At 41.5% G+C, this 144,179-nt stretch overlaps 4 protein-coding genes and 1 non-coding gene across 6 annotated transcripts in view; 1 reads left to right on the top strand and 4 right to left on the bottom strand.

The window, feature by feature from the left end:
• PDF (peptide deformylase, mitochondrial) overlaps nt 1–773 on the top strand; it is a 2,228-nt gene extending 1,455 nt beyond the window's left edge. Inside the window, exon 2 of the mRNA XM_021703318.2 lies at nt 289–773. Coding sequence (XP_021558993.1) covers nt 289–446 — 158 coding nt within the window. The 3' untranslated portion in view covers nt 447–773. The remainder of the gene's footprint in view (nt 1–288) is intronic.
• Nucleotides 774–3,727: 2,954 nt separating this feature from the next.
• VPS4A (vacuolar protein sorting 4 homolog A) lies at nt 3,728–14,935 on the bottom strand. 2 transcript variants are annotated; one of them, XM_021703331.1, is made up of 11 exons: nt 14,757–14,935; nt 10,856–10,967; nt 10,625–10,772; nt 9,360–9,421; nt 9,125–9,244; nt 8,462–8,618; nt 7,775–7,923; nt 7,316–7,397; nt 6,866–7,085; nt 5,338–5,478; nt 3,728–4,608 (listed from the first exon to the last, which is right to left on the bottom strand). In XM_021703331.1, exons 1-11 carry the CDS (start codon nt 14,775–14,777, stop codon nt 4,507–4,509), a joined length of 1,314 nt encoding a protein of 437 aa, XP_021559006.1. In that variant the 5' UTR covers nt 14,778–14,935; the 3' UTR covers nt 3,728–4,506. The 2 variants fall into 2 exon arrangements, with proteins under 2 accessions (XP_021559006.1, XP_021559014.1); XM_021703339.1 differs by having other exon boundaries at nt 9,360–9,418.
• Nucleotides 14,936–28,418: 13,483 nt separating this feature from the next.
• SNTB2 (syntrophin beta 2) lies at nt 28,419–128,433 on the bottom strand. The gene is made up of 7 exons (XM_021703348.1): nt 127,854–128,433; nt 82,655–82,868; nt 67,998–68,208; nt 55,502–55,644; nt 41,386–41,582; nt 30,833–31,017; nt 28,419–28,579 (listed from the first exon to the last, which is right to left on the bottom strand). Exons 1-7 carry the CDS (start codon nt 128,431–128,433, stop codon nt 28,487–28,489), a joined length of 1,623 nt encoding a protein of 540 aa, XP_021559023.1. The 3' UTR covers nt 28,419–28,486.
• An 8,155-nt stretch (nt 128,434–136,588) lies between these two features.
• Nucleotides 136,589–144,179, bottom strand: part of UTP4 (UTP4 small subunit processome component) — a 35,168-nt gene continuing 27,577 nt past the window's right edge. Inside the window, exons 14-17 of the mRNA XM_021705727.1 lie at nt 143,446–143,541; nt 140,931–141,116; nt 139,256–139,366; nt 136,589–137,131 (exon numbers count right to left, since the gene is read on the bottom strand). Coding sequence (XP_021561402.1) covers nt 137,015–137,131; nt 139,256–139,366; nt 140,931–141,116; nt 143,446–143,541 — 510 coding nt within the window. The 3' untranslated portion in view covers nt 136,589–137,014. The remainder of the gene's footprint in view (nt 137,132–139,255; nt 139,367–140,930; nt 141,117–143,445; nt 143,542–144,179) is intronic.
• Nucleotides 141,790–141,851, bottom strand: LOC123323361. Its single transcript, XR_006539360.1, has one exon. It is a non-coding gene; the product is annotated as a U7 small nuclear RNA (small nuclear RNA).

Genomic DNA, 144,179 nt, shown 5'->3' with positions numbered 1-144,179 from the left:
TAAAATCTTTAAAAAAAAAAAAAAAAAGAAATGAAGCACCTTAGGAAGATCATTTCTCATCTCAGCCCCATAGTAAGTCCAGCAACCTAATAGCATTAGAACCACACTGAATACTTGGTAATGTGTAGAGTTGAGGCATCTTTTCTGGGAAGAATAGGGGCTGCTGTCTGCATTCCCTTCTGATGTTGCCTCTTGTCAACAGGAACAGCCAGAGGCAGGGAAAAGGTAAGGAGATTAAAAATGATGCGGTTAAGCATATCCTTACCCAGGCTGTAACTTACTTTGCAGGGCTGGACCCCAAAGGGGAGCAGGTGGTGTGGCAGGCAAGCGGATGGGCAGCCCGTATCATCCAGCACGAGATGGACCACTTGCAGGGCTGCCTGTTCATTGACAAAATGGACAGCAAGACGTTTACAAACATCTACTGGATGGAGGTGAATGATTAAAATTTTCCTGCTGCATCTGAGGATTCTGGAAATGAAAACACAAACACTTCGGATTTGAGCTGGGCATGGCTTGCCTGTTATCAACTTGATATTGGGTTGGCTCTGACAGAAAACAGAATTGCCAAACCAGGTTGGAGGAATATATAAAAAATGTTTACCCTGAAATCATCCATAGACAAAACACTGCCTTCAACGTGAAAAGAAAATGAACTCCCCCAAAGAGTAGACATTTCCTGATGATTTTGTGTGGTAAAAAGTGGGGCAAATAGGGCGCCTGGGTGGCTCAGTTGGTTAAGCGACTGCCTTCGGCTCAGGTCATGATCCTGGAGTCCCGGGATCGAGTCCCGCATCGGGCTCCCTGCTCGGCAGGGAGTCTGCTTCTCCCTCTGACCCCCCCCCCTCTCATGTGCTCTCTCTCATTCTCTCTCTCTCAAATAAATAAAATCTTTAAAAAAAAAAAAAAAGTGGGGCAAATAACCACTCCTAGTAGACATGATTTCATAGACCTGTATGATCTATCCCAAAGCCAAGATTTGATAATGACATAATCCCAAAATATCTGAAAGCTATGTTTAAAAACGCAGGTTAAGACTGCGGTTGACCATCTTCACTGAATTCTTATTTTTACAAAGGGCTTGTGTGTGTCTTACCTGCAGAGTCCTTTGCCTTGGACAACAGTTTGCTTGTGTAAGTAAAACAGAACAGAATGGCCACAGTTCATGAAGTGTTTAATGACAGTGTTAACATAAATGAGTACCCACACATTTTACCAGGTTCACAAGTTTTAGTCTCCACCTTCTGCCTTAAACAGATTTGGGGATGATTTTCCTGCTAAGATTTCTTGGGCAGCTGCTATTTGGCTCATTCTTTTTGTGGAGCTCATGGATCAGGGCTAGGGGAGGGATGATAGTTGACGAAGCAATGAACCTCTTCCTGTCACAATTAGAAAAGAAAGCAAAACTTGTGCTTCCTGGTCACCACACTTATTTTGGAAAACTACATTAGCATCACCCTGACCAATGATTAGCCTTAAGACACTGTCAGAGCTTTGCAAGAGGTGAAGGAACTTGTTTCTCTAGATACTGGTCTTGCCTCATTTCTATGTTGAGTTTTGCAACATGGGTACTCTTACCAGAGTTCTCAAAATCCTAGTACCCATGTAGTAAGTCCAGTAAGTTGTTTAGAAAAAACTTGTTTTAAACAGTAGTTAACTAAATGAACCCAGTATGGCTTTCTCTAAACAGGCCACCCTCTGGGGGCCTAAGAGGTCAAGCAAAAGGGAACTGGCGCTCTCTGCATTAAACTTTGGAAGGGAGTAAGAGCCGGCACTGCTCCAAGGTGAGGTTAGATACTCCGCCACTGGGAAAGTCTGTAGAAAACTCTCATTTATACTATAAACATGGATCCTTAGGAAAATGAGGATTTAGTGACCCTCCTTTCCCTTGGACAATGTTCAGAAGCTCCTGCAGGGTGGCTTCAGAATACTCAGAAGCTTCCTTACAGTGCTCTGAGGTTAACAGTCCTTACTGATGCCTTTGTAATGAGGAGCAGTAAAATTTGCCTGCAGCTTCCTGACCTGGGGACCCGAGTATGTGGTTGCTCAGAGTGGACCTTGGAGAAAGCCTGAAACTCTATTACTGACAACATGAGATTTACTACTCTAACCAAATCCACCAAGGAGGATTTGTGCAACTAGCTACTACAGCCCAAAGCAGCAAATCTGCATTTCTCATAAAATCTCACCCACCTCAGGGAGATGTATCAGGCACAATAACCACACATACAGATCAGCATCTCGAGCTAAGGAAGTCAACTACTGAAGTCAAAGCCAAGGTAGACAGAAGGTTTAAGCCAGAATTCCCAAGTAGGGAAGAGTGAATTTCAGAGTTAGCATTTAGGGGAGGAAATACCTCTGCACCTGTGAGCCATGTATAACATGGATGGTGAGGGCATGCCATCAGTCTGAGGTGACTTTGGCCTCACATGTGAGTAGGACATTCATCAGCCTGCATCCTGTCACTGATGGTGGAGAGAGGAATGGAGAGGCATGGCATCTGTGACAGCCGTGACCAGAGCTATGAAGATGAACCACAGCAGCCCCGGTTTCTGTTAACCCCTGTGACTTGCCAAGGTGTCTGAGCAGTAGAAAGGAAGATTTTAAAAACAAAGCAAGCAAGGACCTTGTGATTCAAGTAAAGGCGACTGGAGGTAGAGTAAGAAAACACAAGTAGCTAAAATGAAAGAGTGGGGCAGTGTCCTGTGTCCTGTGCTGGCTTCTAGTCCAGCGTTCACCAACAGTAACTGGTGGCTGAGGGCACCTAACTAAAGCGAGAGCCATGGGAACTCCTGAGTGACAAAGATGCCAGCCACGGTTGCTGCCAAGGCATCACCTGGTCAGGCCTGCTGAGGCACCTGGTATTGAGGCAGGGCGAACGTACCCACACTGGACAGGAGCACCTGGGCCCAAGCCTTCAAGGAACCCAACAAAAGTTGGCTCAATTCAGCCATTCCTAACCAAATCAAAGACCACCATGGTGCAAGGCTACTGTGATCTAAGAGTTGGCCACATCATCAGTTCTGGACAATCTGGGTTTTAGTAAGACCTGGAGCAATAATCACAGCTTTTGGAGGGGGAGGGGAAGTAGACCAGCCCGATGGCAGCCCTTTTGTGTATTCATATGCACACAGTCAAGCAGCACAGCCTCCTACTCAGCATTTCTAGGGCTGCCAGCTCTAGAGCCTTCGAGGGGGGCGGGGAGGGTGTCTCGAGATCAGGAGTCACAAATTCAAATGGCCACGGGCTAGGCAGGCAACCTGGAGGACTGAAGCAGTGCATGTGGAGATGGGTGAGCTGGAGAGTGTTCTGCTTCTGAGCAGGGCAGCCCCTCTGGCTGTGGCCGACAGGCTGCCTCGTGGGGACGTAGGCCCAGCATTGCCTAATCTCCCGGAAGCCAGAAATCTGCATTTTCACATCAACTCTTGATTTTTCAATGTTGGCAGCAGACCAAACCAAACACAGCTGCAGGCCATGTCTGGGCCACAGGCCTCCCAATCTGCAGGAAGAACTGTCCAGGTGCCACATGTGCAAGGCCCCGGGGAGGGGGTGGGGGGTGTCTGGCCAGCCTGACTGGAGAACAGGCGTGGGAACTGCGGCAGGTGACAATACCCTCCTCTGATGAAGAGAAGAGTGCGGAGAGAAAACCAAGGGGTCTTTCTAATGGAAGCAAGCATGGCCTTCAAGGAGCCCGGATAAGAATCAAAGATGAGATCACTCAGGTGGCTCAAGAGGGAAAAGGATTTATTAGCCCATTTCCAGGGCAGGGAGCCAGGGGCAGTGGCGGGGTTCAGTGTTCCCACACTGAGAGGGAAGAAAATGCAGCAGTAAAACCCACCTGACTACCTTCACTCCTTCTGAGCTAGAGCTTTGTACTCACAAAAACCACCCTCTCCTCCTGCAGGGGACACATACGGCCCGGGATGCTGACCTAGGAGGGTGGGAATGGCTTGGTTTTACTCTTGGCCTTCACAGGCAGGGCTTGGGCTGGCACCCCAGGGCATCAGTCATTGTGTTCACAAGGAGTAAAATTCGGGTTAGAAGGGACAGGCAGAGGGAGCTGCAGGCCATCCTGAAGGTCTGCGGCAACCCCACAGTACGGGCTGCTCCCACTCCTTGACGCTTCTGGGAGATCTGAACTTTATTTATAAACAAGACAAAAACCCAAGCAGCATTAATTTAGGGGAACAAAGAAAGGTTTTAAAAAAAAACCCAAAAACCACAGAGAGGCAGGACAAGGAGTTGGTGAGCATCCAGAAGAAGAGGAGGAGGAGGAGAGGAAGGAGGAAGGACCAGTACTCCATCCAGTGCTGAATGTGCTTGTGTCTCTGCGGCCAGGGAGGCCCTTCCTGCCTGCTCCCTGGGCGGCGGCCAGACAGCAGAGGGGACGCTGCAGTGACATGAAGACGAGCCCTGGAGCGCTGTCTGGCCACTGACTTGGGGAGTGCCATGGATTTATTACCCCAATCAACCCCCCACCTTCACCGTCACCGAGTGAAGAAATTTTTAACTCTCCTGTCCAAAGTCCTCTGAGAATTTCTTCACTTTCAGGAGGTCGTCTGCATTCACGGTGGGTCGAGTGGTGGCCAGAGACCGGAGCATGTCCGACTGCAAAGACAAGGGCACGAAGCTGAGGAGGAGCCAGGCCCCAGGTCCTCGGGCTCCCCGTGTCGCAGACCCAGGGGGTCCAGTAGGAAGAGGCCAGTGTTCCCGGTCACTCCCAGCCCCAAAAGCAAAGCTCCCTCTGGTTGCCTGGCGCCTGCCTGAATGTCTCCCATGACAGGACTGCTCTTCCCTCCTGGGGCGGCTCATGTCGTTTCCAAACGGGCATATTTCTCGTCTGAGAGAATCCAAGCTCCCCTCACGTCTTAACTCCCGGGAGAAGCTCGCTCTGAGCGCACACCCGCCACCCCAGCCACGCTGGCAGACACCTGTCCCACACGACAGGCAAGGCGTCGGGAAGACCAGGATGAGGAGAGGGCAAGACTAGTGCTGTGAGGCTGCCTGTGCGCGGCATCAAAGCAAACTGCCGACAGATGCTTGCTGCCTCCTTCTGGGCACAGAACAAGCCAAAGCCGTGGAATGATGTCGTCACGCCAGCGGGCCTTTATTCTTGCTGAAGAAAATAAAATGCTCATGCTATGGCCTCCGTCTTGGGCCCCCGCTGAGTCTGTAAGAGCAGGAGCCCCAGCTGCCCAGCACCCCAAAGGCCATTCTCGGTTTCAGAAGAGCCACGACAGCCCAGGACAGAGAAGGGGAGAAGCCTATCTGTATTTTCAGACCCATGACCCCAGTTTTCTGGGCTCTGTGCAGTCCCTCTCCCAGCCGGCCACTTACCATGCAAACCACAGGCTCTAAGAGTTTGTCACCAGGGACATCCATCCAAGTCATCTCCATGGCCCCTGGGTCCCCTGGTGAGCATGGGGTCAGGAGGTCATCGATCATAACGCTAGGGTTGGTGCGGGAAGGGCCACAGACCTGAAATCAAATAGGAGTTGGGCTGCAGGGGTTGCACCTCAGTGCTTGGGGGAGGGACAGGATGCCTCAGATTTCTGAGTCCTGAAGAGAAGGTGGTGGTAGAGGATGTATGCATGCCTGGCCTTCTAGGTCATCAGTCTGAGAAGAGAATGAGAGTTCCTTCAGAACTCTCAGGCTGGCAGTCGAAGTAGCTCAACGTAGGATTTCAGAGATTTGTGGTTAGCATGATATTCCAGGCACTATTCTCCAGAATCTCAATTTGTGGCCCAAAGTGTCTTGATATCTTCCTCTTCCTCATTAACTCCATCAAATCTCACCACAAATGCAGTGACATCAAAAATGTTTTTCTAACCACAGTCTGCTTTATTGGCAACATGCCCCCAAATATCCCCAAGGCTAATTCCCTCACCTCCTTCAACTCCTGACTCCAATGTCACCTGGGTGGCCTATCCTTTAAGAATACAACTTGCCCAGGCGCGCCTGGCACAATCAGTTAAGTGTCCGACTCTTGATTTCGGCTCAGGTCATGATCTCAGGGTTGTGAGATGGAGCAGAGTCCCTTGGGATTCTCTCCCTCTCCCTCTGCCCCTCTTCCCCATCCCACCCCAGCTCACCCTCTCTCTCTCTCAAATAAATAAATCTTTTTTTTTATAATACAAGCTGCCCACCCAACTCCAAACTTCAGAAACACCTGCCTCCATCCCCTGCTCTACCTTCCCTCTCATCACCCTCTAAGAAATGAGTATCTCAATTAGTGAAGAGGCTCCGATAGGGTAGGGACTTCTGTCCGCTGTGGTCACACGTGTCTCCCCAGGTCCTAGAACAGCACCAGAAGCATAGCAGGACCCCCAGCAGACACTCAATAGAGATATGCTGTGTAAGAGGAGTTCCTCCTTACAGCAGGTGATTTTGTACCCGCCGATTCTTCAGACACCAAGTGGGGTCCCCACACACAGCAGAGCACTGACTGTGGAGGTGGCAGAGGTGACTGGCATGGTGCCATGTCCTCTGGCTTCACACAATCTGAGATGGTCACATTGGAGCAAGAAGAGCTATAGGGAAAGAGAGAGCGGTGTAACCCCAGCCCCTACAGCCAGAGGGCTCACTTTATACTTGGCCTTGGTTCTCCAGGAGACTGAAGCTATGTCACCGGAGCAGCCAAGGAACTGGCAAAGAAAGCTGATACCCCATTCCTGTAACACTTTCTAAGCAACTCCTTGCTGGCTCCACTTACCTTTTTTTTTTTTTTTTTTTTAAGTAGGCTCTACACCAGGCTTGGAGCCCAACGTGGGGCTTGAACTCACAACCCTGATCAGATCAAGACCTGAGCTGAGATCAAGAGTCAGATGCTTCACGAACTGAGCCACCCAGGCGCCCCTCCACTCACCTTTTTGAAGTGTGTTGCTGAATGAACTTTTCTGACAGGCTGCATGAGGGAGTCCCGCACAATGATGCTGATGTCAGCACCTGAGTAGCCTTCCGTCTTCCGGGCCAGCTCATGGACGTTGGCATCCGTGAGGTTGTGGGGAGTGCTCCCCAGATGCAACCGGAACATCTGGGCACGGGCAGCCTCCTCAGGCAGCGGAATGTAAATCCGCTTTTCAAACCTAGAGAGCCAAGCACATGGCAGGTCTTGAGAAGAGATGGCCTAAGAGTCTTTGTGGAGAGGGCCGCTGGGGCCCTCCAGAAGCTGGCTTCACTGAGGACTCTGCTCAGCCTGCAGACATGAAGAGGCCTCTGGGCAAACGGGGTCAGGCTGCACCCATGGCTGCCAGCAGCAGGCTGACTACAGCTGGAGAAAGACCTCAGCCCCTGGCTCCTACTGGGGAAGACTCACCTCCTTCTAATGGCTGAATCCAACACCCAGGGGATATTTGTGGCACCAAGAACCAGAGTCCCATCGTTGTTATTCCCCACCCCTGTGGAGAAAGGGACACACAGACGCTGAGTCAGAACACCTGCAAGGATCAGGGAGCATCTGGGGGAGGTACCTCAGGGCCTTTGTGTGTTCTGATCTGGGGCCAGCCCCGTGCCCCCACCAGCAGGGCCCCAACCGGCTCTGCTGGGCCAAGAGCCTTCTCTGAAGCCCTGCTGGCCTCGGGAAGGGCAGAGGGCTCGTGGGCAAAGGCCGGGATAACCTCTCTGCAGGCCTGTGGAGAGGGAGCGGAGAACGGCTGCACTGACATTTTCTCTCCATCCTAAGGATCATCGAACCCAGCCGCAGCTAAACAACGAAGCCCTGCGCTGGCTGCAGGTGGACCGAGAACCAGGGCGGGCACCCAGCACTGGCACGCACCCTGCATCTGGACCAAGAACTCCGTTTTGATCCTTCGGGCAGCCTCGCTCTCATTTTCATTGCGGGACCCGCAGAGGGAATCCACCTCATCGATGAAGATGATGGAGGGCTTGTGCTGCCTGGCCAGCTCAAACAGGTTCTTGACGAGCCTGTGAAGGTGACAAGTGGGACTGGGATCAGGACACCCACACCCAGCCCAGCCAGGGGCCCAGTCCCTGTTTCTCTCTCCCTTCCCACAGGCAGGTCAAGCCTCCAGTCAGGCCTGGATTTCAGACAGTGGCCATCACAAATCCGCTGGCAGCACGGTACCATGAGGAACAGCCAGCCTCAGTGACAACCCAGCTCATTAGCTCTGGATTTAGGACAAGTCCCTTCCCCTCCGCCTAGCCTCAGTGTCATCCTCTGCACAACGGGAGTCGGTGTGGAAAATGCCTGAACTACATGAAGTCCCCAACAGAGGACACCCACCCGATAGCCAAAGATTGTGAGTGCCTTTGCCTTCCGTTCATGAGGGCTCCTCTCCCCCAACCGAGTGCCCATTCAGTCTCAGCAGGCTCTGTCAGGACACGGTCCCACCCAACAAGCTAGCAGAATTCCCCTCCGCTGGCTACTTCTCCCTGACGCCCACCAACGGCTCCTCTGGGCCGTGGCTCATGGGCAGGGAAGCAGGCCTGGCAGCTGACTTACTTCTCACTCTCCCCCAACCACTTAGACATCAAGTCTGAGGAGGACACAGAGAAGAAGGTGGAGTTTTTGGCCTCTGTGGCCACCGCTTTGGCCAGGTAGGATTTCCCTGTGCCAGGGGGTCCAAAGAGCAGTATCCCTCGCCAAGGTGTACGCTTGCCTACAACAAAGAATAAACTGAGGTGAGCTTCCTCCTGCCTGGGGAAAGGGAACAGAAAAAAGCAGAGGGGACTTAGTTACTGTAAGTACGGACAGAAGAGCAAAGTTCTACAAGACAACTGGTTCTAGAAGCAAAGGAATAAAGGGACCTGAATTACCTGCTTAGAGCCTGCTCCTAGCCCTGGCTCATGACCCCCAAAACCTTGCAAAGTGACACTGGCTGGCACTGGTTCCTGACCCTACTCACCCACCAGGATGGTCAAGTCAAAGTTCTAGTCGCAAAGGTGCTTCTGACACCAGAGAGGAGCCAAGATGGTTGTGATGGGTAGACCCTGGGGCCTCTCTTGACTGAGAGCCCTGAGAGGGAAGGTTGGGCCCTCACCACCGGAGGGCCCACAGAGCTGAGTGGTCACCTGCTTCTGGACACCTTCAGAGTGGGAGCCCTGGGCTGGCTTCCTGAGAAGCCTGCTCTTTTTCCATCTGCGCCTAAAGTAGCTCAACTCTTACCTGTGAACAAGTGTGGGAATTTAATTGGCAAAATGACAGCTTCTTTGAGGGCCTCCTTGGCCCCCTCCAGCCCAGCCACATCACTCCACCGAATGTTGGGCTTCTCCATCACAACAGCACCTGCAAGAGGCAAGGTGAGCCTTCCACCTGGAGTCCAACTGATGAGTCTGAGCCGACCCTCCAGGGGCCCTCGCCACATCCCGCTCCCACTGCCACGGGGCCGCGGGCCTCTTACCCATCAGTTGTTCTTGCAATTTCTTTTTCTCGGGATTATCCCCTTCACTGTCACTATCACTGCTGGGAAAGGAGACAGAAGACGACAGACTAAAGCAAGAGGCAGTCGGCAAAGAGGCTCTGAGAGCGAGGCCAGGCTCTGAGAACGAGGCCAGGCTCTCGGTCATGAGCCGCCTGCCCTGCTCAACAGTGGTGACAGACCCACCAGCAGGGGCCTCAAAGATGCTCAGACCACCTGTTAGCGACACTCCCCTCCGCGTCCTCCAGGAAACACTCCCGGAACCCATCCTTGTTTCTTCATTAAGGGAGTAAGAACAGAGACATGTGCGTCCCCAGAAGGCTGGTGAGGGACATGTGCTTTGGGGGGACTTCAGGAGCAGCTGGATGGGCAACCAGAGCTGTCACTGGCCTTTCACACAGATTCACAACCAGACAGCAGGTGGCTGTGACTCGGAGGAGAGTGACGTTTAAAGAGGGGGACCTGGGGGCGCCTGGGTGACTCAGTCGTTAAGTGTCTGCCTTCGGCTCAGGTCATGATCCCAGGGTCCTGGCATCGAGCCCCACATCGGGCTCCCTGCTCAGCGGGAAGCTTGCTTCTCCCTCTCCCGCTCCCACTGCTTGTGTTCCCTCTCTCGCTGTGTCTCTCTGTCAAATAAATAAAATCTTTGACTTTGGAGGGGGACACAGAGGCCCTGCGTGTGGGCCCAGCCTCCATCCAGTGCCAGCTCCATGACCTGGGCTACGTCTGAACTTGAGTCTGCTGCCTCCTCTGTCAGATGAAGAGAGTAGCTCCGAGCATAAGAGCAGCTGACTCCATCCTTCCTGCGCACCCCACTTGACTCTCGGGGCTTTACCCACATCATCTCACCCGCTCCTTAGGGCAACGCTGGGCGGGAGGGGGCGTTATCCTTCTTCTACAGATGAGGAGCCTGGAAGCACAGGGGGTCATGGCACGTGTCCATGGTCACCCGGCCAGGAAGTGGTGGCGCCGGGATCTACCCTGAGAGCCTGACTGCGGAATCCCAGGCTTGTAACCTCCCTGCTGGCTCGCATTTCACTCGCAGCTTTTCTGTGCAGATCCAACGCGGCACCGTCCGAGGCAGTACTGTGCCCGGTGCCCGGGGCGAGCAGCTCGGGGCGCTAGCATGTGAGTGGCAGCCCCCCGAAGGAAGGCAGCATTAGTACCAGGAATGACAGCACCAGGAAAAGGACACACGCTCATGGGGTCTCTGGTCCCGGCCGGCTCCTCCACTCCTCTGTACTCACCCCTTGCTCTCACTCTGATTTTCTTTGACTGGCTTCTTGCCATGCTTCTCTTTGCTTCGTAAGTAATCCTTCAGCTTCTCCGCCCGGTCTAGGTACTGCATGCACTTGGCTCGAATGCTCTCCTTGGCCTTTTCGCTGTGTGCCTCATCTGCAAAAGGGGAATTGGAGAGGGTGTGCGCACCCTGCTCTCCAGGGGCTCTGCAGCCCGGGAGGGCCCTGCGCGGGACTCACATTTGATAGCATGTAGGAAATACTCCACAGCATGCTGGTAGAGCCGGAGTGCCTCCTCGTAATTCTTGGCTTTATCCTCCTCCGTGGCTTTCGTCACCAGATCAATGGCTTTCTGGAAATGCGAAGCAAATACCTCAGTGCTTCCCAAGAGACCCAAAAAGCCCTTGGGGTCCCAGAGCAGCAGGAATCCTGCGGATCTGTTAGTCACACACCATTATGGCGGCCTGTTTTTCCAACATCAACTAGAAAGGCCTTGAAAGGAAGCCGTAAAAGACAGCCATCCCTCTTCACAATACACTTATATGGGTGAAAACAACCTCCTTCTCCATTTCACTCTGGATTTCAGTAAGCGGAAACCTGACCAAATATCTCAGGTTAGGGCTCAAGGGGAGAATCCACTTTCTATTCCTTGCGTGGACCTGGACCCGGCACCTGGAACGGGAAACACCACAACTGATCGCCGTGCGGCTCAGCATGAAGGCCAGGAACCGCACTTGACCTCAAAGGCCAGAGAAGAGCCAGCCCTTGGTTCTACCAGACTGGTCAAAGAGATCTCTATTTCCTCCTACCGGCCCAGCCTGCTTCTCTGTGGGGAAAAAAGAAGATGGTTTTCCTAAATTTGCTACTTAGGGAAGGGATGCTTAGACACATGAGTCAGTATACCAGTAGCTCTAGTAAGGAAAGTGCTTGCTGGCACGCCTGGGTGGCTCAGTCAGTTAAGTGTCCGACTCTTGGTTTTGGCTCAGGTCATGATCTCAGGGTCAAGAGATCAAGCCCTGCATCGGGCTCCGCACTCAGCGGGGAGTCTGCCTGAAGATTCTCTCCCTCTGCCCCTCCCCCACTGGCGTATGCATGCGCTAAAATAAATAAATCTTTAAAAAAAGAAAAAAGCAAGAAAAGGGCTGGCTTACTCCAAAGACATGTATGTGCTGCCAACTGAGGGGAATGGTCCTCTGGCATCTTCTAAGAACTCCGTGAGAGTATCTTTGTGAATCTCACAAATCCTGTAGGCCTGTGCTCTAGACCGAACTCAAAGCAGGCTGGATCTTTCAGGCAGCTGCCCCACACCTACATATCCAGTTTTAGAAACCACGGCTTCACCAACCCAGGAAGCGCTACCAGAATTATCCTCCTCAAGCTGATCGGCACTAGATACCAGGCTGGCAGATCCCACTGTACACACACAGTTCCGTCCACAGCAAACAATAAACCTCCTGACCAGCTCTTGGCAGGGCTCAGGCATTTGTGCAGCCCTTCCTCATCTGAAAGTAAGAAATCTCAGAAAGACACAGCTAGCTCTACAAAACGAACAGACTGAAGCAGGTTAGGCCAGGTTGATGATAAATGAACCCACCAGGTTGCCTAGATGAGGAAAGGCGAAGAGTGTTGGCTACTATTTTCAAGCTCAGCTACCTCCATTACCTACAAATAGAGAATGGCCAGGAGCCCAGAACCTTCTCGAATGATTAGCTTAAACACAAGCTTCACAGGTCTACTCTTCCCCAACGACCCGCTCTTCTGATGAGACAATGAAATGAATTCTCCTGTCCCTGATGGCTTCTCTTCTCCAGAACAAACATGCCCAGTTCCTTGGACTTTTTCACTCTATATGCCTTCTTGCTTGGGTCTGTCCTTTGGAAAGGCAGGGCTCAGAACAATACTGGAGGGAGGCTCTGCACCTCCCTCCGAGATACTTTATTAATTAACGCACCTAAGAGCACATTAGATCTTTTTGGCAACTGCATACAATGTTTCAAAGGCAAGAGGCCTCAGCTGCAATTTGAAGAAGAATAGTTTTGCATAACACAAGGGTGAGGTGATAAATAAAACTGCCAGCCTGCCGCATCTCTAGTAACACATATGGCAAGGATGAGGATGAAGGACAAGTTTAAGGAAGATGTGCTAACAGAGGAGCTGGCAAACTGTAAAGAACCAGATGGTAAATAGGTTAGACTTTCCTGGCCATACAATCTCTGTAGAAACTACTCAACTCTGCCTTTGTAGCCCAAAAGCAGCCATAGAGAATACGTAAATGAAGGAGCAAGAATGTGTTCCAATAAAACTTTATTTATAGACACTGAAATTTGAATTTCATAATTTTCACGTGTCATGAGATATCTTTCCCAGCCTTTTAAAAACATAAAAACCTACATTATGTTAAGTGAGAGAAGCCAGTCACAAAGGACCACATATTGTATGATTCCAGTTATATAAAATGCCAAAAATAGGGGCACCTGGGTGGCACAGTTGACTGAGCATCCGACTCTTGCTTTCTGCTCGTTTGGTGATCTTGGGGTCATGGGATCGAGCCCTGTGTGGGCTCTGTGATTAGCCAGGAGCCTGCTTAAGCTTTTCTCTCCCTCAGCCCCTCCCCCCTCTAAAATAAATAAATAAATCTTTTAATAAATGAACAAATACATAAAGTGCCCAGAATAGGCAAATTCATAGGACAGAAATTAGCTGAGTGTTTGCCCAGGGCTGGGAGAGATACAGGATTTGTGGGGTTAACGGTAAAGGGTGTGGAGTTTCTTTTTGGGGTGATGAAAATGTTCTAAAAGTATGGTGATGGTTGCATGACTCTGAATATACTAAAAGCCACTGAATTGTATACTTTAAATGTGCGAATCTTCTGGTGAGTTACATCTTAATAAAGCTTTTCTTTTTAATATTTATTTGAGAGAAAGAGAGCCTGAGCAGGGGGAAGGGCAGAGGGAGAGAATCTTCAAGTAGACTCCCTGATGAGCACAGAGCAGATGCAGGGCTCCATCTCAGGACCCTGAGATCATGACCTGAGCCGAAATCAAGAGCTGGACGCTTAACTGACTAAGCCACGCAGGTGCCCCTTAATAAAACTTTAATAGAAATGTAAAAACATTCTTAACGCACAGACAAAAACCATCTGGGCAGGGGGGATATGCAGGCGAAGTTTACAAACCCCTGTTCTAACAAATCCCAGCTTCTGCTGGTGAATGGTGGGGGTCTGGCTTTGGACTCTAGTTAATTCTTGGCCAAGTGGCCCAGTTTATTCCATGCCTCTGTTCCCACTTTTTCCTCCACCTTCGGATATCTGAACGCTACCCACCCTTTCCGGATCCAGCCAAATGCCCCTTCTTCCATGAAGTCTTGCCTAGCTCCTTCACAGGCTTTATTTTGAGCACTTACTATGTGGCGGACACTGTGTTAAGAAGGCTTCACCTGAATTACTCAATCCAGAGCCACTGTCACAACGACCCTACAGGGTATTACCCCAATTCACTGACAGGAAACCCCAAAATCCAAGATCAAGTAACTAGTCCAAGGTCACATGCGGGTGAGCGGTAGAGCCACGACTGAAGCCCAGGTCCGAGGCCTGGGCATGTTTCTGCCCGCCGGCCCAGCAGCACGGGCAGCACCTGGAAGATGGGTCAGTCATGCATCCAGGTGGCGCCACCCCAGCACCACCAGGCAAGACCTAGGGAATGAATGAAGGGTCGCTGGCCGACAGGAGGAAATCCGAGCCTGGAGAAGGAGCGGGGACTCGTCCTAAGGGAAGCAGGAGGAGGAGGGAGGGCAAGCGGCCCGACTGCGGGGCCGCGCTTCCCGGGCGGCGCCGGTGCGGTCCGCAGGAGGCTGATCCCCGCGGCGGTACCGGGGCGCCGCCGGCTGCACGTAGTGGCCTCGGGGCTCGGCCTGGCCCGGGCGGGGGGTGGGGTGGGGGTGGCAGGGGAGCGGGAGTTCTGGAGACAGCCCCTGGCTCCGGGCGCGTGAAAACAGAAACGGGCGGAGGCGGCGGCAGGGCGGCGGGGCGAGAGCCGCGGGGCCGGGGTACCGAGCCGACCGCCCGCCCGCCCGACTGCTGGTTCGCAGGCCCCGCCGCGCCTCCTCCGGCCTCCGGAAGCCGAGACCGGCCGCGCCGAGGTACCTGGAGGGTTGACGTTGTCATTTCATCTCCTGGGTCCGCCCCACACCCCGCGGCGCTGCTTGCGGCCTCAGTCCGGCCCCGGGGAGCCGAGCTGCTGGGTCGGGCGCGGGGAGCCCGGCGGCTTGGCGCTGGGCGCGGGCAGGGCTAACGCTCGCAGCCGGAGCCGAGTCGGAGGGCGAGCGAGGAGCGCGGCCCAGAGCGGTCGGGCCCGAGCTGCGCGGCTGCCCCCGGCGGCCACGACTGGCACTGCAGGCGCCGCTCCCCGCGGCCAAGGGACAGCCAGCACTAGGGCCGCGCTGGGGCTGGGCAGGGGGGCGAGTCAGGGGCGTGTTAGGGGCGGGGAGCCCAGCGTAGACGGGGTGGGGGCGGGGCGGAGCAGGGCGGGACGTGTGGGCCGCGGGGGCGGGGCCAGGGGCGGGGCCAGAAGCAGGGCTGGCTAGAAACCTCAAGTCCTCGATCCCATTTCTAGTAACATAGCTCCTGTAGGACAGCTTTTCTTGCACAGTAAACCTAATTCCCAGAGCGTTGGGTTTCTGATGTTTAATAGGGTATGCTAATAATTAGTATCTACCTTGTCTGGCTTTTGGGGGGAATAAATGAGCTAGCTAATGTAAACACAGTGTACCCCACACTGGGGACTCAGTCTCTGTTAACAATTAAAAAAAATTTTTTTTGAGAGCGCGCGAGCACGAGTGGGGAGAGGGGCAGAGGGAGAGGGAGAATCTCAAGCAGGCTCTATGACCAGCGCAGAGCCAGAAGTGGGGCTGATCTCAGGACCCCAAGATCATGACCTGAGCAGTAATCAAGAGTCAGGTGCTTAACTGACTGAGCCACTCAGGCGCCTCCTCTGTTAACTATTATTATGATGCTGGTGACTGTCTAAAGTCAGTTTTTGTTTTAAGATTTATTTATTTATTTATTTGAGAGAGTGAGTGAGAGAGAGAGAGAGAGAGCACAGGAGCAGGGGGAGAGGGAGAGGGAGAAGCAGGCTCCCGTGCTGAGCAGAGAGCCCATGTGGGACTCAATCCTGGGTCTCCGGGATCTCCCGGGATCATGACCTGAGCGGAAGGCAGACACTGAACCAACTGAGCCACCTAGGCACCCCTGTTTTTGTTTTTTAATATTAACCCTGCTACTTTTCTCTTTAGGAAAATGGTTTTCTTTTCTTTTCTTTTTTTTTTTTAAGATTTTTATTTTTTTTAAGTAATCTCTACACCCAACATGGGGCTTGAACTTACAGCCCCCAGATCAAGAGTCACATGTTCTACCAACTGAGCCAGCCAGATGTCCCAGGAAAGTGGTTTTCTTTCTTTTTTTTTTTAAAGATTTTATTTATTTATTTGAGAGAGAATGAGAGACAGAGAGCATGAGAGGGAGGAGGGTCAGAGGGAGAAGCAGACTCCCTGCCAAGCAGGGAGCCCGATGCGGGACTCGATCCTGGGACTCCAGGATCATGACCTGAGCCGAAGGCAGTCGCTTAACCAACTGAGCCACCCAGGCGCCCTGGAAAGTGGTTTTCTTAAACCTCCAATGCTGGGGTCTTTAGCCCTGTGAACTTCAGTATAGTACACCTGTGCTAGTTTCTGGGGATATAGCAATGATCAAAACAGCTCTAGGGCAACCTACAGTTTGAGAAGAAATATGATGTTCATCAGGAAAGATGATGTAATAAGCGTGTTGAGGCCCATGTGTGAAAATCCATGTGCTATGTGAGGTCGAACAGGCACCCTGCCCAAGATAGGTGGTCAGCCAAGGCTCCCATTTAAGCAGAGGTTTGAGGGATGAGGCAGGAGAAAGAACACTCCAGGTTGATGAAACAGCCTGTAGAAAGGTCCTGAGGCCCTATGGAGGCCACTGGTGGAATTTAAGAGACTGAAAGAAGGCTCAGAGAGGCTGAGAGCAGAAAGAAAGTCAAAGTCTGATGTAAACTGATGTGGGGGAGTTGGGCAAGGCCAGGGCATTTGCCTATGGTAGAGATTTTGGGTTTTATCCTGAGAACAGTGGGAAACTGTTTTTTGTTTGTTTGTTTTTAAAGATTTTATTTATTAGAGAGAGAGAGTAGGAGCGGCAGGCAGGTGGGGGCCAAAGGGAAGCAGACTCCCTGATGATCATGACCTGAGCCAAAACCAAGAGTCGGACACTTACCCAACTGAGCCACCCAGGCGCCCCTGTTGTTGTTGTTTTTTTTTGATAGGTGACTCTAGCCCTACTGTGCAGAACAGCTTGCAGGGATGGGGTGGCTGCTGCATGCAAAGCTATTGCTGTAGTCCGGAAGAATGAGGGGAGCCTGCACCAGGGACAGGGGCACGGAGAGACATATAGAATGAGAGATTTTGGAAGACAAATCATAAGCATATGGAAATGTTTTAGATTTGGGGTATGGTGAGGGCAGGAAGGGAAAGAGGTGACTCCTGGGCTATGGCTTCAGGACCTGGACAGATGAGTTGGGGAATACTGAACAGAGACCAGGTTTGGGGGCTGGAGGAGTGAGGAAGACCACGAATTTGAGGTGCCTTTGAATCATCAAGTTTCAGTTAGATGCGTCTGGAAGTCAGAATAAAGATGAGGCCAGAGATAAAGAGCTGAGAGACATCTGGGTATACATGGCAATGAGATCTCCTAGGGCAGAGCAGAGTGCAGGCTGAGGTGAGGGGAGAGCCTAGGACAGAGCTTGGAAGTTTGTTGGCTGACGAGAGGAGGATGAGCCTGCCAAAGAAGCTCAGAAAGACAGCTGGAGAGGGAGGATAGCCACAAAAGTGTTTTGGGAGTCAGGGAAGGAGAGGTGAGGAGGAGAGGTGAGCACCGTATCTGATGCAGCTGAAGAGGCAAACAGTAATATGCAGACACCAGCCACCTCAGCCAGAGATGTTCCAGTCATGTGATGGAGGTGGAAACCACCCTGCAGTGCGCTGGCTGAGAGGGGGTCATGAGGAGGCACAACTCCTTCAAGAAGTTTGGGGGAAAGAAAGGGAGGTTTAGAGCATTAGCTGCAGGAGTTGAGGGGTCCAGGAAGGAATCTGTGATGGGTTTTAATGGGAGAAGAGTTGATCCAATAGGAAGGATCTAGTTGAGGAGGCTAATGAACAGGAATGGGATCCAAGCAGAGCTAAGAGGACTGGCTTTAGACATTGTAGTTGGAGGGAAGAAGATAGATGCCTACCTAGGTCAGCCGGAAGGTAACGAGAAGTTGGGAGAGTACCTTGGGGCGGCTGCTGTTTTCTCAGTGAATTAGGAGGAAAGAGAATCTGCTGAGAGAGAGAGAGGTGGGAGGCCTGGGGTTTGAGGAGAGTAAAGATGGTTTGAAATCCTTTCAAGTGACCCCAAAATGAGCAGTGTTAGGGGCGCACCTGGTAAAGGTTGGCAGCCTCTCTAAATGAGTAGAGGTCCCAATCTGCCTTGAGCTTTCCTCCCCAGGTCTCAGCTATTCAGCGAGATGTGGGACGATAGCTGGGTTCATCCAGGTGGCTGCTGTGAAGGCAGAGCAGCAGGGAATCCACAGGTTTGGGCGAGTGTGCGGCTGCAGTGGGGGCCTATGGAAACGGGGTTGGGTGAGGTGGGAGACGAATAAGGAGAAGGTAAGAGCCCATGGACTAATTGAGGACCCAAAAGTTTGAAGGAGCACGCTGGAGAGGCACGCTTCCGTTCCTGGTTTCGGAAATGGCTCTGTTCCAGCAATGAGAGTCTAGGGGGCAGCTGGGGGAGTAGGAGGATGGCTGAGCTGGAGCCGAGGGGCCATTGTCCACACACGTCACACACGAGGAGGTTGAAGAACCAAAAGGCCGCGCAAGGTGCTGAGCGTGCCTGTGGACATGGCAGGCAGGATAGTGGCTGCAGTGGTGGGACAGGGCTGTGACGAGCCTGGGGAGACAGGGAGACACACACACGGGACGAGTCATGGCTTCTCAGCTTCCACCCCGAACCCTGCGCTTTCAGACACTGATGGAGCTGTGTCGGTGGGGAGGCTTGTATGTGCTGCTACGCACGTGCCATCGGCCCTGTCCATCACTGAGAGGGCAGGGCTGGGTCTTTCCCAGGGCTTGATAGAGGCTCACTTAATATTTGCTGGCAGTGTTAACGATGAATTCATCCAGAAGTAGTAAGTGAGCAAATAAAAGAGAGGGCCCCTAACCGGTGGATGAGAGTGAGGCCGAGTCGAGAGCAGATTAAACCCACACACTGGCTGGGCTGTACGAGTCGGAAGACCCTGCAGTTAAGGAGGGCTGGGTTAGTCTGCTAGGGCTGTCATCACAGAAGGGGGGGGCGCTGACACAATAGAAATTAATTGTCTCCACAGTTCCGGAGGCTGGAAGTCCAAGATCAAGGTGTTAGCAGGGTTGGTTTCTTCTGAGGCCTCTTGGCTTACAGATGGCCATGCTTTTGCTGTGTCCTCACTGGGTCTTTCCTGCGTGCGCATGCACCCCTTATCTCTGTCCAAGCTGCCCTTTTTTTTCCAAGGACACCAGTCAGATTGGCCAAGGGCCCACCCTAACGGCCTCATTGTAACTGAATCGCCTCTTTAAAGGGCCTATCACCAAATACAGTCACCTTCTGAGATGTGGGAGGGTTGGGCTTGGCCCGTGAATTTGGTGGGGCACAATTCAGCACACAGCAAGGGCTGGGTTTGAGATCCCCTGGCTGTGTCCGCTGTCTCTTTGTTCTGCTTATTCGGCTTTCTTGGGACTCGTGGCTTAGCTTCTGTCTTTGGTGAGCCGTCAGTACAGACATCAGCCCCGCTGACAAAGCACAGCTTCCCAGAGGAAGCTCCCCATCCCGGAGAGAAGCTCTATACTGAGCAGCTGCTTCTGATGGCAGGCAATGGGGATCTCCTCCTCACCTCACTTGGTTGCCCGTTGCTGACACTCTCCTTGGAGGATAGCTTGAAACCAGACTCTGAGAAGCCCTCAGTTCTGCAGTCGTGTTGCCATTGCTGGCGGTGGGGTGGGGGTGGTCCGTGGAGGGGAGAAAGGGGAAATGAAGGCACTAAACAGGATTTGTGGGCTGGCACATGGAGCGTGCTTAGGCTTCGTAAATCCGAATCAGATCAAGAACTTCATATTCTAACTTTCTCGCTAGAGCAGAAATCAGATTCTCAGCTCCCACACATTGGAGCGCCCACACTTCAGGTAGAAAGTCACTGACTTTCAAATACACGGTTCCATTGGTGCCTTCGTGCACCGCACTTTCCCAGACTGGATTCGGCTGATGCTGGCAATGCGGCGCGTGTCGGGAACCTGCGCTTGGACCAGCGAGTCAATTCTGCTTAGCCAATACAACCCAGTAAAATCAGACCGTACGAATGCCAGCATTCTGGGCTCCTGCCAAGCAGTGGGTTCTTAACAATTTTGTTAAGGAAGTGGGGGCCAAGAGGGGTGTAGAAGAAGAGCAACAAAAACTAAGTTCAGGTGAGTAACAGTTTGGAGAGGTAGGGCCACGGCGAAATCTCATGCAAAGAGACTGACACCCGAATGCATGGAACACTGATGATTCCTGATACGATTCCTGAGAAACCATCTCCCCTCCTCCGTGTCACTCAAAGTATAATAAAGCTCAGATGGACCCAATGATTAAGCTCCTGTTGGTGAAAGTCAGTGGTGGAACTAGAACCCAAACTAGGTTTTTAAGAGTTTGGAGTTGCCCTACATCTGCTTAAAAATGACACCAGAAGAGATGAACACCACATGTGGTACTGGAGAGGCTCCTGTGCTGGAAGTGAAAAGGAGACTTGCTGGGACGACTGGCATCACGTGAATGGGGTCTGTGGCTTGGGTGGTTGGTAGTGTTGGGCCGGGGTTGATGTCCCGGTGCGGGGAGGGCTGAATGGCAGCAGTGCAGGAGAGCGTCATTGTGTTTGGTAGGACACACTGAGGACTTAAGGGTGATAGAGCAACATGTCAGAGAAAGACAGGAGGGGAAAACGGAACAAATGTAAAATGTGAACAACTGGGAAACTTGGGTGAAGAGGATGGATGTAGGAGATCTTTGTACTGCTCTTGAAATTTTCAAAATGGTTTGAAACCATTTTAACGTAAAAATAAAAGAAAAAATACAAGTCTAAAAGCATTTTTTTTATTTACAGTATAAAGGTTACAAAGGTATATATGTATTTATATATATAATATCCTTAAGTTACAAATTTTCATTGTAATGTACAATGCTGTATGTTGATGTGCAACTCAAGGGGAAGTGTTGTTTATGCATTTATATTTATAGAGTACACATAAAGCTTTTTTTAATTCTTAAGAACACAAATACTGCCCTGTTTTATGCCATAAGTTTTGATTTGGTAGTCTGCTGATACCAGAAGATTTGAAAACTAAATTTTAAACAACACTTAAAAAGAAGTCTTGTTTAAATACAGGGTTCTCAAAGAAGAAAAAACCAGAATATCACATTCTTTTAATTTCTTGTAGAAGAATTATTCTAGCTTTCGAAGACTTAATACTTAACAAAAGTGAAAGTTGTGTGGAACAAAATACATACAAGGGGGTATAATCAGAATTTGCCCACAGATTAGCCAAAATAGGCCTTCATAGGTAGTGGTTTGCCACATTATCTTCTAGAAGACCTTGGGTCTGGTACCAAAAGGGAAACAGATTCTTTGGGCACCAAGGTCTTACCATGCTGAACACATCCAACAGATTGTAAACATAATACTGGAGTCTTATTCTGGAGAAAAAAATTACAAAACTAAAACCGGTTCTTGTAATCAGGGCAGACTTGCTACAGGTGTGAAGAATAGCACTGAGATTGATGATTGTGCGAAACCCAAAACTTAGTTGAAATCATTTCCTCTCCCCCAAATTTTAGCAATTCACAAAACAGGTGAAAAACACAACTGATATCCTCTCGAACAGGACTAAGATAGAAGGAAAGCACTTCTGCCAATCTAGAAGGAACAGACACACGACAATACTTATGTTCTGGTTCCAGTAACATAGAATCATTAGCACCTGATTGTCAAAGGGTAGATTTAAAGGAGGAACACACTGAAGGCAGGACCTAATTTTTTTTTTTTTTTTTTTTTTTTAAGATTTTATTTATTTATTTGAGACAGAGAGAATGAGAGAGAGAGAGCACATGAGAGGGGGGAGGGTCAGAGGCAGAAGCAGGCTCCCCGCCGAGCAGGGAGCCCGATGCGGGACTCGATCCAGGGACTCCAGGATCATGACCTGAGCCGAAGGCAGTCGCTTAACCAACTGAGCCACCCAGGCGCCCCGGCAGGACCTAATTTGTGTGCACTACTTAGGGACGCTGGAAAACAAAGGGGAAGGAGCCCACGTTACTGTGTGCCCTGTGCCATTCCAATCACAGATGACTGAGGTACTTTCTGGGTATGATGAAGGATGCTGCCTTAAAAACTGACCCTAGTAATAAATGGAAGGCAAGATGGATGGGAGGGGGCTGTCACTGTATGAAAATTATGGAAAAATTCAACTAGCCTTCCTTGTTTCCTTTAGGTGTCCTTTTTATTGAGTTTGAGTGTCAGAGTATTCTAGAATAAGTGGAATTTTGCTAGGTTTAAAATATCTTCATTTTGACACACCATTACAGACAAATGTTCCTTTTACCATGGATAAGGACTTTCAGCAAATGAGATGTTTAAAGGGTGTAAGTGTGGAAATGCATGCATCAGCACAATTTAGAAATAGGTGTAGATGAAATATACATTCAGTTTTGCTATTTTATAGTTTAAAAAGCATTTCTTTAAAAAGACTTTCTTGTTGATCCACTTTGGGCAACAGAGCTTTTGTTGTTGTTGTAATTTATTCCTAGGGATATTCTACACTGTTCTTCCCAAACTAAAGTCTGATTTTTTAAAAAAGATTTTTAAGTAATCTCTACAACGAACATGGAGCTCAAACTCACAACCCCAAGATTAAGAGTCGCATGCCCCACCAACTGAGCCAAAAAGTCTAATTTTACATTAAAAAAATTAAGCATAATAAAAAGACTGACCTACTTAAATGTGCTTGGAGTTCTTTCATGTCGGCATGCACCAAAGACCAAGCATCATTTTAAACGTTTTCCAGTCAGCCAGGGGAGCAGAACTGCAGAGGTACTTTGGTAAAAGTATGAAGTGGTTAATTACTTAACCACTGATTGATTGATAGATGGCATGGTGTAAATGAGAAATAATGGATTATGTGCTACTTGAGGGCAGGAACTTTCTTTTGGACCCTTCAGAATACCTAATAAATGCTTATTAGATGAAACAATACTTGAATTAGTATGTCATTAATTAGCCTTGCAGTTTCAGAGTTCCTCCAGGCCCCCAAAGAACATTTTGTCTATTCACAAGAGACTTCTTTCACTTTGGAAGAGGTGACAGAGCGCTCAGGTTCCAAGGGTATAATATGTGACTGGGATAAAGAGGGACACTAAAACAAAGCATTTGTGTAAATAGCATGGAGGTAAGATAACAACAGAAATGAGGAAGGTACTAGGCATCTACCAGGGTAGCTAATCTTACAATATAATAAAGCATCGTTTCTCTATTACAGCTTTTTAGTTTCAACCAATCTATTTTGGAGCAATTCAAGGATTACAGTTCGGAGGGTAGGTTTTTTTTGAATATAGCCAAATGTTCATTAGAGAGCAAGGATCATTTGCAAATGGCATTATTTATAAATCACACGAAATGTAGATTCACTTTCAAAACTTAAGTCTGCTTTGGTTCAGTCACCTGAAGTGGGAAGAATAGAGGTGGCAAGAGATTAAGCTCAAGTTTATCAGTTTTGAAACAAAAGAAGAAATCTTATTAAAATATTTTGTTGAGTTAATACATAAAAACCATTCTTCTAGTTGGTAGTTTAGTTACTATAAAAAAAAACAAACAAACAATAGATGTACAGGTGTGCTCTATGAACCTATTTTTGGTACCTTATTTTAACTTGAAATTCTATCCTTTGATAGAATGAATCTGTTATCATTGATCTAACAGATCTATTTTTTTTTTTAGAGAAATGGTTTCAAATCTGCCACTAAGCAGTCTATTTCCAGCATAAATTTCACTTATCATTACGTGATAGGAGTAGCTATATTGCTCAAAAACACATAATCCTGATACACAACATAATTATTTTATAATTGTCTGCCATCACACATTTATTGTCTATATACTCAGCACAGGGAAGGAGACAGCTTTAAAAAAGGAGGGAGGGGAGAGACTGCTGCTGTCAGTTTTTAGACAGTATGTAGAAAGTAAAAGAATTCTAGATTACCAAGCAATCTTGGGAGAGAGAGAGAACAGTAGCAAATGGCAGATTCCTCCCCTCATCTTCAGGAGGGGGAATAAAAAAGCCACAATAACAATTTAAATTTAACTGAGATTTCCAAACTTAAGACAGAATATAATATAATACCACCTGGTACATTATAGACCTGATAGAGATATACACACAAAAAGAGTGAATATGATTATGGTCAAATTCAACTTAAAGTTTAAGCAGAATCCCAAATTTTCTTTTCTTTTTTTTTTTTTTTTAAGATTTTATTTATTTATTTGACAGAGACACAGCGAGAGAAGGAACACAAGCAGGGGGAGTGGGAGAGGGAGAAGCAGGCTCTCTGCTGAGCAGGGAGCCCGACGTGGGGCTCCAACCCAGGACCCTGGGATCATGACCTGAGCAGACATTTAAGGACTGAGCCCCCAGGCGCCCCTAGCGGAATCCCAAATTTAAAGAACTCTCTTTTCCTTACATAGATACTTGATCTGACTAGAGCAATCTGCTTTGAGACCAAAGAGACCTGGCATTTTACTTCTTCATTAGCAATTGAAAAAAGATGACCTTTGGCTTTCTACCCAGCCATTCATTCAGGGTGTCAATGATGGATGGCAGTGACAGGGAAATGTATGCTGGATATTTGGATAGTTTCAATATTACGTACAATCAATAGCTTATAACCAGTGAAAATAATAAGAACAAAGTTCAGCATAAGTGTCCAAGATAAGATACAAAAAAGCAGAGAAAGTGCTTAAGTCTACAGGTCTTCCCTGAAATCTTCAAAAATGTTTAACTTTTAAGTAGGTAGGGCTTTTAATAGAATTTGCATAGCAGCTTACAATATAATTTGCATTAAAAACATGGAGATTCTTCCATGTTTTTGAAAACATACAAATATAACCACATGCACATAAATTAAACAAGAAGACCTGGAGGTTCTCACAAAATTAAAAAAAAAAATCCATTGTAACCTTTTCTCAGAAGTGGTCACACTTTTGTCCATCAAAACCATTTACAGTGAAAACTTTTTCTGGGAGAAACATAATCTTGTCCAGATTCCACACAGTTTAATTTTTTTTAAGAATAAATTTTGGTTTATTAGCTAAGTGCATTTAATCAGCTGAAAAAAGCTTTGTTACCATTCTGCTTAGGAAGATAAATTAGGAAAACAAATAATCAGTGACAACTTTAATCATTTGTTGGTTAGATTTTTCCACTTATAAAAATATAAGAAATAAATAATTCAATCTCTCCTGCCATCCAATAATGTTCCATAACAACGTTTGTGAGGGTACAGCTGATAAAAACAGGCACTATCAGACTTTACCTAGCCTAAAAAGTGCTAAAACACGGCTTTAAAAGAGGTGAATGACATTTAAAGTAATATTTTTGATTGCTTGTACATGTCCCAATGTTTAATCTGTAACTGTCTACTAGGTAGGTGAGTTTACAGTTATAAGTATCTAATAAATACTGTATAAACATACATTAAAGTATTTCTTCATATAAAATATTAGATATTAATTTCCAGGTAAGGTTTGTTTGATAAATTCATGAAAGGGCTTACCTTTTTCAGAAAAAGAATAACTGAGCCTTTTCTTTCTTTCTTTTTCTTTCTTTCTTTCATTGGTTCTTTCTTTCGAGAGGAAAGGGAGAAATTTTAGGGAATGAGGAGGAAGAATTTTCACATGCCAATTGGCTACTTGTAGACATCTGTGTGGAATATGGAAAGATGTCTAAGCCCCAGGTCTGGGGGGTAGTTGAGGGCACAGGAATTGGGTCCATTGGGATGAGGTGGATACTACTCTGCAGCTTTTCCATTCTATACATGGAAGCCCACAACATTCTCAGCAATTTTCCTAATTCAAAATGAAAAGGAAATGACAAGTTAAGCTGTTCTATAAAAGGTGTGAAATACCCCAAATGCCCATTTTTAGTTAAAATAATTTGCCATATTTTGGCATCTTAATACAAAATACATATTTATCAAGGCTGTCCTATTCATAAAAAGCACTTCATTTGTGGTTTGAAAATTCCATAAACACACTTAATTGAAGAACAAGCTGGTCACCCATGATTGGAAAGCTGTTGATGTTACACAAGCAGCTTAAGGGCTCTTGCTCTTGGGGGTGCTAGTGGTCAAAGGAAATCTCCCACACATTTTCATTTCACATTAAGACTCAAAAGATTTAAAAAACCAAGCTTGAACAAAATGAGCCAAAATGGCTCACACACTTTACCTTCTCCTGCTCACATGTTTATCACACCTTTTTTAGAGATCCTTTTCATGTAACTGATGAGCACGGGGGCTCAGAAGTTCTGCCTGAAAAAATTCTCCGTGGCTTAGCCTTTCACACTAACCAAGAAAACCTCAACCACATGGCTTTGTTGCAAAATCTGTGACTGCATTGTGCAACTTTTCAGGTTAATAATGCTCTCACTGAAAAGAGTGTCTAAGCTCCCTTATCTGAGGGTATTAGATGTTGAAATTCTGCTTCCAGAAATCACAGCTGGACCTTCAAGATATTTTTTTTCTTCCCTTGCAAATTTACTTCAGATGAAACCAAACATAGGTTTATGAATCTTTAAAACATAAAAAAAGTTCTTGAAAGACATATTCTAGTCTAGATTCCAATTTCTAGTTTTAAGTGGATCAAGTCATTTATTTTTGGAACTGTAGCTGGGGGAAGAACAGTTATCAGTTATCTCTCCCCAGCCCCTGCATGTGGTTAATCTCACTGTACAAAGGGAAGGAGGACTGACTTATGGGCAGAAGAAAGACAGTGGGGTTACAATGTCTAACTCAAACTCTCTGCTCATGAGTCTGCTCTTTCAAATGTCCCACCTAGGTCAGTCTGCACTCACACCAAACAGCTCATGTTTTGTATTTATGGTTGTGGGGTTTTTCCTCCCTATATGGAGTGCTACCCTCCTCCACTCTCTGAAGTGCTCACATCCTCTTATAGTACTCCTAATAAATCTAGTAAGTGAGAACTATTCCTAGACTTTTCTTCAGAGAACATTCAAGTCAATATTCCCTTTTCTTTCAGATCTGGGGACTGCAGTAATCTTGACATTTTATATAGCTATTATCCTATTTTAAATGTTTTCAGATATACACCTCCTTCATAATTAGGAAAAACAAGCTGAGTGTGATTCTTTGATACCACAAAATCAGCAATCTTACTGCTACTAAGTCATAATGATGACATCTGGCAATGCTTAGCAAAATCCAGGTAGCTGTTCCGTGGTCTCGTCACCCGCCCACTGTAGAATGCATTACTAAGCCAACAGTGAGTCTTGAATTAGCAGCTGCCTATCCATGCCACTCTGCTGCCACAAAGGGAGAGGACAAAAGGGCCAGGATCCAGCATGGGCCCACAAAGCCCAAGGCAACTCCACCGGATGTTTGTTCTGAAGAGCTGGCTTTACAGAGCCTACTCTTTAAACAAGCGGGCTCTCCAAGATTTATCTTCCTCAATGAGATCTGCCCACTAGAAAAGATACTCCTAAGGAAACCCATCTCAAAGACTATTCCTCAAAACTAAGATGGATGCTCTCCCTGGAACGGCAGTGATATCCAGTTATTCAAATAGTGACTAATAAAGCTCCACTAACCCTAACCAAAGGCACATTTGGTAAGCAATAAAAAATGGCTTAGGCTAAAATGAGGATTTTCTTTTAAAAGAAATCTTATCACCTGGCTCCTACCAAAGATAAATCAGAAAAATCTAAAACAAGCAAACCTCTTCTTTCAAATCAGTGGTTTTCAACTTGGTCGCCACCAGAAAGGGAGTGGAAGGCAAGGCAAATCAAATTTCACAAGTTCTAAGTCCTAAAGTTAGCACTTACGAGTGGCAAAGCTCGTGATGCGGTAGGAAAGTGATGGCCAGGGTGGGATGCAGGAGAGCCAGGACAGATGGGAGAACGCTTTGGTGTGCAATTCAAGGACTTCCTAGGGTGGAAGGATTATGTGACAGTAAGCTCCATAACCACATCCGACCTATCTAGAATGGCCAAGCACAGGCGGCTGTAAACTAGCATGTGGCAAGAGATGGTTGAACTAAGCAAGATGTCAAGGCTAAGCTTGGAACAAATCCTGTAGGAAGAAGAAAATGAAAACAACTCTTGGATATTTGATTATGTCCAAAAAAATTGGATATTTGATTATGTCCAAAAAAACAAAAAACAAAAAAACCCACAACGAGCCATCCTTCTTCATAGGGGAAATAAACCTAGTGACTTAGAAACCACATTAGGAAATGAGGCAATAAATCAACAGCTTCATTTGGAACTTATTAGAGTCCTAGAATTTCTGGCCAACGTAGCTTGTGAAAGGCAGGCTCTTCTTTAAACACGGTTACTGGTCAGCAGTGATCTGCAGGTCCTTGTCAAGGCACTGTGCTGGAGGGGAGAGCAAAGAGCTTTCTTTTTGTGCTTTTTTTTTTTTTTTGAGGTGGAAATACTTCTTGTGACATTCATGACTCTTTTCTGATTTTGTGCTGCTCATACGAGCAGTCCCATGCGAGTGACTTTGGCTGATAAGAACGTGTGCAATACAAAAACGATCGGCTTCGGACAAGAGTGAAGGTCCATGGTCTGTGGGGAAAGCATAAGAATTATCACTACCATACACAGAAGCTTTCATAAACAGACACAAAATAAACAAATCTGGATGTGATGTTCTACTTTTTAGAAAGAATGTGTATTAAGAAGGTGCCGGATTTATGGAAACGTCTCTCGGGAACTTAAAGCTACAAATGCAAAGTATTCTCTGAAGTAAGGTCATTCCATGTAGTAATGACACACTAGTGTGAGCCTCCATGTCACAGTTAGGAGAAAAGTGGTGGGGTGCTGGATTCCACCGTGCCTGGTAGGGAGAACTGAACAGTAGAAGATGGAAAAGAAAGAGGAATACCCTATATGGAGACCATTAATTATGATTATATTCCCAGCGGGGGATCACAGTGAACTCAGCTGAATGTGACTATGGATGGGTATGATTTTTGGTATCTTTCATAGGTTTGTGGTGGGAATGACAACTCCTGAGGCTAGTTAGGAGGGCTAGTCATAGCTTCCTAAGCTCAGGCCTCTATCTGGACAGCTGACACCAGGTGAACAAGGAGACCTGCCATCAGGCTGCGTGAGTCAAGTGATTCGTCAGTCATTGGCACTGATGCAGAAACCAGGAATAGGACATAGTTAACTATGCCTTTTAAAGAAAAATATAACTTTATTCAAAATATAAGTTACAGAGCACGAATTTCATCATTAAACTTTGTATATATTAAGTATAAAGCAGGGATTAAAACTATATAGCCAGGAATAATCTAAGACATAGTTTGCTAAATGACAACTGCTATTAGTAACTGGTTAATTTAACAGAAGTTAATTTAATAGGAGCATTTAACTCTGCCTAATGCTTCAGGCTTTTTTTTTAAATATGCACATACCTTTATTTCCCAGCAAGGTCAAATATACCAGAGATATAGATACAATGCTTAAATCCAAATGATTTTAAAGCGCTTATTGGATTCTTGAGGCCCTTAAAACACTCCCTGACCTAATCAAAGACCTTTGGGTGGGAAATCAGTGATTTGATGCTTCAGAGTATACTTCCTTCTGGCCTTCTGAGGAATGTGTTTCCCATTTTTTTTTTAATTTAAATTCAATTAATTAACATAGTTTATTATTAGTTTCAGAGGTAGAGTTCAGTGATTCATCAGTCTTATATAATACCCAGTGCTCATCACATCACATGCTCTCCCCAATGTCCATCACCCCGCTACCCCATCCCCCCACCCATCTTCCCTCCAGCAACCCTGTTTCCCATGATTAAGACTGTCTTATGGTTTGTCTCCCGCGTGACTTTGTCTTGTCTTATTTTTCCCTCCCTTCCCCCATGATCCTCTGTTTTGTTTCTTAAATTCCACATATGAGTGATATCATATGGTAATTGTCTTTCTCTGATTGACTTAATTCGCTTAGCATAATACCCTCTAGTTCCATCCACGTCCTTGCAAATGGGTGCTTCAGGCTTTTGAAAAGCTCTGGTCCATGGCCCAACCAAAGTCTCCTAAAGGTTCTTCATTCAAAATAAGATTTCTAGACATGATTTCTTATTTGGAGGTTAATATCTCTCAGATCTCTTTCAGTAATAAAATGTCAAGATTCTGTTTTGCAAATTTCCACCTATGGTGACTGTGTCAATAGACAAAATATTTCATGTATAATACTTGAACTATTGGCTCAAAACTGATAAGACAGAAAAGGCATTATTTTACTCCTTTATCTATCATAATTTATGATTTCTGAAGTACACCTGACACACTTCTGTGGTTCCCTAGGGGAAATCATGAATTCCTGCTGATCTTTCCTTAAAAAACAAGGAGATTAAAAAAAAAAAAAAAGATGGCTGTGTGAAGATAGCTCTGTATCTTTTTTTTCTGATCAGCAGAATTTCTGTAGTAACCAAGTCATTCTATCACTTTTAACTCATCTCAACCAACTATTAATAGTAATGGATAGAATTTATTTATTAAAGTTTACCAGCTTTTGTATTTTATAGCTTATATTTGATAAAAGCCTATTTCTTAAAAGGGCTATCCATTTTTTCTTTCTACCATTCAAACAAAACTTTTTAAAAAGGAATGAGTTCCTAATGTGGGGAAAAGAAAAACACATACACACATATATCCCAAACCCCATCCCAATACATCTTGAAAACTGAAGAACAATTTCCTGACTCCAAATGGACTATTAGTCCATAATTTTCTATACAAAAGGTAAGAAGCAATGAGAAAGAAAGAAAATACCTATTAGAGTAAACCTGGTTCCCAGAAACACTCTTACCAGTTCTCCCTCAGGACCACCAAAATCCAGATACAGATTTCTGATGCCATCATCAGCAGACATTTTCAGCCTTTCAAAGGGGTAGCGATACAATATGCTGCTGGAACCTCCATTTTCCTTGGAGATAGTGAACCCATTTTCATAGTGGACAGTGAATCTTACCTCTTGGCCATTTAGCGTGCAGCCTATTGGAGACAAGCAAAAACCATCATTAATGGCACCTGGGTGGCTCAGTCAGTTAAGCGACTGCCTTTGGCTCAGGTCATGATCCCGGGGTCCTGGAATCGAGCCCCACATCTGGCTTCCTGCTCAAGAGGAAGTCTGCTTCTCCCCCTCCCCCTGCTCATGCTCTCTCTCTTTCGAATAAATAAACAAAATCTTAAAAAAAATAAAATAAAAAATAAAGTTACCACTGCAGTTATCAAGTGGAAAAGGATTCTTCTGACTTCAACAAAGGAAAAAGAACCTTTTCTTGAGAATGTGTGATACCTAACTTATTTGGACCTCCCTAAAGTAAGTTTTGTTCTGGTTGCTTCGGTCAACATCTTGACTGAGATGAGAAAGAGATGACAATAGCTCTCCAAGACATCTGATCTGATTCAGTTCAATTCAATGAGTATCAATTAAACACTTGTGCTGAGAGTAGGCTGTGCGTGGTATTGGAGAGGTAAGAGGCATGGTCCCCGCTCTCGAGGACTTCATAAATGAACAGGCATAAACATGAAATCCCTAACCGTGTTAGGTAGAATGTATAGAGCACGACTAAACACACTAGCGTGAATAAGGCCAAAATCAAGGAAAAGTTTCCTGGAGGAGATGGTACATCAGATAGGCCCTAAAGAATAGGTCAAACTGGATAGGCAGTGAAGTAGAGAAAGGTTTCAAGTGGGCAAGAAGAAAGAACTACCAAAGGAGAGAAGGCAGAGATGCCTTTTAGGGGCAGTCACACGGTTTGGTTGCTATTTGGGAAGAGGATAAAGGTAATGTTTATTATCAAAGGTAAAGGCTATAGTTAGCAAAAGTCATACTATCAGTCCTATCAAAGATAAAATTCAAAGGATTGATCTGAATTGACAGGGAAAAAAATGTGATCATCAAGACTGACACACGTCTTTTCTCAAGACTGGTGAAGTTTCTGTTCCACTAACATCTGAGCACAGTTTTGTTGTTAGTACAGGGGCTACAAGTTTGAGGCCCTCTGACACCCGGGAATTAACAAAGCCCTTTGAGAGATAACTTCAAATCACCTAAAAGAGTCACTCTATGCTTGGTCACTAAAAGTAGCTTCCAAACAAGCAAATCCTCCAGACCAATCAGTGTATTCTTTCACTGCACTTGCAAAAACATTCAATTAGTTAAGACAGCTTTGTGTTTAAGAAATAAGGAAAGGGGAGCCTGGATGGCTCAGTCACTAAGTGTCTGCCTTCGGCTCAGGTCATGATCCCAGGGTCCTGGGATTGAGCCCCACATCGGGCTCCCTGCTCAGTAGGAGGCCTGCTTCTCCTTCTCCCACTCCCCCTGCTTGTGTTCCTGCTCTCGCTATCTCTGTCAAGTAAATAAATAAAATCTTAAAAAAAAAAAAAAGAAAGAAGGAAAAAGAATAACAGACAAATATTGGCAGCGCTACTCAAAGAAGAGACTTTTGGAAAAAAGACTTTGAATATTAGTTATTCTCAGAAAAAAACCCACGGGGGGAAACATGGATAAAACTAACTACCTGTAGAAAGTAATTCAATGCAATCATCTCAGAATAAATGGCTAAGGGTTTGGAGGAAGAACAGACAGATCCCAATCAAAGCAAGTAGGGTATAGTTTTATTCTGTTAACATCCCTGAAGCTATAGTGTAGTCAAGGGTAGTGAGATCTGATGAGAAGAGAGGGGTCACTTCTAGTCTAGAAAACAGAAGCTCAAAGAACAAGGATCTGCTCAAATTCTTGAAGCACTGGCTACAGAAGGTGCCATGAAGGTGGGTGAGTATTTCTGCCTGCAGGTGTGTCATTAGTGGGGCAAGATCAGGTGACTGCAGCTAGCAAAGGCAAGCCATTAACCCCTGATTCAACTAAAATCCTTTCGTGGGCCTGGGTGGCTCAGTTGGTTAAGCAACTGCCTTCAGCTCAGGTCGTAATCCTGGAGTCCCAGGATCGAGTCCCACATCGGGCTCCCCGCTCAGTGGGGAGTCTGCTTCTCCCTCTGACCCTCTCCCCTCTCATGCTCTCTCTCACTCTCTCTCAAATAAATAAATAAAATCTTAAAATAAATAAATAAATAAATTATCTGCTCTCACAGGGCAGCAGGGATGACAGATGGGTCATCAGAAACAATCTACACTGGAGAAATCATTGTTTTGTTTTTAAGATTTATTTATTTTAGAGGAAGAGAGAGCAGGGAGAGGGGCAGAGGGAGAGGGAGACAAAGAATCTCAAGCAGACTCCCCCCCGTTGAGCGTGAAGCCCAACATGGGGCTCAGTCTCAAGACCCCGAGAGCATGACCTGAGCTGAAACCAAGAGTTGGACACTCAACCCACTGAGCCACCCAGGCGCCCCGAGAAACCATTGCTTTGAGCACTTATAATGTGCCAGACACATAGTTACATGTTATATTATGTGTTAGGTTCTGGGAGATACAGAGTTAAATAAAAGATGGTTCCTATTCAGGCAAGAGAGAGAGAAAGAAAAGGAAATATGGATACAGAAGAATGAAGTAGGTCCTATACTAGGGAAACGGACAAGACACTATGGGAAGATAGAGGAGAGGGAGGAGACTGATTCTGGGGAACCGAAAAACTGAAAAATTAGAGGTGCTAATTCTCTGGGGCTAAGTAACAATGACAAGTATAACCATGGCCACTTTGTTGAGGGTATACTATACACCAGAATTAGTTAATCATGACATTTTAACTCATCTAAAAATCTAATAAGCTTTCAGGGTTTTTTGGAAAATTTTATTACCAAGTAATATATAAAACAGACACCCTCATCTCTTCTCTAAGTTCATCTCATCCCTGAGACTTCATTCATAACCTACCCACGACCTGGAATAGGGGTCAGGGACAAGGTGGTGATCAGGGATGGGGTGAAAGGAGGTGGGGGAAAGGCTGCCATGCACACCAACCGCCTAAAACAAGGAATCTCCAGTTTACCACATGTATTCTCATCCAAGCTCAATCATTCTGAACAAAGTTCTCTGAGAAGAATATCCCTGTATCATTAATAATCTTTATTATAAAATTCTCTGACTTCATGTTTAAGGTTCAATTATTACACTCAATTATTTTTTCTTTCTTTCATTCTTTCTTTCTTTCTTTTTAGAGAGAGTCTGGGTTCATGTGGGGGAGAAGGGGCAGAGGGAGAGGGAGAGAGAGAGAATCTTAAGCAGACCCACACCCAGCATGGAACCCATCATGGGGTTCGATCTCACGACCCATATCACAACCTGAGCCGAAATCGAGAGTCAGACGCTCAGGGTGCTTGGGGCTCAGTCAGTTAAACATCTGCCTTTGGCTCAGGTCATGATCTCAGGGTCCTGGGATGGAGCCCTGTGTTGGGCTCCCTGCTCAGAGGGAAGTCGGCTTCTCCCTCTCCCTCTGCCACTCCCAACTTATGTGTGCACTCTTTCTCTTTCAAATAAATAAAATCTTAAAAACAAATCAGACGAGCAACTGACTAAGCCACCCAGGTGCCCCTCAACATTTCCCTTTAAACTAGATCTCCCCCATTAATGTTTTTAGATGTTCAAATCTCTCCTTATTAGAAGAAGTGCCATTACTCAATTCCTCACCTTCCCTCTCTCTCTCTCTTTTTTAAAAGATTTTATTTATTTATTTGACAGAGAGACACAGCGAGAGAGGGAACACAAGCAGGGGGAGTGGGAGAGGGAGGAGAAGCAGGCTTCTCGTTGAGCAAGGAGCCTCACACGGGGCTCGATCCCAGGACCCCGGGATCATGACCTGAGCCGAAGGCAGACGCTTAACGACTAAGCCACCCAGGTGCCCCATCTCTCTCTCTTTTTTAAAAGATTTTATTTTTAAGTACTCTCTACATGCAATGTGGGGCTCAAACTTATAACCCGGAGATCAGGAGTTGATCTCTACTGACCGAGCCAGCCAGGAGCCCCCCTCTTTCTTTTTTTAAATGGAGCTGTCTTTAGTCAGTTTATCCATGTTTTACTTCCCTTTCAATCCTCAGCCCTCTACAGTCGGCCACAGCCATCACACCACTGAGCGTCTTTCCCCAAGGGCACCAATAATTATCTCCATGTTGCCGAATCCAACCAGCTTCTTTAGCTCTTATCTTGATACTTGTTAAGTACTCATTGTCAGCTGTCTACCCAGTTTCTATTTCTCCATTCTTCCTTTACAGCCAAACCCCAATTTTATTCAAGTTTCTACACTCTTTCCTCATGTGTTTCAAAGAAGGTGATCTCAACTTCAAGCGTAGATAGACCATGAGCCAATCAGAGCACGGCTTTCCCCTGGTGACTGTTGCTGGTCCGAAGTATACACATGAACCAAAGTGGCTCACTCAGATTAAAAAGAAATACAGTTGGGAAGGGAAGACCACCCCTCACCTTTTATTCTTTTTTTTTTTTTTCTTAAGATTTTATTTATTTATTTGGTCAGAGAGAGAGAGAGCACAAGCAGAGCAGCGGCAGGCAGAGGGAGAAGCAGGCCTCCCGCTGAGCAGAGAGCCCGACACGGGACTCGATTCCAGGACCCTGAGATCGTGACCTGAGCGGAAGGCAGAGGCTTAACCAACTGAGCCACCCACGCGTCCCCTCACCTTTTATTCTTGCTCTTTCTTTTACGTAGATAATACATTTCTTCAATGTTTAATCTAGTTTTAGAGGGGATTTTCTGTTAATTTCAGCCTAAACCATCCTAACTGATACATTTAACCCTACTGGCCATTCCTTTCCTTCTTCCTATGGTTTCCATGATGCTTACGGTCCCCATCCGCCTTAGTTTTCCTTCAAGTGCTCTGGCTACTACCTCACAATCTGCTAAGTTGGGGAGACACTGGCTTTTTCAAACTATGGGATATTGCTGAGTACAATGACATATGTTAAAGATAACTTTCTAGGGGCACCTGGGTGGCTCAGTCAGCTAAGCGGCTGCCTTCAGCTCAGGTCGTGATCCCAGGGTCCTGGGATCGAGTCCCACGTCGGGGGTCCCTGCTCAGCAGGGAGTCTGCTTCTCCCTCTCCCTCTGCCTGCAGCAACCCCTGCTTGTGCTCTCTCTCTCTCTGTCAAATAAATAAATAAAATCTTAAAAAAAAAAAAAGATAACTTTCTAAGCACCTTTCCAGTAGTAAAAAAACTTAATAAAGCCAAGAGGAAAAAAGGCTCATTAGTAAATTTATTGTGTTACATCAAGATAAATGCTGGTAAATATATCCCATGGTTTCTACTTTGTGTCTTTTTATTTATTTTATTTTTAAATTTTTAATTTTTTTTTACTTTGTATCTTTTTAAATGAGAGACTACTGGAGATTACCAGTGTATCCTGAAGGACAAAGATCCTAATGTCAAAGAAATGCTCTGTGGCAAATCCTGTTTCTGCTGCTCTGGGGAAAGTTACTTGGTATGAGGGCTCTGGAGGGTTGCAATATTTCCAGCAAGACCTTTCCTTCAGTAGCTGCAGGACTGTGCCACCTTGGGCTCCTCTGGGTCTTCCAGAAAAACCCAGAGGGGACTGAGCTTTGTAGGTTCAACCTGGCCTGACTGCCAAGGACTCTCTCAGAGAAAGGCTAGAGCTACATTCTCTGTTCCTACACATAAAAAAATGCCAGTCTATCAAGTATAATCAATGGGCTGATCATGCCCAGGGTTACAAAGAACATGGCACTCTGTTCCTTTCTTATAGGTCTTTGCTCAAAGGCATGAAGTAGGTCTTATTCATTTTTATTTCTCTCATTACAAAGCACAGCACTTGTAAGTAATAAAACACTCAATAAATATTTGTTGATTTAATGAATTAAGAGAAACTGATACTGTATACATGTCTTCTGGGAGTTTAATCTGGGCATAAGAATGAGTCATTTAGAGGGGGAAAATCAGGGGCCTAAGGCACTGGTTTTGGAGTTAGAAAAGACCCAATTCAAGCCCTCGCCACATTAACCCCAGTTCTTTCATCTTAAAAACAGAGGTAATAAAACTTGGCTTAGAAGTGTGTGTGTTAGGGGTGCCTGGGTGGCTCGGTCGTTGGGCGTCTGCCTTCGGCTCAGGTCATGATCTCAGGGTCCTGGGATCGAGCCCCACATCGGGCTCCCTGCTCCGCGGGAAGCCTGCTTCTCCCTCTCCCACTCCCCCTGCTTGTGTTCCCTCTCTCGCTGTGTCTCTCTCTGTCAAATAAATAAAATCTTTAAAAAAAAAAAAAAAAAGAAGTGTGTGTGTTAGGATCAGGGGAAACATGCATTCAACTTATGACTTGTAACAACCCTGATAAGTACTCATTATTCTTTCTGCTTCTGTCCTTCCTACTTCAAAGGCAGGGGCTATGTCTACTGTATCTATTTCAGTACAGCCAAGCAACAGTACAGAGTATATACTCAATCCATGTTTGTCCAGTAGATGAATAAAAATTCAAGAGAATTTTACAAAATTGAGAACATGGTAAAAGCAAACTCGTCATATATGTTAACAGTATAAATACTTTAAAATGTTCATTTTTCTTCTCCTCTTGCAGATTTTCTACATATTTACTAATGCAACTCCTCCTATATCTACTACTTCTTAGCCTTTATAACATCAAAACTACAGAAACACAAAGTATCTTCATAAAGTTCTTGTTTGATTTAAAAATGATAATAGTTTGGGTAATTGGTATGATGAAATTAGCCTTTAAAAGCATACTTATTAAAGTTTAATTATATACATATATGTATTTTCATATTTTGAATTCCTGTAACAAATGGAAAATGGTTTTATATACCAAAGGGAATTAACTGCATTCTCTGCCTAGTGATCTTGAGGTTCATATTTGCTAAAAGGAAAAAGTCCTTGTATCCTGGAAGGATCACAGATCAATTCTACTGTAATCTAATAAAACTTTAAAACTAAATGAACATTATGAAGTTCATGTATTGCATTCACTAGCAAAATCTTACAGGTAGTCACTGAAATTTTTCTAAATGATTAAACTATACAAAAAATAAATAAATGAGTAAACCACAACCAAAACACATAAGAGAAAGAAACAGAGCTTAAATGATTTCTTCTTGTCAACTTCCTAACATTCTTTAGGCCATGGATATCTGAATAGGTAGTACAATGTGCCATAATTATAGTTTTATTTTATTATTTTTAAAGATTTTATTTATTTATTAGACAGAGAGAGAGAGAATAAGCAGGGGAGCAGGAGAGGGAGAAGCAGGCTCCCCACTGAGCAGGGAGCCCAATGCAGCCTGGGATCGAGCCCCGCATCGGGCTCCCTGCTCAGCAGGAGGCCTGCTTCTCCCTCTCCTGCTCCCCCTGCTTGTGTCCCCTCTCTCACTGTATCTTTCTCTGTCAAATAAATAAATAAAATCTTAAAAAAAAGACATAATAGATTAGGTGCGTGCGTGCGCGCACACAAACACACACAAACACACACAAACACATTTTAAAGGAATTCTGGCTCTCATCAAAGCAGTTTACCTTCAGCCAGTTTAACACATGTGGCAGAGTTCTAAATACACAGTAAGTGATTAGTAAGTACATCAGTTGACATGAATTGTGGAAATGAAAGTACTATCAAGGTAATATTAAAATATAGCTGTAAATGAGAATTAAAAAGTTCAAAATTACCAAAAAATGTTTCTTCTGTCTATTTTAAAGTATAAGGACCCAACCAATCCTTATTCTCTCTCTCTCTCCTCAAGCCATCTGTATTTAAACAACTGTGAGCCAGGGACTGGACAGATTTTTGTTTCCTGCCAGAAGTTTAGCTGCCAGACACCAAAGCAGCAACATGAAACTAAAAAATGTTAAAAATCTAAGTTGCATTCCTTGTTTTGGGAAACATATCTCTGTGGATTCTTTTTTTTTTTTTTAAAGATTTTATTTATTTATTTGAGAGAGAGAGCATGCACAAACAGGGGGGAGGGGCAGTGGGAGAGGGAGAAGCAGACTCCCTGCTGAGCAGGGAGCCTGATGGGGGCTTGATCCCAGAACCCTGGGATCAAGATCTGAGCTGAAGGCAGACGCTTAACCATCTGAGCCACCAGGTGCCCTTCTCTTTGGATTCTTAAAGAAGATATGGTGATCCCAGATGCCAGTAAAGGGCCTAATGAATGTTCCTGGGCTCCCCAAAGGAACACAGGGCACTGCAGACCTTCACATTGAGGACACAACCCTGAAAGCACATTCTGTGGCCAAGACTAAAACCAGAGCCCCACGGCCCTTAATGTGGTCACCAATCACTTCATAAAGAAAATGGGCGGGAAACACACAAGTGAGAAAGACAGTGTGGATATGGTGGCTTTGGTAGAAATCCAAGGTGGGGTCTTACTAGTCATTGGTGTCACTGCTTGAATCATCACTGCGGTTGTAAGGTAAATATCAAGCAATTACTAAAGAATTGAAGAATTATGTCATTTTGACAACATTTAAAACACTGTCCCTCTGCCAGTGTTAGAAGATGACCCACGGAAATGCTGCCTATGCAGTTCTAAAGCCATGGAGATCCCTCACTTTCCAGAAGCAACGGAAAGAAAGGTAAATTGTAAGACACTCTGCTCTTTAAACATTTTCTCTTTTTATAAAATTCTATAAAACTGTTGATAAAATAAAATACATAGAAAACAGGAACAAAAGTAAACTGACTTGGAACCAAGATAATAAAATTCATTCAAATCATATTAGAAACTCTGTGCCTTCATTTTGACTATTCTTTGTTCTTGTTAAGATGAAAAGCAATCTGGAAATATCTATACATATATATACATGTACATACACACAAACATATACAAACGAAGCCCATATAGACTAGCCACAAGAGGGCGCTTCAACAATGAAAACACACCACCAAGGCTTCTTTAGATGCTTATTTCATTCAGTAAGTACTGGGCACACATTTTCAAACTTTTGAAAACAAATTCCTACTCAAAATTATTCTTATTTTTCTATAGCCATAAGCCTTGCCAGATGCCCACATTTTAAGAGTGTCTCTCCACATCTTAGACTCTAAATCTTCTGAACTAGAGGGTTAGTGCATCTAGTACTTAGTAAATGAGTCCTTATACTATCACATACAGATTAAAATGATGAACAACAAAACTGCCATGCTGTACATAGGATGTTAGGACGCAGCCATATACAAGGCTTAGGAAAACTTTACTACTGAAACAGAAAAACCAGGTTCTTCCGTCATGATCATTTTAAGCTGCCATATTTTAGAATATTTTTGAGCCTGGGGGCGCCTGGGTGGTTCAGTCGTTAAGCATCTGTCTTCGGCTCAGGTCATGATCCCAGGGTCCTGGGATCGAGCCCCGCATCAGGCTCCCTGCTCTGCAGGAAGCCTTCTTCTCCCTCTCCCACTTCCCCTGCTTGTGTTCCCTCTCTCGCTGTGTCTCTCTCTGTGTCAAATAAATAAAATCTTTAAAAAAAAAAAAAAGAATATTTTTGAGTCTGGCCCATACGATAACGGTTTTCACTTAATTATTTTTTTTAAGATGTAAAAAAACAGGGGCTCCTGGGTGGCTCAGTCATTAAGCGTCTGCCTTCGGCTCGGGTCATGATCCCAGGGTCCTGGCATCGAGCCCACACTAGGCTCCCTGCTCCACGGGAAGCCTGCTTCTCCCTCTCCCACTCCCCCTGCTTCTGTTCTCTCTCTCGCTGTGTCTCTTCAAATAAATAAAATCTTTAAAAAAAAAAGATTTAAAAAAACATATTTTATTTATTCATTTCACACAGAAAGAGAGAGAATAAGCAAGGGGAGTGGCAGGCAGAGAGAGAGGGAGAAGCAGACTCACTGCCGAGCAGGGAGTTCAATGCATGGCTCGATCCCAGGACCCAGGGATCGTGACCTGAGTGGAAGGCAGATGCTCAACCGAATGAGCCACCCAGGTGCCCCTTTTTATTAAGATTTATTTATTTATTTGAGAGAGAGAGAGGGCATAAGTGGGAGGGGCAGAGGAAGAGGGAGAGGGAGAATCCCAAGCAGTCTCCACACCCAGCGCAGAGCCCAACGTGGGTCTTGATCTCAGGACCCCGTGATCATGACCTGAGCTGAAATCAAGAGTTGGATACTCAACCAACTCAGCCACGCAGACGTCCCTGGTTTTTACTTCAAAACAAAATATAACATTTCCATGTAATTACTATTAGAAATGGTATGTCAGGGGGCACCTGGGTGGCTCAGTCGGTTAAGCGGCTGCCTTCGGCTCAGGTCATGATCCCGGAGTCCTGGGATCAAGCCCCGCATCGGGCTCCCTGCTCAGTGGAGAGTCTGCTTCCCCTTCTCCTTCTGCCTGCCTCTCTGCCTACTTGTGCTCTCTATCTCTCTGTCAAAGAAAGAAAGAAAGAAAGAAAAGAAAGAAAGAAAGAAAGAAAGAAATGGTATGTCAGGATCTATACCTAGAGAGACTTCCTTAATTAGCTCAGCAGCAGCATGGCAACCCTGAACAAGTATCCTGGTCCAGGTTGACAGATCCCGATGTGTCTCCACCCTGAAGAGATGCATCTCAATGCCCTGCCGAGAGCCTGTTCTGGTAGCAAAGGTAAGGTCAGATCCAAGTGAGGGTGATCGACATCCGGAGCCAGAATGAACCAACCTAGGACCACAAAGAGGGCAAAGATCAAAAGTAATTAATGTACTGGTATAGGAAAATGTCAGCAATTTATGCTGATAAATAAGCAGAGAGTTATAAAAGCCATCTGTAGTTTTTGGAAAAGTACGTTTCAAAACAATATTATAGTCTTTGAAGTATATACCATTCTGTTTTCCCACAAAATGACCCCTTGAGTCACAGGCAGAACACTGGGCTGGATGAGCTAAGGCCAAATTTTCCATTGGCCTTTTTATGCTCTGAAAAGGCTGTGCATGTCAAAAAAAAAAAAAAAGGTTCAATTTTGATTAGGAAGTGTTAAGCCCCCACATACGAACAGCCTCCCTTACTATCAACATCACTCACTAGATGGTACTTTTTTTTTTTTCTACCAAGAATGAGCCTACACTGACACATCATAATCACCTGAAGTCCATAGTTTACTTTAGGGGTCACTCTTGGTGTTGTACATTGTATAGGTTTGGACAAATATGTAACGACATATATCCATCATTATAATATACAGAGTATTTTCAATGCCCTAAAAATCTCTTTGCTTATTCATCCCCTCCCCCTCCTCCTAGCAACCACTTATCTGTATACCTTTTACTTCCTTTTCTTAACTTAGTGCATTAGCAAGGATTGCTGGTATGATGTTGAAAAGGAGTGGCAAGAGGGGACAGGACATCCTTGCCTTATTCCTGATCTCAATGGGAAAGCTTCGTGTTTGTCACTATTAAGCATGATATTGGCAATAGATTTTTTGTAGATCATCTTTATCAAGTTGAGAATGTTCCCCTCTATTCCTAGTTTACTTTTTTTAATCATGAACGGTGTTGGATTTTGTCAAATGACTTTTCTGCATCTCTTGATAGATTCATATGATTTTTCTTGTTGAGCTTGTTGATGGGATGGATTACATTAACTGATTTTTGAATATTGAACCAGCCTTGCATATCTGGGATCAATCCCACTTGCTCATGGTGTATAATTCTTTTTATACTTTTTTGGATTTGATTTGCTAATATTTTGTTGAGGACTTTGCATATATATATTCATAAGAGATATTGGTCTACAGTTTTCTTATAATGTCTTTGTCTGGTGTTGGTATTAGGGTAATGCTAGCCTCACAGAATGAGTTAGAAAGTATTCCCTCTGCTTCTATCCTCTGAAAGAGACTGTAGGGAATTTCTTCCTTAAATGTTTGGTAGAATTCACCAATGAACCCATCCAGGCCTGGTGCTTTCTTTTGGAAGACCTTACACTTTCCGCAAAAAGTAACTCAAATGGATCTTAGATCTAAATGTAAAATGCAAAAGTATAAAACTTCAGAAGACATCGTAAGAAAAAATTGAGGTAATCTAAAAAGATACAACACCAAAAGCATGATTAATGGAAAAAAAATTGGTAAATTGTACTTTCTAAGTTAAAAACTTCTGCTTTGAAAGACACTGTAAAAGAATGAAAAGACAAGCCACAGAATAGGAGAAAATATATGAAAAACACATATTTGATAAAGGACTAATATCCAAAATATACAAAGAACTCTTAAAACTCAACAATAAGAAAACAAAAAACCCAGTTAAAAGATGGGGGGAGAAAAAGGGCAAAAGACTCACTTCTTAGTATATATCCCAAAGAATTGAAATTAGATTCTTGAGATATTTTATATCTATGTTCATAGCAGCATTATCCACAATGGCCAAGAGGTAGAAGCAACTTAAATGTCTACTGGCAGAATGAATGACTAAAGAAAATATGGTATATACATTCAACAAATTATTATTCAGTCTTAAAAAGAAGGAAATCTTGTTATACATGCCAACACACATGAACCTTTTAGACATTATACTAAGTGAAATAAGCCAGTCACAAAAAGACAAATACTGCCTGACTCTACTAATATTAGCTACCTACAGACCAACTCTTAGAAACAGAAAGTACAATGGTAAGTTGAAGCCAGTAAGTCATATCAGCGACTGTGCATTTCAGGGTTTTAATGAAATGCTCACATGAACACTTCATTTAACTCCTGATTGACTGGAGAAGGGACCATTATTTCTGATAAATGTTGTACCTGGGGATTTGCAAGTCTAATCTGTTCTAAAAGCTTTTATTCTTAGGCTGTGAAAATTATGATAAAAATGAGACATAATTGGGGTGCTTGGCTGGCTCAGTCAGTAGAGCATGTGATTCGACCTCAGGGATGTAAGCTCAAGTCCCCTGCTGGGTGTAGAGATTACTTAAAAATAAAATCTTTTTTTTTTTTTAAGATTTTATTTATTTTTTTGACAGAGAGAGAGCACAAGCAGGGGAGTGGCAGGCAGCAGGAGAGGGAGAAGCAGGCTCCCCACTGAGCAGAGGGCCCGCCGTGAGGCTCGATCCCAGGACCCCGGGATCATGACCTGAGCTGAAGGCAGACACCCAACTGACTGAGCCACCCAGGTGCCCTTAAAAATACAATCTTAAAAAAAAAAAAAGAATGAAACATATTAATTTCTGTTCCTAAACAGCCAGTGAAAACTGATTTCCTAACCTTTGGAACTACTCGACTACAACTTTTGACTCCCATTCACTTGAGATGTAACTATATTAACAAAACAAAAATGATGTGCCATCTTTTTACTTTGAAAAGTGAGTTCCAACTCATTTGGGGGGGGTAGGTAGTGATGCTCCTGAAATATTTTTAGATATAACAAAATGAGAGCTTGAATTAATCATTTTGGGGAAAAGGTTCAAATCAAGTATGAGACAGCAATGACACAAAGTACAGAAGAGAAAAACCACTGAGAAACAATTAGCAAAAAACCTTAGAGTTTCTATTATACACTGTATATACTCTGCCCCATGAGATGGTCCTAAGAATAGAGTTTCAAGGACAAAGAAAAGAAATATAACATTCATGAACTAAAAACTATTTTCATAGGAAAAGAGCAGAATACTGTCTACGAAAGTAGTAAGTGTTAACAAAATATATACATATATATATATTTTTTAAGATTTTATTTATTTGACAGACAGAGACACAGCGAGAGAGGGAACACAAGCAGGGGGAGTGGGAAAGGGAGAAGTAGGCTTCCTGCAGAGCAGGGAGCCCGATGTGGGACTCGATCCCAGGACCCTGGGACCATGACCCGAGCCGAAGGCAGACGCTTAATGACTGAGCCACCCAGGTGCCCAACAAAATATATTTCAAAAATCCCTTCAACTGGGGCGCCTGAGTGGCTCAGTCATTAAGCGCCTGCCTTCGGCTTGGGTCATGGTCCCAGGGTCCTGGGATCGAGTCCCACATCCAGCTCCCTGCTCAGTGGGAAGCCTGCTTCTCCCTCTCTCACCCCCCCTCCTTGTGTTCTCTCTCACTGTGTCTCTCTCTGTCAAATAAATAAATAAAATCTTAAAAAAAAAAAATCCCTTCAACTAACAGTGAAAAGCTTCCCACAAAGAAAATCTGAAGCCCAGATGGTTTGCTGGTGAATTCCACCAATTATTACAAAAAATAATTAATGCCAATTCTTCATAAATTCTTCAAAAAAGCAGAAGTGGGAATACTTCCCAACTCATTCTATGATGCCAGTAATACCCCAAAACCAAAACAAAAGACATCTCAAAAAAAAAGAAAACTACGGACCAATATCACTTATGAGTGTAAGACACAAAAATCCTCATCAAAATATTAGTAAACTGAATCTAGTATGACCAAATAGGACTCATCCTAAAAGTGCAAGGTTGGGGGCGCCTGGGTGGCTCAGTTGGTTAAGCGACTGCCTTCAGCTCAGGTCATGATCCCGGAGTCCCAGGATCGAGTCCCACATCGGGCTCCCTGCTTGGCAGGGAGTCTGCTTCTCCCTCTGACCCTCTCCCCTCTCGTGCTCTCTCACTCTCTCTCTCTCTCAAATAAATAAATAAAATCTTTAAAAAAATAAATAAAAATAAATAAAAGTGCAAGGTTGAACATCCAAAAATTAATACGGTAATACACAATATAAACAGGTAAAGGACAAACCCACATGATCATTGTATTAGACATGGAAAAAGCATTTGACAAATTCCATACCCTTTCATGAGGAAAACATCTCTTACAAACATGGAAGAGAAGGGAACTTCTTCAACCTGATAAAGGTATCTTTCAAAAACCCATAGCTAACATCATGCTTAATGGTAAAAGACTGAATGCTTTCCCCTTAAGATCAGGAAAAAGACAAGGATGTCTGTTTATGCCACTTCTATTTAATATTGTACTGGAGATTTTAGCCAGAGCAATTAGGCCAGAAAATGAAATAAAAGGTACCCAGAAAAGAAAGTAGTACAACTACCTTTTATTTGAAGATGACATGATCTTGTACATAGAAATCCTAAGGAATCCACTAAAAACCTACTAGACTAATAAATGAGTCAAGCAAGAATGCAGATCAAGATATAAAAATCAATGTATTGGGGCACCTGGGTAGCTCATTCGGTTAAGTGTCTGACTCTTGATTTCGGCTCAGGTCATGATCTCAGGGTCGTGAGATGGAGCCCCGCCTTGGGCTCCATGCTGAGCATAAAGCCTGCTTAAGATTCTCTCTCTCCCTCTCCCTCTGCCCCTCCCCCCCCAATCAATGTATTGACTGTATATAGTAGGAGCGAAGAATCTAAAAAGGAAATTAAGAAAAAAAAATCCATTTGCAATAGATCAAAATGAAAAAATACTTAGGAATAAATTTAGCAAAAGAAGTATAAAACTTATACTAAGAAAACTACAAAACATTGCTGAAATAAATTAAAGACCTAAGTAAATAAAAAGATACCCTGTATCATGGACCAGAAGACAGTATTTTTAAGATGGCAAAATTCCCTAAATTGATCTACAGATTCAAGGCAATCTCTACCAAATTTCAGCTTTTTTTTTTTCCGAGAAATTGACAAGCTGATCCTAACATCCATGTGAAAATGCAAGGGACTCACAATCACTGAAATAATTTTGAAAAAGAACAAAGTTGGAGGATTCACACTTAAAACTTACCACAAAGGTATAAAATTGAGAGCCCAGAAAAAACCCCTCACAGTTATGATCAATTGACTTTTGCCAAGAGAGTTTAATGGAGAAAGAATAGTCTTTTTAACAAATGGTACTGTGATAACTGAATATTCCCAAGCAAAAGAATAATATTTGATCACTACTCCACACTATACAAAAATTGACTCTTTATGGATAAAAGAATGAGTGTGAGAGCTAAAACTATAAAACTTTTTTTAAAAATATTTTTTATTTATTTATTTGACACAGAGAGAGAGAGAGAGAGCACAAGCAGGGGAAGTGGCAGGCAGAGGGAGAAGCAGGCTTCCCGCTGAGCAGGGAGCCCGATGCAGGGCTCAATCCCAGGACCCTGGGATCATGACCTGAGCCGAAGGCAGCCGCTTAACTGACTGAGCCACCCAGGCGCCCCTTAAAACTACGAAACTTTTAGAAGGGCACACAGGAGTAAATTTTTGTGACCTTGGATTAGGGAAAGACTTCTTAGATATAAAACAAAAATGCAAGAGAAGACTGATAAATTGGACTTCATCAAAATTAAAAACTTCTGTGCTTCCAATGACACTGTCAAGAAAGTGAAAAGACAACTCACAGAACAGGAAAAATATTTGCAAATCATATATTTGATAAGGTATTTGTCTACAGAATATATAAAGAACTCTTACAATTCAATAATAAAAAGGCAACCCAATTAGAGGATCAAGGATTTGAATAGATACTGCTCGAAAGAAAATACACAAATGGCCAGTAAGTACATGAAAAGATGCTCAACATCATTAGCTATTAGGGAAATAAAACTTAAAACCATGAGGATGTGGGGGTGCCTGGGTGGCTCAGTCAGACAACTCTGTCTGCCTTCAGCTCAGGTCATGATCCCAGGGGTCCTGGGATCGAGCCCCATGCAGGCTCCCTGCTCTGCGGGAAGCCTGCTTCTCCCTCTCCCTCTGCTGTGCCCCCTGCCTATGCTCTCCTGCTCTATCTCTGTCAAATAAATAAATAAAATCTTTAAAAAAAAAAAGTTAAAAAAACAAATATGAGGATGGAGAGAAAATGGAAAACTCACCCCGGGCTGGTGAGAATTTCAAATGATATAGTGCCTATATTAAACAGCCTGGTACTTTCTCAAAAAAAATGTTAAACATAGAGCTCCATATGATCCAGCAATCTATTCCTAGCTATATATGCCCCCAAACCAACATATGTTCACATAAAAACTTGTATATGAATATTACAGCAGCATTATTCATAAGAGTCAAAAAGTGTAAATAAGCCAAATGGCCATCAACTGATAAATGTGGTATATCCATACAATGGAAGATTATTCAGCCATAAAAAGAAATGAAACTGAGACACATGCTACAATATGGATCAACCTTGAAAACAGTATGCTATGGGAAAGAAACCAGAAGTAAAAGGCTACATATGATTCCATTTATATGAAATGTCCAGAATAGGCAAATCTATAGAGACAGAATTAGATTCCTGGTTCCTAAGGGCTGGTGGAGGGGAAAACGAGAAGTGACTGCCAATGGGTAAGGATTTCCCTTTTAGGGTGATGAAAGTGTCCTAATATTGATTATAGTGATGGTCACACAACTCTGGGAACATACTAAAAACCATTAAATACTATACTTTGAATGGGTGAATTGTATGGTATATGAGTTATCTCAGTAAAGCTGCTAAAAAAATAACAGCGAAGGGGTGCCTGGATGGCTCAGTCAGTTGAGCACTGGACTCTTGATTTTGGCTCAGGTCATGATCTCAGGGTTGTGGGATTGAGCCCTGCGCTGGGCTCCGTGCTCCGCTGGGAGTCTGCTTGTCTCTCTCTCCCTCTGTCCCTCCCCCATGCTCTCTCTTGCTCTTTAAATTAATAAATCTTCAAAAAAAAGAACACAGGAGATAGAATTCATCAATCTTTTATTAAGCTAGATATAGAGAGATCAGCAAAAAATACAAAACAATGCCACTCTTCACATTAATTTTTCTTGTTTGGGAAAATATTATTTTAATACAAATAAGTTATTAATATTGAGACACGATAGGTTTTTTATTTTTATTTTTAAATTAATATTTTTTAAATTTCTCAGTTTTAATTTCTAATTATAGTAAATATCAATCAGTATAACCCAGATAAGGAAAAGCAATTTTGTGTTTTCATTAGTTTTTAAGAGTATATAAAGGTCCTCAGACCAGAAAGTTGGCAGACGACTAGTTTAGTGCTTTTCAACAGGCTATACATTTGAATCATCTGGATAAGTTTTTATTAATAAGAATAAGATTGCCTGGGCCCCACCCTAGACCAGTTAAATCTGAATTTTTGAGGATCTGAGCCAGACATAAGTAATTTTTTAAAGCTATGCACCAGGTAATTCTAGTGCATATACAGGGTTGAGAACTAATGTGATTAACTTGGCTAAACCAGTTGGTAGATTAGAAGAAATTACCTTTTTCTTGAAAGACACACTGTTGCCTTTTAACTGAACCAATAGTGGCTTTCTGACAACTAAAGGAAATGTAAAGGAGCATCCATTTGCCCTTAGAAGTCCTTTTGCTCGGTATGCCTGGGTGGCTCAGTCGGTTAAGCATCTGCCTCTGGCTCAGGTCATGATCCCAGGGTCCTGGGATGGAGCCCCACATCTGGCTCCTTGCTCAGTGGGGAGCCTGCTTCTCCCTCTCCTCCTCTGCTGCTCCCCCCTGCTTGTGCATTCTGACAAATAAATAAAATCTTAAAAAATAAAAAAGTCCTTTTGCTCAAATTACCATTAGAGGAGTGAAGGATGGAACCAGCAAATTTTTTAGAAAAATATTATATGGCCTACAACGAAGCTAAGAACAAGCCTTTTTTTTAAAGGACAAGCCATTTTATTTATTGCTCTTTAAGGTACAATCCTCATCCAAAGTTTCAAAAGTCCTATATGAAAAACATTGTGTGAGAGTGATTTTTTAAAAAAGATTTTATTTATTTGAGAGAAAGAGAGTGAGTGAGAGGGAACACAAGGCGGGGGGATGGGGGGAGAGGCAGAGGGAGAAGCAAACTCCCCTCTGGGCAGGGAGCCCCATGCAGGGCTGGATCCCAGGATGCTGGGATCATGACCTGAGCCAAAGGCAAACGCTGAATCTTAACCTTAACCGACTGAGCCACACAGGCACCCAACAGTGCTGTTTTTTAAACTGCTGCTTCTACACTGGAGCTCCTTGGGCGGTTTCTTGTGCTGTCTCTTTAAAGGGTGGGGACTCAGCTTCCTAACGCCCTTGGGGCTCTCCAGAGCTGAGACCACTGATTTTTAAAATTTCAGGCTTTAAGTCCCACTGGCTGTAAGAACTCAGGAAATTCAGCCCCTCTCCCTTTCAAAGGCAAATGTTACGGGGATTTGTCTTCCCCGTGCAGTCTTCCTGATGTGATAGTCTGTTTCTTGCCCTGTGGCTGCGCCTGTAACTAAAGGCATTAAAAAATTAATGTGAAGAGTGGCATTGTTTTGCATTTTTTGCTAATCTCTATATATCCAGCTTAATAATAACTAGCTTTCCCAACCATGTCTCTGCCCTTCCTATCCTCTTCAATGCAACCTCTTCTCTGCCTTTAGTTGTGTTTGTTCTGCCAGCCTTTGGATGTTTTCTGGATTATTTATGCTGATGTATTATCCAGTTGTATGTTTCTGTGGGATGAGGTGAGCTCAGGGTCCTTCTACGCCACCATCTTCCCAGCCTCTCTCCACAAGTTGTTTTTTCAAGTAAGAAATGGTGGTCCACAAAAAATCACAGCTAGTTCAACTAGCAAGTCAACCACACATGTGTTTTTGAGACAACCATCATACTTCAGTATGCAGCCGAAGTGCTTTTTTGAGTACTTCCCACCTCATCTTATAGAATATTAAGAAGATAAGTACTCAAGGGTTAAGATGAAATAAAACTAAGTTTTTACTGCTCCAACAAAGACATTTTGAGGTGAAAGTGGCATCCGCACCCCCACCACCCCCCGCAAGTCCATACAGTTTGGTATGGAATCAACTACCTTGATTCATGCTAAGGCACCAGCAATTTTACCAAACCTCAGTACAAATGTCAACAGGGAAAAAAGCAAGTAACATCTTAGTATTACTAAGAAAATAGTTTGGAACTCAAAGACCCCCTGAAGAAGGGATCCTCAGAGGTCCATGAAGTGTGCTTTGAGAACTGCCTCACTCAGCTGATTCCTATAGAACCAACATGCCAATTAAACATGAGTTATCTCAGCAAGAGTTAAGTTTCAAAATTATTCCCCATATGATCCAAGTAAGACAGCATGGGCAAAGTGACAGGGTGGATTCTACCATATTCAGTTTGATTGCTAATCCCATGTCAGACATTAAAAAATATAAAGTCTGGGAGAATTTTTCCTACAGGTTTTGATTATGAAATATTTGGCAAAGGAAATCTAATTCAAACCAGGTGCTGGACTCTTGCTGAGCAGCAGTCGGTTAGAACACACTGCCAAAAGGACCCCTTTAGTGGGGAGGCCAGATGAGCTCATGCAAAGGCGTTTTTAGCAGCTTTTGCCCCCTAAATCCCATAGGCACAACACCACTCAATTTTCCACATTGTAAAGTAGCCACACTTTCTTTGGATCTTTTTCTCTTCCAAAGAAAGTTTATAGGAAAAGACTACAAAATGCACATCCTGCAAAATTCATAGCACCTTTAAAACCAATGGGTTTTTCTACCTGTATCATGTATCTGGCCTTAATCTTAAGGAATATGTAAAATAAAAATTTAAAAAATCAAATAAAAATCTTCTTCATTTATCACATATTTTACTCAAATTCCTCACCAGCGTGTTAGGGTAATAATTTATATTACCCTAACAACATTCTTTGATTTTCAAACTACAATTAACTCTTATTTTATTAGGGGCTACCTACTTTTGTGGATAATCAAAGTCCTTGATTTCTTTTCCTTCCCTATGTGTTTATACTATCTTCTTTTTTTCTTTGTCTCATCTACTCATAAGAATATGTTCCAAAGTATTAGAAGTAGAATTAATGAAAGCGAATACGCAGCCCTTTCTCATTACTCATAAATCTCAACTCCTCTCTTTCCCCCACACCAAAAAGACATAAACATATCACTTTTTGGCCTTGCTGCTCTCTGTGGCATACCTCCTGGTCTGGTTCCATCCTTTGGTTTCTCCCCGTGGCCAAACTCTACCCGCTACGGGAGGCAAAGGATGATTAAGCCCCACTTAGTTCTATCTTGCAGTGACTTCAACCAATTCCATCTTGCTGACACGGCCACATGGAAAAAATAAACCTCTCATCTGCCTGTCATCTTTGCTCCTAATCTACGGGTACTTCCTGAACAAGGAGTAAAGAATCCTTGCTGCAACATGAATTAAACTTATTAAGAAACAACATGTTCAGAGAGCTACAGGCTCCACCCATTTAATTTATGGCCAAGTTCAATTTGCATGTCTAGGTTGGTCCAAATAATACATTTGAATTCCTCACATTTAACATGAAACTTTCACTATTTATAAAAACTATTGGGTAGAGCCTAAGCTCCTCTTTTAACAATGGCCAAATCAACCCAATTATTTTTTACATAGAATTCCTCTTTGACAGATTTTCACTAAATAATAAATAATAATAATTATAATTAAAGCAGCTAACACTTACTTATGCACTTACAATGTGTCAGGTACCATTGTAGCATTTTACAAGTATTAACTCATCTGATACTCACACCCACCCTATCTCATTAGGATTCTCTAAACGAATTAAAATTGTACAGCAAAGAAAGACTAAGTAACATGCTGCCAATTACCTACTATAAGTGGCATAATAGGGACTCAAATGCAGTCTATTAAGGATTGGTCTTAGTTTCTTCTATTAGATATTTGGGGTTTTCTGGGGGAGGGGTTGTTTTAATTAAAACAGCTTTATTGAGATACAATTAGTAGATTTTAACATACTTAGAATTGTACAACCATCACCACATTCAATTTTAGCACACTTTCATTACCCCAAAAAGAAGTCCTATACTCATTTGTCATCACTGTCTATTTTTGTCACAATCCTTGGCAATGACCAACCTACTTTCTATTTCTATAGATTTGCCTATTCTGGACATTTGAAATAAACTAAATCATATAATATGTGGTCTTTTGTGTCTGGCTACTTTCACTTAGTATGTTTTCAAGGTTCAACCATGTTGCAGAGTATATCAGAACACATTCTTTTTTTTTTTAAAGATTTTATTTATTTATTTGACAGAGAGAGAGATAGAGAGAGCAGGAACACAAGCAGGGGGAGTGGGAGAGGGAGAAGCAGGCTTCCCGCTGAGCAGGGAGCCTGATGCGGGGCTGGATCCCAGGACCCTGGGATCATGACCCGAGCCGAAGGCAGACGCTTAATGACTGAGCCACCCAGTCTCCCTCTTTTTTTTTTTTTTTTAAAGTAAGCTCCATGCCCAGCAAGGAGCCCAACATGGGGCTTGAGCTCATGACCCTGAAATCAAGACCTGAGCTGAGATCAACAGTCAGATGCTTAACCAGTGAGCCACCCAGGTGTTCCTCATGTAAAAGTTTTTGTGTGGACATAGTTTTCATTTCTTTTGGGTATACAATCTAGGAGTGGAATTGCTAGGTCGTATGGTGACTCTATGTCTAGCCTTGTGAGGAACTGCCAGACTGTTTTCCACATGCACCATTTTACATTCCCATCAGCAGTGTAGGAGGGTTCCATTTTCTCCATTTCCTAGTCTACACTTGTTATTATCTGTCTTTTTAATTATAGCCATCCTTGTGGGTGGGAAGTGGTATCTCATCAATTTGCATTTCCTTCATGGCTAATTATGTTGAGCATCTTTTCATGTGGCTTATTGGCCATTTGTATATCTTCTTTAGACAAATGTTTTTCAAGATCCTTCCCCATTTTTTAATTGGGTAGTTTACTTTTTTATTATTGAGTTGTAACAGTTCTTTATATTTTCTAGATACCAGTCCCAAATTAGATAAATGATTTGCAAATATTTTCTCCTATTCTGTGGGTTGTCTTTTCACTTTCTTGATGGTGACATTTGAAGCATAAAAGTTTTTAATTTTAATGAAGTTCAATTTATTTATTTATTTTCTTGTTGCTTGTGCTTTTGGTGTCCTATCCAAGAAGGTCTGCCTAAGCTAAGGTCACAAAGATATACTCCTGTATTTTCTCCTAAGAGTTTTATAGTTTCAGCTCTTAAATCTTATTTATATCTTTTCCTTATTTGCAAATTAATGCCACACTGATAGTAGACACAGAACCATCCTATTTCCTTCTTTAGTACCAAAATGCTTTGGTGGTCTAGGCCCCGTCTAGTCAATGGCCAGAAATTATTTGTTTATAGGATTCTACTTTCTAGTATTGAACAAAGGCTCATCTATGGGATGTCACAGATTTCTGCTCCATTTCTCCAGTGACACACAATTAAGAAAACGTCTAAGGATAAAGCTACCCTCCTTGCATTCTATGATCATATCTAGAGTATAAGCTTCTTCCATAAAATTTAAACTTAAGAGATCTCTTTTGTCATATTCATAAACTCTAAATCTTTGGGAAATACAAATTTAATTGTTGTAATTACAACTACTGAGGTATGTCATGTTTTCATAGGATTCCTGTCATGCTCCCAATGTACGTATGACTGAGAAACTATAATTTAAGTAATAGAATTGAACTCAATTAACATTTATTGAGGGCCCACTATATGCAAAGCATTATGGGAGTGCTGAGATGACTAAGTCATAGTTCTTGACCTCAAAGAGGTTATAATTTAGTGGGGATTAAAAAAAAATCCAGAGGGGGGAAAAAACCAAACCAAACCGGAGAACTGATGATTAAATTCAGTCTTTCTGCAGAACGCTTATATCCTCAAGGAATTAATTAATTCTTAGGCTCAACAAATCCTTTATTTCTATTCTGTGATCTAGGTGCTCCAGCTCTAAATTACAGAGAAATTCCTAAAAGCTATGTGAAAACTCTATTTTATAAAAAGAATGATATATGTAAGAGAACTTGGAAAGTTGAAGGAAATCCTATATAACGTGAAAGTCTTCCTGTAATTCAAAGAATACTCTTCCTCAAATGACTCTTTGCCAACTCAAAGCAGGAACCCCCATCACCATTCCTACCTCCACCACACCGTTCCCTGGAGGACATACCAGATGGATCCATCATGTACTTTTTTTACTACCAATTACTTTTCTGTGGAGCTCCTTTTTTAATGTATAGTTTTTGAGTTACTTACTTCAAAACCTGATTATTTTTTTGAGCTCAAATAATGCTAAATGTGAATATGTTTTCTAGTTTCAGACTAGTTTCTAGTTACCTCTTAAGACATCTTGGCCCCCAAATCTATATATCTCTATTCTTTTCCCTTCCAACTTTCCACATCTGGCATGCTAGAAATTTCCTGTTGTTTCAGGTCAAATCGATGTTTGTTTGCTGGCATCAAAATTATGTGCTCTTATACTAGAAAGAGAATTGAAGAGTATTTTGGCTGAGTTGTGTGGTTTATCCACAGTACCACATTCTGGTTTAAGTGATTTCATCACTCAGTCAAAAGGCTACCCCAGGTTCAGTGGTTTTCTAGTCACAGTCAATAAAGTAAAGGAAAAAAAACCCCTACTATTTATCTTCATGACTAAGCAAGACTTGAAGGGAACAGTTATAGGAAGCTGTTTCAACAACTTAAAAAATGCTAATGACAGAAAACGTTTACTGAGCTGGGAGCTGCAAAATAATCAATAACGTTGTGAAAGGAAAAGTTTTTGTCTCAACCATCTATATCTGCTACTTAAATGCTATTTTAGGTACCTAAGATAATAGAATTCACTTTAAAATTTTTTGGTAGAGTTAGGAGTAGGATAGCTATTTTATTTTTTTTGTCTTTAGACTTACCTTGTGGCAACAAGAGGGTAGCTATGACACGGTGATGCCCAGGCATCCCTTGTCCATGGCATACAGTCATAAAGCAGTAAATCCTTCTCAGTCACAGCCATGAGGACAGGTCTCCATTGTTGTCTTCCACCATCTAGTTTTGCCTGTTACAATGGTAAAATCCAGAAAGCAGAGCTAACTATAATGATATGTATCTGTAAAAGTCCCTTCAGCGATGGTCTAACATGGGTCTCCATTTTGTTCCCTGAACCTAACAGGCTTGAAGAACAGGAAACATCCCATCAGGTTCCTTTCCACTGGCTGGGATTCTCCAACGGGAGGTGTGAGGTAGTCTATGTAAGCTGGAAGAGCTCTCTCTGAGTGAGAGACATTATCTAGTGATAGGACTCTGTTTTTAGAGTTCCCCATTAACTTCAGGAAGTTTCTGTTTCTGTTTCAAATGTACCATTGCATTTACCTGCATAAAGTTCAGTTACCTCTGTGAGGATTTAAAAATGTAGGAAAACAACTACTATTTATCCATATTGTCAAGGATCCAAAGCCAAAAAGCAAAAGACTATGCTGAACAAAATCCCTGGTTTATCAAAACATTTCCCCCCCATGAAATGACAGACAGGGAATGCTTAACAATAGCGTTATTTTTACACAGATCCTAAAACAAAAACAAAAAAAAAACAGATGCTTCAGGGGCGCCTGGGTGGCTTAGTCATTAAGCGTCTGCCTTCCGCTCAGGTCACGGTCCCAGGGTCCTGGGATGGAGCCCCACATCAGGCTCCCTGCTAGGCGGGAAGCCTACTTCTCCCTCTCCCACTCCCCCTACTTGTGTTCCCTCTCTCACTGTGTCTCTGTCACATAAATAAGTAAAATCATTAAAAAAAAACAAAACACAGATGCTTCAGCTATCACTGATGGCTTCAAGGAGAAATCAAAATGATGAATCACTTGTCTCTTATAGAGTTGTCTTTAAAGCTACTTCTTATTTTCTCTTCCTTAATGACTTCTGAAGGTCATTTGGACATGTCAGAGCCCCTTAAGAATGTATCTATAATCTGAAAAGTGGCCTGAGTGGTTCGGTTCTGTGTTATAACATCTACTACTAGAACTTTCCCCTCATAGTTAGAGCCACAAACTGACTCCAGGAGTTGGAAATGAATTCTAGCCAGTGAAGTGACCCATGTTCTTGCGTGTGCTGAAAGCACAAAATATATGACCCTACTCTGAGATTCCAGCAACGTATTGTAGAAATAATTTTACTTTTCTTATCAGTGAACCCAAGTTTTCTAAGATTCTATATTTAGTCTCTGGGTAACTCTATAATACCCGGAGGGAAAATATCAGTTCCAAAGAGGTTCTCTTGGATTCTTACATTTTTGGGTCACAGAAAACCCAAAGGGATTTCTAAGTCTTTGTCTCTGAGATTGTTATGAATAATAAATCAAAAGGGAAGATACGGTAGTCTTCCCTTATCCACAGTTTTGCTGTTCATGATTTCAGTAACCCACAGTCAACCATAGTCCTGAAGCAGATGATCCTCCTGCTGACGTGTGGTCAGAAGGTCAACCGTAGTCTAATGCTGTCACATTGCCTGCGCCATTCACCTCACTTCATCTCACATCATCATAAAAATCACTAATATAGTACAATAAGATATTTGAAAGAGAAAGAGACCACATTTATATAATGTTTATTACAGTAAATTGTTATAATTGTTCTATTTTATTGTTAGCTATTGTTACTGTTGTTAATCTCTTACTGTGCCTGATTTATAAATTAAATTTTATCGCATGTATGTATGAGTAGGAAAAAACAGTATATATAACATTCGGTACTATCTGTGGTTTCAGGCATCAACTGGGGGTCTTGAAACATATTCTCCATGCATAAGGGGACTACTATAATGTAAAATCTATCTTCCCAAGAGGTTAAAATGGCAATCTGACTTTTTTTTTCTTTTCTTAAAGATAGGGAGAGAGGGAAGAGGGGGAGGGGAAAGATAGAGGGAATGGGAGAGAGAGAATCCTAAGGAGGCTCCATGCCCAGCTTGGAGCTCAATGCAGGGCTCAATCTCACAACCCTGAGATCATGAAATGAGCCAAAATCAAGAGTCAGACGCTTAACTGACTGAGCCACCCAGGCGCCGAGGCAATCTGACTTTTTAAAATTAATTTTTCCCCTAAGTTTTAAGAGATTTTGAAGGCTAGATCAGAGTATATGCATTTGGAAAACCTAAATTAAATGTATTTCTTCCCAAAGAAGATATTTTAGGCAATAAAGGAAAATTGCTAATACCAATAGAAGCAATATCTAATTTCAAGATAGAGAACTTTTTTTTCAACTAACAATTTTTTTTAAAGATTTTATTTATTTATTTGACAGAGAGAGACACAGCGAGAGAGGGAACATAAGCAGGGGGAGTGGGAGAGGGAGAAGCAGGCTTCCCACTGAGCAGGGAGCCCGATGCGGGGCTCGATCCCAGGACCCTGGGATCATGACCGGAGCTGAAGGCAGACGCTTAATGACTCAGCCACCCAGGTGTCCCCAAGTATACACTTTTTGAAAAGATTTATTTATTTATTTATTTATTTGAGAGAGAATGCACGTGAACAGGGGGAGGGGCAGAGGGAGAGAGAGACTCTCCAGTAGACTCCTCGCTGAGCAGGGAGCCCGATGCAGGGCTCGATCCCAGGACCCTGAGATCATCACCTGAGTCAAAGGCAGATGCTTCACTAACTGAGCCACCCAGGCGCCCCTCAACTAACAATTTTTAAAAGCGTTTATTCTTCGGCCCTTTTGAGTCTTTAGTTTTTAGAGAATTTCTTTCCCCTCTTCTACTTACCATTGCTGGAAAATGAAATGTCAATTTAAGTCATTCTGTTTGTGTATTTGCCTTAAGTTATAAGGATACTCTTTGCTTTCAGTGGAGTCAAAATGTTGCCTGCTATATATAGCATGTATTTTTGGTTGTGCTATCAGTACAGCTTTGGGGCTCCACTATTAAGGCTCTGGCCAGGGAAAGAAGGGACACTAATGTTAGGGTTCTGGTTGGCTTGTGTTTCAACACCCACACATGCACACACCTGGCCAAACAACAGCCTTGTCCAAATTTTATTTTTTAATAAATAGAGTTGAATAACACTAAAGATGAAAAACTACTGATAATTACTATTCATTCCCTAAATCCTAATCCTATAAATCAGGTGCTATTCTGTTATTTTGTTATTATGAGAGAAAACAGAGAGCAAAAACTAAATAAGCCATTCTGCTAATGCTGATTTAGTGTATATGTTCCTAATTTGAGTATTTACACATTTGGAGAATTACCAGGAACAAATTAGGAACTGTTGAAACAGAGTTTTCTTTAGCTGTCTTGGCTTTTCTAATCAATATTCAACTGCCTAAAAATACTGGTTTTATAGGTAATATATGTCGCCCCATTTGGAGGACTTAAAGAAAATTCTCTTTAAAGAATATAACCAACTAAAAAGTAAACTATCAGTTACGTAAAAATCAGTATCAGTGAAGAGACAGAAGTCCCTGTGCAGAGAAGAGATTATCTATTGTTTACCAAATATCTGTAGTGTAGGTTTTCCCTGTTTTAAGCAAACTCAATTTTTAACAATGTGAAAAAACGAAAAAGATAAATTAAGGAGAGATCATTTAAAGTTAAATAAATGATCCTTCCTAAATTTATCTCTGCAAAATGACTACCTTTTTTTTTTCTTTTTTAGAGAAAGAAAGAGAGAGAGAGAAAGCATGAGCTTGAGCATGGGGAGAAGGGCAGAAAGAGAATCCTAAACAGGCTCCACACCAAGTGCGGAGTCCAACACCCAACGCCTGACGCGAGCTAATCCCAGGACCCTGAAATCATGATCTGAGCCAAATGAGCCACCCAGGTGCCCCACAACTATCTTTTCTAAGTATAACTGAAACAACTTCATTTATATGGAAGATTTTCAGTAAATACACCTCATGCCAAAAGAAATGCTTACCTATAGTGAACAGATTATATAATCTATCATTATTTTGACCACTTTCATACTCAAAGAATGAAATAATCTTATAGTTAGAAAAAGCTTTGGCATTTACTGAATTCAACCTTTATCAAATACATAAGCTCATTATAATACCTCTGAAAAATGTATCCAGTCTTGCTTGAATACCTTATTCCAACAATGGCATCTGATTTGGATAACCTGAACAACTACTTCAAAAAAGTAAAAATCGGGCACCTGGGTGGCTCAGTTGGTTAAGTGACTGCCTTGAGCTCGGGTCGTGATCCTGGAGTCTCGGGATCGAGTCCCACATCGGGCTCCCTGCTCGGCACGGAGTCCGCTTCTCCCTCTGACCCTCCTCCCTCTCATGCTCTCTGTCTCTCATTCTCTCTCTCGCAAATAAATAAAATCTTAAAAAAATAAAAAATTTTAAAAAATTTTAAAAAGTAAAAATCAAGATTATTTTAGAAATAGTACATTGAGGGACACCTAGGTGGCTCAGTCAGTTAAGCGTCCGCCTTCGGCTCAGGTCATGATCCCAGGGTCCTGGGATCGAGTCCTGCATCAGGCTCCTTGCTCAGGGGGGAGCCTGTTTCTCCCTCTGCCTGCTCTGACTGCCGCTCTCCCTGCTTGTGCTCTCTCTCTCTGACAAATAAATAAATAAAATCTTAAAAGAAAAAATAGAAATAGTACATTGAATTAGTTCAGTAGTACTACTTTTTAAAGAGATTAAACTTTTTTACTTAGTATTATTTCCCAACTCTGAGCTGGTGTTTTTGGACAATATTTTAAAATTAATGATTTGTTTGCTTGCTTTTTGTATGCATATAGATATACACAAAAAAATTACTGAGCATCTACTATATACATGGCATTAGGCTAAGTTCTCTGGGGGCAATAAAGATTTGGGGAAAAAATGTGCTCCCGTCTTGCAAGAGCTCAAAATTGACTGGAGGAAACACCACATAAATATGATCCATCACATATTGTGATGAATTGGTGGCTTTGTTTTTCTCCTTTCTACTTGTCTTTATGTAGCATAAACCAAACTAATTTCACTTTAAAAGTTTAACAATCCTCATATATTGCTGGTGGGAATCTAAATTAGTTCAACCCTGATGGAAGGCAATTTGGCAATATTTATCAAAATTACAAATGCATATGCCCTTGTGGTTCTTTAAAAATATGTCCACAAATTCTTTACTACTCTTCCCTTTAAGAGGTGGAGCCCTTGGTGTAGAGTGGACTTAGTAACTTGCTGCTGATGAAAATACAATAGAAGAGACTAGATCATAAAAGGCACTGAGGCTTCTCGCTTGTTCTTTCTCTCAGATCAGTTACTCTGGGGAAAACCAGTAGCCATGTCTTAAGGACACTTAGGCAGCCCTGTACCAAGGTCTGCATGGCAAGAAACTGAGGCCTCCTGCTGACAGTGAATGAATCATGCTGGAAGTGGATGGCCCAACCTCAGTCAAGCCCTCCAACGACTGCCCCCTGGCACACAGCTTGACTGCAACTTCACGAGGGGTCCCAAGCCCTAACCACCCAGCTACACCACTGCCATATTTCTGATCTTCAGAAACTATGTGAGATAAATATTTGTTACTTTAAGGCCACTAAGTTTTGGAGTCATTTGTCATATAGCGATAGATAACTAACACACCCTTGGACCCAGCACTTCTGGGGACTTATCCTCCAAGTACAGAAATATCTCCTACTCTCTAAACTCTCAATATCCAAATATAGTAACTGCTACATCAGTTACATTTTGATAAATCCCTTACTAACCAAAGTTTTAGTGCTCACCCCCAGAAACTTAAGAACCAAATATATTGAGATAACACGGGTTCCCTTGTTATCTGATCTACCTGAACTTGGAAACCAAAGAGTTTGGATAGCACACGTGTGGAAGAACAAATTACAAGGTTATTCACTGTACCATCCTTTATAAGGGCAAAAGATTATAACAGCAAAACTGGGAGGAGTGCTTATTTAATTGTGGCCACACAATGGAAACCCATACAGTTGTAAAAAAAAAAAAAAAAAGCTCTCTCTGCATTAATATAGAAAGATCTCCAGAATATATTGTTTAATGAAAACAAGAGCAAGGTATAAAGTAGTATGCATAATATGCTGTCTTCTTTTATAAGAGAGAAAAAGAAGAATATGGGTTATTTGCTTTTATTTTCATAAAGAAACTCTCAAAAGATTTGCTAGAAAGGAGTGAAAGTGATTACCTCTCTGGGGAAAAGGAGTGGGAACTGGGTGGATGGGGGACAGAAAGGAGAGTACGATTTTTCACCAACTAACTGTTTTTTTTTAAGATTTGTTTATTTGACACAGAGAAAGAGCACAAGCAGAGGGAGCGGCAGGCAGAGGGAGAAGCAGGCTTCCCGCTGAGCAGGGAGCCCGATGTGGGGCTCAATCCCAGGACCCTGGGATCATGACCTGAGCTGAAGGCACACACTTAACCAACTAAGCCACCCAGGTGCCCCACCTATTAACTTTTTATTCTGACCTGTGAACCACATGAACGAATGTATTACCTTTTATTTTTTTAAAGATTTTATTTATTTATTTGACAGAGAGAGACACAGCGAGAGAGGGAACACAAGCAGGGGGAGTGGGAGAGGGAAAAGCAGGCTCCCTGTGGAGCAGGGAGCCCGATGCGGGGCTCGATCCCAGGACACTGAGATCATGACCTGAGCCGAAGGCAGACACTTAACGACTGAGCGCCCCGAATGTATTACCTTTTAAAATCATGAAGATTTCTAACATTGCTGAAAGCACAGCACAATTACCACTCAGTTGAGTTTCTCAAGCAGTATATAAAAATTTAGAAACAATGAATTTATACAACACCCAAAAAACAAATAATCGAACTAAAAACTGGACAGAAGGGGCGCCTGGGTGGCTCAGTCGTTAAGCTCAGGTCATGATCCCAGGGTCCTGGGATCGAGCCCCGCATCGGGCTCCCTCCTCCGCGGGAAGCCTGCTTCTCCCTCTCCCACTCCCCCTGCTTGTGTTCCTGCTTTCACTATCTCTCTCTGTGTCAAATAAATAAAATCTTAAAAAAAACTTTTTTTAAATAAAAAAAAATAAAAACTGGACAGAAGACATGAACAAACATTTCTACAAAGAAGACATTCAGATCGCCAATAGACACAAAAAGACACTCAACATCACTCATCACCAGGAAAATGCAAATGAAAACTACAATGATCTATCACTTCACACCTGTCAGAATGGCTACAATAAAAAAATACAAGAAACAACAGGTGTTGGCGAGGATGTGAAGAGAAAAGAACCCTCTTACACTGTTGGTGGGAATGCAAACTGGTGTAGTCACTGTGGAAAACAGTATGGAGGTTCCTCAAAAAATTAAAAATGGAACTACCCTAAAATCCAGTAATCAAACTACAGGGTATTTACCCAAAGAATACAAAAATACTAATTTGAAAGGATATATGCAACCCTTTGCTTATAGCAGCATTATTTACAATAGCTAAACTGTGAAAGCAGCCCAAGTGTCCATCGATAGATGATTGAATACAGAAGATGTGCTATAGGGGTGCCTGACTGGCTCAGTCAGTGGAGCATGTGACTCCTGATCTCCGAGGGTTCTAAGTCTGAGCCCCATGTTGGGTGTAGAGATTACTTAAAAATAAAATCTTAAAAAAAAAAAAAAGATGTGGTATATACACACACACACACAATGGAGTACGATTCAGCCGTAAAAAGAATGAAATCTTGCCATTTGCAGCAACATGGATGGAACTGAAGTATAATGCTAAGTGAAATAAGTCAGTCAGAGAAAGACAAATACCATATGATTTCACTCATATGTGGAATATGTGGAATTTAAGAAATAAAACAAATGAACAAAGGAAAGAGGCAAACCAAGAAACAAACTTTTTCCTGAGGATAAAAAGTGCAATTTATTTTTTTAAGATTCTATTTTAATTCCAGTTAGTTAACATAGTGTTACATTAGTTTCAGGTGTAAAATATAATCATTCAACAATTCCATACATCACCTGGTGCTCATCACAAGTACACTCCTTAATCCCCATCACCCATTCAACCCAGCCCTCCACCCATTTCCCCTCTGGTAACGATCAGTTTGTTCTCTATAGTTAAGAGTGTGTTTCTTGATTTGTTTCTGTCTCTCTTATATTTTCCCTTTGCTTGTTTGTTTTTTTGTTTGTTTGTTTCTTAAATTCTACATATGAGTGAAATCATATGGTATTTTTCTCTGACTTATTTCACTTAGCATCTTACTGTCTAGCCCCATCCATACTGTTGCAAATATCAAGATGTCATTCTTTTTTATGGTTGAATAATATTCTATTGTGTATATATACCACATCTTCTTTATCCATTCATCAGTCATTGGACACTCCGGCTGCTTTTGTATCTTGGCTCTTGTAAATAATGTTGCAATAAACATAAGGGTGCATGTAACCTTTCAAATTAGCGTTCTCATATTCTTTGGGTAAATACCCAGTACTGTGATTGCTGGATCATAAGGTAGTTCTATTTTTAATTTTATGAGGAATCTACATACTATTTTCCACAGTGGTTGAACCAATTTGCATTCCCACCAACGGTGCACAAGGGTTTCTTTTTCTCCACATCCTCCCAACACTTGTTTCTTGTGTTTTTGGGGGCAGTTGAGCTGTATAAGTTCTTTATATATTTTGGCTAACCCTTTATTGAATATGTCATTTGCAAATATCTTCTCCCATTCAGCAGGCTGCCTTTTAGTTTTGTTGATTGTTTCTTTTGCTGTGCAGAAGTTTATTTTGATGAAGTCCCAATAATTTATTTTTGCTTTTATTTCCCTCTCCTCAGGAGACCTATCTAGAAAGATGTTACTACAGTTGATGTCAGAGAAATTACTGCCTGTGATCTCTTTTAGGACTTTTATGGTTTCATGTCTCACATTTAGGTCTTTTTTTTAAAAGATTTTTATTTATTTATTTGTCAGAGAGAGAGTGCACAAGCAGGGGGAGTGGCAGGCAGAGGGAGAAGCAGGCTCCCTGCTAAGCAGGGAGCCCGATGCAGGACTCCATCCCAGGACCCCGGGATCAATACCCAAGCCGAAGGCAGCCACTTAACCGACTGAGCCACCCAGGCGTCCCTCACATTCAGGTCTTTAATCAATTTTGAACTTATTTTTGTGTATGGTGCAAAAAAGTGGTCCAGTTTCATTCTTCTGCATATAGCTGTCCAGTTTTCCCAGCACCATTTGTTGTAGAGACATTCTTTTTCCCATTGGATATTCTTTCCTCCTTTGTTGAAGATTAATTGACCATATAATTGTGGGTTTACTTCTGGATTTTCTGTTCTGTTCCATGATCTCTTTTTGTGTCAGTACCATATTGTTTTGATTACTACAGCTTTGTAATACAACTTGAAGTCTAGAATTGTGACACCTCCAGCTTCCCCTTTCTTTCTCAAGATTGCTTTGGCTATCCAGAGTCTTTTGCAGTTCCACATGAATTTTAGTATTCTTTGTTCTAATTCTGTGAGAAATGCTGTTGGTATTTTGATAGGGATTGCATTAAATGTGTAGATTGTTTTGGGTAGTATAGACATTTTAATAGTAGTTGTTTTTCCAAGCCACGAGCATGGTATGTCTTTCTTTGTCATCTTCAATCTCTTTCATCAGTGTTTTATAGTTTTCTGAGCACAGGTCTTTCACCTCTTTAGTTAGGTTTATTCCTAGATATCTTATTATTTTGGGTGCAATTGTAAATGGGATTTTTTTCTTAATTTCTCTTTCTGCTGCTTCATTTTTAGTGTATAGAAGTGCAGCAGATTTCTGCACACTGATTTTGTATCCTGTGGATTTTACTGAATTCACTTATGAGTTCTAGCAGTTTTTTGGTGGAGTCTTTTAGGTAGGTTTTCTATATAGAGTATCATGCCATCTGCAAATAGTGAAAGTTTTACTTCTTCCCCACCAATTCAGATCTCTTTTATGTCTTTTTGTTGTCTGATTGCTGTGGCTAGGATTTCTAGTACTATGTTAAATAAAAGTGATAAGAGTGGACATCCATTGAGTATGATGTTCCCTGTAGGTTTTTCATATCCAGCCTTTATTATGTTGAAATATATTCCCTCTAAACCTACTTTGTCGGGGATTTTATCATGAATGGATGTTATACATTATCAAATGCTTTTTCTGCATCTATTGAAATGATCATATGGTTCTCATCCTTTCTCTTACTGACGTAATGTACCACACTGATTGATTTGTGAATCAAAGCACACTTGTAGGGGTGCCTGGGTGGCTTAGTCGTTAAGCGTCTGCCTTCGGCTTAGGTCCTGATCCCAGGGTCCTGGGATCGAGACCCGCATCGGGCTCCCTGCTCCGCAGGAAGCCTGCTTCTCCTTCTCCTACTCCCCCTGCTTGTGTTCCCTTTCTTGCTGTGTCTCTCTCTGTCAAATAAATAAATAAAATCTTCAAAAAAAAAAAAAGCACACTTACAACCCAGGAATAAATCCCACTTGATTGAGATGAATGATTTTTTTAAATGTATTTTTGAATTTGGTTTGGTAGCATTTTTTTGAGAATTTTTCATCTATGCTCATCAGGGATATTGGCCTATAGTTCTCTTTTTTAGTGGTGTCTTTATCTGGTTTTGGTATCAGGGTAATGCTGGTCTCACAGAATGAATTTGGAAGTTTTCCTTACTTTTCTCTTTTTTGGAATAGTTTAAGAATAGTTATTAATTTTCCAAGAAACAGATTCTTAACTATAGAGAACAAACTGATAGTTATCAGAAAGGAGGTGGATGGGGGATGGGTGAAATAGGTGATGGGGTTTAAAGAGTAGGCTTACCATGACAAGCACTGAGTAAAGTACAGAATTGTTGAATCACCATATCGTACACCTGAAACTACTGTAACACTGTATGTTATCTATGCTGGAATTAAAATAAAAAACTTTGGGACGCCTGGGTGACTCAGATGGTTGGGCGTCTGCCTTCGGCTCGGGTTGTGATCCCTGGGTCCTGGGATTGAGCCCCACGTCGGGCTCTGTGCTCAGCGGGGAGCCTGCTTCTCCCTCTCCCTCTGCCTGCCTGTCTGCCTACTTGTGATCTCTCTTTCTCTCTCAAATAAATAAATAAAATCTTTAAAAATAAATAAATAAATAAATAAAAAACTTTAAAAAATTTAGAAACAATGATAAACATAACTAAAATACTAAAACTTTCAAAGTCATAAGTACTTATATACCATGATTCTCATTAGTTTCTTCTCTGCTTAGTTATCCTAATTGTGCTTCCTACAAATTATCATAGTGCTAATTCTGTGTTCTAATTTATTATAATTATTACTTGGAACATTTATAAAATTTCAGAGCTCAAAAGAAAATACAGATTAGTGGAGTCCAATGTTGGTCTCCACACAATCTCCTGGTGAGTTACCAAACAAGACTGCACACCCCACCACAGATCTATCAAATCAGAACTCTGCTGAGGTGGGGCGGGGGGGGGGGGGCAGACCTCACAAACTCTAGTTAAAACAAAATAAAAACAAAAGAACAAAATATTCCTGGGCTGATACTGACACAATCCCTGCCCCCTTGGACACACATGAGGGAACTAGGATTCAAAGAGACGAAGGAACCTTTAAAAAGATCTAAGAGCAGTGGAAACTAGAACTACCACTTGAACACTCATCTTGGAACCCTAAGTCTAGTCTTCCTTTTTCAACTCCTGGTGCCCCAGCTGACAGTGAAGGACCCAAAAGAAAAAGGATGTACTATAACTTCATGTATACTCAAAGTTTCCCTTTTGTCAAAATGGGATTCAAACTAACTTGGATTAAGTTCTTCCTTTCCTTTTACCAATGTCTACTTAGGTTTTGTTTCTCCTCTTTTCATTTTTCAGTGGTGGAAGACAACTGTACATTTGGCCGATGGCTTGTAAAATATTTTGCATATTTTATACTTTTCCCAGAACAGGAGAGTAAGCTTTCTGTCCCTGAAACTGGCAGTAGACTAGAACAGGGGTTGTGAAACTATGACCTATGGGCCAAATGCAGCCCAGTACCTGTTTTTGTACATAAAGTTTTATTGAAACACTGCCACACCTCTCCATTTTCATACTGTCTACCACTGTTCTCTCGCTGCAACTGCACAGTCAAGGAGTTGTGACACTATCTGGCCCTTTGCAGAAAAAGTTTGCTGATCCTATTCTAAAATCATGAAAATTATTCTCTGTCATTAAGGACGGAGATGGTAATAAGAATCTCTTTTTAGTTATGTTGTGTTGATGACTATCATGACAGTCAGTTCTTCTGGTGGAGGTGATAATTAGCAACAAATAACTAAATGGTAGGGAGGAGAAACACAAAACCAACAAACAAAAGATCTGCAAGCTAGATATCCAGGGCCTGACTGCATGATAAATATTATAAATACATGAAATGGGGGAACCACCTTGGCTCTGAATGGTGACCAGTGAGACCTTGCCCTGCCTCTCGACCTACCTGTTCTGCCAGCCAGGCAATGTGCTTGACCTCCTTGCTGCCTCCTGCCGTCCTGGTTGCACCAAGCATGGCATTGAGTTCAGCCAGTACCTGTGGGAGGAGAGCCATTATGTTGGTGTGGAGAGCTACGAACCAGGAGTGTGCTGTGGCTGTATCCTTGCAGCGTAGGATCAGCGTGTTCCTGCTATCAGGAGAATGGAGTTCTATCAATCTGTGTGGAAAAAGAAAAAAAAAAAGTAAGCTAGATCAGAAGTCACCAAACCTGCCAGACTGTAACATACATAACTGGAAATCTATTTTAATTTTACATTCCAGAATAGAGATACTTTCTCTTAATTCCTTAGGGCCCAATGTCAGAGAAAACCACATATGGAAAGATAATCATCAGAAAGACTAACTGCTGGGTCTGCTGTTTCAGTGTGTTAATTTAATGATCTCAAATGAAGGAACCTATTGTATGGTCTATAGTAAAACACCTCACTTTGCTTTAATTTCCATGTCAAAAAAATGGAAAGCATGCTTGTTGAATGTCATAGGCACATTGTAAAGAAGGAACTGATATTTTTTTAAATACTTAGAAAATTCTGGTATAAGGTATTGCTAGGTAAATAAATCTGACTGCCAAAGAGTGAACTGAAATTTCCACCATGTGGAATAAAGAAAAAATAACTAAAGAATATGATTCCTTATGAAAATCTAAAACTTGGTTTTTAGGGCCTGGGTAGCATTATCTGATTAAATCATCCACTCAGTCATAGTAGAAAAAGAGTTAAGAGATCTTCAGTCCTATGACTGTTATTTGTTAATGCTTAACTGAGAACAACCCAAACTTCAAAAGTCACCTTTAGGAATTTGCTAAATTTCTTTACAAGTACATTAAACAAATTTCTTAGAAAGCAATTTATTGGGTGCTCTTTTCTGTTTTGGTCAAAGTTTTTGCCAAGATGAGTTTAAAAAGTGAAACAAATAAATTAACATATATACACTTCTGTGTTCTAACAGTGAACATATGTATCTTTCAAAAAGGAAAAAAAGATAAAGCTCTTAGAAGTATTTTTCATGGTAGGCTAGAAAGTGACAAACTGCCACTGACCAGGTACAGATCTTTTTTTTTTTTTTTAAGATTTTATTTATTTACCTGAGAGAGAGAATGAGATAGAGAGTATGAGAGGGGGGAGGGTCAGAGAGAGAGGCAGACTCCCTGCTGAGCAGGGAGCCCGACGCGGGACTCGATCCCGGGACTCCAGGATCATGACCCGAGCCGAAGGCAGTCGCTTAACCAACTGAGCCACCCAGGCGCCCCAGGTACAGATCTTTTTATTATTCATCTTTCTGAAGACAGTTTTTGCTGCCTTGAAGCAAGGTCATGAGATCCTGCACCACCTGTCGAAGATAAGCAGTTTACATGGATACTAGCATGCCTGCCTTGAAACTTGCGCCCCCTCCCTCTTGCTACTTTTCTAAACCCTTTATGATTCCAAGTATTTCAATTTGCCATATTTAGTATGGCAAATATTCACTGTCATTTCAACTCTGGTCAGTCTATCGTTTCTTAAGTAAACATTTATTGAGCACTTACTATGTGCCAGCCACAGTGAGACACTGACATTGGAGCTACAGTGGTGAAAAAAATAGTCTTTACCTTCATTGGACCTGTTGTCCGATGGGGAAGGCAGAAATTTAACAATTAATATAATTACAGGTTATAAAAAGTGCTCGTATAAAGGACTGTGATAACTACTATGAAGTTCTTGTCTAAAGGAAGCAAGGTGGTAGGGGCAAAGCAGGACTGCAATGGAGGCCTCTCTATCTCTGAGGCACACTTACCCAGCTAGTGTCATGCTTTGAAACAGGTTATAAACACATCTATCTCATACTTATCAACTCACCTATCTAGTCACCTGCCCTCCCACTGAAATTAGTCACCTAGCTACCTGAAAGGCTAGTCACCAGTTTATCCATGTTTTATATGCCTTCAAAGTTCTAGGGCAATAGCCAAAAGGCCAAGAAATTCTAGAAAATAGCCACAACATAAAATAAGATCTGGGAACAGTCTTAAGCCCATAGAAAGCTCATATTAGTCAGAAAAAAATCTTTAGATAGTAAGTCATAAGCAATTTGAGCTATTTGCTTTTGTTTTGTTCTTCCATGCTGGGTGCGAAACCTGCTTAAGATTCTCTCTCTCTCTCTCTCCCTCTCTCCCCCCACAAAAAAGGTAAAAACCACCTAAATGTCCACCGATGGAATGGATAACCAAATTGTGGTATTATACCAAGAATGGAATATTATGCAGCCTTAAAAAGGAAGGAAATTCTGGCACATGCTACAACATGAGTGAACCTTGAAGACATTATGCTAAGTGAAACAAGCCAGTCACTAAAGGAGAAATATTGTATGAGTCTGCTTATATGAAGTATCTAGAGTATTCAAACTCATAGAAACAAAAATTAGAATGGTAGTTGCCAGGGGTTAGGAGGACAGGGGAATAGGGAGTTGTTGTTTAATGGGTATGGAGTTTTAGTTTTGCAAGATGAAAAATTTCTGGAGATTGTTGCACAAATATACTTAATACTACTTAACTATACACTTAAAAATCGTTAAGATGGTAAATTTTATGTTATGCATATTTTACCACAAATAAAAATTGTAATATAAATTAGAAATAATCTTATGGTGGGATGTAAGATGGATTACAGTAGAAAGAGATATGGCCTGGGGAAATTTAACTGGACCCAAGAAGGATGAAACTACAGAGAGCTTACCAGTGGGATAGACTCTTATGAAGGAGGAATTCCTCCATCCTAAAAGCCCAGCAAAAGTAGAAAGAGGAAGATAAACAAATAGCTTAATATTCATATTAACCTTTATTTAGTCCTCTGTGTTATTTTATCATATCTATTCTTTTTGCTGTTATTTTTCACTATATCAATTGTTGCTGCCATGATCCTTAAGATACCTATTGGTTAAAAAATTGGTTATATTCTCTGGAAGAAAAACAGCTATTCATTTGTTATGGGAAGATTTAAAATGGTACATTACACTCAGTAACAATAAAATATCACGCTAAAAGACAGAATCATTTCTGTGCTAATTCTTTTAATGAGTTAATAATTGTATTATATAGAGCAACTGCTCAAATAATCATTAAAGTAGCGAAACTTATTATTTTTTTTTAAAAGATTTTATTTATTTATTTGACAGAGAGAGACACAGTGAGAGAGGGAACGTAAGCAGGGGGAGTGGGGGAGGGAGAAGCAGGCTTCCCGCTGAGCAGGGAGCCCGATGTGGGACTCGATCCCAGGATCCTGGGATCATGACCTGAGCCGAAGGCAGACGCTTAACGATTGAGCCACCCAGGCACCCAGTAGCGAAACTTATTTTAAAGTTACTTAATGATAAGTAGTTATCTATAAAATTCAAGGCTAGATTATTAGCTAATGTGTGAAAGCAAGTTCTTGTTTATTTTATTTCTTACACTAATCTTAAGAAGAAAAAGTATTTCCAGTATTTCTAGAACTTCCTATGTAACACAGCAATTGAGCACACACATTTAGTCTACTCCTTCCTGAAATCCCACTAAAAACAGTTAAAGGGGATTAAAAAAAAATTTATATATATATATATTTTAAAGATTTTATTTATTTATTTGACAGAGCGAGAGCAGGAAAACAAGCAGGGGGAGTGGGAGAGGGAGAAGCAGACTCCCCACTGAGCAGGAAGCCCAATGCAGGGCTCGATCCCAGGACCCTGAGATCATGACGTGAGGCGAAGGCAGACGCTTAACGACTGAGCCACCCAGGCGCCCCTTAAAGGGGATTTTTGAAAAACTTAATGGACTTCTTCTTTTAGCAGTATTAGGTTTACATAAAAAAACTGAGTAAGAAGTACAGAGAACTACCAAACACCCTTCCCTGCCTCTCCACAATACACCCTATTATTAACATCTTGCATTAGTGTGGTCCATTTGTTACAGCGGATGAGCCAGCCAATATTGATATAATATTATTTACTAAAATCCCAGGTCACTCTTTGTGTTGTATATTCTGAGTTTTGACAAATGTATGCCATATATCTACCATTACTGTATTCCACAGAATCATAATTTCACTGCTCTAAAAACCCCCTGTGATCCACCTATTGATCCTCCATCACTCAGGCCCTGGCCCTGACTCCTAGCAACTACTAATCATTTTACTGTCTCCATGGAATCATATAGTATGTCACTTTCTCAGACTGGCTTCTTTCACTTAGCAATATGCATTTAAGGTTCCTCCATGTCTTTTGTGGCTTGGGAGCTCATCTCTTTTTCCTTTTCTTATAAAAAGATCTACGATTTACTATTTTTTTAATTTAAATTGAATTAATTAACCTATAATGTATTATTGGTTTGACAGAGAGAGAGACAGCAAGAGAGGGAACACAAGCAGGGAGAGTGTGAGAGGGAGAAGCACGCTTCCCGCCGAGCAGTAAGCCGTGCGGGGCATGATCCCAGGACCCCGGGATCATGACCTGAGCCGAAGGCAGATGCTTAACGACTGAGCCACCCAGGCGCCCCATGTATTATTGGTTTAAGAGGTCAGGTCTGTGATTCATCAGTCTTATATAATACCCAGTGGTCATTACCACACATACCCTCCCCAGTGTCCATCACCCATTTACCTCATCCTTCCACCCCCCTCCCCTCCAGCAACCCTCAGTTTGTTTCCTATGAGTAAGAGTCTCTTATGGTTTGTCTCCCTCTCTGGTTTCGTCTTGTTTCATTTTTTCCTCTCTTCCCCTATGATCCTCTGCCTTGTTTCTTAAATTCCACATATCAGTAAGATCATACGATAATTGTCTTTTTCAGATTGACTTATTTCGCTTAGCATAATACCCTCTAGTTCCATCCACGTTGTTGCAAATGGCAAGATTTCAGTTTTTGATGGCTGCGTAATATTCCTCTGTGTGTGTGTGTGTGTGTGTGTGTGTGTGTACACCACATCTTCATCCATTCATCTGTCGATGGACATCTGGGCTCTTTCCATAGTTTGGCTATTGTGGACATTGCTGCTATAAACATCGGGGTGCAGGTGCCCCTTTGGATCACTACATTTGTATCTTTGGGGTAAATACCCAGTAGTGCAATTGCTGGATCATATGGTAGCTCTATTTTCAACTTTTTGAGGAACCTCCACACTGTTTTCCAGGGTGGCTGCACCAGCTTGCATTCCCACCAACAGTGCAGGAGGGTTCCCCTTTCTCCGCATCCCCGCCAACATCTGTCATTTCCTGACTTGTTAATTTTAGCCATTCTGACTGGTGTGAGGTGGTATCTCTTTGTGGTTTTAATTTGTATTTCCCTGATGCCAAGTGATGTTGAGCACTTTTTCATGTGTCTGTTGGCCATCTGGATGTCTTCTTTGCATAAATGTCTGTTCATGTCTTCTGCCCATTTCTTGATTGGATTATTTATTCTTTGGGTGTTGAGTTTGGTAAGTTCTTTATAGATTTTGGATATTAGACCTTTATCTGATACGTCATTTGCAAATTTTTTCTCCCATTCTGTCAGTTGTCTTTTGGTTTTGTTGACTGTTTCCTTTGCTGTGCAAAAGCTTTTTATCTTGATGAAGTCCCAATAGTTCATTTTTGCCTTTGCTTCCCTTGCCTTTGGAGACATGTCTAGCAAGAAGTTGCTGCGGCTGAGGTCACAGAGGTTGCTGCCTGTGTTCTAGAGGATTTTGATGGATTTCTGTCTCACATTTACGTCTTTCAACCATTTTGAGTCTATTTTTGTGTATGGTGTAAGGAAATGGTCCAGGTCCAGTTTCATTCTTCTGCATGTGGCTGTCCAATTTTCCCAACACCATTTGTTGAAGAGACTTTTTTCCATTGGACAGTCTTTCCTGCTTTGTCAAAGATTAGTTGACCATAGAGTTGAGGGTCCATTTCTGGGCTCTCTATTCTGTTCCATTGATCTATGTGTCTGTTTTTGTGCCAGTACCATACTGTCTTAATGATGACAGCTTTGTAATAGAGCTTGAAGTCTGGAATTGTGATGCCACCAGCTTTGCTCTTCTTTTTCAACATTCTTCTGGCTATTCGGGGTCTTTTCTGGTTCCATCTAAATTTTAGGATTATTTGTTCCAGTTCTATGAAAAACTTTGATGGTATTTTGATAGGGATTGCATTGAATGTGTAGATTGCTCTAAGTAGCATAGACATTTTAACAATATTTGTTCTTCTAACCCATGAGCATGGAACATTTTTCCATTTCTTTGTGTCTTCCTCAATTTCTTTCATGGGTATTCTATAGTTTACTGAGTGAGAGCTCATTTCTTTTTATTGCTGAATAATATTTCCTTGTCCGTATGTACCAGTTTTTTATCCATTCACCTACTGAAAGACTTCTTGGCTGCTTTCAAGTTTTGGCAATTATGAATAAAGCTTCTATAAATATTTATGTGCAGGTCTTTGTGTGAATGTAAGTTTTCAACTCTTTACAGGTAAATGCCAAGGAGCACAAGTGCTAGGTCATATGGTAAGACTATGTTTAGCTTTATAAGAAACTGCCAAATTGTTTTCCAAAGTTGCTGTACCATTCTTCATTTCCACCAACAAATGAATAAGAGTTCCTGTTGCTCTGCATTCCTCTACAGCATTTGGTGCTGTAGGTGTTTTGGATTTTGGCCATTCTAATATGCATATAGTGGTATCTCATTATTTTAATTAGCAATTCCCTAATGATATGTGATGTTGAGCACCTTTCATATTCTTATTTGCCATATGTATTTCTTCTTTGTTCAGGTGTCTGTTCAGATCTATTGCCCATTTTTAATTCGGTTGGTTTGTTATTGTTGAGTTTTAAGAATTCTTTGTATATTTTGGGTACCAGTTCTTTATCTGATAAGATAAAGATTTTTCTCCCAGCTGTGGCTTGTCTTTTCATTCTCTTAACAGTGTGTGATGGTTAATTTTATGTGTCAACTGAAACGGGCTAAGGGATGCCTAGATACCTGGCAAAACAATATTTCTGGGTATGTCTGTGAGGGTTTTTCTGGAAGAAATTAGCATTATCAAAAGACAATCAAGAAAATGGCCTTTGCCAATTCGAGTGGGCATCATCCAATCTGCTCAGGGTATGAATATAACAAAAAAGTGGAAGAAGGGTGAATCTGCTCTTTGCTTGAGTTGGGACATCCATCTTCTCCTGCTCTTGCACACTAGCACTCTTGGTTCTTGGACCTTTGAACTCAGACTATATTATACCACTGGCTTTCCTGGTTCTCCAGCTTACAGAGAGCAGATCATGGGATTGGCCTTCATAATGGCATAAGTCAATTCCTATAATCTATCTCTCTATCCATCCACCCATCCATCCATTCATCCATCTATCCATCCATCTATCTTACTGGTTCTGTTTTCCTGGAGACCCTGTTATACAGTGTCTTTTACAGAGCAGTTTTTAATTTTCTTGAAGTTCAACTTTTTTTTAATCAAATTTTTCTTTTATGTATTCTGCTTTTGATGTATCTAAGAGGTCATCAGCAAACTTTAAAGGGGATTGGTTGATTGATTTGATTTTTTAAATAATATTTTATTCATTTATTTGTCAGAGAGAGAGAGAGCACAAGCGGGGGGCAGGGCACGGCAGGCAGAGTGAGAAGCAGGCTCCCTGCTGAGCAAGGACTCTGATGCGGGACTTGATCCCAGGACCCTGGGATCATGACCTGAGCCAAAGGCAGAGGATTAACCAACTGAGCCACCCAGGCGTCCCTTGATTGATTTGATTTTAAATAATCTCTACCCCCAATGTGGGGCTCAAACTTATAACCCCGAGATCGAGTCACATGCTCTACCAACTGGGCCAGAAGCCAGGTGCCCCTAAAGAGGACTTTCAAGAAGCATAATCTTACAAGAGAGAATAGGAGAAAAGCAACTACAACAAAATTCTGGAAGGCGGCAAGCAGAGAGTTAAATGACTTAGGAGACCTAAGAAAAGTGGGGAGTAAAATCCCAGTCAATCCATGTTGCAGAATCCTGAAGAGGATGGGGAATTAGAGGCACCAGTTACCTCTGGGAGTAGGAGTAAAGCACACAGCTAAAATAAAGAAGCTGGCTGCAAGTCTGTTCCAGCATTCCCCACGCCCAGCAGCCAGTGACTGCCCCACCCTCAACCCAGACAAAGATTCATATCCACCCTCATCCCACTGAACTGAGTAGAAGAGCCAGTGATATCCCTAATTCAGTCCCTATATCAGGCTAGTTGTTTGGGGCTATTTATTTCCATCTGGTTGTTTTTGCACTGTAACCAGCTTAACATCCTTTAAACACATGCTAAAAAGTTCAGTCGCAAAACCATGAGAAATTTCTTTCACTCCTCCTACTGACCTACTTAGTACTAAAGATAGGTATCTGTTCATCCTTCCCTAGGCACAAAACGTTCCACCTTCTGAAAAAGGCTTTACACTTCATACTGTTTCTGGGACAGTCTCTCAGACTCCCCTGACATAGTCTGAACTCTGAAAATCCTGATGTCAAGGATCCTAATGGAATGGAAGATAAATGGAAGAATGGGAAATAAATCTGTTACAAAATAAAACTAAACCTGATTAAACAGATACTGGGACCATTAAGCTGGAAAAAGATGAAAACTGACAGTAAATTAGTTCGCAAGGCAGGAGCACCAGTTTTTCATGAAAAGAGAAATTTAAGTGTTTCTTAAGAAGGGATTGTGAAATAGAAAACTAACTAACAAGAAATTGAAAGGAAACTCCAAAACAGAACTGATGATTCTAGGATCCAGAAGACTTTGCCTTTGGAGAAGGAGCCCTAAAACTTTGATAAAGGGGACAAAGTATTTCAGAAAGTCTACTGCTGTTCTAAAAGAAAAATTCAAATGGAAACTCTGCTAATAAAAATTTAAAGGCAGTCTGCTAGTAATTGTTTGGGCTCACAGGAGAGAGGAGACAGCTACAGTGTGAAGAGTTTTGGCCTCTAATCAAACCACTGAGGATTTCCTGAGAAATGCAAGTACATTTTGATCAGATGAGTCAAATCAATGTTTAGGTACACTGGAACATAGGATTCTGTAAGTTTAGCCTGTTTATATCTTCTTTTAGTAGTCTTTGACACAACTTATATATTTAATAATAATCATACTGTTTTATATGCCATAAAGCCAAAATTTACCTTTTACATGGAAAATAGCCAATGTGAAGATGACCAAGACTTTGTGAACCAGTTCAAGCTAACAGCTAATATTTCTGGAAAGCAGCATTTAAGAACACCTTGTCACTGCTAAACTCCACACTGCCCACAGTGCTGTTTGGGAGGGAATGGGCTCATGTTCCCTGGACTTCATCATTATTTACTTAGCCTTCACTTTCCACAATGAACTGCTTAGAACCTCCAGAAGCCTCTAGTGAGGTCTTGAGAACTCAAGCTGGAGGAAGAAAACAAACTTCTTCCTCCTCCTTACTTACTCATACTGATGGTCAGCACTTTTTTTCAGCTCTAGACACTGAAACTAAATCAAAGTAGTAAAACAGAAAAAAAAAAAGAAGTTTCCCTCTCATGTCAAGTAAATTTTTGGTTTAGAAAGTGAAACCTTGATATCGAGATGAAGGATGATTCACAAAGAGATTCTACTATACACCACAGGAAGAGTTAATATTAAAAAGACTGACACCACCAATGTTGGTGACGATGTAGAACAACACAATCTCTCATACAATGCTGGTGTATTTAATTTATTAATAACAGTACTCATTTAAATGGCACAATCATTTTGGAAAAAAGACTAGCATTTAAAAACTAAACTTTTATTTAAAGATTTATTTATTTATTTGAGAGAGAGCCGGGGCGGGGGGGTGGGGAAAGAGAGAATCCCCAGCAGACTCCTGCTGAGCAAGGAGCTCGACACGGGGCTCAATCCCATGACCCTGACATCATGACCTGGGCCAAAATCAAGAGCTGGATGCTCAACCCACTGTGCCACCCAGGCGCCCCAGAAAATTAAACTATTTGACCCAGCAATTCCACACCTAAGCATTTACCAAAGAAAAATGAAAATGTATGCCTATAAAAGGTTGTACAAAAATATTCATAGTAACTTTATTAATATTAACTCTAAACTGGAAATGGCTCCCACCAATGGGAAAACAGATAACAGAACTGTGACATATAACACGTATCATTCAACAATAAAAGAGAAAAAAACTAAGGATATATGCAACAAGATAAATGAATCTCAAAAACCTTATGCTAAGTAAAAGAATTGTACCACAAAAGAGTACATATGATTGCATTTATACAAAATTTCAGAACAGTTAAAACTAATCTATAGTAGAAAGTCAGAAGAGTAGTAACCTTTGAAGGTGGGAGAGGGAATTGAGTGAGAAAGGGCACAAGAAAACTTTCCAGGGTGATGGTAATATACTACATCTATTTTTTTTTTAAAGATTTTATTTATTTATTTGACAGAGAGAGAGAGCACAAGTAGACAGAGTGGCAGGCAGATGGAGAGGGAGAAACAGGCTCTCCGCTGAGCAGGGAGTTGGATGTGGGGCTCAATCCCAAGACCCCAGGATCACGACCCAAGCCGAAGGCAGCCGCCCAATGGACTGAGCCACCCAGGTGCCCAGGTAATATACTACATCTTGATAGGCTCGGGTTACATAATTGTATGCATTTGTCAAAGTTTATGATTTGTGCATTTTATTTTATGTAAATATTTTCTCAAAAGAAAAAAACTATAATGAAACACTGAACTCTACTTCTTTATATGCATACTTAAGTATTTAGAGGGAAATATGTTAAAGCCTGCAATTCAGTTTGAAAAATATCAAGAAAAATTAAAATGGAATGACGGCTGGATAGATGGGTCAATCTGTGCTAAAGCAAGTAAAATAAAATATTCATGGTAGAATCTAGTTGGTGGGAAAATGAGTATTGAGCATAGAATTCTCTGACCCTGCTTTATGTTGGAAGATTTTTCACAATAAAATATTAGGAAAAAAGTAAAGAATGTTGGGAAACCACATGCCTACCAAGGGCTTAAAGAACAGAGTAAGTATTTTCCACATTAGGGAACATCTAGGCCTATTTCTTGCTCTGGGTTTTATAAGAGACTATGCTGAAGATTAAAATTTTCAAATAGAAATATGGTCAGTTATATAAAACTGCAACTTGATAAATGTTTTGCTCACAGATATCCTAACAAAACTTATTTTTACTGTTCCTATGATGGACTGTTTTTTTTCACGGCTTTAAATGTTGCAGCTGTGTTACTTGTCATGACATTTTCCTGAGACAGAGCTGAGATAAATTTAAGGATCAAAGAGCTCCAAGTGATTTTATAGATATTATCTTATTTCTCCTTGAAGTAGTTCTAAAAGACTCTAGTTGAGCAAGCACTATTATGTCCATTTTACAGACAGAGAAAACAGGACAGAGGAATTAAGGGATTTATTTAAGGTCATAGGACACAAATGGCACCTATAATAATAATATACTGAAAGCTTACTGTGTCAATTTTACTATTATCCTCTTATTTAATCTGCACATAAGCTTTCCTTTTATAGAGCAGGAAACCAAGGCTTACAGAAAACAAATAGGTTGGCCCAAGTGACAAAGCCCATCATCCTAACTTCTATCTAATTAGCTAATGGGTTCTGAACATTTTTTCTACTATGACATATAGGATAGATGTTCACATTCCTGTGGACATAACTAAAGTTATGCATAATTTTGCCAGGTACTGGTAATTCTACTGCTTCTCTTTTTCTCCAGAAAGCACACTGGAATGCAAGTAAGAGTGATATAGAAATAACCTTGAATCTCTACCAATTTATATTTTACAAAAGCAAATTATTTACAAATTTTAGTATTTCAAGTAAAATGAGAAACAAATTACTTTGCAGTATTAAGACTGAGACTCTGCAATAGTCTGAATCTTCTAAGACTTTTCCTTGTATAGTATATCATGTTCCAGGAGACTGACCATCTTAAGAGCAAGGTGTGATACAAATCTTGTAGCCTAAACTGCCCTCTCCAATTGCTTCTGAAGACCTGTTTCAAACGTGATCATGCACCAGATGTCTCCAGCATTTAGCATGAATGCTACAGAGAATGCAGCCCCATATTTTAATGAAGGCCAAGGTTACTCAGCTCTAAATGATGTCTAAGTAGACGATAAAGTAGCACAACCTTCAATAATACAGCCAAGTCATATCCCCTTCCTCCTTTTTTCCCCTCCCCTCTCACAACCCTAAGTTCTGTAGAAACTTTGCAATACTTCGCCTTTTTCTCTAATACCCAGCTATATCAGCAGCACTACAGGTGTTAAAAACTTAACCCTTACTGTGATATTAGGAGATGGGGCCTTTGGGAGGTGATAAGATCGTGAGGGCAGAGACCTCATGAATGAGGTAAGTGCTCTTATAAAAGAGACCCCAGAGAGCTCTCTAGACTCTTCTGCCCTTGAGGACACAGCAAGAAGACAGCCATCACCAGACACTGATTCTGCTGGAATCTTATTTTGGACTTCCTATCCTCTACCAGAACTATGAAAAATAACTTTCTGTTTGTTTATAAGCCCCCCCCTCTATGGTATTTTGTTATAGCAGCCACAACAGACTAAGACAGGAGATATCTATTCTCATTCTCAGAAATGATTTACAATGAAGAGACTTAGCCTGAAAATATTCCTCAGTCTGACAACCAGCTGACAAATTTAGTTGGTGTTTGTTCTTTATCACATTGTTTCTCTATTCTAGTTCCTTCTTCGTGGTCCCTACTAATTTTTTTAAGTCCATGATTAACCAAAGGCTCTACATAAATGTATCTCATTTGAAGAAAAAAAATTAATTTTGATTTCGAGACGCAGAGGTGATGACTTTACAAATTAAATTCTTACTTTACGAAAAAAATAAAGCAATTCTTTAAAGACCAAGCTATGTTGTATTTAGATATGATTTAATGTGCACACAATCTTTCATAAATAAATCTATATGTAACTTGAAACAATTTCTATAATATCTTGAACTTTTAAAAGAAAGCAAACAAAAACAATACAAATATATCAGAATATAATTTTCAAAATGTGCATACCTAGTTGGCAGTTAAGACTTCTTTAAGCTACTCTTTCTTAAGAAACTACTATGTTCTGTGCAAAGAACCTGGCTCTGTGCAAAGGGCTTCATATGTATTGTCTCATTTAATCTGCACACTGAGTATTCTTTTTTTTTAAATTTTTTTAAAAAGACTTTATTTATTTATTTATTTGACAGAGAGAGAGAGCACGCAAGAGAACTCAAGCAGGGGGAATGGTAGAAGGAGAGGGAGAAGCAGGCTCCCTGCTGAGCAAGGACTCTGATGCGGGACTTGATCCCAGGACCCTGGGATCATGCCCTGAGCCAAAGGCAGACACTTAACCAAATGAGCCACCCAGGCGCCTTTCTTTTTTTTTTAAAGAGATAAGGATATAGTGGTTTATGGAGGTGAAAGTATTTGCTTAGAGCCTTCTTTTCAGCAGGTCACCCTAATTAGGATTGTCTGATTTCCACAAGAAGGTCTATCTGATTGCAGAGCTCAACTCTTTCTAGTATACCACACAACATATTACAGAGTAGGATCTGTAATGTCCCTATGGCCTAAAATGCCCAATGTTGGGGCGCCTGGGTGGCTCAGTTGGTTAAGCGTCTGCCTTTGGCTTGGGTCATGATCCCGGGGTCCTGGGACGAGCCCTGCATCGGGCTCCCTGCTCAGCGGGGAGTCTGCTCCTCCCTCTGCTCCTCCCCCTGCTCATGCTCTCTCTCACTTTCTCTCTCTCTCAAAAAAATAAATAAACTTTAAAAAAAATGTCCACGGTCACTCAACCTCTTGCTGTCTTCTTGTGATCCATCCCATCCTGACTGGACACCTGGCTGTGCATTCAGATCAGAAGAGACCATAAAAGTGAAAGTACATTATAAAAAGCCTGGCCCCTGCCTAGGTCTCTAGATAAGTTCATCTCTCTCTCTCTCCCTTTTTCCCCCTAATGTCTAGTCTAACTAGGTTTACCAGTATCACTTCCTGCAATCACTGAAGACAGAGTCAGAGAACCCAACTGGTTATAGAACTATGAGGGACATAAGAAATTATTCAATCCAACTCTCTGTTTTTACAAATAAGGAAACTCAAGTCAAGAGATGCCAACTTGCCAGGGTCACACTGCTAGTTGATGCAGCCATATCTATAATCAGATCTCTGACTCTGTGTTATCTACAATATAAGGAGTTTCCATCTGAGGGGACATTTAAGATTTCTTTAATAATGTTTTTAAAATTATAAAGTAACTTCATAGTGAGAAAAGTACTAAAACTCCAGGAAAGTATAAAATGAAGAGTAGAAGCCCCTTCTCTCCTTCTACTTTCTAATCTTAATTCACTCCCTGGGAGTAACCAGCATTAAATTTCTTGTGTGTTTGTCCCAAATTTTTCTATATATGTATATGTACATATATGTGTGAAGTAATTTAAATATGGAACTCCAAAAATTATTCTTTCATCTCAGGCTGATGTTTTCCTCTGTATAATGTAGTCGACAGTCATATTATTAATAATATGCATAAGCAATATTACAACATATCCCTAAGTTATAAAGCCTTAAGTTTGATATTCTCCTTAGGTACAGCTCACCTGTTTTCCAGATCCGGCATGCTTAGGTTTCTAGCAGCAAAGCACATTTTGAGAGGGATGACCTTCCTGTCCTTGGTGCTGTTCTGGTGTTTTGGAGAACCAGAGTCCTCACTGCCACTAAAGCTTGGTGACTGAGGAGATGCACCTTCCCATGGTAGATCTGATACTAATGATGGCTTCTTGATATATGGTGTTACTTCTCGGATGAACTTGACTACGAACAAAAATCAAAGAAGAAGGTTACTGTTTTTGCTTCCTATGAAAAAAGACAACTGAAATACATACATACATGTAATATCTGCCAGGAAGTGAAAAAAGACACTAAGTTAAAGAGCCAGAACACAGAGTCTTAGGATTGGAGGTATTTTAAGGCTACCTAATCCAAATGAAATACCACTGTATTCTAAAAAGTTTAACTTCTGCGCTTTTGCATGTATTTTTCCTTCTGCTTAGGACTCCTCTCTCTCTATCTGCCTGGTCAACTCTACTTCAGAGTCACCTCCTCAGCAGCCTTTCCTGTTAACTCTCCAGGGTATTACCATTACACCTCTGTAACAACCTCTTAGCACCCTGGGTTGTAATCCTTTGCTAAAATTCCATTCACCTCCTGGGTCTGAGTTCTTCGAGGGCAGAAATTATGATGTATTCAGTCTTAGTATCCAACACCTAGGACAGTGTGTGCTCAATACATGTTTGCAGAAATGAGTAAAGAAACAAATGGGGGTGCCTGGGTGGCTCATTTGGTTAAGCATCTGACTTTGGCTCAGGCCATGATTTCAGTGTCCTGGAATGGATCCCTGCATTGGGCTCTGTGCTCAGGAGGGAGCCTGCTTCTCCCTCTGCCCCTTCCCCTGCTCGTGCTTTCTCTCTCTCAAGTAAATAAATATCTTTAAAAAATAAAATTTAAAAAATTCCCCAAGATGTGAAAAAGAAAGAAACCAATGAACAATTAAATATTTGAATTACTTCCATAGTTGACCGGCCATGAGTGAATCTCCTGGTAACAGAATCAGTATCTCCTGAGACAGGGCCACTTAGCTTTAGACAACTCAACATTCAGAAAATTCTTGAAACTTCCACCCACTGGTTTGCAGTCTACTGAAGCATACAGAAAAAAACTCAACCTCTTTCACATGAAAACATTTCAATTATCTAAAAACTGAGATTATTTCTCTCTCTCTTCTCCCAACTAAGCTAAATATCTCTAGTTCAATTCAATTCAGCTCAACCAATATTTTTAGCTACCTACCAACTGCCAGGAATTAGGCTACCCACTAAAAATACGGTAACAAATGAAGAAGCGTGGACCCTGCCCAATTTAGTAAGGGAGACAGCTTTATAAACAGATCATTAAACAAATACAAAAATAAAGTGTATTCAAGGTAAGGTATTTTGATTAATGGTAGCTCCAAATTAAAACATAGCTTTTAGTATATGACAAACTTTTTTCTTTTTAAGTTCAATTTTAAGACCCATAAAATACTTCTTTGACCTCAGTCATGACTGGCAACTGCTGTCATTTGAGGCATGGTGTTCTTGTTTCAAAAAACAGATAAACCGAGGATTATTAAAATTTCAAGTGGCATTAAAAATGTAAACAGTTGAATGCAGAATGTAGTCATCATTACCTCTGCTATCATGATATATTATATCAGTATTCTACTTCCCTCTTAAATTCTTTTTTTTTTTAAAGATTTTATTTATTTATTTGACAGAGAGAAAGAGCACAAGCAGGGGGAGCAGCAGGCAGAGGGAGAGGGAGAAGAAGGCTCCCCGCGGAGCAGGGAGCCCAGTGTGGGGCTCGATCCCAGGAACCCATGATCACAACCTAAGCCAAAGGCAGATGCTTAACCGACTGAGCCGCCCAGGTGCCTCTCACTCTCAAATTCTACTGTGTAGGTCATTAGAGTAGTATCATAGGAATTGAAAAACTAGAAAGATACAATTATTATCAATGCTTATCAATATCATAATAGTATTAATATTCTACAGCACTGGAAGCTTTACACGCCGGGGTGCCTGGGTGGCTCAGTCGATTAATTGGCTAAGTCTTGATTTCTGCTCAGGTCACGATGTTTAACCAACTGAGCCACCCAGGTGCCCTGAAAGGATTTTATAATAAAACATCCAGATTTCTTTCTCTTTCTTTTTTTTTTTGTTTTTTTTTTGTTGGATAGGTTCTATTATTAATAAGTTGGGAAATATTTTGCAAATTTACTCCCCATGAGTCATATTTCCAGGATATTTTTGTTGAAACAGGAGCTATGTGCAGATTAGACTGTTTTCCCAAAACTTCTTCTCCCTCTCCAGGCAATGGTTTATTATCGATGAATATTATTTCCTGCAAGTGTTTATCTTGGATTTTCTTGTTCCTCTTCATCAGGTCATCATCTCTGTAATCTTCTTGGTGGCTCTGGTTTGAGAATTCTTCCTCTAAGAACCAAGGCTCCTCTCCTTGCTCCAACTTGAAGATTACTGCTGGTTTGAAAATGCAGTTCCCCACTGAGACTAGGTTGTTGTAGTTCTCCAGCATCACATCTCTATACAGGGTCCTCTGAATAGGACCCATTTGCTGCCACTCCTTTTGGGTGAATTCCACAGTCACGTCCTTGAATGACACTGATGCCTGAGATGTGTTCATTTTCTGCTGTTGTTGGGAGACTACAGAGAACTGTGACGGATAAGCTTCTGCAAGCTGGTCCAGTTTCCACTGTCACACAGTCTGTGATAGCTTCTGGATGTGGTGACATCACGAAGTCTGGCTCTTTCTGGACAAGGTAAATAAGAACTGCTTCTGGTGGAGCAAATTAGGACCCACTCCTTTCTGGGTTCTTCTGCATGTTCTGAAGCTGTGGTGAGGGTGGTTCCTGTTAGATGAGCTCTTCTTCCAGGTGGGACTCCTGTCCCCAGGGCTCCTCTCTTCCCTGTCCCACACAAGAGCTACTTTGTTCCAGACGTTGAGACTTAGGCCTGAGGGCAAATGGGCCCTCTTTTTTTTTTTTTTTTTTAAGATTTTATTTATTTATTTGACAGAGAGGGAACACAAGCAGGGGGAGTGGGAGAGGGAGAAGGCTTCCCGCGGAGCAGGGAGCCCTACGCGGGGCTAGATCCCAGGGCCCTGGGATCATGACCTGAGCCAAAGGCAGACACTTAACCGACTGAGCCACCCAGGTGCCCCAAAACATCTAGATTTCTAGCAGCCCAATTCCCATCCCTGGAGGCAACCATTATATGGTCTTCCAGACATACGCTAGATATGCTAAGCATATGTAAAAATAAACACACACATGTACATATGTATTCATACATACACTTCACATAATGGTAGTATATAATGCTTATTGCTCTGAACCTTGCTTTTTTTACTTAATAATATTGATACCGTTTTTTATAAGCCCAGCATTCTGCAGCTCATTCTATAGCATGATGAGGTTATAGACCTTTTGCCTCAGATGTACCTGGTTCAAATACCAACTGTGTTTTCTACCTCAGAGTTACTTGACTGTTCTGAGGTCCTCATCTATAAAATAGAAGTAACAATAAACAAGTAAAAGTAAAAGTTTCAGTAATCTCTACACCCAACGTCACGACGCATGCCAGGTGTCCAACATGTCTTTCTTTTCCTTCCCTAAACTAAACAGTTAGAAAAGTTAAAAAATTTTAATAGCAATTAGTAGAAACTAGGTGAAATTATTTTCTTATGTTATTAAACAAGATCTGCTGAAATTAAGCATAATCCTAGAAAATATAAAATATTTTTTAAAATCCTAGAAAATATAATAATGCTAATGTCAGAATTTAGATATAGTTTATGTGTGTTTGTATATGTGTGTGTGTGTTTTATATGCAGTTATAATACATGCATTTCTAGGTGGAGAAGGTAAAAGCTAGCTGCCTCAGGTCACCAAGGAGATTTTTTCATCCCAGAAAAATAAGCAAGAGTGCAGCCAGTATATCCCTGGAATGGCTGACTCAGGCATTTCAATACATGCTTTAGTTCTGTGCTTTCAAGAGAGGATTAGATCACAAGAACTTCAGCAGAAATTCCTAAGTTTCCAGTCATGGCCAATGGCAGAGACTTGCTTTGTGAACATTTAAGGTAGTATACCAAGTATTGGGCTACCAATCAGAGGAAATTAAAGGCATTCTAAATGACTACTCGTGAATATTATAGTAGCGTAAAAGGACCCTTCATGATCTACTCAGAAGTTCACTCAGTCACACAGTAGCATCACTGAACTGATGACTCTACATATATTAAGACAGACACACATACACAGCCTATTTCATGGCCTTATGAAAAAGAGCAGCAGTTTCACTTGAATTGATGTCAATGACGTCCATACGCCAATCTAACTGGCCATCCATAATGGCTGAAGAACTGTGAATAGACATCTGTTTGTAATTTACCTGAGATTTGGGAGAGGTGGAAAGTTAACAGTGTTCTGTTTTAGTCCTATAATTAGACCTCTCCAGTTACCACAGTACTCTCACCTGGATACCTGGCTGGATTAGTAAAGACTCTACACCCCTACATGGCATTCAGTTTGACTCAGAACCCACAATATATTTCAGAATTATTTCATTTTTCCTGATAGTTGAAGATTATTCTCAAAATGTTTAATGAAACACTGATGTTTGCACTGTTTTAGGTGCTTAGATGCTGAAGTTAATTTCCTTTCTTCTATGTACTGATCACTCTTATTGAAAATGATACAGTTGGGACGCCTGGGTGGCTCAGTCAGGTAAGCGGCTGCCTTTGGCCCAGGTCATGATCCCAGGGTCCTGGGATCGAGTCCCACATCAGGCTCCTTGCTCAGCAGAAAACCTGCTTCTCCCTCTCTCTCCCTCTGCTTGTGCTCTCTCTGTCAAATAAATAAAATCTTAAAAAAAAAAAAATGAAAGAGTCTTCCCCTCACCCTAAGAGCATCACTGTAACCCCTTTTCATGAGAGTGACAAAAACATATACATGTACTGTTCACACATGTGGAAAGATGTCTGGAAGGATTTTCATCAAAATATCAATAGTGCTTATATGTATAGGTGTAGGATCGCCTTCTTTTCTTTATACAGTTCTATATATTTGAAATTCTTATGAGTCCATATAACTTATACCCCCCCAAAAAAACTTAAGAAATGAAGAAAACTTATTCTGAAACCTTGCTCAAACTTTTTTAAAAAAAGATTTTACTTACTTATTTGAGAGAGAATGAGAAAGAGAGAGCATGAGAGGGGGTAGGATCAGAGGGAGAAACAGACTCCCCGCTGAGTGGGAAGCCCGATGCAGGACTCAATCCCGGGACTCCAGGATCATGACGTGAGCCAAAGGCCATCGCCCAACCAACTGAGCCACCCAGGCACCCATTGTTCAAACTTTAAAAATGGAACCACCTTAAACTGAAATCTTGTTGAGCCTTCAAAAACTATAATGCACTGGATGGGATCCAAGATCCAACTGATTCTTACTGAATTCCATGCTCTAATGAACAGGTTTATAGGAGGTCCATGTATTTTAATGAGGTACCCTGTGATCCTGGTTTGGGGCATTAGGCAGCATCTGATTTTGAGCTGAATGTCTTTTTATGTGGCTTTTAAAAGATACTTCATAGTGCAAACATAACTTAGGGCTGTAAACACAAGTATTCTAGCAAATCAATCCCCTCCCCTCCCAAATATCGACCTTTCATATAATCATTATTTTCTTCTTTATCTCTAACACTTATCTTTTTCTTACCTAATCTGGTGGCCTATACTATGAGCTTAAGTGAAACTAATGGTCAGACAATGTGGGAGAATGGTGCCATTATTTTCCCCAGCTTTTGCAAACAAATTTGTCTCTGGGTTATCCTGATTGTGAAAGAGCTGGCTTGTCATTTCACTCACAAATGAGTTATGGTGACATCACTGTTAAAGTATTCTCCCACGAGGTTTCTCCTCAACCTCATCCCAAGCTCCTCCTCCATCAGGAATCTGATAGATGGTCACCAGAAACATTAGGGAGGAATTACTTTACTTTCAGTAAAAAGCCTTTTACATTCTCAACTTGCAGGTGTCTTTCAGCTCAAGCATCCTGTCATTTGGGGTTTAAGGAAACTGCACAGTCTAGGGATTGTCAATATAAACCCTGAATGTATTCAGAGTGATTATGGTTTCACTATACCTTTCCTTTTTTTTTTTAAGATTTATTTATTTATTTGAAAGAGAGAGAGCACGCACATGCACGTTCTCGGAGGGGAGAAACAGAGGGAGCATCTAAGCAGACTGTGCGCCAAGCACGGAGCCTGAGGCGGGGCTTGATCCCAAGACCACAATCCAAGTGGAAACCAAGTAGGGCGCCCAACCGACTCTGCCACTCAGGTGTCCCTATACCTTTCCATTTTACAGTAACATTGCATATTCACTAATTTACTGAGCTCCTGGTACATGCCAGAACTGTTTTAGAAACTTAGAATAATAAATCCACAAACAAAGAATGCAAAAAAAAAGAGATAAATGTAATTAGTAAGTAAATTATATTCTGGAGAAACAAAACTTACGGTCACATAAAAGCCTATATGTAAATGTTTTTAGCAGCTCTATTTGTAAGTGCCCAAACTGGAAACAACCCAAAATTCCTTCAATGGGTGACTGAATAAATTGTAGTACAGCCACAGAATAGAATACTACTTGGTGATAAGAAGTAATGAACTACTGATACACTGAGCAACTTAGAGGAATCTCAAAGGCATTATGCTGAGTAAAAGCCAGTGGTGAAAGGTTACATACTACATGATCTCATTATTGAAAAGACAAAAATATATGATTAAGAGCAGATCAGTGGTTGCCAAGGTTAGGAATGGGGAAGATACGATTCATTCTTTGGAGCATGGAACTGTCCTGTATCAGAATTGTGGTGATGGTCACAATAATTTATACATGTGTTAAAACTCACAGAACTGTATGCCATTAGAGGGGAAAAAAGGCAATTTTACTGCATGATAATTAAAAGATAAGAAAAAAATAAGTAGCCACTGGGTGGCTCAGTCATTAGGTGTCTGCCTTCGGCTCAGGTCATGATCCCAGGATCTTGGGATCGAGCCCCACATCAGGCTCTCTGCTCAGTGGGGAGCCTACTTCTCCCTCTCCCACTCCCCCTGCTTGTGTTCCCTCTCTAGCTGTGTCTCTCTCTGTCAAATAAATAAATAAAATCTTTAAAAAAAAAGAAAAAAGAAGTAAATTATATAATAGGTTATAAGATGTTAAGTGTTAGGGGAAAAAAAACAGTAGGGGAAGGCAGATCAGGAGTACCACAGGGGGGTCAATTTCCAATTTTAAATAAGGTGGTTAAGGTAACCCTCATTAAGAAGATGTTTGAACAAAGACTTAAATTAGGAGGTGGGAAGATCAGTCATGTGGATATCTGGGAGAAGCGTTACAGACAGGGAGAAGAGTGTTAAAGCAGTAAGGAAAGCCAGTGTGCCCAGCACAGGGTAATCGAGGGAGAAAGAGTAGAATATGGGGGCACAGAGATAATGGGGGTAGGAGGCCGATAATGTTGGGACTTTGAGGTCATTGTAAGGACTTTTGGCTTTTACTCTGAAGTGGTAAGACATAAAGAGGTTTTAAGCAGAGAAGTGACATGATCTAACTTGTATTTTAATCATTCTCACTACTATATGGAAAATAGAGTGAAAGAGGGCAAAGGTAAAAAGTAGGAAGACCAATTATTAGAAGTGAAAGATTACGGTAGTGAGACCAGGGTGGCAGGAATGGAGGTTGGTGAGAAGTGGTGAGATTCTCTACTAAAGGTAGACCTACTTAGATATTCTGACAGATAGAAATGGGGGGGGGGTGAGAAAAAGGGAGAAACTGAGGATGATTTTGAGATCTTTGCCCTAAACAACCAGAAGGATGGAGTTGACATCAAGAGGTTTAGGAAGAAAGATCAGTAAGTTGAGACCTATGTTAAACAACCAAATCTAGCTGGCAGCCAAATACATGAGTCTGCAGTTTAGGAGACAGGTCTTAACTGGAGCTATAAATTTGGGAGCAATTGGTGTATGGCTGACATTTAAAGCCATGAGACTGGAAAAGATCACTGTATCAGTCAGAGTCCCAGTAGCAAACGAATGCACAGGATTAATAAAGAGACAATTTATAAAGGTGTGGGCAAGATGTTAGGGAAACTACAAGGGAAAACAGAGTGTGATATCCTGTTTACACACCTAGGCCTAAAGGGACCAGGAGAGGAAGTGGTTGGTTACCAGACCCAGGGGAGTCCTGTAGGGGACTGACTCAAGAGGAGCAGTGACCTTCAGTCAATTCAGCCAGTTTGGAGCCAAGGGGATAAATGCTCCAATTTCACTTTCCTCCTTCTTTCCCTCCAGTGTCCTGTTGGGACTCTACATTGGCCAAACTCTACAAAAGCCAAAGGTCAAAGAAGCTTGTTGATGTAATTCCTGCAGGTCAGCCTCCTGGGAAAGAAAGCAGGTAGAGAAGGAAGAGTGAACCTAGAGGGGCAAATGGAAGACTACCAGCACAATCACCAAGAGAGTGAGTATAGATGAGGAAGACGACATTCTACTGTTAAAGGGCTGGAGAGAAGAGAAAGAAAAGCAAAAGAGACAGGTGACTTACAAGACACAAGTACTCCACAGAAATACTGACCTAAAATAGTACCAAGTTACCCAAACTTTAAAAGCCATGCTTTGATCTTACTAATCCCAACTTGATTCCTTCCTCTCTTTACCACATTTTGGGAAAAAAAAGAAAAAAGTTTATGCTTGCTGTTTTTATTTTCTCCTTTTGCTCCTTAACCTCTTCTGAATAAAACTGCATTCTGAAGAGTCACTAATGTTTTCTTACTCACCCAATCTAAATTTCTCAGTCCTTATTCTTGCCCATTCCAACATCTGACAGTACACTCTATCAACTGTTTTTTATCCCTTTCTGTCCTTTTATTTTCTAATGCCTTGTTTTTCCTCCTATATCTACAATGTAGCTGCTCCCCAAGGCTCCAGTTTTTGCACTTTCTTCTCACTTTATCCTCTAGTCCCCCTCAACTTTCCATGCTAGATCCCTACATTTAACATAGATCTCTATAACCAGTGTCTCTTGTCGGTCCCAATTCCTTCCACTTAGGTGCTGTCCCAATCCTTCAAAACCACCATATCCAACTGTCAACTAGTCTTCGTTATCCTTAATCCTCTCGTGCATTGTTTTCATTGTTAGCATTAGCATCAACATCTTTCTAGCCAATCAGTATCTAAACCAGTAGTATAGAAAGTACAGCATAAAGCCCAATAATCTGTATTTTATTTTGGATTAAAGACTTAAGCGTGATGGGATGCCTGGGTGGCTCAGTCTGTTAAGCATCTGCCTTCGGCTCAGGTCATGATCCCAGGGTCCTGGGATCGAGTCCCGCATCGGGCTCCCTGCTCCACGGGAAGCCTGCTTCTCCCTCTCCCACTCCCCCTGCTTGTGTTCCCTCTCTCGTTATCTCTCTCTCTCTGTCAAAATAAATAAAATCTTAAAAAAAAAAAAAAAAGACCTAAGTGTGAGACCTGAAACTACAAAACTCCTAGAAGAGAACATAAGCAGTAATTTCTTTGACATCAACCACAGCAACATTTTTCTAGCTGTCTCCTAGGGCAAGGGAAACAAAAGGAAAAATAAACTATTGAGATTACACCAAAATAAAAAGTTTTTTGCACAGTGAAGGAAACAATCAACAAAATGAAAAGGCAACCTACTGAATGGGAGAAGATATTTTCAATTGATACATCTGATAAAGCGTTAACATCTGAAATATATAAAGAATTTACAAAATTCAACACCAAAACCACCCCCCCAAATAACCCAATTAAAAATAGGCAGGGGACCTGAACAGACATTTTTCCAAAGAGGATATACAGATGGCCAAAAGACACATGAAAAGATGCTCAACATCACTAATCATCAGGAAAATGCAAACCAAAACCACAATGACATAACAACTTACACCCATCAGAATAGCTAGAATCAAAAAGACAAGAAATAACAAGTGTTAGTAAGGATGTGGAGAAAAATGAACCCTTATGTACTACTGGAGGTAACGTAAATTAGTACAGCTACTGTGGAAAATAGTATGGACGTTCCTCAAAAAATTAAAAAATAGAACTACCATATGATCCAATAATTCCACTACTGAGTATTTACCCAAAGAAAACTAAATCACAAAAAACACTAATTTGAAAAGATAGATGCACCCCCATGTTTAGCGCAGCATTATTTACAATAGAAAATGGAAGCGGGCGCCTGGGTGGCTCAGTCGTTGGGCGTCTGCCTTCAGCTCAGGTCATGATCCCAGGGTCCTGCGATCGAGCCCCACATAGGGCTCCCTGCTCCATGGGAGGCCTGCTTCTCTCTCCCCCACTCCCCCTGCTTGTGTTCCCTCTCTTGCTGTGTCTCTCTCTGTTAAATGAATAAAATCTTTAAAAAAAAAAAGAGAAAAAGAAAAGAAAATGGAAGCAATCCAAATGTCAATTGATAGATGAATGGATAAAGAAAATGTGAGATCTATCTATTTATCTATCTATCTATCTATAGATAGATAGATATATCTGTAATGGAGTATATTATTCAGTCACACACAAAAAAGGATGAGATCTTGCCATTTGGGACAACATAGATGGACCTAGAGGGTATTATGCTAAGTGAAGTAAGTCAGACAGAGAAAGACAAATACCGTATGATTTCACTTATATGTGGAATCTAAAACAACAAAACAAATGAATAAATAAACAAAAAGCGGAATCAGACCTATAAATACTGAGAACAAACTGATGGTTGCCAGAGGGGAGGGGGATGGGGGAGGGGCAAAATGGGTGAAGGGGAGTTATGGAGGGCTTCCAACTATGGAAGGAACATCGTTTTGTGTGTTTGTTTTTTTTTTTAAGATTTTATTTATTTATTTATGAGAGAGAGAGAGCGCACACAGCAGGGGGAGCGGCAGGCAAAGGGAGAAGCAGGCTCCCTACTGAGCAAGGAACCGGATGCAGGACTTGATCCCAGGACCCTGGGATCATGACCCAAGCCTAAGGAAGATGCTCAACTGACTGAGCCACCCAGGCAACCCTACTTTTTTTCTCTTTAAAAGCAGGAAATCCATGTCTCTTTATACTTTCTTTGTCTGAAGACATAGGAGGAGTGATTTGTGAGGTTGTGTCAGTGAGGAATTACATGATGATCACCTGAACCTCAGATCTAATACAAATTTGAGTTACAATTCTTCGGATTCGCTGTACCATCATTTCCAAAGTCATACTCATTTTACCATTATTGCCTTATCATTTAACCCTGTGAAGTTAGCTCATTTGTCCATGCCAGTCACCAGGAGGAAAATATTCCCAATAAAGAACCCAAGCATGTCCTCAGAAGCAGTACATGTGCTTATAATATGTGATTTCAGTATTTTCTGGTTAAAAAAAAATAACTGTAGTTTATATTGGTTCTGAGATTTTCAATTCATTTCATTACTCATCTTTCCTTCTCCATTTTATTTTTTTTTAAGATTTTATTTATTTATTCATAAGAGACAGAGAGAGAGACAGAGAGAGAGGCAGAGGGAGAAGCAGGCTCCCCGCCCGATGTGGGACTCGATCCCAGGACCCTGGGATCATGACCTGAGCCGAAGACAGACGCTTAACAATCTGAGCCACCCAGGCGCCCTCCTTCTCCATTTTAACCCAAGGCCTTACCAAGTCAAATAAAAGTTGACCTATCTTTTTCAAGGATTTCAAATTACTATTGGAATGACAAGGAGAACTCAAGTTTCTTCTGGAACCTCTGAGCTACAGTGGAATAAGTCCAAATAAGCCAGAAATAAGGTAGCTCTGAAATTGTGTCCAGCCGTTAAAATTTCAGGATTTTTAAATTATGGCCTTTTATAATAAATTTATGCAAACTGGCAAGAAAAGATATATTTTTTAGGCTTCAATCAAATTCTAACATGTATATCTATTACTTTTATACAAAAGTATTAGCTTTCACACTTATATATAAGCATAGAACAAAAAGCTAGATTGAAATAATTTGGGTTTTTGAATTGTTTACTATATAATTTCTCCGTGGTAGTTTTCTCTAACTACTAATCTTACACGGTAAAACTAGTTGTGGGTCATTTATAAAGTAAATATTTAAGTGAATTTAAAAAGTGATTTTCTTTGAAATGTTTCCTCAAGCTAGAAAAGAGTATGCAAGCTTTTCAACTTTTTATAAAAAACAAGTTTTAGGGGTGCCTGGGTGGCTGAGTCGTTAAGTGTCTGCCTTCGGCTCAGGTCATGATCCCAGGGTCCTGGGATTGAGCCCCGCATCACATCGGGCTCCCTGCTCAGCAGGAGGCCTGCTTCTCCCTCTCCCACTCCCTCTGCTTGTGTTCCCTCTCTCACTGTGTCTCTCTCTGTCAAATAAATGAATAAATAAATAAATCTTTTAAAAAAATAAGTTTCAAACAACTTAGGCTTGCATCTTTAAATGTTTTTGTAAGGAAGATAGCTACCAGCAAACTTCCCTGTGGAAAGTGCCATAAAGTATCTGTGTTTAAAATCCTTTATATAACTAATCCAAAACCTGGGAGACACTGTATCTGAAAAATTACTTCAAATTACATATTTTTCTTTTCCTTTTGGTATTAAGATTTATGTTTACTTTCTATGGCGTATCTCTGTTGTTATAAGTCATTTCCACTTTTAGTACTTCTCCCTCCCCTAATTAAAAAAAAAAAAAGTATTGCTTTATGTGAAACAACGTTCCAATCTGTTTCAGACCCTTCTGCTTGCATACAAAGCAGAGAAGACTGCTGACAACAGTAGAAAAGTCTTGACCACCTATAGGATTAGAAAAAATAGAAAGATAGGACTTCATTTAATTTTATTTCCATTGAAACAGAGGCAATGAGAAAGGCAATTTGTGTAAGAAGAAACAGGCTGGTTAGGAATAATTTATATTGCTTCTTAGTCTCCTGCTGAAATATTAAAGTAGAGGCTAGGTTTTTTTAGGAAAAAAATGAACCCTACCATATTTTTTAAAATACCATAAAATGACTCATACACTATAAAACTAAGGGCCAAACTAAGGGCATCAGAGTTGCTAAGTGCCAAAAGCAAGTTCTCAGTTTTATATTTAAAAAATTATATATATATATATTTAGTATGTCCATAAAGGGAGCAAGAAAATACGCCAATTAGTTAATAGCAGTTACATCTGCATTGCAATTATAGGGATTTCTATTTTTGTTTCTTTGTTTGTTTTTTTTTTAAAAGATTTTATTTATTTATTTGACAGAGACAGAGCAGAAACACAAGCAGGGGGAGTGGGAGAGGGCGAAGCAGGCTTCACGCTGAGCAGGGAGCCCAATGCGGGGCTCGATCCCAGGACCCTGGGATCATGACCTGAGCCGAAGGCAGACGCTTAACGACTGAGCCACCCAGGCGTCCCAGGATTTCTATTTTTGAAGTTAACTGTTCCTATAATGTTTGACCTTCTTATAATAAGCATGTGTTCTATAATAAATAATATTAAAGTTAACTTTTAAACACATGCTATCAGTTAATAAAAATGGATTAGAAAAGTAATTTCAGAAATAGATTCAATAGCAGAAACAAGACAACAATGGGGGAAAGTCACTATTCAATAAACGCTGAAAAAAATGGAGTATCAGTCTGGAATTATCTTAGATCCACAGCTCACACCCTATAATGCATTTGCCTTAACCTACAATTGATGCCCTTTGGATCATCTTTGTAAAATCATTAAAGTATAAAAGCAGAGCAATAAACTTTAAAGTCAAATACTCTCCATTCAAGTCTTGTTATTACGTTTGCTATTTGGGAGGTTTGAAGCACATAATTAACCTCTGGGCCTCAGTTTCCTCATTTATAAAACAAAAAAGACTAACCCCCCCAAGGGCTGTTGTGGGTATTAAATGAGATAATGTATGAAAGGTACCTAGGCCAGGGCTTGAGCATTGTAGGTACTGAATATTAGTGTGTATGTGTGTGTGTGTACAATTAATATAATATACTTAGGTGGGAGTATAGTTTAGTGGACGGAGTCTAAGATTTTAGTTTAAATTGACCAGATTTGAATTTCAGTTCTGTCATTTATAAACTTTGTGACTTGGACAAATAATTTCACTTCTCAATTTCAATTTCTAATCCATAAAACTCTAATATTAACCCTAATGCCAATTTTACTGAAAACTGAGCGGATTAAATAAGATTAACTAATAAAATAAAAGTCAATTGTTTAAGAGCCTACCTGGAAGGTAGTAGGCATTGAACAAAAGTGAGCTACAGAATGGGATTATTATGCAACTTTAATACTTACTCTTTTTCATCTTTTTTAAAAGATTTTATTTATTTATTTGACACAGCGAGACAGAGCGACAGCACAAGCAGGGGGAGCTGCAAAGGAAGAGGGAGAAGCAGGCTCCCCACTGAGCAGGGAGTCTGACATGGGGTTCAATCCCAGGACCCTGGGATCATGACCTGAGCCAAAGGCGGACGCTTAACGCCTGAGCCACCCAGGCGCCCCAATGCTAATTCTTTAATGACTATCTGGAGATGGTAATGAAGATATCTTCAGAAAAAGAGCAAGTTAATTGTTCTTTGTTTCCCCTTTCACAAGACCAATTTTGACAGCACATAGCCTTCCTCATTTACATTCCCCTAACACTCCACATATCACTATTATGGCACTTGTCATATGTCACAGTTTCTGTTTTTCTGCCCATCTTTTCCACTTGACCAAGGTACATTGAGGGGATTAAACTCAAGACACCGTAAAAGCCAATCGTAATTACAACACATCCCTTTTACAGTGTTAATCTATCTTTTGGCTTTTCCTTCTAGTCACTCTTCAAAACCGTGCTGCATTTTATGCAGGGCTATTTTAAGGCCCTGAACACATTCCCTTGCACGTTCATGAGGCAAAATTCATGTATTTTTCTTTTTTAAGATTTCATTTATTTATTTGAGAGAGAAAGCACAAGCAGGGGAGAGGGGCAGAGGAAGAGGGAGAAGCAGGCTCCCCGCTGAGCAGGGAGCCCCAAGCAGGGCTTGATCCTGGGACCCTGGGATCATGACCTGAGCCAAAGACAGACGCTTAACCGACAGAGCCACCCAAGTGTCCCAAAATTCACGTATTTTTCTAGTACATACACAATCGTTCTGTGACCCTGGCTTGACATTACATTTCCTTTTAACCTTTTAGAGCAAGTTGTACCCCACTCTACATGGCATCACTATAACAATATGCATGCTTAGTTATTGCACAAATGAATTTTACACATTAGTCAAAATTTGGCAGTACATTGATAGTGTTCACAGCAGTGATCACTAACACACAGAAGATGCACTAATAAATACTGGTTAGATGATGTATGAAAAATTCTGTCAAAAATACAGATATATTTTTGTAGTCCTAATTTCCCGGTCCTGTTGAATCATGACAAATATTTATGGCTTGGGTAAGAAAATCCAGTTAAAAATTGTTGCTAATGGTGGGGCATGCCTGGCTGGTTCAGTCAGTGGAGGATACGACTCCTAATCTCAGAGTTGTGAGTCCAAGACCCATGTTGGGTGTAGAGACTACTTAAAAATAAAATCTTTAAAAAAATTGTTGCTAATAGCTACAGATTAAGGCTTTTGTAAATATTTGGATAAAGGATCTTTGCTCAACATTGTTATATGCCTTTTGAATATGTGGGACATGGTCACTCCCTGTGTATACTGAAAGTTATCACATAAATTCTGTATGTATGATCTTAGTTGAGGTTCTTCTCAGCTAAATTTGCTACTAAAACTAATCTGCCACTAGAACAAAATTCTCCTTAATAAACTATTACCAATTTTTAAAAAATATTTTATTTATTTATTTGAGAGAGAGAGAATGAGAGACAGAGAGCATGAGAGGGAGGAGGGTCAGAGGGAGAAGCAGACTCCCTGCCGAGGAGGGAGCCCGATGCGGGACTCGATCCTGGGACTCCAGGATCATGACCTGAGCTGAAGGCAGTCGCTTAACCAACTGAGCCACCCAGATGCCCAAACTATTACCAATTTAAACACATGGCTTATGGGTGCACAATTAGCTTTTGCAGTGTCATAAAAAATTAATCCTATTGTGAGAGGTCAATAATGGATTAAAACATTCCTCCATCAGTAAAGAAAATCCTTGCTTCAATAAACTCAATAAGCTTTTATTTATTCCTAACATTAATGATAAGAATTTTTTTCATCTTAAAAACCATGTTTACCCCTTTTCATCAACAAAGAACTGTCTCTTATGTATATAACATGTAGGATATTCAAAATGTCTGATATACAGATTTTGTCCTCACATTGTTTAGTTGAAAAGAAAAAAGAAAATATGTACCCCTCAAAAGAGCAATTAATAAAGTAGAAATTATAAAAAACAAAACGTGATAAATGCTATAAGGGAAATACAAATAAAATGTTACATATAATTGGATGTAACAAAAACAAATAAAATGAAATAACGGAAAAATACTTAATAAAAATACTAATAAAGTAACATTTTCCTACTAGACCAAAAAAAAAATTCTAGCTGTTGAAGTTCAAGGAAATCCTTGTCCATATTTTTGTTGCTAAGTGGATGTGTCCTGGACTAGCTGGACACACCGGATGGTTTGTTTAGATCAGCACCTAAGTGATAACTATAGACGGAAACACAATATTAACCAAGCACAATAGCTGTGTTGGAGGGGTCAGCAAGCACTCCATCCTGCACATCCAGTCAGAGTTACCACTGGGGAAGGAGAATGCCATCCAAGTTTCCATATCTTTAAAGACTTTGTAATTTTTTTTATCGTATAAAAGAACTGCTATTCGTAACTGCCAAGCTTTTGTTGTCATTAGGGATTTTCTGACCAAATTGGCAGAATTAACTGAGTTCAGGAAGAGGAGAAAAGACGAAGACGTGTTCATGTTCTTTTCCTCATTCTTATGTAACTAAGCTAAGGAGTCAGTTGCAGTAGACTGAGAATTGTTAGACTTAGAAATCAGCTGGTGGGGCGCCTGGGTGGCTCAGTCGTTAAGCGTCTGCCTTCGGCTCAGGTCATGATCCCAGGGTCCTGGGATCAAGCCCCGCATCGGGCTCCCTGCTCAGCGGGAAGCCTGCTTCTCCCTCTCCCACTCCCCCTGCTTATGTTCCCTCTCTCGCTGTGTCTCTGTCAAATAAAATAAAATAAATAAAATAAAATAAAAAATAAATAAAATCTTAAAAAAAAAAAAAGAAATCAGCTGGTGAGGGGCGTCTGGGAGGCTCAGTCGTTAATAGTCTGCCTTCCGCTCAGGTCATGATCCCAGGGTCCTGGGATCGAGCCCCACATCAGGCTCCCTGCTCGGCGGGAAGCCTGCTTCTCCCTCTCTCACTCCCCCTGCTTGTGTTCCAGCTCTCACTGTGTCTATCTCTGTCAAATAAATAAATAAAATCTTAAAAAAAAAAAAAGAAAGAAATCAGCTGGTGAATGCTGTGCTATATAGTGCAAATACATTGCTCAATCCACATCAAACAACTGTATTCACTGATAATTTATTGTTTTAATTAAAAGGTAATGAAGACAAAAGTTGGAACATTTGAGCCTCAAAATAAATAACAGTGGCATGGAATTATAACCTATAAGTAAATATCCCTGAGTCCATACTGATATAAATAAATAATTGAATAAATAAATAAATTGAATAAATAAATAGGAGTGGGACAGCCCTTATTGAACAATTCCTATTAATAAGTGTCAAAGGAATGAGAGAAATTGAAAATCATCATTAGACCACTACAGTAATAATTGTTGCAGGCAAGGCCCACTGATGAATGTTAAAATTAGTGAAAAGTTTAAAGAGTAACAGGATATTTCCAGTCTCAATTAATTTCCCCCAAGGTATTTATTAATTACAAAGGGAAAAACAGTAATGTTATGTGAAGAAATCCAACAGAAGTCAAAATTTATAATACTGGTATTGAGACATATTGATGTCATGCACCCAATGCTCCCATAGACCATGAAAAGGAAGCATCACTTCTCTGGCATTCTTGCTAACAACACATAAACTCAGTCTATCCATGATAAAACAAGAGACAAATCCAAATTGATGGGCATTTTACAAAATGATTCAAATGATTCGAAAATGAATACCACATAGGGTTAGTTAACAAATCTATCACCTCACATTATTACAATTTTTTTGTGGAGAGAAAATCTAAGATCTACTCTCTTAGCAACTTTAAAGTATGTAATACAGTATTGTTAACTACAGTTACCATGCTGAATAACAGATCCCCAGAACTCATTCACCTTATAATTGGAAGTGTGTAGCCTTTGACCAACATCTTCCCATTCCCCCCACTTACTTCTACTTCATTCTTAATGAGCCAGAGTAAATTTGAGGTGTGAGAATAATGATGAAACTGAAAAATACCATCATTCTAGAGATATCTGTATATAATTCCAAAATTCCATTAAGGTAATATTATAGAGCAGCTTTGGACATGTGAGGGTTTGCCCTTGCAATTGACAGTCAATCTGCATTATTATTAGCTTCCTATAATCAGTAAGAGTGTTTATCTTGAGATTATATTCATCTTCACGCATGCTAAACCCTCCACTCTCTCTCTCGGAGATTATTCCAGGAAAGGAGAAAGATTCACCAATGTAGTAAGTACACATGAATTACAGAAGTATGCTCAATATAGCTGAAATAAATTACCATATTTAGAAATTGATGAAATAGCTACAAATTTCAAGTGTGTTATGTTTGGCCTCCTACACAAACATACACTCTTTCACACACGCACACACACATTCATCCAGAGTGCCCGGGGGACAAACACTAATCTAAAAATAAATAACTTAGAAAATTTTAGGGCTAGAAGACACCTTAGTGATAATTCAGTCCAACCTGTTCTTTTTTAAAGCTATGGAACTGAAACCCTAAGAAAAAAAGAGGCTCAAAGACATAATAAAACTTCTTCCAAGTCACAGTCTGTGGCAAAGCCATGGCTAAAAACCCATGTCATCTTTTCCTGAGTCCATCCTCAACTTTCAGTTTGGTTTTTTAGATAGTGTAGAATTGTAACTGGCTGGCTAACAATCCTGCAGAGGGATACATTTTATTACTACTACTTTACCTTAACATATTTTAAAAACCCAGGCCAGAGTCCTTTGACCTTGTAATTCACCTTTCCTATCAGAGATCAATATTTAACTCACTAGGGCCCCTCCTCTGAAAGCAAATGCTGCCTGCTCAGCCATCAGAAGCAGTCAAAGCCACCGTCCCCTTCCTTGTCACGGCCATGGCAGCAGCGACAATGGCACGGGGAGAGGGTGGTTAGACGAGTGGTGCAGTAGCCCTAGCCAAGCCAAAACTAAATGAAAAGCATGATTTAAGTCAAATAAATGAAATCTTTAAAAAAAAAAAAAAGAAAGAAAAGCATGATTTAAGAATACAACTTTTCACGTATTATTATTATTATTTTTTTAAGTAGGCTCCATGCCCAGTGTGGGGCTTGAATTCATGACCCTGTGACCAAGAGTCACATGCTCTACCTACGGAGCCAGCCAGGCACCCAAGAATATAATTGTTCAAAAGAAAGTTATTACTTTTTGGAATATATCATGCTTCAATGTCCATCCCTTCAGAACTGGTGATATTCACACAAGTGTCTCAATTCCATTTCTTTAGATTTCAGTTTCTTTGTAGGGAAAGCCTATCCTTAGGGGGTTATTGTGAAGATTAAATGAATTAAAGTATGGAAAAGGATTTTAGAAATTGTAGAAGCCATACCAATTTGAGATACTACTGTTATTACCTAGTGCAGACTTTGACAATCACTTCACCAGGTTCAGAAATTAGCATGGTACATGGCAAAAAGCAGGTTCTCAGTAAGTGTTTATTAAATGAATTAAGTGTACAAACCTGGCTAAGACCTCCTCCCAAGGGCATTTATCATACAGCATAATGGATTACATGTGGTGCGAATTCAGAAATAGACCATTGTGCCTTTCTGAGTCTGATCTATACACGCCAGACAACTACTGGGAGGGCTAATGAGATAAAGCTCACAAAGGAGACCAGGGCTCTGGGAAAAAAGGTCCTCTCAGGACCATCGTTCTTGAATGTATAAGCCTGTCACACAAAGGACACAGAGCAAAATAAAGCTGAAAATTCAAGCAGTAACATAGCCCCTTAACAGTGGAGAAAATTGTTGGAATTATTCTTAAACTTGGATTATTCTGCTGAAATGTTCAGTGAGTGAATAAAATGTTTTGATATTATACATACCATCCTTCATAAATGCCTCAGTGCTCTAATTTTACAATTATGTTTTTATTTTCTGTTGGTGGAAATCCCAACAGTAGAAAAGTGTGAAATAAATACTATCTCAGCAACAATGCAGAGGATGCCTGGAATGAGTAGGAAAGCATACACATATGAACCATAATGGGTTCTTCAGTAGGAAATGCCTCCCTTTTTTATGTGGGTTAAAAATAAGAACTGGAAGAACACAAAAATACTAATTCAAAGGGATACATGCACCCTGAGGTCTATAGCAGCGATGCAGCCACATTATGGAAACAGCCCATGTGTACACTGATCGATGAATGGATAAAGAAGATGTGTGAGATACACACACACACACACACACTAGACACGATGGAATATTACTCAGCCATAAACAAGAATGAAATCTTGCCTTTTATAATGACATGGATGGAGCTAGAGAGTATTGTGCTAAGTCAAATATGTCAGTCAGAGAAAGACAAATACCACATGATTTCACTCATATGTAGAATTTAAGAACAAAACAAATGAGCAAAGGGAAAAGGGGGGGACAAACAAAGAAACAGACTCTTAACTATAAGAGAACAAACTGATGGTTACCACAGAAAGATGGGGTGGGGATGGGTGAAATAGGTGATGGGGATTTGTTGTGCTGAGCTCTGAGTGATATATGGAATTACTGAATCGCTATATTGTACACTTGAAACTATATAAACACTGTATGTTAACTGGAAGTTAAATAAAAACTAAAAAAAAATAATAAAACTGGAAATCTCTGAAAACTCATATGTCGGGCTCCCCAGCCTCATGCAAAAATAGAAATGCCCAGTTATTTTTCTCTTGTCTTCTTTCTCAATCATCCACACTCTCCCCAAGAGACAATGTGATTCCTTGTTCTCACATAAAATAATTCTCACTCTGCAAGAACTTATGTACTTCATACATCCAAAACTGTGGCAAGATATTGAACTCCTAAGACCCTCAAGTCATGAAACCCCATTCTAATATGAACACAGCATGTTTTAATTTGTATTATTGGTAAATAATTCTTATTAAAGGCTAAAATAGATGTTTTTTAGAATTCTATTTGTGCTGAAGACACAACACACTGAACAAAAATCCTAAGTATTTTTTATAGTATAACTTATTGGAATAAGGAAGAAAAACAACAAGTGCAGAAGTAAGAACATAAGAGAAAATAGGTGTAAAGCTCTCATGGTGTTGGACAGTCATTTTCCCATTGAATAAGCACTTACAGATCAAACCTATTCGAGGCAAAATACTGGGAAACATAAGCTGAATAGAACACATTCCATGTCTTCAAGAAGTTCAAAATATAAAAGAAGATATAAATATGCAAACACCATCCTCACTACTCATTTAATGTTGTGTGTCCCAAAAAGAGTTATGTTTTATGTGTATAATTCCATTTAATCTCAAAACAACCCTATGAGATAGGTACATTACTCCCATTTTACAAATGGAAACCAAGGTCTCAGAGAAGGTAAAAAAACAAAACAAAACAACACAAACTTGCCACTTGACACTCTACCATTAAATAGCAAAGCATGTAATTAGTACTCCTATATTTTACCAATGAACAAATAATTAAGGACTATTATAGAAATAGATATAAAATGTACAAAGTAAAAAAGGTAACTGAAACAAGCGCTTAACTTTGAAAGAAGAGGATAGGATGGAGTCAGTCTGGAAACGTTCGCATAGGAGACCTCAATCTTTGAAAGATAACAAAGAGCCTCAGACAGACAAGGTGGAAAAGAGTGAGCCTGGCTGGGGTTACAGCATAGAGGGAAGGAGTAACATGAAACATTCCAAGAAATGTAAGTAGATAGGAAAGGTGTAGGGTTCAAGGTGGAAAGCAGTGATCGGCTGTTGAAGGATTGGTGATATTCAGTTAAGGGTTATCAGCCACCACAAAAGGTAGTCTTGGCTGTTATGGATTATTCCTCCTTAAAAAGCTACCAAGGTAGGGGCACCTGGGTGGCTCAGTCATTAGGCGTCTGCCTTCGGCTCAGGTCATGATCCCAGGGTCCTGGGATCGAGCCCCGCATCGGGCTCTCTGCTCAGCAGGAGGCCTGCTTCTCCCTCTCCCACTCCCCCTGCTTGTGTTCCCTCTCTCGCTGTCTCTCTGTCAAATAAATAAAATCTTTAAAAAAAGAAAACCTACCAAGGTAAGTGTACAAAAGGAAAGAAGTGCCCTTAAAACTACAAAAGACTTTTCCCTCAAAGCAGAGTTTGAGATCACTACCAAAGCACAGATCACAAACTTCCTAAGATAATGGATAAATGAATATTTTTAAAGAACTGAGTTAAAGAAAGGACATAACATAGATCTCACTCATGCATCAAACACATCACATGATTTGTGAACAGGACACTGTAAGATGTATACTACAGCGTTCCTGCCCTCAAATAATAGCATATAATCAGGTAAAGGGCTTGTCTCTGTGCACTCCCCAGATACCTGCACAGGTTATCCCAAATTTGACTTTAGCCTTAATCTATAAATCCAAGTAAAACAAACCACCACAACAAAGGCCACATGGGCCTTTTCAATACAACTTGTTTCTTTTTAATTTCAAGTCTATATTGAAGAATAGTTAAAGAATGATTAAATATCATTAGGATCTTTACATTTGAAATGGTTAATTAAGCCACCTTAAATATATACACTACTGGGCATGTACTTAAGAAACCAGAAGTTGTTTCCCTCCAAAGTAATCTGGAATTTTGCCGTAAGCCTCAGTACAATAAATATAAGATTTCTTTTTTTCTTTCCTTGCTTTAAAACAAATTTATCTCTATTTTTAAAAAATTTGTTTTAGATTTTATTTATTTATTTATTTGACAGAGAGAGAGAGCACAAGCAAGGGGAGCAGCAGAGGGAGAGGGAGAAGCAGACTCTCCACTGAGCAGGGAGCCCAACACAGAGCTCGAACCCAGGACCGCGGAATCATGACCTGAGCTGAAGGCAGACACTTAACCAACAGCCCCAGGTGCCCCAAACCCTATTTTTTTTAAATCACAAAAGGAATTGGGCACTCTGTAAATATTTTAATATCATAGAAGCACATAACATACATGAGATGGCTCTCTGAAACCTCCCTAAGTGATCACTATGAGAACACGAAATGCTTACCATTATTATAATAGATAATGTAGGTACATCTATAAGAATACAATAATATAAAGTCTTACCCTATAAAATGTTCCAAAGTAAAGAAAATTACATGGACAGAAAAAAAAACCTGGGGAAAGGGAAATCTTTAATTTATATAATCTCCTATTGATTGAATTTTTAAAAGTACTTGATTATTTTGTGATAAAAAGTTACTTTAGGGGCGCCTGGGTGGCTCAGTCATTAAGCGTCTGTCTTTGGCTCGGGTTGTGATCCCGGGGTCCTGGGATCGAGCTCTGCATTGGGCTCCCTTCTCTGCAGGGAGTCTGCTTCTCCCTCTCTCTCTGCTCCTCCCACGCTGCTCCTGCTCTCTCTCTCTCTCTCTCTGTCTCTCAAATAAATAAAAATCTTTTTTAAAAAGTTATTTTAAAAAATAATAAAAATGAAAATGTCAAATTTACCAAAAAGTGAGGAAATTACAAGAAGAGAGGTCTCCAGAATTTTGCTGTGTATGTAACTATCTTGCTAAACTTTTAGTGTTTCGTCCCCTAAAGTTGTACATTTTCCTAGTTTAGTAGCTATCTCAGAATCAACATTTGGGATGAATTCTGATCATAATTAGCACAGCAATTAAGAGTATAGGCTCTGGAGGGGGGACACTCTCTCTCTGTCAAGTAAATAATCTTAAAGAAAAAGAGCCTAAATTGATTAGTTTTAGGAGATAAAAATAACCTAAATAATGGCATCCTATGGGCCAAAAGTAAGGAAAAATATAGGGCAACTGAGAGCAAAACAATCAAACCTAGTCAGTCACTATGGCTGTGGTGTGGAAGCTTTTAAATTTGTCAGGGCGCCTGGGTGGCTCAGTTGGTTGGGCGACTGCCTTCAGCTCAGGTCATGATCCCAGGGTCCTGGGATCGAGTCCCACATCGGGCTCCCGGCTCAGCGGGGAGCCTGCTTCTCCCTCTGACCCTCTCCTCTCTCATGCTGTTTCTCTCTTGCTCGCTATTCAATAAATAAATAAATAAAATCTTTAAAAATAAAAAATAAAAAAATAAATTTGTCAAATAGTTTCTATCAACATAGACAGATGCATAGTTACTGTACTATGTAAGAATTCCTTTCATATTCTGCAAGAATAAAAACGCTAGCAAATTCCTTATTAAAAAATGCATGCAGAAGACATTTTCCTGTAGGGAAATTGGAGATTAATTACCTACATCTTGCCCAAATAGTACAGACTGGAGAGACAAGTAATGACTGTTAAACAAAAAGTTTAAAGGTAGGAGCCCAGAATGGCTTTCCACCTTTGTTACACTTCCTAATAAGCATAACTGTGTATAGGACCTGAATAGAAAGACAGGATTTCATAAATATACCAGTTTCTTTTTCATAACACATTGGTTGCATTTTTTGAAGCATTATTAGAAACTTCAGTTTTATTTGAGGGAAAGTTACTTATCCCACTTTTCCTCCCTCAAATTCATCTAAAGTTACCAGAACCTTAAAATTGTGTTTGGGGGACGCCTGGGTGGCTCAGTCAGTTAAGCATCTGCCTTCGGCTTGGGTCATGGTCCCAAGGTCCTGGGATCGAGCCCCAAGTCAGGCTCCTGGCTCAGCAGGGGGCCTGCTTCTCTCTCTCCCTCTGCCTGCCGCTCCCCCTGCTTGTGCTGTCTCTTTCTCTCTGATATAACAAATGGATAAAATCTTTAAAAAAAAAATTGTTTGGAATCACTAGGGGACCATGTGTGTGAAGTATGAAAGAAGTAGCATGGAAATGCTAGATGCAGGGAAGAGGAAATGGGAAAGATAATATTATCCAAATAAAAGAAAAAGCCCACTAATTCAAAGGGATACATGCACCCCTACGTTTATAGTAGCATTATTTACAGTAGCCAAGATATGGAAGCAGCCCAAAGATCCACAGATTGATGAATGGATAACGATAAGGAAGATGTGATGTGTATATATATATATACACACAATGGAATATTATTCAGCCTTAAAAAGAATGAAATCTTGCCATTTGCAACAACATGGATGGAGCTGGAGAGTATAATGGTAAGTAAAATAAGTCAGAGAAAGACAAATAGCATATGATTTCACTCATATGTGGAATTTAAGAAACAAACAAGCAAAGGAAAAAAAAATAAGAGAGAGAGAGAGAGACAAACCAAGAAGTAGACTCTTAATTATAGAGAATAAACTGATGGTCACCAGAGGGGAGGTGGGTGGGGGGATGGGTTAAGTAAGTACCGGGGATTAAGGAGTGCGCTTGTCATGAGCTCCGAGTGATGTATGCAAGTGTTGAATCACTATACCGTATACCTGAAACTAATATAACATTTTATGTTAACTAAATGGAATTAAAATAAAAACTTAAAAGGAAAAAAAAGCCGTATGTCACACCCACCAAACCAGATGCCAAAACACACACCCGAGGATCAAATGGCGAGAGGGGAAAGGAAAGAAGGAAGATAAAACTGGAAGTCTTTTTCCCTACCTTATTTATGAAGGGTCACAGAAAGTATCTGTGAAATGTGAATTCCAGTAACAACCTCCTCCCTAGGATGGAATTGAGGGCCATTACAGAGAAATTACTTATTTCCTCCCTTGAGAGTAAATTGGGTCATGCATATGCAGATTCCCGTTTTGCTAATGGGTCCCACTCTGTACATAGCCAATTTAAAACATAACTTTAGGGAAACAAAACAAGATCATCAGGACATAAATACTATGACCATATGTGAACGATGCAGCAGTAACATCACTGTATAATTTCCATTACTACTTCCATAACTGAATTTAGCCCAACAGTCAAACTAACGATTTGAATTAAGCAGAAAGGTAATTTGATGCCAAGAAAGATGTGGTAAACTGGAGAGTGGAAAAATACTTGCTTAAGCCACAAACTATTCAACTGAGATGGATTACTGAAGGGGCCCATGCTGTAGATTTCCTTATGCTGGTACATCATCTGAAAATATCTGGCTTCGGTTTCAGATGGGATATTCTTAAATATGTTTTAAGTTTCCCAAAGCTTAAATCGGCAGTCAGTTAATTTAGTTTGTGGGCAATGCACTAACTTAAGATCCTTTCTTTTCCACAGACCAAAATTAATCAATCATCTGTCCCTGTAAAGAATTTGGGCTTCTGAAAGAATTTTAAATCTATGCTAGGAAAGGCCTGAGGTACTAGGTCTAAAAGGAATTGTGGCAAAGTCTGACTCTTAGAAACTACTGTCTCAACATGTTTTTCTTTTGAGGAGCAATAAAATTCCATATATGGAATAAGACTTGATAGCACACAACCCAATGAATCTGGTGCCCACTGGGAGATTTCTGGTGCTCCTGAAGACCCTATAGAAGCAAATACAGCTGAGCAGCAATGCTATGTGTCCACTTCTGCTTCCTCATACCCTGAACAAAGGACAGTCCTCACCAGTCTCTAGCTTATAAAACAATTACTAAGGAGAGGTGCTCAATGAATAACAGATTCCTACTATAATAAAAAAGGGAAGGAGAGGGTTTAAGGAAGCTGTTTTAAATGGCAAAGAAATGGCAAAAACAGAAAGGTGAACATTATTTTTAAAAATAAAATTATTAAAAAATAGTGCATAAAAGTCACGATCTGCATTTAGTATGAACAGTAACCATCATATTACCTTGTTATAAGCTCTTTAAAGGTAGGAATTTTGTTTGTTCAAAATAATGCCTACTACCTGGGGAGATGTGAGGAGTTACTTCTGCTTTCTTCTTTTTTTTTTTTAATAGCTTATTTATTTATTTGAGAGAGAGAGGGCGTGCGTGCGTGCGTGCAGGCGAGCAGGAGGAGAAGCAGATGGGGGGAGGTGGATCTCAAGCAGACCATGCTGAGTGTGGAGCCCAATGTCGGGCTCAATCCCATGACCCTAAGATCATGACCTGAGCCAAAACTAAGAGTCCACCGATCAACCAACTAAGCCACCCAGACGCCCCACTCCTGCTTTCTTCATTAGCCTTGAATGAAAATTGGGAAGGACAAGAACAATGAGAAAGCCTCCTAGCCAAAGGGAACAGAGAAGACAGGGCCAGAGACTGCATCCACTGATTATATAACATATGGATGCAAAAAAGTTTGCCTGGTTAAATGTGATGTGCTGGTAAGAGATCACAGAAAGACTGGGAACAAAAAGATGTAGCTAAACATTATAGAGACCCAGGCAACAGCTGAAATTATAGGAGTAGATGACCTAAACACCCGGTGTACATAAAAGAGATGAATCAGAGTCCTATCAGCTTCCGTTTCTTCATTGACCTGCTCCTAGCTAGCACCAGTTTCTCCACACAGGCAGAAAGAGATTCTCTTTTCCATCCAGATATGAAGTATAGAAGAAGTGAGATTAACATTTTTGAACACCTATTATGTGCTAGGTACTTTATATAAAAAAACTTTACATAACCTTCACAATCATTTGAGAAAGAAACCAAGGCTTAAAGTTATTTTCCTGACATCACGTAGAACACTAGGCCTGCATGGCTCCAAAGCTTTTACTACAATAGAACATGATCATCAGCATAGATTCACCTGGATCTATTCTGCTCAACAGCACTTTCTCTCGCCCTGGAAGAGAGACAACCCTGGCCTGTTCTCACACCTTCCTGGGCCATAATAAGCCCCAGATTCTCTAGTTCTTGCCTTGATCAGGCTGTGCCTAAAGTGTTCATGACAGCTGTACAGCTTGCTCCTACTGCTGAGGAGATGCTGCAGGGACAATGTCATGGAAAAGGCACAGGTGGCACAGTCAGTGAAGCATCTGACACTTGGTTTTGGATCAGGGCGGGGAGATCAAGCCCCACATGGGCTCCATGCTCAGCACAAAGTTTGCTTGAGTTTCTCTCTCCCTCTCCCTTTGCCCCTCCTCTCTCTTCGTGCGCACTCTCTCAAATAAATAAATCTATAAAAAGAGTTGATTGCTCACAGAAAATATTTTAACCAAAAGTAAGAAAAAAACCCCACAAAAACAATTTATACAAAAATAAATTCCAGGGCGCCTGGGTGGCTCAGTCGTTAAGCGTCTGCCTTTGGCTCAGGTCATGATCCCAGGGTCCTGGGATTGAGCCCCGCGTAGGGCTCCCTGCTCTATGGGAAGCCTTCTTTTCCCTCTCCCACTCCCCCTGCTTGTGTTTCCCTCTCTCGCTGTGTCTCTCTCTGTCAAATAAATAAAAATAAAAATCTTAAAAAAAAAAATTCCAGGTGCACTGAGAACTTAAATGTGAAAAATAAAAGTTAAAAAAACAAAAAAACAACAAAAAAAAGAAAGAAAATGTTTTAACCAAACTCAAGATTATTATCTTCCAAATAAGAAATCCAAAATAACTGTTCAAACTTTTTTCTGAAAATCTGAGAACAGTGTCTCAGGAGAGTTTTTTTTTGGGGGGGGGGGAGGATGTATTGTTGTTGACAATAAACACAATCTAACAGGGTTAACATTCGTTTCAGCTGCACTTTGTTCCTAAACTGGTTAATACCCAATGATTTGCCACTAGTTCCCAACTCCAACTTAAAAATACATTCCTTTCATAAATAATTTTAGATTTCTTCAAATGGATAAAATGAATACCTTACCAAGTAGTATTAAAGGATTTTATGTCCATGCCTCCTTAATCCTTTCTATTTTGCCACATCCTCCCCCTCCCCATTCAGCATATCAACATGGCAAAAAATAAATTAGCCTGCTGTTTTAACTACAGACCTGCATTTGAGGGAGTCTTACAAGTTATAAGACTGCAACTTTTGGTTCAGTGCATTCTCTCCCATTTATTAGTGTTAATGAGTAGTTCTTCTCGTTTGGTGACATTAATACCATTACAAGATGCTGTACAAGATGCTTAGAAGAAGGCATCAAAATCCTTTAAATAATCATGTTTTCACATGTAATACTTCATGATTGCAGGTGGCAACTTCCAGCCCAGGCTGCTGTTTCCCTATGGCTTTCCTGAGTATTCTGCTTCAAAACCAGACACTTGGTGGCCCTGAAAGTGTGATGGGGAGTAATTATAATAAAACAGAGAGAGATGACTCCATTTGTCTGATATTTCAGTGACACATCACTGAAGAGGGAACACATATAAATGAATAGGTCAGCAGTGTTTACTAAAGTGTTTGGTAAAAGTTACACAGCAGTCTTCTGCCATTACCCCACAAAGAGAAATAATGAGGATCTTTAAGGTAGAAGAATCTTATCAGTCAGGTGAGGACAAAGTAATAGCAAAGAAACATAGTCAATACAAAAACATTATTTTAAGATGGACCATGGAGCACCTGGGTGGCTCAATCGGTTAAGCATGGGACTCTTGGTTTCAGCTCGGGTCACGATATGGGGTCGTGAGATAAAGCCCCATGTCAGGCTCCCTGCACGGTGGGGAGTCTGCTTCCCCTCTCTCTCTCCATCTATCCCTCCCCCTGCTCATGCACACACACACACACTCTCTCTCTCTAAAATAAATAATCTTTTTTTTAAAAAAAAGATGGATTATAGGTCTAAACTTGAAATACCACCATAAAGCTAATAGAAAAAAAATATAGAATATCTTCATGACCTTGAAGTAGGCAAAGATTTCTTGGACAGAACAAACAGTAACCATGAAGGAAAAAATTTCAGCTCAGCTAAATCTACCACTAAGGAAATGAACAGACAAGCTCCAGATTAGAAAAAATATTCACATGGGCACCTGGGTGGCTCAGTTGTTAAGCGTCTGCCTTTGGCTCAGGTCATGGTCCCAGGGTCCTGGGATCGAGCCCCGCACTGGGCTCCCTGCTCCGCAGGGAGTCTGCTTCTCCCTCTCCCTCTGCCTGCTATTCTGCCTACTTGTACTCTCTGTCAAATAAATAAATAAAATCTCTTAAAATATATATATATATATATATATATATATATATGAATGGCCAATAAACACATGGAAAGATACCTTTTCTTTATTCACCAGGTAAATGGAAATTAAAAACCAAAACAAAATACCATTTCACACCTACTACAAGAGCTAAAATAGTAAGATGAATACCACTTAATGTCAGCAAGGACATTAAGAGCTAAAATAATAAGATGAATACCATTTAATGTCAGCAAGGACATTAAGAACTCTCATACATTGTTGTTAGGAGTGTAAGATGGTACATTTACTCTAGGGGATTATTTTGCAGTTTCTTATAAAGTTGAACATGCATCACCCATGAATCAGCAATTCTACACTTAAGTACGTACCCAAGATAAATGAAAACATATATTCACATTCACTCACACACACACAAAAATTGAACAAGAATGTTCATGGCAGTCTTACTCATAAAGTCCAGAAATCAAAACCAATCCAAATTATAACAAGAAAATTATGGGGGTGCCTGTCTGGCTCAGAACGTGTGCCTCTTGATCTCAGGGTCATGAGTTCAAGCCCTATGTTGGGTGTAGACATTATGTAAATAAATAAAAAACTTAAGAAAAGAAAATTATGGAATACTTATACCATGAAATAATAATCAACATTAGAAAAACAATGAACTACTGGGGCGCCTGGCTGGCTCAGTCAGTAAAGCACATGACTCTTGATCTTCTTGGGGTGGTAAACTGAAGCCCCACATTGGGCTTAGAGTTCACTAAAACACACACACACACACACACACACACACACACACACAAAACAAAACAAAAAACTACTGATACAGGTAAAAACCATTAATCTCAAAAGCACAATGAAAAGTGAAAGAAGACTTACGCAAGACAGTACCGACTATGTGGCTCCATTCCTATATAAATTTCAAGAACAAAATTGATTTGTGGTGAAAGAAATCAGAAAGCAGTTACCTGGGTTGAGAATGGGGAGAGAAACTGATAGGAAAGGGTAATAAGGGAACCTTCTGGGGATGACGGAAATGTTCAGTACTTTATGTAGTCATGACACCGTTATACACAATTGTTACAACTCACTCAAGTGAACACCTAAGAGCATCTTACTGTGTGTTAATTATATTTCAACTTTCAAAAATGTTAAGGAGTCAGAATTAATCCAAGTGACAGTAAAGTAACCCAGCACAAAGAAAAATTGGACAGCTTTTTAATTTCATCTGAATCTTAAAAACTGTGAAATATTTAAAATACACTAAAAAATACAGAGTACAATATAATGAACATTCATATAACTCAACTTTATCAATCTTCACATCCTGTCATATTTGTTCAGCTTTATTCCCTGACAAAAGACCCCCATGAACCTCTCTTTGACTCCATTCATCCTCCTTGCGCCCTAGCGGTAATTATATCCTGAATGTGGTATATAACAAATTCATTATTTTTCTTGTATTTCAATTCCAAGGACCTAAAAAGTAAACTGCACTGCAGCAGCACTTTTAGGCCACCTGTATTTTATTTATTTACTTATTTTTATTATTTTTTAATTTAGTTTTTTAAAGATTTTATTTATTTTTGTGTGAGAGAGAGCACAAGCACGAGCAGGGGGGAGTGGGAGAGGGAGAGGGAAAAGCAGACTCCCCGCTGAGCAGGGAGCCACATGTGGGGCTGGATCCCAAGACCCTGGGATCATGACCTGAGCTGAAGGAAGATGCTTAAATGACGGAGCCACCCACGTGCTCCATTTACTTACTTTTATTTTTATTTTATTATTTTTTTAAAGATTTTATTTATGTATTTGAGAGAATGAGATAGAGAGCACAAGAGGGGGGAGGGTCAGAGGGAGAAGCAGACTCCCTGCTGAGCAGGGAGCCCGATGCGGGACTCGATCCCGGGACTCCAGGATCATGACCTGAGCCGAAGGCAGTCGCTTAACCAACTGAGCCACCCAGGCGCCCTCCATTTACTTACTTTTAAAGATTTATTTATTTGAGAGATAGAGTGCATTTACTTGAGAGATAGGGTGCATGAGAGGGGGGGGAAGGGCAGAGAGAGAGAATCTTCAAGCAGAGAGCCTTGGGGCTTGATCCCAAGACCCCTGAGATCATGACCTACGCTGAAACCATGGGTCAGTTGCTTAAACAAATGGGCCACCCAGGCTTCCTAGGTCACCTGTGTTTTTTTTGTTTTTTTTTTTAAAGATTTTATTTATTTATTTGACAGAGAGAGACACAGTGAGAGAGGAGCACAGGCAGGGGGAGTGGGAGAGGGAGAAGCAGGCTTCTCGCATCGCAGGGAGCCCGACGCGGGGCTCGATCCCAGAACGCTGGGATCATGACCTGAGCTGAAGGCAGGCGCTTAACGACTGAGCCACCCAGGCGCCCCGGTCACCTGTGTTTTAAATAACCTTTTTATACTTGAGATTTGATGCTCTGTATACTCCATCCTTCTTTCATTTAGTAAACATACATAATACCAGTGATGTGATTGGTGTTTTGCTGGGTGCCAAGAATGCAGTCTACAGGAGCAGAATGCCTGGCATAAAAATAATTTCATGCCAGTGTTCTAATGCTAATAGAGAATACATTAAACTTTTTGCAAAAGAAGTTGATTACTTACTTGCCAAAATATTCCAAACATCTAAATCATTGTGAGTAAATTTAGTTGACAACAATGGCCAACACAAATATATTATTTATGCAAATAATTTCCCCCTTTCTCCTCATTTTTCACACTAAAAAGGGCAGAGAGAAAGGAATCACTTGGCATCTAAGTCCTAGAGTTTGGCTTTCTTTGCAATATTCATTAAGAGGGTCTTGCCCTCATTCACTAAAGAACAATAAAGAAACTCAAGTTACACAATAATCAGTGGCAAAATTAATTGCAATCTAGATCACCAATATTCCTTCTTCCCTAAGTGATTCTTTTCTGCTTGAAGATAGCTTTATAAATGCTGCCAGTGTTGGTCTAAAGAAGACTAGTTACTACTTATTTTTTTTTTAAAGATTTTATTTATTTATTTGACAGAGAGAGACACAGCAAGAGAAGGGACACAAGCAGGGGGAGTGGGAGAGGGAGAAGCAGGCTTCCTGCTGAGCAGGGAGCCCGACTCGGGGCTCGATCCCAGGACCCTGGGATCATGACCTGAGCCGAAGGCAGACGCTTAACGACTGAGCCAGCCACCCAGGCGCCCCATGAAGACTAGTTACTATTTATAATGAAAGATGGAAGAGTGAAAGCTGATTTATCTGCACATCTACAACATAAAAATCTCTTATCTGGCACTTCCGTGTATCTCCATCACAACAATAAAGTTCACAATAAGGTATTACAAATCCAGAGGTTCCATCTGAATAATCAAAAAGAGATTAAACTATATTTACAATATTTTTAGTGTTAAAAATAGTTTGATTATATTTCAATTCTCTGACAGTCCATGTATTTGTATATAGTCAGTTTAACTACAACTCTTCAGTCTCTATGTTATATTTAGAGTGATAAAATATGAGAACTAGAAGGCATCCTATTTTTAATAGATAAGAAATGTAAGGCTTGTAATGCTGAAATTTTTTTTCCAAGGTCATATAGGGAGCTAATGGCCATCAGAAACGCTTTGCTTTAATTTTCTCCCAAGTATCTTGGCCTCTCATGCTTAGGTTTGGAACCAAAGCATTTCTGGTACCAGAAGACTCAGGGAGTTTCTGTTACCACAACCCAAGGATTGGAGATGTCCTAAGGATCCCAAAGACTTCTTTTGAGGCCCAAGCACAAAAGAAATAGAAGGGAATTTGAGAAATAAAAAGAGTGGGAGGAAACATTGGTGGTAGAGGAGTAAGAGCAGAACAGATCTTTCTCCCAACCGCAACGTCCCTAGAGAGAAGCAGAGGAAAAACATGCAAGGAAAACATTTTTCTTGTCAAATATATAGATGAAAATATACGTATAAATACATATGAATATATTTACAAATCTGCCAGACCTGGCTGCTAAAAACTAGCTTGGCAGCATTTAAAATTATTTTCTTTATTTTCCAGTATCAATGCCATTTACTAATCTGTGAGTACTGTCATCATTTTGTATCCTGAAATGAAATTAACAAATACAAAAATCAACTCTAGAACACTGTAAGTGGACAAAGCAGATCCATATAAAAACATCTGTGGTGGGGCGCCTGGGTGGCTCAGTTGTTAAGCGTCTGCCTTCGGCTCAGGTCATGATCCCAGGGTCCTGGGATCGAGCCCTGCATTGGGCTCCCTGCTCGGTGGGAAGCCTGCTTCTCCCTCTCCCGCTCCCCTGCTTGTGTTCCTCTCTCACTGTGTCTCTCTCTGTCAAATAAATAAATAAAAATCTTAAAAAAAAAAGGGGGGGGGCCCCGGCTGGCTCAGTCCGTGGAGCATGCGACTCGTGATCTTGGGGTCATGAGTTCAGAGCCCCACATTGGGTGTAGAGCTTACTTTTAAAAAAAAATCTTTGAAAAGACTAACGCCAAATATTTATCCTTAGTACTCTAAAATGTCGTATAGATTACTAGTGGTTTTTTAAAATGTAGACAGCCCTTACTGCAATGAAAACAGCTAACAATTTAAATACCTTTACTGGCCAACAATTACAGCAGAATAAGGAGGTAAATCCAAGACACTTAGTGTTCAGTGAAACATTGTGTTCCATTTGGGCAAACATTTATTTGTAAAGGTGGATACGGTTTGGAGAATGCTACTTTGCTAAAATTGATGTTTTTCAAAAGTAAAATAACATTGTAATATACTAAAAATGGAAGAGCTAACAGAAAAAGTTTGGCTAGAATGATTACAAAAGAAAACTGACTTTTGCATTACAAAGCAGTTAGCAGACAAGGAATAAAATTGTTACAATACCTAAGACATCAGTTTATTATTTTTACTAATAATACATTAAATTTATTAAAAAATCAGTGCTTTAAAGTCTTGAAAACCAGCTATTTCATCAAGTGTGTTTGCTGGAGTTTGCACATCACTTGCTCGTTCTTACCTCTGGACATGCCACTGCCCTCACAAAGAATATTTATGTCTATCTTCTGTACCTCCCACCCCCCCCTCACCTGACCCAGAAGACATTCCTAACATCAGCTGCTTCCTTATTCCAAGTTCTTTCAGCAGTTGTCTACCACTTGTAATGTATGAAATAATGTAGGTTAATTTATGTGCAGTTTATTAGCATGTTTATACCCATTCTGGGTACTTCTTAAAAGTAGGGCCTGTGTGGGGTGCTTCACTGGCTAAGTTGTTATTTTCTTTCCATCTCTCCTAGAGTGCCTAGCAGGGTGTGGGTATTCAATATGAGCTGATTAATCACATAGAGCTATTTGTGCCCAGCATGAAAAATCCTAGACAAAGGCAAGGAGGCATTAACAATAACCTCCAGACAGATGCAACAACACAGAATCCAGGAGCACAATTTCCTGCACATTAAGCCAATCATAACAATAAATCCTGTTGGTCTTTAGATTTGCTAGCTTCTTAACCTAAACAGAATCATGAGAGAAGCAGTCTATTATAATGATAAATACCAAGAGGTGTGGAGTCTGACTAATCTGAATAACTACCTTGCCTCTACCAAGTGCTGTGACCATCGACAAATTATTTAATCTCTCCAGGCCTCAATTTCTTCAAATTGATTATGCCTGCCTTACAGTGCTGTTAAAAGAATAAACTGTGATAATGCACATAAAGAGCTTAGCAGCTGTAAGCTCTCAATAACATCATTATTATTTGTATTGTTTCAATTTTTTTTTAAGTTTACAATTTAGCTATAAAATATCTTGGGGCACGTGGCTGGCTCAGTTGGAAGAGCATGTGACTCTTGATCTCGGAGGTTATGAGTTTGAGCCCCACATTGGGCATACATCTTAAAAATTTTTCTTTTTAATTTTTTAAATTAAAATTTTTTTATTTTTGAAATTAATTATAAATACATAATAATAAATCAATGGCTTCAACATCTGCATTGTAAGAGTGGAGGCAAGTCTGCCTAGCAACCACCCCATTCTGCATTTCACAGTTTGGTGAGGCTGCCAATCTTGATATACCAGGGATGGGCATATGACCCAGGCCTAGAATCACAGTCTCCATCATCTTGGAAAGAGTGATAGTTTGTAGAGGTAGAAAAAGCAGAGCTAATCAAAGTCCTTCCAAGAAACTGGTATATGGGTGCTAGAAGAAAAATGCTTCTTTTTTAACAGGGGTTATTAAGTTATGGCAATATATTCCTAGAACTGCCAATGCCATTTTAGCTGACTATACAGAATTAGACTCTCCACAGCAGGAGATGTTGCAGCCAAGATAATTTGAGCCTTTGGATTTCTCTGGACCTAAACCTAGATCCACCCTCAGTCTTAGGAACTATATGAGGCAATACATTCCACTTCTGCTTAGTTTGGTTTGGGTTTCTGCAACCAAAATAATTCTTAACTAAAAAAAATTGTACAGGGGCGCCTGGGTGGCTCAGTTGGTTAAGCATCTGACTTCAGCTCAGGTCATGGTCCCAGGATCTTGGGATCAAGCTTCCTGTCGGGCTCCCTGCTCGGTGGGAAGTCTGCTTCTCCTTCTCCCTCTGCCCCTCCCCACCGTTTGTGCTATCTTCTCTCTCTCTCAAATAAATAAATAACATCTTTTTTTTTTTTTTAAGATTTTATTTATTTATTTGACAGACACAGTGAGAGAGGGAACACAGCAGGGTGAGGGGCAGAGGGAGAAGCAGGCTTCCCGCCGAGCAGGGAGCCCGATGCGGGGCTCGATCCCAGGACGCTGGGATCATGACCTGAGCCAAAGGCAGTCGCTTAACCGACTGAGCCACCCAGGCGCCCCAATAAATAACATCTTTTAAAAAATAGTTTTATTGATCAACTGGTTTTATTAATAAGTCTATGATTTTTCTGAGTCTCTTTCAAAATCAAAGCTTCCCATTTTCCAAGTGCGAAGTATAACATTTTACATATGTGACAGATTATTCTTAACTGGATATATGTCAAAGAATTCTAGTAATGTCTTGGGAGCCAAGTCACAGAAACAAACCAAGTTTGAGTTCTCTAACTCTTTTATTCTTTCCAAAAGGCAAATCTACTAACGCTGTAATCACCAGCACTTTGTTCACATACAAAATTATTTCAAGAGTTGTGCTTTTTAAACTGAAATCAAACACGAATTGTATGAAGGAATCAGCTTATTTTCCTTATGCTGGCACTCACATAAATAATAAAATAAAATAAAAATAACTAAATCAACTGTATTTCTCCAGACACAAAATATTAAACACACCAGAACATACGGTCATTTCTCCAAAGCCAAAATCTCCTTTCTGGAATCTAGGGAAAAACCCTTTTAAAGGAAGAATATGCTCTTATGCTGTGTGACTAGATGTAAAGTTTACAAACTAAAATTTTTCTTCTCAGTCCCCAGAGCCAGCAGAGTTGTATCGCCTAAGTGCTTTATAACAAAGCTGAATGGTATAAGCTTAATATCCTCCCAAGTATTCCATTTTTTCCCACTGGTAATAACCATTCCCCTACTATCCCTGGATAGAAACCTCAGAGCCAGGGCGCCTGGGTGATTCAGTCGGTTAAGCGTCTGCCTTCGGCTCAGGTCATGATCCCAGGGTCCTGGGATCGAGTCCATCGGGCTCCTTGCTCAGCAGGAAGCCTGCTGCTCCCCCTTCTTGTGTTCCCTCTCTTTCTGTCAAATAAATAAATAAAATCTTAAAAAAAAAAAAAAGAGAAGAAACCTCAGGGCTAATTGATTACATCCAATCTGCCCCCACAGCCTGTCATTTCTTCCTTTAAAACAGTGGCTCTCAATTTTCCACCCAGTGTCTCCCAGGGATCAAATGCCTGTGCTTGCGACAGAGGCTCACTCCCAGAGGTTTTCTACAAGTGTCCATCTTTGGGTGTAGAGGCAGTCAGAAGGATGCTATCTAGGTAGAAAAAGGTCCCCAGTGGATTCTGCTGACCCCTGGCAAAAATCATCTGCTTTAAACGTTCTTTGAGGGGCGCCTGGGTGGCTCAGTCAGTTAAGCGCCCAGGATCCTGGGATCGGGCTCCCTGCTCAGCGGGAAGCCTGCTTCTCCCTCTCCCACTCCCCCTGCTTGTGTTTCCTTTCTCACTGTGTCTCTCTCTGTCAAATAAATAAAATCTTAAAAAATAAATAAATAAATGTTCTTTGAATCGCGTCTTCCTTTCTATTCCCAGTGCGCCCACCACCACCCCCTTCAATGGTCACCACCTCTGCTTTGAGCTGCTTTCATTACAACAGCTGTAGTTTTTCCTACCTTTCGTCTTTCCTCTCTGCATTGTATCCAATGCATCCACTGCTGCCAACCCAAAATTCTGTTCCCATCATGTCACTTCCTGGCTCAACAATGGATTGCATCAGTTCCCCACCCCTTCTATCTCTTCAACCTCTTCCCTTGTCTGTTGGCCTTTTCTCCTTGCCTTACAAGTATGTCCCAATTCTTCCCCATGTAAAACAAAATAAAAAACAACCAGCTACAAAAGTAAAACCTTTCTTGGACACTTCATTTAATTCTAGTCACCATGATTGCTTCTTTTTTTTCTGAGCAACTTTTAAAAAGCATGGTCTACTCACTGCCTCGATCCTGTCACTCTGCTGAAATTGCTCTTACAAGAACTCTAATGATCTGGTTCTCTAATTACTAAATCCAATGGACTTTTTAATTCTTGACTTTCTTGGCTTCTGTAGCATCTGAAGATGCTGATCACATCCTCCTTTTTGGAATTCTTGCCTTGCTGACTTGCACTGCACCATTTTCTCCAGGCTCCCTCCCTACCTCTCAAACCTTTTCTTTCCAGATTCCTCTTCCTGTACTCCTTTTTTCAAATGTAGGGGTTCTGCAGGTTCCATCCTGGTTCTACTTCTCTTTTTAATTTGCACTCTCTCTTGATGATTCCATTTACACTCATGGCATCAAATACCACCTCTACCCTGACATCTCATAAATCTTCATTCTCATATCTCTCTTGACTATAGACCATACTCCAGACTGGCTACTGGACTTCTGCACCAGGATGTCACACAGGTAACTCCAACATGCCCCGAACCAAACTTCTTTGTTTTTTTTTTTTTAAGATTTTATTTATTTATTTATTTATTTATCAGTCAACCGACTGAGCCATCCAGGCGCCCCAGACCTACTGTTTCTGTCTCCCTAATATTGTTCAGCTTCATACCGTCCCATCCAGTCTCACTATCGTTATGGTGTTTCAACAACCTCCTAACTGCTTTCCCTTACCTCATGTCTTGAGCTCCTACACTCCACCTGCCCTTCTGAACTTCCTAAGACATCATTCTCTCACTAAAACACTCCCTCATTTAAAGCACTTTAAATTAGCCTGGGTGGCTTCCCAAGGCCTAAAACTTTTGACAGCACACACCCATAGGTAAAATGTGAGTCTACACTCTCAATCTGTGAATATTCATTAATACATATATATTATTAAATATCCTTAAGATATAGAAATCAAGAGAGAATGGCATAAATAAATAAAGATTAAATTAAGACAATAACATATTCCCGATGAAATCAAACTATCATTAGCTACTATATGACTCAAACTACAAGATACTCTCAGGACCAAGTTCATTAATAATTATAATGTGCTAATCCACATTTATTTATTTTTTTTTAAATTTTTTTTTAAGGTTTTATTTATTTATTTGACAGAGAGAGACACAGCGAGAGAGGGAACACAAGCAGGGGGAGTGGGAGAGGGAGAAGCAGGCTTCCCGCAGAGCAGGGAGCCTGATGTGGGATTCGATCCCAGGACCCTGGGATCATGACCTGAGCTGAAGGCAGTTGCTTAACCAACTGAGCCACCCAGGCACCCTGTGCTAATCCACATTTAAAATAGTCTTCTTGGCAATTTCATTTTTTAGGCTGCCTTCTCAACAGATCTGATTACCTTGAAATGTGACAAATAGCTCCTACTAGAAGAAATGTCAGCTTTACCTTTTTGTTATTGTTTGTAGTATTATAATTACCTTTAATCCATGGTTTCTTTGTGCAAATCTTTAAGCCACTTGTTCATTTTGAGAAGACTAATTTAGTTAAAAGCACATGATATAATGTATATCCACTCAATCAGGCTCAAGTAAACTACAATAAGTCACAATATGATAACAGCAAATTAGTAAGGTCACCACTCTCAATCCCTTTGCTTTGTGAAGCTTTGACTCTTTCCTCGAGATATCACCTTGTATATCAAATGTGTAATGGCCCCATCTTGGAAGACTGAGAGAACCTGTATCACCCATACATTAAATATTAATAAAGCTCAAGTTCTTTTTTTCAGGTTGAAAAGTAAATATAAACCCCACTTAGAGACAACTGCTTGCACTGCATACAAGGCCCCTGATGATCTCTGGCCTCTGCCCACCTTTCCAGCATACTTTCAGGCACACATTTCTTACCATGCTTTACTTCTCTCAACACACCAGCTACTTGTCACTTTCTTACCTTTGACATGCTATCTCCTTTGCACTTCTTTCTCTGCTTTGAGGGCACCATGTTCTCACCTCTTTTAAGTTCTCACTTATCACAACCTGTTATAACTGTTTCCTTACTAGCCTAAAGGGCAAGGATTACTCCCAATTTTTAATTCCCACCATCTACCACAACACCTTGTTTGCAGTAGGTACTTAATAAATGTTGACTGACAGAATGAAAAAGGTCCAAATTCCTCTGGCTGGCTTTCAAGGCCTTGCATAATCTGGCTCCAATTTATCTACCCAGCCTTATTTTCTTCCAAGTCCATTCCTATTCTCCTCACTTCCCATCATATGTCATGCTCATTTTGGCTTTTGTTTAGGTTACCCCCTCAACGTGGAAGGCCTTCCATCTACAGAGAAGCAACCTGTCCTTCAAGCCTCAGATCTAATTATCCTTTTCCCATAATGTCACACTCTACTCTTCCACCCCACAACGGATCATTCCCTTCAGAGAACTCTCGAAGAGGGAGTACTACACATTTGATCGCTTACTCTCTACGTGGCAGTTTTCTCTCCCCAATTTCAGTCTAAGTTCTTCAACGCCAGAGACTACTTTCAACTTATTTTGCACGCTGATCTCTCACAACGCATTGCAACATGATGCACAGGAGAGGCTAAGAGCCTCTCCTGTGCATCAAATAAATAAAATCTTTAAAAAAAAAAAAAAAAGATACAGCAAATTCAACATACAATACCTGATGGGTGAGCAGTCACCCCTTTATGCTTACAGTCTGAATATCTCTGCATAGCATAGCTGAATATCAATTCTAACAGTCACTAGCCAAAACTATAAGCACAGAGAAAAGCAAGTTTTAAGGTTCTGAGTGGTAAAATCGCTTCTCAGCCTTTTGGCTAAAATCAAGGGTAAGGTTCTGAGTGGCAAATGAGAAGAGGAAAAATCAAAGGGATGGGAAACTAAACGCAAATTTAAAAATAAAAAAGTTGGCCTATACAAGAGATGACAGGAAAAAAAGATTAGAAAAAGGTGTTTGCAACCAAGAAATGCAAACTCATTCTTAACCTGCTCACCTACAGTAATCTTTCTTTTTTTTTTTTTTTTTAAAGATTTTATTTATTTATTTGACAGAGAGAGACACAGAGAGAGAGGGAACACAAGCAGAGGGAGTGGGAGAGGGAGAAGCAGGCTCCCCGCTGAGCAGGGAGCCCGATGCGGAGCTCGATCCCAGGACCCTGGGATCATGACCTGAGCCAAAGGCAGACGCTTAACGACTGAGCCACCCAGGTGCCCCTACAGTAATCTTTATTCTTACCACGTATTTCATTTCAAGTAAAATGGTGCCTTGGGTTTTAACAACTTGTTATCCTGGCTATTCTAAGAGTGGTTGTGTCATCTCACTTGTACCTTCATGACCCATTCCTACCTTCCTCATTCAGACTTTGGTTTTTGTTATTGTTGTTTACTGCTATATTCCCAGTCCCTAAGAAAGGACCTAGCACACAAATTGTCAAATGAGTAACAACCCTCTGAAGGAGGTATTATTACCATCCTGGTTTTTCAGATGAGGAAACTAAGGCTTAGCAAGGTTGAGTAACTTGCCCAGGGGTTACAAACCACTAGCCAGAAACAGACCCACGTCTGTTTGACCACAAAGTCCTCATTTGTACTTACCCTCACTGGGCAAAATAACTTCCTACTGTCTCTCTTTTGTGTGTATTTACTGGTGGCAGCTTTCTCGTAGGGGAAGCTTCCGCTTCTCCATCAACCTTTTCCCAGGCATCCTCAGCCTCTGACCCCCACTGAGGTCTTCTACAGATCTCTCCTTTCTCTGCGCTGTGTCCTCTCCAGAGTTCTATTATAACATCCTTTTTAGCCCTTTGCTATAGTTACTTCTCATCTCTCTCTCTTTTATCTCAACTCCAAACTTCCTGAGGGCAGGAATCAGGTATCTTCAAGTGCCTCTGGCACATGGTAGAGTTGAGTAAATGTTTGATGTATCAATGAATAATCCTGACAAATCCATGAGATAAAAAGGAACCCTTTAGCTCAGTTCCCTAACCATAGGCAACCAGAGACTACCGCTTTCCTTTGCTTGAGGGTGGCAAGGGCATGTCTGAAATTCCCTGCCCACATCACAAAAGAGCATACTTAAGGCAGCTTTTCAAGTTTTGAGACATCTAATGGAAGAACAATAAGGTTCCAAAACTTTAAGGACTAAGCATAAAATCTACCTTTTAGAAGTGGCCTACCTGGATGGAACACCAGCTCTTGATTTTAAATAATGTCTGACTGGTTCAATTAAATCACTGTTTTCAGTGATTTAGCATATTCTAAGTAATTTTATTTTTATATCTCTTTGGCTTGAAAGTGTAATTTCATACTTCCCCACACATTTAAGGACAAAAACTGCTTGTCTTTTACAAAATAGGAAAATAAAACAGAACCTGTGTGTTAGGTAAAAAGACACTTGATAAATATGTTATTATGCTGCTGTTTGTAAAGCCTCCTTCCAAAAGCACATGTGGCCTATTTCAGACTAATGAATACCGGGCAACATTTACTAGATGATTTTCATTTCACTGGTATGAATACCAGGTTCAAAACATATCTAAACAAAAACTGGGCTTTTAAGAAATATATGGTGTAAAGAGCTGAAACGTCTGCCCATTACCGGTGAGTACTACATAAATAGTACTACTCCAATATTCTGGTTCTAAGAATTTATAACCAAATGCTTAGCTAGACCAATTTCAAGGTGCACATTTAAGGTTACAAGGTTACAATTTTTTTTAATACACCCACTGCCCAAGCCACAGTCTATAATTTTACTCCATTTATTAACACGAATTTCTGAGCAGTGTCTGGCACCACCTATAAGTAAGGTATAAATAAGATTTATAAATAGGATATTATAAAGATGGGACACTGGAATTTCATACTTGGGAATACATACAAACTAACATTTTTCCAAGTATTTACAAGCAGTTTTGGGAAAAAGTGAACATCACTTTGCCAAGCTGGACTTCTGACCTCTCAGTTCCATGACTAGTCTCTGCCTACCCCTATTCCCCACCCATTCCCTTCTGCTCTTCCTCTGCTAGGAATACCCTCCTGACTCATCTTTGCCTGTCTATGTCCATTACTTCCTTAGAGACCTGGCTCAAGATTCAGCTCCTTGAAAAAGGCCTCCCTGACTAATCCTGATTTCCACTGCTTCCTAACTTTGCATTCCCTTGGCATTTATAGTTTGCATTACATAATCAGTAACTTCAAGTTGTTTTGCATTTTTCCATCATGTCCCCAACTAGAGACCAAATAGAGGAACATTATCTTTTATATCCTCTTCTAAACAGCCAGTAATAAATGCTTCCTTCTTGAATGACTGAATCACCCGTGAGAGAAAGGCATTCGCTCAAAAATTTCTGGCTTTTCAGATCACCTTGACAATACTCTACCACCTCCAACATGCATGAGTACTTCACGGAAATGAGATTTACTTTTGCCTCTCATAAATTCATCACAAAAGATCCAGATTACAGATCACGTCGGTACTTAAAGCAAATAATAATAGTGGCTATTCAAACATATCTTGAGATTTAACATTTCAGGCTTCATTCAAAGCCTTGAAGCAGCACGCCTGTGAATGCTAGGAAGCTGGCACCAGTCTCTTGCAAAAGGGGCAAAACTCTAGTTGGCAGTAAATGTTCAAACACGTGAGCCTCCTCTGTTAAACAAGGCTCATTAGGCACACAAACTTGCTGTTTCAGCTTTCTGGCTTCGATGAAGTGCTATGATCTCTTTTGGTTATTGTCGAGAGTCCATGGTGGGTTAAATTCCCATAAATTAACCAGTAGTTTCGGTGGTTTGCCCAAACATACCACTGGCATCGGTGTGGGTGGTTTTTTTGTTTGTTTGTTTGTTTTTTAAACAGACCCTCTCTCGCCCGGGGGAGCCAGATGTGAGTGAAGAGAGCGCCAACCCGGCATTTCGCAGGAGGCAAAGCGAGACCTCCAGGACTCGAGCCCTTCAGTATCCCTCTAGTTCTTAGTGTCAGCTTATCTTGAAGAGGCGGGGCTTCAAGCGCTGCAGCTTTTTACTAAATCTCAACCGAGTCTTCCTTAGGGACTGAAAGCCAACTTTTCCTGCAAGAAGCATCAGTTTTTTCCACACTCAAAGCCCCAGTGGGCAGGGTCCAAGGGAGAGCCGGGCCACCCGCGCCGGGAAGCCGAGGACGCGGAGGGGGAGGGAACGGACTCTCTCCGCAAAGGGGGCCAGGATGGTAAAAACAAAGTGAGCGCCGGCCAGCCCAGCGCCGCCTGCCACCCCGCCGCCCCGCCGCCCCGCCGCCCGCCGGCCCCGCTCACCCTCCAGCAGCACCTCCTTGCCCGCGCGCTTCAGCGCCTGCACGGCCTGGTCGTGGGTGGCCTGGCGCAGGTCGGTGCCGTTCACCGACAGGATGGCGTCGCCCAGCCGCAACGCCCGGCTCTGGTCGGCCGCCAGCCCCGGGAAGATCTTGGAGATGAGGATCGGCATCCGGTTCTCGCGGCCGCCCTTGATGCTGATGCCCAGGCCGCCCGCCTCCTGCTTCACTACCCGCACCCGGCGCACGGGCGGCGACGCGCCCGCCTCGCCCGCCGGGCCCCGCGGCGGCGCGGGCGGGCTCGGGGGACCCAGGCCGCGGCTGGGGCTCCCCGGTAGCGAGTCGCCGGCGCCGCCGCCGTTCGGGAGGCCGTTGAAGGCAGCCGCTGCCGGCCCCAGAGCCGGCTCGGGCTCAGCCGCCGCAGCGTCGCCCGTGAGGCTTAGGCTCTCCCCGCTGAGCTCGGCCACCACACGGACCCAGCGCTCCCTCAGGAGCAGCTCCACCAGCCCCGCTTTAGTGGCCCGCGTCCACACCGCCATGGCCGGCCCCGCTCCCGCCGCCGCAGTCGCCGCAGCTACCCTCATTCCAGTCAGGCAGCCTCGGCGCTTCCCCCTTCCCGCCCGAGGGGGCGGGTCCTGTCCCTCCCCCCCCCGCAGTCTTTCATTATTCATGAGAGGCCACGCCCGTCGTCCGGAGGGGCGGGGAGTGGCCGGCGGAGCAGCTTCCGGGAGGTTAAGTCGTTGCGCTGCTTTAGGCCAGTCCCTTGATGCTCGCTGGACTTGGGCAGCGCGGGCGCCGTGAGGGCTCCGTCTCACGTTCTCCTTCGGTTGGTCTCCGATGGCCACCCCCGAAACTCCTGACCTCTACCGCGCAGTTCGAGCAGCCCCGGTACGGAAAACAAAATCAGCCTCAAGAAGCACTTTGCAAGCCTGCAAGACTTGGTTGCACGTTCACTCCTGCATTGATTGGTTCATTATGTATTTACTAAGTGCTCAGCCCTGTGCTCCTTTCGATGCCTGGAGATGAGCTGAATAGAACGTACCACAATTAAGAGCTGGCGGTCTAGTGGCGGAGGAGAACCGAGAACCAACCAACCTGAGGCGATACTATGCGGTTAAGTGACATGTAGAATACGCCCTCAGAGCAGAGTAAAAGAAACCTTCGGTTGGGCCTGGGGTCAGCTTCACAGAGGTGACAATGGAAGGTGAGTAGGTGGAGCAGAGAGAATTGCATAAGCAAAGGTCCAGAGACATGAATGCAGGTATTTGTTACTCTGCTTTGTAATCACCTGTTCACTTGCCTGGAGTGAGGGGACCATTGCTTCCTCAGCTCTGCAGCTACAATAGGTAGGCCTCATAGATATTTACAGAATGATAGTTACTTAGGAAGATGTCAGAATTCCAATGTGAACACAGCATAGGGTCAGTGGAGGTGGCAGGAAAGGAGTGTGAAAAGCCTCTTATCATCTAACATGGAAGAGTTCGGACTTGGATTTGTAGATCTAACTTTTTTATCCTGGAGGTCATGGCCAGTTGTTGGGGCAAATGTTGATGGGTATCCCCAGAAATTGTATGCACACTGCAGACCCTGCAGTGGCTTTTATCCAAAGGCATGAGTGTTGCAATCCACCCACTTCCAGCTTCATGGGCTGGGAGAACTGAGGAAACTGAGGCCCAGAATGCCAAAGACTCCGGCCCAAAGTCCACAGTGAGGAAGGAGAAAAAACTCGGGTCTCCCAGCCTCCTGGTCCAGGGCTTTACTACATACCTCAAACCTCAAAAATGAGGGTCCAGAAATCACACTGCTGACAGAGATCTCAGCAAAAACATGAGGTCAAGGTGCCCTCTAACTTTTCTTCAGCAGTAAAAGCGAAATCCCCATGTTTTCACTTGTGCGGAGTGGGGCTGCAAGCAGAGGGAATGAATGTGCACCAATTCCTGTAAAAGGGTCTGGATACCTGCTTGCTCATGAAGTACATGTTGAAGCTCGTGAGCCATGTCCATGCACTTCTCTATGAATGCACATTCGTGTGTGGGCAGGAACATTCAAAGAGCCTCCTATACCAGGAGTTAAAACAATAAAAATGGAGACTGGAAAGTATCCAGAGCCCCAATGAAGAAAGAATTCAAAATGAGAAAAGTTCTTACCAAAAAAATCATTACCGCAGAATCCTCTTTGCAGTTAGGGGAGCAGGATTTTCCAAGCTGCAAATGTCAGCAGAAGCTCAACCCTCCAATCCTCTCCTAAATCAATTGCAATGAGGCCAGCTCCCTGTTCCAGCAGGTCCCGATGTGCCCAACCAAGTGCATCTGCAGTCACAGATGTTCCTGGCTTTGCTCCAGCTGAGGCGTGAGCCCCCAGAGGCCTGAGTTATGTGAAATTTCTCCTTATTAGAGAGAACTTGGCAGCTGATTCCTTCGAGTATAAGCACTATTTTGAACACTTTTATGTCCATAATCATCCAGAGTTTGGGCACTTGACGACATCTTTATTAGCAAAAGGGAAGTGCTGGAAATTCTTTCCAAAAGTATCAAGAACTTTTTGATCAACAGAGTTGGAGGAAGTCGTAGATCTTCCAACTAAATAGCAAGGGCACTTACATAAGATAGCAAGTTATGTGACATAACTCTAGGTATTTAACTCTAGGAGGCGCGAAGGTAATGGAGGTTGCTATTTGGGTTACTTGGGAGTTTTTACTTAAAAGATTATTTTTAAATATATTAGTGAAAAATCCCCAATTTATTGAGCTGTTTTTACAAGGTCCTCCATCAGACTCTAATTTTCAGTGTTCTCTCATCACTACGTTCAGATCAGCCACATTCAGTCAGTGTGATGCCTTGCACGTTCCCCACTGAGGCCATCCTTCCAAACACCTCCTGCCCCTCTCAACCACTTTCTTACATAGCAAGATCTCATCCCAGGCTTCCCTGTCTACCCAATTTGCTGGGATTTTTCCTTTGAACAATTTTATTCTATGCCTGCCTGTTTTGCCCAAGTAGGTTATAAAATACAGGCGGGCACGGACCACCCATTGACTTCTTTTTGTCCCCCACTATTCCAAAAATATTGCCTTGCTGAGAAGAACTCATTAAACATGTGATTGATTGAAATTCAGTGCCTTCTGTGCTGTAGTCATTTCAAATAATCCCTCTGAAGGTTACTGGTTCCTTGCAGAGTGAAAATTACAATCCAGGAAATCTCAAGTAGTCAGTGGAAATCTACTTACTGTGGATAATGAAATCTGAAATAAAAAGAGTACACATCTGTTTCCACAGTTTCTTAGGGACAGAGAGACAAGCTTAGATAATTCTCTGAACAGGCATGTTATTTTATCTACCTCTAAAAAAGGAAATGGCTGAGATAATTCCTAATAACCTTTCATTCCTCTCACCTACCAATATGTATTCTCTGCTCAAGCTGTTATCTTACTGTTTCTCAGAACAAGGCAGGGATCATTGCTACTTTATTTTTTATTACTTCATTTTTTTTAAAGATTGATTTATTAATTTGAGAGAGCGAGCACATATGGGGGAGGGGCAGTGGGAGAGGGGGAGAGAGCATCTCTAGCAGACTTCCCGCTGAGCTCAGAGCCCAATGCAGGGCTCTATCTCACCAACCCTGAGATCCTGACCTGAGCTAAAACAAGTCGGACGCCCAAATGACTGAGCCACCCAGGTGCCCCTATTTTTATTACTCCTTTAAAATGAGGGGGTTGGATTAGCTCTCAGTTCCATAATTTCCTAGAATTCTATGACTTAGGCTCTGATTCTATGCTCTCTCAAAACCCAATGGTCTTCCCCCTCCCCTTCTCCCTCATAGTAGGTATATAATATAGCATGGTAATTAAGAACAGGACTCAAATTGTAGTTTGGCTATTTACTATACTATATGACAAGAGGAAAGGGGCTGAGGTCATGAGCCTCAGTTTATTATTCAGAAAAATTCAGATGCCTTCTACCTCTAAGGATGGCTGTGAGGGTTAACTGGGATGTCGTATGGGAAGTGTTAGCACTGTACCTGCCACCCTGAAAGAGTTCCATAAAAAGTACCTGCTGCTGTTATTATTACCTGTTCACCTGCAGCAGGTATTTTCTACCTTTGGTAGAAAGTCTCAAGCTTAAGAGTCTATACTTTATCTAGGAATGAGTCTGACGTAATACCATTTGATTCCAGCCTTAAAAGGCAAATGGCCAAATTAATTTCGGTGACAAACAGATCTTGTATAAAGCTACATTTCGGCTGAAAGGGAGTAAGTATTGCCAAGAGTCCGTCAAAGGAAAGAATTAGTGGATCTGGGGTTTGTTCCAAGGTTTGAGTGTTGTGTAATTTCATAAGGAAGGAGGGCCCCAGGCAAAATTGCAGCCCTTAGCAAGCCTGAAGGTCACCACCACAAAGAGGGCCTGATGCCAGAGGAACAAAAACAAGAGCTGCTCAATTACTACTAAAGAAGAGACCAAAGGAAGAATGAAGCTTGTAAGATAACCAATCCAACATCCAACTTTGAAAATTTATCCATGCGTGACTCTTTCCCAGTTAGAAGACAGTGAGATCAATTGTCCCTTTCAAAGGGCAGTACTCCATTGCCTTCCAGGAGAAAGATCCTAAAACGTATTTTTCTTTCTAGCACAAACATGAAGTGAAAGAGGGAAAGGTGAATATATCCTTTAGCTGATGCAAGCACATTTGAAAATTCACCCCGCCAAGATAAATCACTATCTGCAACCCACAAAAATGGATTAACTATTTCATGCGTTAGGACTAGAAAACCCACATCTGCTAACCACATTCCTAATGAGAAGCAGCTGGTGAGTTTTGTAGCTCTGTGACTTTCTTTTTAGGAAAATATTAGCAAGGACATACTAAGCAGAAGGTTAGTTTCATTGAATCCACTTAGTTATGGAAAATCACCAGTGTTTTTTATTGACAGTCATGGAAATCACACACTTTGCCATGAAATTCAGATAAGGTCCCCAAATAAAAATCCCTTTTCCTTCATTACCAGTTCCAACAGAATTTTCAGTGCCTCACCATAAGACTTGGGAGTCTGGCAGTCAGCTTCACCTCTCTTCTTTCACAGGGCATTAAACCCCAAATCATATTTATTGATGCACACAGTGTTTTTAGGCCTTTCGTCCCATAGCTTTAACTTCCTCCTGAGTCGGTTAATGCAATTACAGGCCACTGGAGGGATCAGACCCCTTTGAGAATCCGTTGCATGCTGTGGGCACGTCTCAGACAAATGCTCACTTATGCAAAGTATTCAGTTTGGGGGCTCACAAAGCCCCAAAAGCCCTTCCATGGAGTCTTTAACGGGCTGAATTGTGTCCCCTCAAAATGTATAGGTTGAAATCTAACCCACAGTATCTCAGAATCTGAGTGTATCTGGAGACAGGGTTGTGGAACTAGCGGGATAGGTTATGCTCTCTCTTGCTTCTGGCTTTTGTACCGAGAACGATTTAGGAATGCTTTTCTTCCCCCTTTACGCTTGATCATTACCACCCAATTCCAACTGCTAACTCTGCTGGTGAGGTGCCCCTTATCTGTGCTCATCCCTAATGTAGCCTCATTGATTTACTTGTTCCTTTTCCCAACGAGGCTGTGAAGTTCTTGAGAGCTGAGATCACCTTTCACCTGTTGTTGGTGCTCAGCACATAGTAGGCACCAATAAATGTATGTTGAGTATTAAGTCCTGTAACTTCCTAAAGACAGGACTGACATAAAGCTAAGCCTTAATATCCATATCTTTGCTGTCCACATGCGAAAGTCACTAGCCACATGCAGCTATTTAAGTTAAAATAAAATAAAATTTAAAGTTCCATTTCCTTTGTTGCAAGAGCTGCATTTTAAGTGCTCTGCGGTCACATGTGGCTAGTAACTATCTTACTGTACAGCACAGATACAGAACATTTCCACCACCACAGATAGTTTATTGGACAGAGCTGATCTGTATCTGAAAATACCTTGGACTATGAAAAAAACCAACACATTAGGAAAAAAAGGAAAAGAGGTTATGAATATGCAATTTACAGTTAGCTCAAAAGCCAAAACACATAAAAAAAATTGAGCAATATCTTTAATACAGACAAAATGAGAGATTTTTTCATTAGATGGGCTACAACTAAAGTCTACCTCTACACTAGCAGGAGTGTAAGAAAATGAGTACTTTCAAACACCGTGGATAGAAACACAGCCAATCCAAAGGGCAACGAAAAGTGAAAGATGAACTAGCAATTCTACTCCCCGGAGAAAACACCCCCACAGGAGCATTACCCCATGATGTACTAGGCTGTTCATTACAACACTGTATGATTTACACACAAGACTACCCACAGAACACAGTCTTACAGCTAAATCAAGTGCTCATCCAGAGCGAGAAATGCTTAAGCACCTTCGCTGCAGCCTGAGATGGAAAATCCGTGGTGTATCATGCCTGCTATTCACATTTACAACTGGGTCCCTACAACCAAGAGACAGTAGGGGAAACAAATGTAAGAATGCCGCCTTGGCCACTCATGAACTGTTGTGTGACCATGGGAAAAATAACATCCCCTCTTGGTCTCCATTTCCATGAGCATAAAAATGAGGCCAGAGGCACACGGTTTCCTTCACAAATCTGTTTCCTCCACCCCTAACCCCAGCAACAGTCAGAACAGCTCCACTTTTATCTGTATCATATATTATGGTTCAGAATAATGTCCCATTTAAAGAAAGTTTTGATGCTTAAAAAACCACCAAGCTAGGTCTCTTGCTTCCAGTATTCCAAGATTTTAGTTTCTCTCTAAATTACTGTCATCTCCAGGGTACATGGTACATTATCCATTCAGAGATCAGATTACCAACTACTATATGAGAAAAGTGAATTTTTAAAGCATTTGAGTCAGGTTAGCAAAAAGGACCTTTCCTAGGCAGTCTCAGATCAAAATATTTCTGTAGAATCCAGGTAGGAGCCATAGTCTGCAAAAGACCCGGACCACAAACATGCTGCTTCTAGGTTACACAGATCCCTAAAAGTAAAATCACCCTGGAACACATGCACTGAAGTGTTCCTCTCATTTAATACTGCTTTGCCTTCCCTTCCCCCAATTTCTCTAACTTGCCCCAATCAGTTTCTGCTTCATTTGTATTCAGTTCCTCTACTTAGGAAGAATTTCAAGGCTCAAAGATCTGACTTCCCATACCATTTATGGAAATCCAAATCACTGGCTGGAAATGCTGCAAAGGAATGCTTTCTACTTTGAAAACTTTTACTTCTTCACTCATGATCTGTGAGCCTTTTCGGTCAGAATTACACCATAATTCACAAGGTTTCAGAATATGTTTAAGTAAATCAAGTCTTAAACTAGAATCCAGTTAATAAAGACTCTCTGATTTTGTAGCTCTTCAGACAGTGAAAAGCGAGTTAATATTTAAGGCATCCTAGCCTCCCTCTAGTCATATGCAGTGAAGATCAGTAACTTGAACTTTGGTTTCAACCATGCAAAAGAAGCCCTAAAACATTTCTTAGGAAGGGAAGGATCTTACAGTCTACTGAAAAGTTGTAATAGTCCACACTAATGCAGACCGGGAAAATATGCCTCACTAAGGAAATTTATTCAAGTAAGAGGAAAGGAAAATTATTTTACACAGAGGGCCCAAAAAGCTGCAGTTGTTTAAAGTACTCCTGTTATAGGAATGTCCATGCCTATGTGGATTCCCTATATCTATGCTATTAGATGTGATTTTCTCTTGTTAAAAAATAAACAACTCGGGCGCCTGGGTGGCTCAGTTGGTTAAGCGACTGCCTTCGGCTCAGGTCATGATCCTGGAGTCCCGGGATCGAGTCCCACGTCAGGCTCCCTGCTCAGCAGGGAGTCTGCCTCTCTCTCTGACCCTCCCCCCTCTCATTCTCTCTCTCAAATAAATAAAATCTTAAAAAAAATAAATAAATAAACAACTCATATTACCGTAAAAGAAACGTTAACAGGCAAAGGAGAGAAGTAGCATCCACTATAAACCTTGTTTTACCTGTTCCCTCCTAGCAAACCTGAAACAGGCTGTCCTTTATGTTATAAAGTTCTCTCTTATTACCTCTCTGTTAATTCTCTTCCCACGTATCTACCTTAAATTCTCACTTTTTATTTGCCCTTTCCAGACTGGAGGATGGGTTCATCTTAGCAAAAAATGTTTTTTTTGCCAGCATTTTACTCATGATGTCATCAGAACTCATATCCTTCTCCGCATCCCAAAAACAAACAAAACCACACATACTGGGTTTCCACAGGCATGCAACACAATACATTCACTGAGATGGGAAAGAAATCGATCTGCTTGGTTCAGGTTAACTAGAGTTCTTCACCTTCTAATTTAAAAGATCACATTAAAACTAGTCAGCTGATAACACCCATGGGAATAACAACGTCAAAGCAAGTAAAAGAAAACGTAAAATAGATGGCAGGCTTTCTGGTTCCATCCTCCATTCCTACTGTTAACAAAATCCTTGCCCAGTGTTTCTTTAATCTTTGAAACTGGCATATATATATATATATATAAAACATAAAATATAACATGTTATCTATATCACTATATGTATTTATCAGGTGAAAGATGGTTAATGAGACTGATAACCCACAGCCAGATTTTTTTCCCTTTAAATAAAATAAAGAGCTGAGTGCCAGAGGCCAAAGGCATCAGTTTTTGAGACGGAGCACTGCAGTTAAAATTCTTCCTTGAAACAAGGCTTATGATCACTATTGGTAGTGAGGCTATCTTGAGTGAACAAGCACAGTTCGCCTGCCCTCTAGGGCAGTGGTGGGCAGGTCCCCAGGCCTCTGCACTGGCTGCAGGCAGGAGGCTGGCAGACAGTGAAGGTCATCAGCCCTCTGAAGCCTCAGGCATGTGTGAGGGAAGAGAAGAGAAGTACCATCTTTTATCCCCCCTGAGACTGTGGTCTAAACAACAGGACCCTGACAAAGTCGGATGAATTTGTACCTGCTTGGAACATTATCCCAACTACAAATACCTTGGAGTTTCCATTCACTGCAGTCAATGAAGGGAAGTTACTGTCCATTATTTTGGAAGATAACATTCATAATGACTAGTCCTAAAGAATAACTTTGTTTTATTATCATGATTTGTGAAAACAAACAGGGCAGACAGTTCAAGGAAGGACACAGACAGTGCCCTATTTTAGGTCCCAAATTTCTTCTTTTTGATGGGTGGTGGAAGCTGAGCGATGATGTCATCCAGGGGCCGTTCTACTGCAACCAGTGTTCTTTCATCCAAAAGATCCATGAAGAGCAGAGGCTGTAGAGAGATGATAATGACTCTACCAGGAGTTAGGCTCCAGGGCCAGTCCTGAACAGACGGACTAGAGCTAAACAGTCAGCTTAGTTCAAGGCTGAAGGGATCAAATTTTTTTTTTTTTTTAGAATTTTTATTTATTTATCTTGACAGAGAGACAGAGAGAGAGGGGACACAAGCAGGGGGAGTGGGAGAGGGAGAAGCAGGCTTCCCGCTGAGCACAGAGCCCAATCTGGGGCTCAATCGCAGCACCCTGGGATGATGACCCGAGCCGAAGGCAGATGCTTAACGACTGAGCCACCCAGGCGCCCCTGAAGGCATCAAATTTCTTTTTTTTTTTAAGATTTTATTTATTTATTTGAGAGAGAGAGAATGAGAGAGCACATGAGAGGGGGGAGGGTCAGAGGGAGAAGCAGGCTCCCCGCTGAGCAGGGAGCCCGATGCGGGACTCGATCCCGGGACTCCAGGATCATGACCTGAGCCGAAGGCAGTCGCTTAACCAACTGAGCCACCCAGGCGCCCGAAGGCATCAAATTTCTGACAATCTTCCTTCCCTAGGACTCAAAATGGTTGGTCAGATTGGGAGGTTTTTTTTTTTTTAAATTTATTATTTATTATCCCTCCTCTATCTATCTATCTAAAGTAATCTTGGGGCGCCTGGGAGGCTGAGTTCGTTGAGCATCTGACTCTTTATCTCAGGGTTGTGAGTTCAGGCTCCACGCTGGGTGTGGAGCTTACTTAAAAAAAAAAATCTCTAGGGCGCCTGGGTGGCTCAGTTGGTTAAGCGACTGCCTTCGGCTCAGGTCATGATCCTGGAGTCCTAGGATCGAGTCCCGCATCGGGCTCCCTGCTCGGCAGGGAGTCTGCTTCTCCCTCTGACCCTTCTCCCTCTAATGCTCTCTGTCTCTCATTCTCTCTGTCTCAAATAAATAAATAAAATCTTAAAAAAAAAAAAAAATCTCTACACCCAACATGGGGCTCAAACACACGACCTTGAAATCAGGGGTCGTATATATGCTCTAGTGACTAAGCCAGCCAGGTGCCCCAAGGTTAGAAACTTATCTTCCTTTTTTAATTAATTAATTAATTAATTTAAAGATTTTTATTTATTTATTTGACAGAGAGAGACACAGCGAGAGAGGGAACACAAGCAGGGGAAGTGGGAGAGGGAGACGCAGGCTTCCCGAGGAGCAGGGAGCCCGATGTGGGGCTCGATCCCAGGACTCCGGGATCATGACCCGAGCCAAAGGCAGACGCTTTACCCAGGCGCCCCAAAACTTATCTTTTTAAAGTTGTTTTTTTTTTTAAATCCTTATACTCAATGTGGGGCTCAAACTCACAATCCTGAGATCAAGAGTCACATGCTCTTCCGACTGAGCCATTCAGGCACCCAAAGGTTGGGAACTTTTAACTGAATTCACTAATAAAAGATTTCAACAATATTTTTCATGTTTTTCTATACAGAACATTTGTTCTCTAATTTCTTAGGAATCAGTGTTAACCAATGGCTTTGGAGCCTGAATTCTTGGAAAACAGCAAGCTACAAATGCAGTAAGAAACTAATCATACTTAAATAATTTACAGATGTCCCTCTTTAAAAAAAAATAAAATTCTTACAGACCCCTGAGAAAATATTCCAGGACACCCAAGGAACTCTAATCTGAAAAGCATGAATATGGAACTTCCAAGCTGGCACAAATAGCTTGTAGTATCATGAGCTTAATGAATATTTATTGCATATACAGTGAAAAGCTTAGCCCAGAAAGGGAAGTCACAATAAATTCAATGACTTCCACTTGCTTGAAATTTATCTTGTGGAACATTCTCCAATTAGAAGTCACATTTAAAGGCCAGCTTCGACACAAAGATACCACCCAAGCTCCAACATAATTTCTCACTACCTATGTATTTCATTTTGGGTAAGTATGATGTACATGCCTCTAATATACTTAAGCAAGAATAATGAAATGCAAACATAGGAACAGACATCCTCAGAAAGGGACCTGTCTACCCAAAACAGGTTTTCTGAATATAAAATGAAGGTGCTCTTGTCTGCCTATTATGGAGCTTGTTACATTTTGACAATATCCCAAGGAACCATCTAGAATATAATGTAAGATGTTTTACCTTATATATCTTAGAAATTTTAAAGGCATGGGCGGTACGCCTCCTGATAACATCTGATTCGTTCGTGGGAGGAAGTGGATTGTAGAGTAAGGTTTTGTCATTTGGAAGAGGCTAAAAAGACAAAGACATACTGTTTAAATCGTTATTTTTATTGGGCTTTTCCAGAACAAAGGACTATAGTGATTTTTCAGGCAAACACCACCCTTTCAACCATCATATTAGACATGACTCTCCTTACTTCAGGAAGAAAGCCGTAGCCACTTTTCCAGCTATACTGTAGAGGACAGGAGTATGAAGCAAAAAGCGTGGTACTCTAGTCCAGCAAGATCAAAGGGCCCAGCTGGGGCTTCTGGCCAGTCTTGTCAGTAATACTTTGTGAGACAGGAACAAACTGGCATGTGCAGGAACTTAGCCCATGCGGCTCTGCTTTCTAGACTATTCCCCCAACCAGATCACAGACAGGCCAAGTGACTAAAGTTCTCCCCAGGCCAAAACCGAAACACAAACCACCCCCACTGATCTCACTGACACCTCGAAAAATGGCCTCTGGCCAAGCAAGTGATATTTCATCTCTGACTTCCTTGGGAAATAGCTCTGCCCAGCATGAGGAAGTGATGGACTTATCACCAATGCATGACAAAAAAATATGGACAGCCCTGGGCTGAGTTACAAAGAGGCAAGCGAGTGGGAGGGGCCCTTCCTGTATCACTCATCCTGCAGAAGGCGCTTGTCAGCCAGCTCTGTTTCCCACGCCCAGAGGACACAGGGCCTGCGAGATGAGTTCCAATGACACATCATGCCCACCTCCTTGAGACCCATCTGCTGCTTTCCCCTCAGTTCCTTCCACCCCCACCCTCACAGATAGACCAAAGCCCTGCGGGTTGGTTGTAATCTAAGCCCAAAGTGCATTACAGGCATGGCCACAGCTAATACTGCTCCTAAGAAACAACTACCTGCCCAGAGAAGACAGGGAAATTGCGGTGAATCAAAACAGCAGCTGGTAGAGGCTGGAATCTAGAACTGAAAAAAATGCTCACATCCCACCTAAATCACAGCCATGAAGAATGGAATTTTTTTCTTTTTCTTTTTTTTTTAAGATTTTATTTATTTGAAAGGGGGGGGGCAGAAGTAGACTCCCCGCTGAGCCGAAAGCAGACTGAGCCACCCAGGCGCCCCAGGCTGGACTTTTTTCAAGACATTAAGACCAACTCTTCAAGCTTACAGATACTGTTTCAGCATTTTCAGGCAAGGGGAAAAAGTGGTTAAAACCTCAGCCTGTGTCTCCTTTAATAATAAAACTATGTTATTCAGTCACCCCAAGGTGCAAAGGTGAAAGTGATTCAGCTAAATCAATGGTATTCTCCATGAGGGTTACCTTCTGAATACTGACCTAATCACTTTCCTATTTAAGTTTTTATGTTCACAGGCAAAGCAGAGAAATCCTCAAATCAGCAAAAACCAGGATACAAAGGCCTGCCCCTACCCTGGGAGCCTCAGGGGCCTGGGAATGAAAATGAGGAAATTTGCAAAACAAAAATTCCTCTCCTCCAAATAATAGGTCAGGAAATTTTATTCTGATCCTCCTTTCTCTTTGTACTTGTTGCTTTAGAACTTGAAAATTCCTAAATACAGAAAAGTCAGTGTGAGCACAAAATGGTAGTGGTGAGGAACTTACCAATGACTTGTCAATGATGCAGAACATGTATGCATCATGGAGAAGGATGTGCATTGGTCTCTTGGGATGAAAACTGATGTGTGTGATGGGAGTATCCCTCTGGAGCCAAAGGTAATGAAAGCCCTGCTTCTGGATGGTCCGGCTCCACTCTGTATACTGTTTGTCCGGGATACTGTACTCAAATACCTGAAAAAGGATATGGTACACAAGAAATGCAGGCTGGTACCCAGAAAAACTGGAATGTATCTCTTATTCCTTGCCAAAAGATATCTATACAAACCCTGACTGTATCACAGTCAGTCTTACGCTTTCTACTTTTTTTTTTTTTAAAGATTTTATTTATTTGACAGAGACACAGGGAGAGAGGGAACACAAGCAGGGGGAGTGGGAGAGGGAGAAGCAGGCTTCCCGCTGAGCCAGGAGCCCGATGTGGGGCTCGATCCCAGGACCCTGGGACCACGACCCGAGCCGAAGGCAGACGCTTAACGACTGAGCCACCCAGGTGCCCCTGCTTTCTATTTTTAAGTAAAAAAATTTTAAGGTAAATTATAGAACATAAACAATTAAGTTAACACAGAAAGATTTATAGTGAAAGGTCACCCTGTCATCTTGACATCTCTCTTCCCCAAGACAAGAGCAGTCTATTTCTTACTTAGATCTTTTCAGATCTTTTATGCATACAATACATGCTATTCTGCATGCTGCATTTTTTATTTAGCATTATGTCATGGAGACTGACCCATGTATCAGTAACTGTAGCTATATATCACTCTTGCCCCCTTAAAAAACATATAATAATCCATTCACTTTTTGGATGTACCATGATTTACTTATCTAGTCTTGTTTTTTTTTTTTTTTAGGGGGTCTTCCGGTGAGAACCAAAAAACCTGCTAGACAAATTCTAAAAGAGCTGTAATACTTATCTAGTCTGTTTAACAGACACTTATTTCCAATCTTTTACTGCTACAAAGCTGCAATGATTATTATCTCTGTCTTTCTGCACCACTCATACATCTACAGGAAGAACTCTTCTTTTTCTTCTTAAAGATTTTTTTATTCATTTTAGAGAGGGGGAAGAGAGAGAGACAGAGAGAAAACACATGTGTGCACACACAAGCAGGAGGTGCAGTGGGAGAGAGAACCCCAAGCAGACTCCACAGTGAGCACACAGTTCGACACAGGGCTCGATCCCACGACCCCGAGACTGGACATTTAACCGACTGTGCCACCTAGGCACCCAAGGAGAACTCTTAAAATTGGAACTTCTGATTCAAAGATTATGTGGATTTAATTTTTTTTTAATGTATCTCAAAGTGTCCTCTAAAGGGGTCATACTAATTTATTCAGTGTACCAAGTGGTGTTTCCCTATATCCTCACAGCATTTCCTATTATCAACTCTACAGATCTTTGCTAATCTAACGGGTACAAAAAATTTCCCACCAGGTGTAATGACTGAATACCTAAGGGACCAAATGCCAGAAAAGGACATCAGGTGGACATTATGTGTGACAAAGACAAGGATATGGCTTCACTAATCTTTCAGTTTTGGGTCAAGGACACAAACCCATGAAACCAAAATCAGAGATTTCATTTTCTGGATAGAACATTTATGTGTGTGCGTACATTAGTATACAAACTGCTTATCAAAGTAGCAAGCATCATTTGCCCAGCAATCTACTTTAAATGTGCTTCTCAGATCACAATCTTTCCAACAGCTCAGTGAGGAAGGTATTATGCCCATTTTACAGATAAGGATATATAAGTATTGGTCATTTCACACAATGTGTTCCATTTCACAATATCTGTAACTCAGGTATTTTAAAGATCTTCTTACAACCTGGTACGGAAAAAGCACTAAGCTACGCACTCATTTTGGTAACTGTTACCTCCATTACAGGTAACAGATTTCACTAGGACCTAATTTCCTTATCTGTAAAAGTGAAGGCAAATTACATGATCTTTTTTTAAAGATTTTATTTATTTATTTGACAGAGACACAGCGAGAGAGGGAACACAAGCAAGGGGAGTGGGAGAGGGAGAAGCAGGCTTCCCGCGGAGCAGGGAGCCCGATGCGGGGCTTGATCCCAGGACCCTGGGATCATGACCTGAGCCGAAGGCAGACGCTTAATGACTGATGCCCCAAATTACACGATCTTTTAGTCACTTCCAACCTCAAGATCTTATTCCATCCCATATCCAGTCTAACACCTGGTCCATGTCATCTCTAGTCTAAAAACAATCAGTAAAATGAATACTTCAAAATTCTTCCTCCTTCCTGTACCTCTTTACTCTGTAATCTCAGAGCTTCATCATTCCATTGTGCCCAACAAGCCAAAGGATATTACTGGCCTATAATATACCCAGGCTATACATGGAAACTTTACTTCACACAGGAGAAAACTACCTGCATATCATCCAATATTTTCAAACAAAAGCTCCTCCATAATTGTCATTATCTTAGCTTCTTAGTTACTATCCAACAGAAAGGAATTAGAAAGCACTGGAATCTCTTACCTGCTGGTCAGAATGAGCAATGACAAGGTTGTTGGTATTGGGGGCAATGGCCAGAGCAGTCACAGGGAAATTATAGGAAGGTACGGTGCAGTGAAGCTGGGAATAAATAACAGACACAAAAGACAACTCTATATAACTTCTCTCAGGAAAGACTGGATGGTCTAGGTCTGTTGTTTTTAAACAGGAGTTCTATGGAAGTTCCTAAAAACATCAGGTAGTACCCCCAAACAATAAACCTTAATTAAAAACAAAAACACGTTTAACTGCTTACAAAACTGACAGCATTTGCAGAAAACTTCAGAGTAAAGCTTTTGTTACTACCTCTACATCTGTATGAATTGCTCACAAACATGTCATTCATCAAGCAATCTATAGCTCTACACTAGATTTAAAAGAAACTAATGCAGTTCCAAGACATGTGCACTACTACACAGGGACACTCTTAAATGCCAGGCAAGGCTCAAAGAGCAGTACATGCTTCTGCCATAATGTCATAAAGATTAAGTTATACAGTTAATAAGCAAGCTCATTAAATGTTGCAGTTTGGTATTGTTCTATAAACGCTTGATGCTTATTGCAAGTTTTTATAATGAAGATGAAAACTTGTAAAGGATCATTAGTAATTCAATGTGTGAATGACAAGATCAATACTAATTAGTGAAAAGTACTTTTCCTGTTCCTCTGTCAAACTTCTGTTTAATTTAAACATACCTTGAGATTACAAGGCAAGCTAT

Source organism: Neomonachus schauinslandi, chromosome 16, assembly GCF_002201575.2.
Source record: "Neomonachus schauinslandi chromosome 16, ASM220157v2, whole genome shotgun sequence".
NCBI lineage: Eukaryota > Metazoa > Chordata > Mammalia > Carnivora > Phocidae > Neomonachus > Neomonachus schauinslandi.
The sequence above is the reverse complement of the archived record's forward strand: the minus strand, read 5'-3'. Positions and strand labels throughout refer to the sequence as shown.

What these genes read in the sequence shown, in the direction of transcription:
- VPS4A (XM_021703331.1), bottom strand. Translation starts at nt 14,777, where the DNA reads ATGACAACGTCAACCCTCCAG. An exon ending in ATTCCCACACTTGTTCACAG is followed by an intron (nt 8,619 to 9,124) that starts GTAAGAGTTGAG and finishes TCTTTGTTGTAG; the next exon opens with GCAAGCGTACACCTTGGCGA. An exon ending in GTTCTTGGTCCAGATGCAGG is followed by an intron (nt 7,398 to 7,774) that starts GTGCGTGCCAGT and finishes CTTTCTCCACAG; the next exon opens with GGGTGGGGAATAACAACGAT.
- SNTB2 (XM_021703348.1), bottom strand. Translation starts at nt 128,433, where the DNA reads ATGAGGGTAGCTGCGGCGACTGCGGCGGCGGGAGCGGGGCCGGCCATG. An exon ending in CAAGGAGGTGCTGCTGGAGG is followed by an intron (nt 82,869 to 127,853) that starts GTGAGCGGGGCC and finishes TTTTGTTCGTAG; the next exon opens with TCAAGTTCATCCGAGAAGTA. An exon ending in ATGCCGGATCTGGAAAACAG is followed by an intron (nt 68,209 to 82,654) that starts GTGAGCTGTACC and finishes TTTTCCACACAG; the next exon opens with ATTGATAGAACTCCATTCTC.